General features: G+C 43.4%; 3 protein-coding genes across 6 annotated transcripts; all 3 read right to left on the reverse strand.

The window, feature by feature from the left end:
* Positions 1–12,209: 12,209 nt before the first annotated feature.
* Positions 12,210–61,499, reverse strand: LOC129839333 (bMERB domain-containing protein 1-like). Of its 2 annotated transcripts, none has more exons than XM_055906677.1 (6): positions 61,178–61,499; positions 48,436–48,556; positions 21,337–21,410; positions 20,361–20,475; positions 19,884–19,954; positions 12,210–19,307 (listed from the first exon to the last, which is right to left on the reverse strand). In XM_055906677.1, the coding sequence occupies exons 1-6, from the start codon at positions 61,260–61,262 to the stop codon at positions 19,159–19,161; spliced, it is 615 nt and encodes a 204-aa protein (XP_055762652.1). In that variant the 5' UTR covers positions 61,263–61,499; the 3' UTR covers positions 12,210–19,158. The 2 variants fall into 2 exon arrangements, with proteins under 2 accessions (XP_055762652.1, XP_055762653.1); XM_055906678.1 differs by having other exon boundaries at positions 12,210–19,312.
* Positions 61,500–62,305: 806 nt separating this feature from the next.
* LOC129839496 (phosphoinositide 3-kinase regulatory subunit 6-like) lies at positions 62,306–94,166 on the reverse strand. Of its 2 annotated transcripts, none has more exons than XM_055906991.1 (20): positions 94,077–94,166; positions 82,763–82,857; positions 82,536–82,637; positions 81,592–81,683; positions 81,016–81,084; positions 80,326–80,458; positions 80,058–80,127; positions 79,637–79,829; positions 78,539–78,689; positions 77,817–77,912; positions 76,787–77,279; positions 76,275–76,374; positions 69,665–69,787; positions 68,491–68,601; positions 67,877–67,979; positions 67,649–67,719; positions 67,284–67,374; positions 66,892–66,944; positions 66,566–66,672; positions 62,306–64,062 (listed from the first exon to the last, which is right to left on the reverse strand). In XM_055906991.1, exons 2-20 carry the CDS (start codon positions 82,773–82,775, stop codon positions 63,903–63,905), a joined length of 2,331 nt encoding a protein of 776 aa, XP_055762966.1. In that variant the 5' UTR covers positions 82,776–82,857; positions 94,077–94,166; the 3' UTR covers positions 62,306–63,902. The 2 variants fall into 2 exon arrangements, with proteins under 2 accessions (XP_055762966.1, XP_055762964.1); XM_055906989.1 differs by lacking the exon at positions 94,077–94,166 and adding an exon at positions 85,832–85,991.
* Positions 94,167–94,448: 282 nt separating this feature from the next.
* Positions 94,449–121,063, reverse strand: pik3r5 (phosphoinositide-3-kinase, regulatory subunit 5). Of its 2 annotated transcripts, XM_055907027.1 has the most exons (19): positions 120,954–121,063; positions 119,424–119,506; positions 109,996–110,108; positions 108,943–109,058; positions 108,621–108,689; positions 108,396–108,534; positions 104,408–104,477; positions 102,252–102,426; positions 101,895–102,063; positions 101,715–101,783; positions 100,652–101,514; positions 98,916–99,041; positions 98,687–98,818; positions 98,458–98,551; positions 97,998–98,074; positions 97,774–97,867; positions 97,530–97,615; positions 96,914–97,029; positions 94,449–96,494 (listed from the first exon to the last, which is right to left on the reverse strand). In XM_055907027.1, the coding sequence occupies exons 3-19, from the start codon at positions 110,093–110,095 to the stop codon at positions 96,347–96,349; spliced, it is 2,643 nt and encodes an 880-aa protein (XP_055763002.1). In that variant the 5' UTR covers positions 110,096–110,108; positions 119,424–119,506; positions 120,954–121,063; the 3' UTR covers positions 94,449–96,346. The 2 variants fall into 2 exon arrangements, with proteins under 2 accessions (XP_055763002.1, XP_055763000.1); XM_055907025.1 differs by lacking the exon at positions 120,954–121,063 and having other exon boundaries at positions 119,424–119,644.
* Positions 121,064–121,896: the final 833 nt, after the last annotated feature.

Here is a 121,896-nt window from a genome sequence, read left to right on the forward strand (position 1 = left end):
CCTCCTGGCCGTTGTGCAGGTCTGATCCTCAACTACAGAAAACGTTTGTTTGAGGTTATTGCTGCCAAAGGAGGGTCAACCAGTTATTAAATCCAAGGGTTCACATACTTTTTCCACCCTGCACTGTGAATGTTTACACGGTGTGTTCAATAAAGACATGAACACGTATAATTGTTTGTGTGTCATTAGTTTAAGCAGACTGTGTTTTGCTATTGTTGTGACCTAGATGAAGATCAGATCTAATTTTATGACCAATTTATGCCGAAATCCAGGAATTTCCAAAGGGTTCCCATACTTTTTCTTGCCACTGTACGTTTGTCCAAACTTTTGACTGGTACTGTATATATATATTATATATATATATATATTGATTCTTAAAGAATTTAACTTACAAATGCCTCATGAGCTAGTTCAACTGTCACACCTAAAATATAAGCTTGTATTACTCCAACGTTTTTAAACATTGTAAATGTAAACAAACACTGTATAGCCTCATAACGTGGTTAAAACAATCATTTTTATATCATGGATGGTCAGTCCTTGCATCCATAGCTCTGTCTATTAATCTGAGAGAGGTTACATTTCTCCAGACCCATCCCTCAGCTTTTTACCAAAACAGGCGTGGCGACCGTTTTGTTATTGTTTCATCTGTGTATTTTCCCTTTAAACAGCTGCATATTATCATTATATCAGTGTCACCCCAAAAAAAGGTAAAGAATAGGCCTATAGCAAATGCAGCATATGGACTTACATTTTCACATGTAAATAGCACTTGTCAGTAGTGTTCAAATCATGCCATTCCATGAGCGCAGCATTTATTTTTCAACTTCAATCAATGAACCCAATCAGTCCTCCATGACACCAAAATCATAAACAACAGATTAGGACTGGCTAATAAGTACTTAGTTTTGGGGTCATGCTCAGGTAAAACAATTTGTCTAATCTATACTTTCATATTTCCAAGTCCTATTCTTGAAGATCAAGGGGTATAGCATTCATTGGAATCACTGGAATTCTGATTGACTTTGGTTTATAATGTAAAGATACAATTTAATCGTATTATTATATGTAGTAGAAAACCATGAGTTAGAAGAAGCCTACATAACCAACCTATAAAGTAACATTTAACATCCATATATGGCCAGCTATGTAAACTTTAACAGTGATTTATCCTGCAATAGATGTTGTTCAATTGGTATCATACATGTGTGTCTTCTTCTAATGCCTCTTAAGGGGAAAGTAATCTAAAAGTAACTGCATGTAATCAGATTACGTTACTGAGTTTGGGTTATCAAAAAGTTACATTTCTGAATACAATTTTGGACAGGTAACTAGTAACTTTAATGGATTACATTTATAAAATAACCTACCCAACCCTGGAAATCAGTCAATTGAAATAAATAAATTAGGCCCTAATCTATGGATTTCACATGATTTAGCAATAGGTGGGCCAGGGAGGGCATAGGCCCACCCACTGGGGAGCCAGGCCCAGCCAATATGAATACATTTTTCCCCACGAAAGGGCTTTATTACAGACAGAAATACTCCTCAAATGATCCCGCATGTGAAGAAGCCAGATGTGGAGGTCCTTGGCTGGCGTGGTTACGCGTAATCTGAGGTTGTAAGGCCAGTTGGACGTACTGCCAAATTCTCTAAAACGACGTTGGAGGCAGTTTATGGTAGAGAAATTCAATTTCAATTCCCTGGCAACAGCTCTGGTGGACATTCCTGCAGTCAGCATGCCAATTGAACACTCCCTCAAAACTTGAGACGTCTGTGGCAGTACGTTGTGTGACAAAACGGCATATTTTAGAGTGGTCGTTTATTGTCCTCAGCACAAGGTGCACCTGTGTGATGATCATGCTGTTTAATCAGCTTCTTCATATGCCACACCTGTCAGGTGGATGGATTATCTTGTCAAAGGAGAAATACTCACTAACAGCGATGTAAACAAATTTATTCACAGAATTTGAGAGAAATAAGCTTTTTGTGCATAAGGAACATATCTGGGATATTTTATTTCATCTCATAAAACATTGGGCCAACACCTTACATGTTGCATTTATATTTTCGTTGAGTATATATTACCAGCCCAAGGCATGCAGTGAATGAATGAATGTTTGCTACCCTCTAGTGGAAAAAAGCTAAAACATACAGCGTTCTGTACATTTTGGAAATAACCTGAGAACTGACATGACATTACAGTAGAGTAGCTGTCAGTAGAGGTCAGTGTAACTTTAGAAATGTAGAGAGAAACAGCTTGAGACTCAGCGAGTATGATACACAGAGAGGAAGTTCTGGGATGATGTTTGCATGTAAGGAATGGGATGGTTGCTTGGTAGGCTACTATTATTTCCTATAATAAGTGACACACAGGTCTACAGTGTCATTAGTGTTTTGCAACAAATGTAGATTTACCGGAGTTTGGTCGAAACCTGAATGAAACCTGAAGCTGTTGCACCTGCAGGCGTCACAGTTGCTCAGTCACTTACACACCTCCCTAAGCACGGGTGTCTGTATCTTGTCCATCTACAACTGTTTAATGAATACTAATTGGCAGGTGTTCAGGACAGAACCTGTTGTACTAGTTCACAGGAGCCGGAATGCAACACATGTATTAAACGCAGACGTCCCTTTGATCATAGGTCATTTCATACATTGTAGGCTATCAACTGTGTACTTACCTGCCTACTGTTGTTTAAGTCTCTCTCTCTCTCTCTCTCTCTCTGTTTCGCTCTCTCTCTCTCTCTCTCTCTCTCTCTCTCTCTCTCTCTCTCTCTCTCTCTCTCTCTCTCTCTCTCTCTCTCTCTTTTCCATTCAGATGACGCAGATGGGTGGATGACTCACCATGGTCTCCCAGGACCAGATATTTTTTCGCTGTTAGTTCTTCTGTCCTCCTGCCTCTGCGTCACTGGCCTCACACGATGTGCAGTCATTACGCTCAAGCCCCAGCACTCATTGACAAATGCCATCCGTTAAGGCCACCAAATCCCCGTCCTTCTCTCTCTGTCTCTCTCTCTGTCTCTCTCTCTCTCTGTCTCTCTCTCTCTCTCTCTCTCTCTCTCTCTCCCTCTCTCTCTCTGTCTCTCTCTCTCTCTCTCTCTCTCTCTCTCTCTCTCTCTCTCTCTCTCTCTCATCACTTAATAACCCAAGGAACCATTACCATTCCTTTGCCAGTAGTGTTCAGTTCTCCAAGTCTGAAACATGGTCCAACTGAAAAGTACTGAACCAAAGACTAAAGTACCAACTAAAATACTGCCTCCCTACTGTTTTGTGTTTTTCTCTTTCAGGTTTGCTGTGTTTTGTGTGTTTTTCTCTTTCTGTTTTGCTGTGTGTTTCGTCCATCGATGAGGTCAGGACTGGGTAACAGAAGATTTCTGTGTAAGACTATTTGTTGTCCGATTCCATCGAATGGTTGAACCACAGACTAGACTGTTCACTACTCTTCTTTCTTAACCACATGGATGCTGTTTTCCCAGTAAGCACAGATTATACCAGGTCCTCCTCTCTGTGACAGGTTTCGTATCAGGACATGGTCTCCAACCTCAAGTACTGAACTCCATGCAATTTGATTGTAGTAAACTTCCCGCATCGAAGTCTTCCTTTTCTCTGCATATCCTGCACGAGACTGTTCTTCCTTATTCTTCTCTCAGGAATATCAGGTCGATTGGCAGCGTTGGTTCTATTCTAAAGAGAAAGAAATCCTTCCAGTTCGGTTTCTGTATTTCTTCCAGTTTACTCAGCATACCTAACAAGGTTCTGTTGAAGCATTCTGCCCGATGTGATTGTGGAAGGTATGGGGTCGTTCTTGAGCGTTGTATCCCACTGTAGCTCTGCAACTTTCTGAACAGTTCATTCTCAAACTCCCTCCCCTGATGGGTAGCCGAATCACAAAATGATGTCATTGAAGATCTTGCATGCTGCAGTCTTGCTGGACTTGTTCGGTGTAGCGTAAGTCTGGGGAATCTTTGTGAAGTGGTCTACCATAAGCAGAATGTATTCAATACCACAACTGCTTCTCCCCAGATTTGTACATTTTTTTATTTAACCTTTATTTAACTAGGCACGTCAGTTAAGAACAAATTCTTATTTAAGATGAAGCTAGTCGATTGAGATCGTCTCAAATGGAGCAGAGGATTCGATGCTTTGCAATGGTGTTCTTGTGGTTCTGTTGGGTTATTTTTGCTCCAGACAGCGGCGGACTCTTGTCACACAGTGTTCCATTTCTTCTCTCATCTTCGGCCAAAAGAAGCGTTATCTGGCTAGAGAAACCAAACAAGTGGTGTGCCAGAGCTGGTGTTCCAGGGATTGCCTAATAGCACGCCATTTTGCAAGAACTCTCTGATGCGCGTTCCTGTTCAGTCAAGAACTCCTCTGACTTGACGCCACCCGACCCCACTTGAAGATAGTTTGTCCCTGGCTGGGCTGCTATCGACTCAAAACCATATAGGCCTTGTTAATGAACATTCTGAAGAAGTGTATATGTTCAGATTTGTAAAAACTTTTTACTGTCTCTCACCACACGTCTTCCTCCACATTCAGTGTAAAAACAAAGCATGTGATAACAACATAGGTGAGATGTGAGATAAACACGAAGAAGCCAGTCGGTGTGAATGTCAAAGCCCCTGCATTACCTGCGTCATCACGCTGACTGTGATGGGAGAGAAAAATGGGACGTTCTTTATTTGTGTCTATGAATTGGGAGCTGTAACTGCCAGCTCGTAAATATGGCTTCTACCCTTTACTATCGTGCTTTCACTGTGAGATGGAATTATACTACTGGAACACTGCCGTTTTGATGCGTACTGTAGTACTGTAGTAAAAACGCAGGGAGCCTATAAAGAGTTCAAGTTTGCGAGAAGCTAAATGTATTACCATTTTTTTTTTACATGCCTGGTTTTTATCAAGTACACATATCACTCATAAATGTCGATCTCGAACTATACAATTTCAGATTTCTCCATCAGATTAATATCAGTTCATGTTCAATTTCCCCTGAGCCACAGCTACGACTTAGTTTCCTTTGTTGCCACCAGAATCCATGAAACTGAATCAGTTGAATTACTAAGCCACAATGAGCCACGACAGAACAACGCCACCTTGCATCCAAATCCTCTTTTGTGCATTAGGACTTAAAAGAAAACACAAAAAAAAACACTTATTTCTCATTGAACTCCCCTATAAAATAGATGAAAGGAAAGGGAAAGGGGATACATAGTCCGTTGTACAACTGAATGCATTCAACTAAAATGTGTCTTGTGCATTTAACCCAACCCCTCTGAGAGAACACATTTTTAGGATCTTGATGATAATCTCAACCTTAGTGTGGAAAGGTTCAAGTATGAGTGCCTGTTAGTTTCCACAAGTGTGTGTGACCTTTGAAACAAAGTGAAAAAGCAAAAGGCATTAACCATAAACATAAAAAATTATCATTTCGGCCTCCCGAGTGGCACAGCGGTCAATGGCACTGTCTCGCAGTGCTTGAGATGTCACTACAAACCCGGGACCGATCTCAGGCTGTGTCATAACCGGCCATAGGGCGGCGCACAATTGGCCAAGTGTCATCCGGGTTAGGGGAGGGTTTGGCTGGGGGGCTTTACCTGGCTCATCGCGCTATAGCGACTCCTTGTGGCGGGCCGGGCACCTGCAGGCTGACCTCTAGTCAGTTGAGTGGTTTTTCCTCCGACACATTGGTGCAGCTGGCTTCCGGGTTAAGCGAGCGGGTGTTAAGTAGTGCGGCTTGGCAGGTCATGTTTTGGAGGACGCATGACTCGACCTTCGCCTCTCCCGAGCCTGTTGGGAAGTTGCAGGGAGGAGACAAGATCGTAATTGGATCGCATTTGGATATCACGAAAAAGGGGGTAAAGTACAAAAAAACTAAAAATAACTAATACAATTAATTTCAAACATGTGATTGCATACGACCAGTTGTGTGTGCTGTGGGCATGCAATAGTGATAGTAGGCTTACCATTGGACAAACAAACGTACCTCAAATCTGACTGACAGCTAAGACATCTCCATCAACTAAACCATGAATGACATGCAGGCAAGCCTATACATAGCAGCATCTTGTTCACTGATGGAAAATAATGACTTTCCCATATACATGTTAATGCAGCAGCTTGTTGGCGTGTTGCTAAGGAACAGTGGGGTGTAGGAGCCGGGTGTGAAGTTAGCTAATTGCAGAATACACATAAATTAGGTACATGTTCCTAGAAGGTTAATGCCCCCCCCCCCACACACACACACACACACACACTTGGACCTCTGTAGTGTGTGTGTGTGTGTGTGTGTGTGTGTGTGTGTGTGTGTGTGTGTGTGTGTGTGTGTGTGTGTGTGTGTGTGTGTGTGTGTGTGTGTGTGTGTGTGTGTGTGTGTGTGTGTGTGTGTGTGTGTGTGTGTGTGTGTGTGGGAGAGAAATAGAGGTGTCTTTAACTTTCATCTTTAATAGGGGCAAAAGATGCATTATGGTGTGAAAGTCAGTAATGTTATATAAGTCCATTTGCTCTACTGTATTTTTTTATGTAGGACAGTAAGAAGTTTTTTCTTCTTCCCTAAATACATCTCGAGAATGAATGTATAGAGAATGTATACTAATGGTAACCTATCTTCTTTCGAAACAAAAGGATTTATCCCAAAAATCGATTGGATGAAAAACGCATACATTTTTTATGTCAGATGATCAGAATCTTCAACCAAGATTCTGACTGAGGCACACAGAACAGAAGTCAAGCCAGAACCAATGTCGCTAGCTGCAGGGAGGGAGGGAGGGAGGGAGGGAGGGAAGGAAGGAAGGAAGGAAGGAAGGAAGGAAGGAAGGAAGGAAGGAGAGAGAGAGGAAGGAAGGAAAGAGAGAGAGAGAGAGAGAGAGAGAGAGAGAGAGAGAGAGAGAGAGAGAGAGAGAGAGAGAGAGAGAGAGGGAGAGAGAGAGGGAGAGAGGGAGAGGGAGAGGGAAGGAGAGAGAGAGGAAGGAAGGAAAGAGAGAGAGAGAGAGAGAGAGAGAGAGAGAGAGAGAGAGAGAGAGAGAGAGAGAGAGAGAGGGAGAGGGAGAGGGAGAGGGAGAGGGAGAGGGAGAGGGAGAGGGAGAGGGAGAGGGAGAGGGAGGAAGGAGAAAGAGAAAGAGAAAGAGAAAGAGGGAGGGAGAAACAATCAGATAGCTGAATTACCCAGCACGGTACAGAGGTTTTTAGGGAGGGAGGGAGGGAGGGAGGGAAGGAAGGAAGGAAGGAAGGAAGGAAGGAAGGAAGGAAAGAGAAAGAGAAAGAGAAAGAGAAAGAGAAAGAGAAAGAGAAAGAGAAAGAGAAAGAAAAAGAAAAAGAGGGAGGGAGAAACAATCAGATAGCTGAATTACCCAGCACGGTACAGAGGTTTTTATCGCTTTTTTATTCATGCAGCGTAGCCAGATCATATAAGATTAGCCCCCAACAAAAGGAATTCTAAGATAATGCATCTGTGGTGCAACACGTGGTCAATTATATGCTTTTATCAGATAATTCAATTACTTAAGGTAGTAGGGTTATTCAACACTTACGGAAGCTAACTCCAAAATGGTCTACAGGAATCAATAGCTGAAACAAGTGACTAATATACATGACGTGACTAACGTACATGTACACAGCAAGGGCTTGTGGGTCCTGGTACCCATGGCGATGCAAAGTGTGTTTGCCTGAGACCTGAGGATGAGTCATCCACCGTCTCTGCAATGCAGCACACTTCAGGAGAGACGCGTTGAGGAGTGTGTGTGTGTGTTTGTGTGTTTTGTGTGTGTGCGTGTGTGTGTGTAAGACAGAGTAAGCTGCCTCTGCGTGTGTGTGTGTGTGTGTGTGTGTGTGTGTGTGTGTGTGTGTGTGTGTGTGTGTGTGTGTGTGTGTGTGTGTGTGTGTGTGTGGCATGCCTTAGCACACCATATACACTCTATTCTCACGCTTGTTGACATGACAACAACAGACACCGTCAGGACCCCAGGATACTATCGAGGTTTGATCAAGGGTCAGATGGTAACCCTTGACGGCCAATCACCATCATGACTGTTCCCTGTAACTAGTTGACATCTCCATTAGGCCACCCACCTTGACACTGGTAACACAGATACATAACACATCTACGACTATCATCTGGCTATGCACGGCCTCGTAAGCCATTATCCACGTAATATACTGATCAGCTGAAGAGTTGTAAGAGAAATCCAGCATAGTGAACACCAACACTAGTCTAAAGGATCTAACTAGCTACTCTGGCTATGGAGGATATAACAGACTGGACCAAACACACAATACACACACAACACTGAAATCGTATTATTCAAGACACTTCATTCACAAAGACTCATCGCCCAATACCCTCCTGCTTATATAAACGAAATTCATCTAAATTATTCAAGGGACTTCATTCTCCTATAAATGACAGTCACATGATCCAAGGTGATATCCAGTGCATATCAGAGAGCTCAAATCAAATGTTATTTGTCACATGCGCCAGATATAATAGGTGTAGACCTTACAGTGAAATGCTTACTTACAAGCCCTTAACCAACAATGCAGTTGTTAGTGGTCTAATGATGACACCACACATTGAATGATAATAGCGTATTCAATGATTAGAGCAGCCAAATGGCTCATTATAATGGTTGACTTCAATAGAAGATTTCCATAAATGACAAGGGCATAATACAAATAGGGAGATGGATGTAGAGTTATATATTTACAAACAAAGCAACAGGAGGGAGGCAGGCACGCGGCACACACACACACACACACACACACACACACACACACACACACACACACACACACACACACACACACACAAACACACACTTACATTTGTCTTTTTAGTCATTTAGCAGATGCTCTCATCCAGAGTGACTTACAGTTAGTGCATTCATCTCATGAAAGCTCGGTGGGATAACCGCATATCACATTCATAGTAGGTACACTTTTCCTCATTAAAGTACCTATCAGTTGGGGGGGGGGGGGGCAGGGAGGGACTCTGCTGGGCAGGGACTCTGCTTTCCTAGCTTCAGGGGGAAGCTGGTTCCACCATTGGGGTGCCAGGAGAGAGAAGAGCTTGGACTGGGCTGAGCTGATTAGTAGCACACACACAATACACACACACAATACACACACACACAATACACACACAACACTGAAGTCCTGTTATTCAAGACACTTCATTCACATAGACTCATCGCTCAATACCCTCCTGCCTATGTCAACGGAATGAATCTATGTTATTCAAGGTACTACCTCCTATAAATGACAGTCACATCTCTTCATGATCCAAGGTGATATCCAGTGCCAACCATAAGTATTTCCCCCCTTGGATTTCTTAAAAGTTACAAAGTGGGTTTCAAATGGATTTCATTGTCTTGTTTTGTCAACGATCAACAAAAAATACGCTGTAATGTCAAAGTGGATGACAATTTTATAACATTTTATAAAGATGAATGAAAAATATAACACTAATATAGCTTGATTAGATAAGTATTAACCCCCCTGAGTCAATACATGTAGTGGCAGCAATTACAGCTGTGAGTCTTCTTGGGTAAGTCTCATAAGAGCTCTGCACACATGTATTGTGCAATGTATTGTGCCTATGATTCTTTTCTAAATTCCTCAAGCAAGGTGTTGGGGATCATGACTAGACAGCAATTTTAAGTGTTGCCATAGATTTCCAAGCAGATTTAAGTCACAACTTGATCACAGGAACATTCATTGTCTTGGTAAGCCACTCCAGTGTAGGTTTGGCCTTTTGTTGTAAGTTATTGTTCTGCTGAAGGGTGAATTCCTCTCCCAGTGTCTGGTGTAAAGCAGACTGAAGCAGGTTTTCCTCTAGGATTTTGCCTGTGCTTAGCTCCATCCCGTTTTTTTTTGTCCTGAAATACTCCCCAGTCTTTGCCGATGTCAAGCATACTAATACCATGATGCAGCCACCACTGAGCTTGAAAATAGGAGGTAGATACTCAGTGATGTATTGTGTGTCACACCCTGATCTGTTTCACCTGTCTTGTGCTTGAATCCACCCCCCTCCAGGTGTCGCCCATCTTCCCCATTATCCCCTGTGTATTTTTTACCTTTGTTCACTGTTAGTCCGTTGCCAGTTCGTCTTGTTTGTTGAGTCAATCAACGTTTTTCTCAGCTCCTGCTTTTTCCCAGTCTCTCCTTTTCTCGCTCCCCTGGTTTTGACCCTTGCCTATCCTGACCCTGAGCCTGCCTGCCTGCCGTCCTGTACCTTTGCCCCACCTCTGGATTATCGACCTCTGCCTTCCCTGACCCTGAGCCTGCCTGCCTGCCGTCCTGTACCTTTGCCCCTATACTCTGGATTATCGACCCCTGCCTGCCTTGACCTGTCGTTGCTTGCCCCTGTTGCTATAATAAACATTGTATAATAAACACAGTCTGCATCTGGGTCTTACCTTGATTCCCAATATTGTGTTGAATTTGCCCCAAGCAAAAGGCTGTTTATTTATGCCAAAAAGTGCGTTCATTTCCCATGGTTTTTTTGCAGTATTACTTTAGTGCATTGTTGCATGCAGGATGCATGTTTTGGAATATTCATTATTTTGTATATTTTTATACTTATTTTCACTCTGTAATTGAGGCCATTACTGTGGAGTCACTTCAATGATATTCATCCATCCTCAGTTCTCCCATAACAGTCATTGTAGTGGTTTTAAAATCACCAATGGCCTCATGGTGACATCCCTAAGCAGTTTCCTTCCTGTCTTGCAGCTCAGTTCAGAAGGAAGATTGTATCTTTGTGTCTGGGTTGTTTAATACATCCTCCACAGCCTAATTATTAACTTGACCATGCTTAAACAGATATTCAATGTCTGATTTGTTATTGTTACCCTTCTACCAATCACTGCCCTTCTTGTGAGCTTTCGAAAAGCTCCCTGGTATTTGTAGTTGAATCTGTGCTTGCAACTCAGTACTTGACTGAGGGACTATACAGATGTTGTATGTATGGAGGACAGAGTCAGGGATAGTCATTCAAAAATCAGTTACCGTTATTATTTTATACAGAGTGAGTGCATGTAACATATTGTGTGATTTGTTAAGTCATATTTTATATATTTTACTAATTTAGGCATGCCTAAAGAAAAGGGTTGAATGCTTATGTATGCAACGACTATATTTTAGTTATTTAATTTTTATTCATTTGTAAAAAATAAAAAACATTTGTTTATTTCAATGACAATTAAATCTATTTCAATCCCACTTTTAAAATGCACCAAAATGTTAAAAACTCCAATGGGGGTGAATACTTATGATACCAAGTGTACTTCAATTACCAGTAACCCTCTGAGTCACTCAGTTCTTCTGCAGACCCGTGTGAATATTCCATTCTTGTGACCAAAACATTTGCATTTAGGTGCTGTTGACATAATGAGAAGAAGATAAGCAATGATGCAGTTTCTGTGCTGGGCTGGCAACTCGCTACATCCTAATCACCTGATTATTTAGATGATGTGTTTGTGTTTGTGTTTGTGTGTGTGTGTGTGTGTGTGTGTGTGTGTGTGTGTGTGTGTGTGTGTGTGTGTGTGTGTGTGTGTGTGTGTGTGTGTGTGTGTGTGTGTGTGTGTGTGTGTGTGTGTGTGTGTGTGTGTGTCGTAAAAATAACGAAGGATAGATGGATGTATGGAAGATTACTTAAAAAAAATATATATTAAATGAGGAAATTCAATTTGACCCATTTCAGTGTCTTTAGCGAAGCCAGAGCACAGTACAATGAATAGACCTTGGCCCCCTGCCACGCTACCACCACAACCATTAGCACTCAACGCTTGTTACAACGGTTTATTCCTCAATACTTTTTACAATATGTTAACACCCTTATCACAACGTTTTAAACCCTCAACACTTCTTGCAGCAGTTTAACCACAGAGTTGGTGTAGCACGGTTAACATTTGCATTCAATCTATTTTGTAACCCATCATGTCTCTCCATCAGCCCGAGTAACTCTTTAAAGACAAACCCATCAGGGCATAGACTCCGTAAGTCATGAAACAGCCAAGCCCAAGGTACTAATGCTCCAGCAATTAGCATCCTGATAGCAGCAGATGCCACCGTGCCGCTAATTAGCAACGTTAGCCAATAGTGGCCCCGTTGAGATAAAATAACTCTGTAGGGCAGTGGTGGAGGGCAGGTCGAACTCTGCAGCTGAGGCAAATGGACACACAAACGGAGCACAAGTTAGTAGGAATAAACAATTTCTTATTACCATTTTATTCTCAATATTTATTTTTCAATATACAGTATTTAAATCCATAGCTTGTGTTATTATGCTACACAATTTCATACAATTCCCAAATATTTGGCACAGATTATACATACACAATCTTTTAATATATTATCTGACAGTTACGCTTTGTCCTGTTCCACTTAGGGTCTTTGGAAATTGAATTAGAACCCTGTTACGACACATATTTCAGTGAAGCAAAGATGTTGAATGACTGGACATTCAATATACATAAATATAGTAAGCTACACGATTCAATTCAAAATTGCTACAATATGCATGCAGTAACAAATACAGCTGCTGAAGCAGTGACTTTACACACTATTCTCAGGATATACACACTAATAAAAACATACTGTACAATCAATGAACACAGAATAATGAAACCTTTCCAACAACAACACGTCTGTCAAATACAAAAATACTCACTTTTACTGGTTTCTCCACTCTATGAAATAGCCAATGTCCTGATAATACATTATCCACACATACAAATTCCCCGAAACAAGAAAAAACAAAGCACAACACTGTTTTGGTTGACAGGTCATGAGAGGCCGTATGACTGTGGACCATGGAGCTAAGCTGACAGCAACACAGCAGTAGACACATCCTGCTCCCTAACACCCAGAAAGAGAGACAGGAGAGAGAGAGAGAGAGAGACAGGAGAGAGAGACAGAGAGAGAGAGACAGGAGAGAGAGAGACAGAGATAGAGACACAGAGACAGAGAGAGACAGAGAGAGAGAGAGAGAGAGAGAGAGAGACAGAGAGAGAGAGACAGATAGAGAGATAGACAGAGAGAGAGAGAGACAGAGAAAGAGAGAGAGAGAGAGACAGAGAGAGAGACAGGGAGAGAGAGAGAGAGAGAGAGACAGAGAGAGAGAGAGAGAGAGAGAGAGAGAGAGAGACAGAGAGAGACAGAGAGAGAGAGAGAGAGAGAGAGAGACAGGAGAGAGAGAGACAGGAGAGAGACAGAGAGAGACAGAGAGAGAGAGAGAGAGAGACAGAGAGAGAGAGACAGAGAGAGAGAGAGAGACAGATAGAGAGATAGACAGAGAGACAGAGAGACAGAGAAAGAGAGAGAGAGAGAGAGACAGAGAGAGAGACAGGGAGAGAGAGAGAGAGAGACAGAGAGAGAGAGAGAGACAGAGAGAGACAGAGAGAGAGAGAGAGAGAGACAGATAGAGAGATAGACAGAGAGAGAGAGAGACAGAGAAAGAGAGAGAGAGAGAGAGAGAGAGAGACAGGGAGAGAGAGAGAGAGAGAGAGACAGAGAGAGAGAGAGAGACAGAGAGAGACAGAGAGAGAGAGAGACAGAGAGAGAGACAGAGAGAGAGAGAGACAGGAGAGAGAGAGAGAGACAGGAGAGACAGAGAGAGAGAGACAGAGAGAGATAAAGAGAGAGAGATGAAGCGAGTGAGACATCAGGCTCCAGAGACCTCGTCAAAAGAGGGAGAGAAAGAGGGAGGGGGGGAAATAAGTGAGGGATGGAGAGGAAGTGACAGAAGAGAGGTATGTGTGGAGGAGGAGTAATAAAAGATAATTGAATTGTCTCCATCTTATCGCACTTTAAAGTAGGACCCGAGCACAAACACACGCACGCACGCACGCACGCACGCACGCACGCACGCACGCACACACACACACACACACACACACACACACACACACACACACACACACACACACACACACACACACACAGCAATACAAAGGAGAGACGAACTAGAGTGCATTCTGGAATCTTCAAGTGAGATAAACCCTTTGGGCTACACTCATCCTCCCATCAACATCAACTTGCTTAAAGTGTGCAACATCCTCTCAAACACTACTATTGTGTTTTTTTCCAATTTCATCCTACAAACTGATGATATTAAGGGGTTACATGTCCCTCAGTTTCAATGGGCATGATGCCTCTGGAGGGCACTGTTATGTGAATATACTGGCTTGACAGATTCGGATTAGGTGGGAGAGCAATGCAGAAGTATTGAGTTGAGGTTGACAGATTCGGGTGGTCATAGCAACAACCTTGTGATGACAGTTACATGTCACCCGCGTGTCACTTCCCCTGTGTCCCACGTTCAGAGGAAAGCGTTGTGAGGTGCAGAGATAGAGCGTGAGGGTCACCGGATTATGCTTGCTGCTTGTTTGATTGACAAAACAAACCTTTCTGGCAGCTCACCAAGGACACTCGCGACAACAACAGGAACTTTGTCGGAGCTCTCTCCTCTCTCTACTACTGATGACTCACACTAGCTTATCCTTCCTCTCCTCCATCTCTCTTGGTCTGGCTGACACCAGCTTTCGAAGTCCTCGAAGTGGGTCACAGCTCTTCAGTACATAGTCTGACGTGATCTTCCTGTCTGGGTTGGCGCCCCCCCTTGGGTTGGGCAGTGGCGGAGATCTTTGTGGGCTATACTCGGCCTTGTCTCAGGATGGTAAGTTGGTGGTTGAAGGTATCCCTCTAGTGGTGTGGGGGCTGTGCTTTGGCAAAGTGTGTGGGGTTATATCCTGCCTGTTTGGCCCCGTCCGGGGGTATCATCAGATGGGGCCACAGTGTCTCCTGACCCCTCCCCTCCTGTCTCAGCCTCCAGTATTTATGCTGCAGTAGTTTATGTGTCGGGGGCTACGGTCAGTCTGTTATATCTGGAGTACTTCTCCTGTCTTATCTGGTGTCCTGTGTGAATTTAAGTATGCTCTCTCTAATTCTCTCTTTCTCTCTTTCTCGGAGGACCTGAGCCCTAGGACCATGTCTCAGGACTACCTGGCATGATGACTCCTTGCTGTCCCCAGTCCACCTGGCCGTGCTGCTGCTCCAGTTTCAACTGTTCTGCCTGCGGCTATGGAACCCTGACCTGTTCACCGGACGTTCTACCTGTCCCAGACCTGCTGTTTTCAACTCTCTAGAGACAGCAGGAGCGGTAGAGATACTCTTAATGATCGGCTATGAAAAGCCAACTAACATTTACTCCTGAGGTGCTGACTTGTTGCACCCTCGACAACTACTGTGATTATTATTATTTGACCATGCTGGTCATTTATGAACATTTGAACATCTTGGCCATGTTCTGTTACAATCTCCACACGGCATACCCGGAAGAGGACTGGCCACCCCTCATAGCCTGGTTCCTCTCTAGGTTTCTTCCTAGGTTTTGGCCTTTCTAGGGAGTTTTTCCTAGCCACCGTGCTTCTACACCTGCATTGCTTGCTGTTTGGGGTTTTAGGCTGGGTTTCTGTACAGCACTTTGAGATATCAGCTGATGTAAGAAGGGCTATATAAATACATTTGATTTGATTTGGTATAGTCATGTGGGTCGTGTCAGCCAGACTACCCCTCTCCTTCCCTCCCGTCACTAACACAAAATGACCACCTTGTTCTATATGGGAATAAGGGATGAGCGTGGAAAATGGTGCATGATGAAATTGTGTTTTATAATTGAGGTGTGGTGGCGGTACCAACGCTCAATAGCATGTCATAGAAAAGAAAAGGTTAAGTCCCTTGATTTCAGAGGAGACTTCAGAGGAACCCTGATTTCAGAGGAGACTTCAGAGGAACCCTGATTTCAGAGGAGACTTCAGAGGAACCCTGATTTCAGAGGAGACTTCAGAGTAATCCTGATTTCAGAGGAGACTTCAGAGGAACCCTGATTTCAGAGGAGACTTCAGAGGAACCCTGATTTCAGAGGAGACTTCAGAGGAACCCTGATTTCAGAGGAGACTTCAGAGTAATCCTGATTTCAGAGGAGACTTCAGAGTAATCCTGATTTCAGAGGATACTTCAGAGGAACCCTGATTTCAGAGGAGACTTCAGAGGAACCCTAATTTCAGAGGAGACTTCAGAGTAATCCTGATTTCAGAGGAGACTTCAGAGTAATCCTGATTTCAAAGGAGACTTCAGAGTAATCCTGATTTCAGAGGAGACTTCAGAGTAATCCTGATTTCAGAGGAGACTTCAGAGGAACCCTGATTTCAGAGGAGACTTCGGAGTAATCCTGATTTCAGAGGAGACTTCAGAGGAACCCTGATTTCAGAGGAGACTTCAGAGGAACCCTGATTTCAGAGGAGACTTCAGAGGAACCCTGATTTCAGAGGAGACTTCAGAGTAATCCTGATTTCAGAGGAGACTTCAGAGGGACCCTGATTTCAGAGAATAAATCAAAAACACACCCAACAGAAACCAGCGTGTGTGTAATGCAGCTCTTTTTTCTCATTGTATACAGTACGTTCGGACTACCTACGCCGTGGTTTCTAGGGCGACAGCTCTCTGCGATGAAGAGCCCTTGATCCCTGTGTGTGGAGTGTACGCTCACGACTCCAATTCTGGGTGCTTAGTTAACTCGTCCTGGACACTTGTCATCACCATCACACACTGGAGTGCCCTACTAAGTGCCCTATTACGTACCCACTGTGTTATACAGGAAAGACACAAGTGGAGTCTCGGGCTGAAAAGTTATCATCTCCATGGAGGCCTATACAGTTTAACATGCAGTCAGTAATAACATGCAGTCAGTAATAACATGCAGTCAGTAATAACATGCAGTCAGTAATAACATGCAGTCAGTAATAACATGCAGTCAGTAATAACATGCAGTCAGTAATAACATGCAGTCAGTAATAACATGCAGTCAGTAATAACATGCAGTCAGTAATAACATGCAGTCAGTAATAACATGCAGTCAGTAATAACATACAGTCAGTAATAACATGCAGTCAGTAATAACATGCAGTCAGTAATAACATGCAGTCAGTAATAACATGCAGTCAGTAATAACATACAGTCAGTAATACAGTGTAACAATGTTAGCTGCAGTGAGCTGCAGTTCCACTCAAAATGACTGCTGTTACGGTGGAAACCAATTCTGCTGATTGGTATACTGTACACTAACCTCTAGTGTGTGTAAAGTCAGCAATGTGGAAGGACGAGTCATTTTGTAGTCCCATAAAAGATATACTCTGAGTGTATGTATTGAATAACAACAACAACAAGAAGAAAGGAAGCGAGCGATGACTCATCTGTTAAGCTCTGTTGGTCGGTATGTTCAGTCACTCCTAAAGGCCTCTTCATTGGACATAGTTGTCAAGTCTGTGACTAATGACTTATTTTTAGTGAGTTGCTTAAAGTCTGACGTTAGTGTCATGTTATCATCAAACCATAATCTTATCACGAAACGTTAATTAGCCCATCAGTTGCATGTCTGGCTAACGTTGGCCTGACAGCATGATTAGGCTGCCATCAATTAAAGCTGACTATGAATTAGTGAGCCAGTGGGAAGTCTATTCAAAGGCAACTACAGTCATTTGAAATGTAAAAGAGTTAGGGAGGCTAAACAGGGCTTAAAGAGATGTATGTATGATGTTCCGATTAGAAAATACTGTACAGCACATCTTCACTGTTGGGTTTAGTCTCATGTGTAACGGATGTGAAATGGCTAGCTAGTTAGCGGGTACGCGCTAGTAGCGTTTCAATCAGTTACGTCACTTGCTCTGAGACTTAAGTAGGGTTTCCCCTTGCTCTGCAAGGGCCGCGGCCTTTGTGGAGCGATGGGTAACGACCGTGCTTCGTGGGTGACCGTCGTTGATGTGTGCAGAGGGTCCCTGGTTCGCGCCCGTGTCGGGGCGAGGGGACGGTTTAAAGTTATACTGTTACATTGATGCTGTTGACCCGGATCACTGGTTGCTGCGGAAAAGGAGGAGGTTGAAAGGGGGGTGAGTGTAACGGATGTGAAATGGCTAGCTAGTTAGCGGGTACGCGCTAGTAGCGTTTCAATCAGTTACGTCACTTGCTCTGAGACTTAAGTAGGGTTTCCCCTTGCTCTGCAAGGGCCGCGGCCTTTGTGGAGCGATGGGTAACGACCGTGCTTCGTGGGTGACCGTCGTTGATGTGTGCAGAGGGTCCCTGGTTCGCGCCCGTGTCGGGGCGAGGGGACGGTTTAAAGTTATACTGTTACACATGCATCATAAATAATCATCTACACCGGGGCAGCAATATGTAACATCTGTCACTGGTAGACAAGCAGCGTCATTTGATAGCAATATCTGACTCATGCAAATTACGTTTACATCCAATCTCCATGAAGGGACAGGTTCTAGGTATAAAGGTACCAAAGCCAGTGAGATAGTCCAGAATGAACTGCTCTGAGAGCATTGGTGACACCATTGAGAGGCTGGGAGAGGCAGTAGGAGGGACTCTGACAATGATGAATGAGAATAGTCTGATACAGACGACGGAAGATCATTGCACAGCCTCATGGGGGATGAGCCTGATGAAGAGAGGGGACACTGGGTATAGAACCCAACTAGAAGTGCAGATAAGACTGGAGCCCTAATGATGGAGAGATAGATAGATAGATAGATAGATAGATAGATAGATAGATAGATAGATAGATAGATAGATAGATAGATAGAGAGATAGATAGATAGATAGATAGAGAGAGACAGAGACAGAGAGAGAGAGAGACAGAGACAGAGACAGAGAGAGAGAGAGAGAGAGAGAGAGAGAGAGCGAGAGAGAGAGAGAGAGAGAGACGGAGAGAGAGAGAGAGAGAGAGAGAGAGAGAGAGAGAGAGAGAGACAGAGAGAGAGAGACAGAGAGAGATAAAAAGATAGAGATGAAGCGAGTGAGACATCAGGCTCCAGAGACCTCGTCAAAAGAGGGAGAGAAAGAGCGAGGGGGGGAAATGAGTGAGGGATGGAGAGGAGGGTTGGACAGGTATAGAGACAGGGAGAGAGAGAGAAACAAAGGAGTGAAACAGAAACACAGCCCAGACGGGATGCAGCATAGACTGGGAGATAAAACACCACCAATCTTATCCTGGCGACATCCCCAACCTATCCTTGAACATTCTCCACTGGCTCGTTGTCTGTCCGTACTTCAAGTGTTACCCGGGTTGGAAAGCTGAAACTGTGATGCAACAGGGTTCTATTTTGGCTCCATGGTAGAGCCCCTGAGGGCCCGGCCTACATGATGGAGCAGGTGAAGCCACAGCACTCCTTCAGCAGGGACAGGCCTGTCTTGGTGAAGGGTGACGAGGTCTGCTGGGCCCTGGACGTTAGCCGTCTGGCTGGAATCTGACCTGGGGAAGAGGAGGTGGAGTCAGTCAGAGGATATGGGGATGTACCAGGTGGAGCACTGGTGATGCTGTAGTAGATCAGATATAATGACACACACATTCAGACTCACCCAGACACAAGGGTACGCAGACACATGCATGCCTTCAGATGATCTGATATGAGCAGAATACACGCTGATGAAAATAAATGTTGCTCGGTGGGGAGCCAGTTCAAAGATGTATGCATTTTTGTGGGTGAAATCCATAGTTTCAAAAAGAAATGCTTCAGTAGGGAAGAAAGAATTTAACAAGAACGAGGCGCCAAACTGTCCAAAGAAATCGTCATCAAATCAAGGTCACTGACTATTACTGTCTCAAAGCGAATACTTGAAAATGTTGAGACATACAATTGAGCATTTGAATGGAAAATAATAACTCACTATGACCACACACACACACACACACACACACACACACACACACACACACACACACACACACACACACACACACACACACACACACACACACACACACACACACACACACACACACACACACACACACACACACACACACACACACACACACACACCTTTCTTCTTGGAGTTTCTGGGGAACTTGGACTGGAGGAAATCAGCCATTTCTTTGTCCTCCTCCCTTTCCCTGTAGAGGAGAGAAAGATGAATGAGTGGAACTTGAAACGCTACATTTCTGTCTGTTCCTGCTAGCGATGACTAAGACTCCATATCCTCATGCCCTTTCTCCCTGGGTGTCTTCACATGCCTCAAAAACAATCAATTATTACCTCGTATTGTATTTGTATTTCTGACAGGATGTCACTGAAGACCAAACCAATAAGGGGGAGGGGGGGGGGGACAAGACAGACGGAAAACAGAGGTCTGTAACATAGGTGGTTCAGAACCACGCTCCCGTGAGGACCTGGTCTGAGACCTGACGCCATACTGTACGTTGGGACCCCAAGGTAAATGCCTAGGCTTTAGCTCAGAGGGCTAACAGTGTTCTGGTGAGCACGACACCTGGTTTTGAACCCCCAGTCGGTCACACTTGCCTTAGCCTCTCAAACTCCACATCGTCAACAAGGAAATCTCTGGTCTCCACCAGCTTGTGGATCTGCTGGAGAAGATCCTCCTCTTTCTGTCTGTCCTCGTTGGACTTGTCATTGTCTGTAACAGAAAGATGTGATGAGTTTGATCACTTTGGTCATGATAACAGTGTCTCCTTCCCCAAGGTGAAGATAACACATTGTAATCATTATTGACACATGACATACATTTTGTGCTTGGTGAAGGATTTAATGATCACACTTACGACTGGTTTCAGTCTGTAGTGCTGAAGAGCTGCGCTACAGGGTGATAGAAATTTAAAGGTAATGTTCCCGTGTTAGATGAGACTGCATTCACGGTAAACGCTGCATATTTTGGCTCAATAGCAAATTACCTTTACCTTTAATTTGCTCTAGAGCGCTGAACTTCAGCGATACGGATTGAATCCAGCCTTAATCATTATTTTACAGCACTTACAACCTATGAAAAATCTGAAATCAGAAAATCCACAACAATTTACACATATCACAGGATACAAAGACAATGTCAGTTTCAGTAGGCACAAATTAATTTACCCTGCGTGAGAAAGGCCCCACATGGTCCCAGCTGACTATGAAAGATAGGTATTGTTTGTCGAGAAGTGTTTATGCTTATGACACAACGCCACTTCCTGATTCTGTGTTTTCTCTGAACCTGTAGAGGGTGTGGTGTTGGACAGAGGTCAGGAAGAGATTGTCTGTCCAATCAGAGGCAATCTTTACTGCCATTGACGGCAAGTTTTACAGTACGTCTGGAATTTAACCCTCTACACTCCACTGCACCTTAGTCTGCAGTTCAAGACCTTTCAGTAGTTGACCTCTCCATCCAAAACACTATTCTCATACTCATTGCCCTAACTGAAGCGAAGAAAACAATGTAAAAAAATGAATAATAATAATAAATAAATAATAGTTGGGCACACAATGTAAACATGGATTATACCTGGTATGGACACCAGTTTCTGGAGCTCCTTCTTGAGGCGAGTGATTTCCTTACACAGCTGAATGTCATCCATCCTAAAGACATAAACATTGAATTATTTTAAAACCCTGCATTATTCAGAATGATTCAGCAAATGGTCCAATCTAAGTTTACATGTATTTATTACATTTTTTTGTCATTTAGCAGACGCTCCTATCCAGAGCGACTCATTAAAGATGACAACGAACAATAAGCTTTGAGGTAAAAAATTAAATAAAATAAAAAATAAAAAAGTGGAAAAGGAGAAAACAGAAATATACATCAGATGGAAGATGGAATTGATTATGGTGTCTGTGGGGCGCTCTGAAAAGAGCAATGTAATTTATGGAGGACACATCATGTGAGTGTATACATTTTTGATACCGGTAACCCAGTATCACAGCATCACAGAGCCTACAGACATCCATCACTGTCAGCTAACTGAGAGCCTCACCTCCTCTACCTTTCTACTTGTCAGACAGGATGAACAGGGACCTGCGGTGGGCAAGGTGCAGAATCCCACCCATGTGGCTTCCCAAGCTTCAGAGAACAGCCACTAGACTCAACAGGATTCATCACACTTGGACTGTAACGTTGAACTCTAAAATCATTCCATGAGTTAGAGTTCTTTCAGGTGTGTGATAGAATAATTTGCATGTTTAAGATAATGACTAAAGTATTCCACCCTGAAACCATATAATTGTATGAAATGTGTTAGAGTCATAATCCAATAATGAGTGTGACTAGACTTTTTAAAGACTAGGCCATTGTTACTATTTCGCAAATATGAGCAGGGTATAGTTGAGACATTCAAGGAAAACTGAACTGTCGACTTGTGATAACGGTGAAACTAATAACTGGAAAGAGCCCTCCCCACCCTAGGGAGGAGAAAAACTGTTAGAAATGGCTAGGCTTGCAGAAGATGATGAAACATGTTGCAGAAGAGTGATAAACAATGTATCTGAACTTTGGAAAAATACAGCCCACCTAAAGAGAGATGGAGTTTCTACTGATGTGAGTTATTTTGTGTGTGTGTGTGCTATAAAAAGATTGTGTTCTCATTTTGAAGATAGAGCGCTCTCTGAATAAAGTATTGATCTATTGCAGACTGAGACTTTGACTAATTCTTCATTAACCAGAGCCTTACAACCTCTGGGAATTGGTCAAAGCTTGAGTGATAGTTGAGTTCAACCATTGAGATAGCAACATTCTCGTGACAGTGTGACATAAGACTTCTCTGATATTCTCTATAGCGCCACATCAAATACCATTACTGCCTCTGAGCAGCCAGCCTCACATCTCTGATGTTATTTAATGTCAATGGTAGAAAGTCCCCCCCAGCCTGTTTTCAGCTGCCTTTCTCTCTCCCGCCACATTATACTGAACCCACTGGCACAGCTTTAAACAGAATGCCTGACTTATTAGATATTTCAGATTCTAAACAGTGTCATCAAAGGCTTAAAACAAGATCCATATATATAAAAAACACTGCCGAGCTTCCATACAGTCCCTGTGCCAAAACCTCTCTTCTCCAATGAATGAGGAAAGGATTCTCTCGCTCCCTCTCTCTCTCTCTCTCTCTCTCCCTCCATGTAACACTTTCCAAGCATTGCAATACAGGGAGTAGGACAAGGCGCTCTGCTCCATGTGGTTAGACCAGGGATTCTTAAACTTTTTCAGCCTGGGACCCAAATGAGAAATTCTGTGTTTTCCTGGGACCCAAGTTCATAAAAACATGCAACTATAGGTACATATCGGTACATTTCATTGAACTTACGTTTAAAACAAATGCAATATAGACAAAAACAAATGCCAATGAAATGAAATACCCATCTAAATAGTGATTAATGTTTATTTTCCCCCATTAAAAACACTCTTACATATCTGTCTAGGCTGGAATGGTTGGTGTTAAAATACAATAAATCATTTTCATTCTGAACTGGAATAAATTGATCATATCACACAGATGTAGACAAGAAAACAAACGCACGCACGCACGCACGCACGCACGCACGCACGCACGCACGCATGCACACACACACACACACACACACCTAATGAGAGGTGTGTGGCTGCTTGAAGTTTTCATCAAGAATGTCTATTCTGGGCTCAGTTTTTGACAGTGCAATCTTAAGGTCATGCTCAGCATTGAGTCTGTTTCTGTACTTGTTTTTTAAGAATGCCAGAGTTGAGAAACCTGACTCGCATAGGTATGTGGTGCCAAACTGGATCAGAACATCTACTGCTTTCTCAGCCAGGCAGGAAAACGCTTCCTACTGTACTGTAGATGAGCAACCCAGAACTATGTGAGTGTGTTTGCCTCAAAAAGTATCTTGCTTCAATCTGTTCATTCCAGAATAGAAATTATTACTTGTATTTTAATAGCAACAGGTCCAACCTATACTTTTTTTCAACAGTAATTTCTACATTAAGATACACAGTAGGTCTGATAATTTTTCATTTTCATCTGTACTGTTACTTAGGGTTGCACTAAGTACAGTAGCTAACTAACTTGCTTTGGCTAACGTTAGCTAGCTATTAGCTGTGTACAAGGGGATTGTTTGAAAGAGAAACTCACATGTACTGCTATGAGCGATAGTACTCCCTTATATCTGCTTATCATCACCTGTTAGAAAATGACAACAATGCTAGACCAAGGTAAAGACAGTTTCAAGAAGGATATTCGACGGATATTCGCACGTTCAAACCTCAATAGCTTTCAAACCACTTGAGCCACAGACTCCAAATAAGTGTCATGATGTTGGAAAAATTGGCCACAATATTGCACAGGTCTTATTGTCACGCTTTAGACATTAATTAGCTTTCCAAAGCTAATAAACATGTGGAAATGTGAGCAGCATTTTGTATTCCTAGTTGAATTAGTTAGGGAGAGTAAACAAAGTATTATTTTTTTAAAATGACACCGAACAAAACAATAAACACTACAAAAACAAACCGTGAAGCTAAAGGCAATGTGCCCTAAACAAAGTAAACTTCCCACAAAGACAGGTGGAAAAAAGAGATACCTAAGTATGGTTCTCAATCAGAGACAACGATAGACAGCTGCCTCTGATTGAGAACCACACCCGGCCAAACACAAAGAAATAGAAAACATAGAAATTAAGAAACTAGAATGCCCACCCCAGTCACACCTTGGCCTAACCAAAATAGAGAATAAAAGCCTCTCTATGGCCAGGGCGTGACAGCACTGTCATTTGTGATCTTTGTGATATGACTTTCTTTAAGCACGTAGTGATGAAACTGTCACTTAATATTTTTTCTTAAAGTCTACAAACGCTCTACATTTATTCACTCTGTGATAGGGTTGGATCCTATATGCTACTTTTATTATTGTCCTCTAAATGGTTCAGTGCCTATAATTTATTCTGTGTGTATAATGGGGCATAAAGGAAATTACCTCTACTAATAAATTACTACTAGATTATAGTAATAAGGAAAACAGCATACACATTTGGCTTGTGTATTCATTTGCCTATAACTAATCATAATTCCATTATGTTTACATAAAACAGAGAATACTTCAAATTGAGAAGATACTGCCATGGAAAAGACAACTCGGCGGACATAAAGTGGAAAGGAGGGGAAATAACTCACACCATGTAGCAGGACACCTTCAGCTGTTGGGTCTTTGTAATGCAGGTTTGATAGTTATATTTTCAATAATGAATGGTTAGCTGTTATGTGACAAATAGGTCAAAAACTCTATTTTATTTTTTGGTGTAGATGGCCAAGGAAGTTGCACAGAACTTTCCCAACATCCCCTCCCAAATTGATATGGAACCTTCAAAACCACATGGAGCAACTGCGAAAATAAATGGCTGAGGATATACTAAAAATGTCTGGTATGTAATGACATTTCATTCAAAGTAAATGTAAATTCTTTATTTTTATGCGATAAAGAACCTGGATGTGGCCCAAAGACTGACTGGGTTAGTAACTTTATTTAACATGTTTATAATCTTTTGACAACAGTGACGGCATGTAAGACAATTTATGATATAACACAATGGATGGCTAATTCGTCATTTGTCATACTGTATTGATATTTGATATTATTTATAACGTGTTACGCTTTGTTTTGTTTTGATTGAATGTTTTGCATGCCAACGGTGGTTCCATGTGCTGTAACTAGGAATGAAGACAAACGAGTTCAACAGAGTAAAGAACACAAACTGGAAGTGCAGTCTTTGTTGTTGAAAATGTATGCTATACCCCATCCACACTGAAGAGGCTCTGAAATGTACATCAACCAGGGATAAAGAGAAAGTTAACACTGTGAAATGTTTCACACTTAATTGAAGTTAAGTGTCTGTTGACATGTTGGAAAAGATTAAAGGTCTACAATTTCTGTTTAATTTGTCAATATTACATTTTTATTCATTGATTTACTGGCCACAATTACTGTGGTTACATGTTAAGTATATGTATTGACCAGCAAACCCACTGCAGTCTACCTCACTAGCTCACTCTTCATCCCTGCTTTGGACAATTAATAGCATGACTATCGTACATTGCAATTTTCCTTTATGGTTGATATTAACGACGAAAGGAGTGTTCCGCTTTTAAATACTGTGGAAAAATAAAAAAAACTGGGAAAATAAGTACTTAGAACTACCAATTATTGTAGATAAATATTAAAGATAAGGGTAAACACAACACTGGACTGAACCCCCTAATTGTCAAACTAATATTAATGTGCAACAATATAGAAGATACATGACCAGAGGTTATGCAATATGGGTGTATATCCACTTCATGCTTCTTAGGTGTGCAATTGACAAGACTAAGGAGCTATTGCAAATGTGAAACTATGAAAAATGTACGTTACACCGTGTGATTTTACAGTACACAAACAAGAGTGTGTAATATAGAAGGGTAGTCAGCGGACATTAGGTCACATGACAAAGGAGCTATTGAAATTTTACATTTGGAAAAAGGTATGTAAAACCATGTGAGATAAAAATTGACAAACTAAAGGGTGTGCAATGTGTAGGGGCACTGAGTGGACATTCTGAACCTTGTTTGAAGTCACTAGATCACATGACCACGGAGCTATTGATATTTTACATTTTGAAAAATGCATGTAAAACCATGTGAGATGAAAATGGACAAACTAAAGGGTGTGCAATGTGTGCCTATGCCATCGCGTTAGCTACAACCAGTTTTCAAAGTGTTAGGAGTAATGGTTAAAGAGCTATTATAATTTTTAAAATGTGATTTTCACTATGTTGACGGTCCCTAACTGCTGTTGGTGGACGTAAGGAAAACTACAGGCGAATATCCAACTTGAAACTGTCTTTACCTCGGGCAACGCTAGCTGACTTACTTTTCCACTGTCGAAGCACTGTGCCCCGACAAAAAAAAGTGGAGCCGTAACGTTATACCCTGTCAGAAATTGTAAATTGAGCTTCGTAGTATTCAATACCCTGAAGAAAGGTGAAGTATGAACCCACCCACACCCGTGTACACCTACACTTAGCACCGTATTCCCATCATTCTCCTGACCCTCAAACCAGAGCTCAAATGAGACTGATGTTTCTGCAGATATATTTTAACCACAGAATTAGATTGTGATTCTAAACACAGAGGTTAGAGTCCTCTTATCCACGAGAGAAGTCTGTTCAGTGAAATACTGTTTCTTCAATCGGATCCTTCATCTCCTTAGTTGTTGTAATTATGTTCCTATTTATCCTTTGAGAAGCCTTTGCTGCCAAACGGGAGGTTGCGTCAATTGAACTGACTTCAACAAACGTGGAGTGACTGCACCGATGCCCTTTGATGATCATTTAAGTTCGGATAAACTTGCTAAGGCAATAATTAAACTTTGGGCAATTGATGTTGTTCATAACCACTTTGTAGGTGTTCTGAAATAACTACCTGGGTTTACCGTCATGCTTTGAATGTTTGATCAGGACGTGTCGTTTTCATTTGTTCGTTTTGAGCTACTCATTACTAAGCACTTCCCAGCATAAAACACATTGTGGGCGCATCTCGTTATTTCTCAAAGTTTGTATGAAACCAAGCGAGTGAGAATGGCAAGTTAGTGGCTGACAGCGCATCATCTGCTGCTGAACCACAACCCTGCAGCGTGTGGGTCGCGGAGTGATCTTCAATAAAACTGCAGAAAAAAGATCTCGTAAACAGCAAAGCACAAGGCATCTCCCTCCCACTCGCGCAGCTGGCAAATTGAGCAGAGACACAGCTGCTAAGCAGAGAGCGCACTGAACAAAGAGTGCAGTTGCATTTGGCAAAATCAGTTCCAGCAATGAATGAAATAATTATACATTTACTCTGACACGTCGTGACCCACCGTTAACAGGTCCTTTAAAAAAGGCTATGTTAGACAAACATCCAGGTCCTCGTCAGAAGAGAAAAAATAAGTAGTGCCGCTGCCGGGAGGAAGACAGAAAAGAGGAAACCATCAGATATTCAGTTCTCTTACTGGCTGTTAGCAGGGTATCAGTGTTTACACATGCACTTACCTGCACACCCGTAGAATGATGCCGGAGAGGATGGCTGATATTTTACGTGCTCCTAACCAACTGTGCTATTTTAATCATTTATAGCTAAGCTAAGGCTAGTTTTTTCATGCAGAAATTTGCATCCTGTTGCACAAACTCAAAAAAGTTCTGGGACACTGTAAAGTCAATTGAGAATAAGAGCACCTCCTCCCAGCTGCCCATTGCACTGAGGCTAGGAAACACTGTCACCACCGATAAATCCACTATAATTGAGAATTTCAATAAGCATTTTTCTACAGCTGGCCATGCTTTCCACCTGGCTACCCCTACCCTGATCAACAGCCATCCACCCCCCACAGTAACTCGCCAAAGCCTTCCCCATTTCTCCTTCATCCAAATCCAGATAGCTGATGTTCTGAAAGAGCTGCAAAATCTGGACCCCTACAAATCAGCTGGGCTAGACAATCTGAACCCTCTCTTTCTAAAATTATCTGCCGAAATTGTTGCAACCCCTATTACTAGCCTGTTCAACCTCTCTTTCGTATCGTCTGAGATTCCCAAAGATTGGAAAGCTGCCCGCGGTCAACCCCCTCTTCCAAGGGGGAGACACTCTAGACCCAAACTGCTACAGACCTATATCTAACCTACCCTGTCTTTCTAAGGTCTTCGAAAGCCAAGTTAACAAACAGATTACCGCCCATTTCGATTCCCACCGTACCTTCTCCGCTATGCAATCTGGTTTCAGAGCTGGTCATGGGTGCACCTCAGCCATGCTCAAGGTCCTAAACGATATCATATCCGCCATCCATAAGAGACATTGACTGGAACGAACTGCAAAAATCACTGAAGCTGGAGACTGATATCTCCCTCATTAGCTTTAAGCACCAGCTGTCAGAGCAGCTCACAGATCACTGCACCTGTACATAGCTCATCTGTAAATATCCCATCCAACTACCTCATCCCCATACTGTATTTATTTATTTATCTTGCTCCTGTATTTATTTATTTATCTTGCTCCTTTGCACCCAAGTATCTCTACTTGCACATTCATCTTCTGCACATCTACCATTCCAGTGTTTAATTGCTATACTGTAATTACTTCGCCACCATGGCCTATTTATTGCCTTACCTCCCTTATCCTACCTCATTTGCACATACTGTAAATATACTTTTTCTACTGTATTATTGACTGTATGTTTTTTTATTCCATGTGTAACTCTGTGTTGTTGTATGTGTCGAACTGCTTTGCTTTATCTTGGCCAGGTCGCAGTTGCAAATGAGAACTTGTTCTCAACTAGCCTACCTGTGTCACGTTCCTGACCTATTTCTGTTAGTTTGTTGTATGTGTTAGTTGGTCAGGACGTGAGTTTGGGTGGGCATTCTATGTTTTCTGTTTCTATGTTGGTTTAAGGGTTGCCTGGTATGGCTCTTAATTAGAGGCAGGTGTTTTGCGTTTTCCTCTAATTGAGAGTCATATTTAGGTAGGTTGTTTCACAGTGTTCGTTGTGGGTGGTTGTCTCCTGTGTCAGTGTTTGTCGCACCATACGGGACTGTTCGGTTTGTTTGTACATCGTTCTTTTTGTGTAGTCTATTTTTCCCTGTTCGTGCGTTCTTCGTGTTTCATGTAAGTTCGTCGTCCAGGTTTGTCTACGTTTTCGTTTTGTTATTTTGTTAATTATTGCAAGTGGTTTCGTTTCGTGTTTTTTCCCGTCTTGTTTTATAAATATTATGTCATTTCAAAACGCTGCGCCTTGGTTCCATCACTACTCCTCCTCTTCGGATGAAGAGGAGGAGGACAACCGTTACAGAACCACCCACCAAATAACCAGAACCAAGCAGCGGTGTAACGGGAGGAAGGGACAGCGCAAGAAGGAGGAATGGACATGGGAGGATGTTTTGGACGGTAAAGGTTGCTACACATGGGAGGAGATCCTGGCTGGAAGGGATCGCCTCCCATGGGAACAGCTGGAGGCACTGAGGAGAGCAGAGGCAACCGGAGAAGGGAACCGGCGTTATGAGGGGACGCGTCTAGCACGGAAGCCCGAAAAGCCCGTGAGTACTACCCAAAAATTTCTTGGGGGGGGGCTAAGAGGTAGTGGGCCAAGGGCAGGTAGGAGACCTGCGCCCACTTCCCAGGCTAACCGTGGAGAGCAGGAGTACGGGCAGACACCGTGTTACGCAGTAGAGCGCACGGTGTCTCCTGTACGTGTGCATAGCCCAGTGCGGGTTATTCCACCTCCCCGCACTGGTAGGGCTAGATTGAGCATTGAGCCAGGTGCCATGAAGCCGGCTCTACATATCTGGCCACCAGTACGTCTCCTTGGGCCAGCTTACATGGCACCAGCCTTGCGCATGGTGTCCCCGGTTCGCCTACATAGCCCGGTGCGGGTTATTCCACCTCCCCGCACTGGTCGGGCGACGGGGAGTATTCAACCAGGTAAGGTTGGGCAGGCTCATTGCTCAAGGGAGCCAGTACGCTTGCACGGTCCGGTATTTCCGGAACTACCTCCCCGCCCCAGCCCAGTACCACCAGTACCTACACCACGCACCAGGCTTCCAGTGCGTTTCCAGAGCCCTGTTTCTCCTCCACGCACTCTCCCTATGGTGCGTGTCTCCAGCCCAGTGCCTCCAGTTCCGGCACCGCGCACTAAGCCACCTGTGCGTCTCCAGAGCCCTGTACATACTGTTCCTTCTCCCCGTACTCGTCCTGATGTGCGTGCACTCAGCCCGGTGCCACCAGTGCCGGTACCACGCACCAGGCAAATAGTACGCTTTGAGAGTACAGTGTGCCCTGTCCCTGCTCCCCGCACTAGGCTTGAAGTGCGTGTCTCCAGTCCGGTGCCTCCAGTTCCGGCACCAAGCACCAGGCCTACAGTGCGTCTCAGCCGGCCAGAGTCTGCCGTCTGCCCAATGGCGCCTGAACTGTCCGTCTGCCAAGCGCCGCATGAACTGCTCGTCTGTATTGAGCCTTCAAAGCCGCCCGTCTGCCATGAGCCTGCAAAGCCGCCCGTCTGCCATGAGCCTACAGAGCCTTCCGCCAGACAGGAGCCGCTAGAGCCTTCCGCTAGACAGGATCAGTCTGAGCCATCCGTCTCCGCAGCGCCATCTGAGCCATCCGTCTCCTCAGCGCCATCTGAGCCATCCGTCTACCCAGCGCCGTCTGAGCCATCCGTCTCCCCAGCGCCGTCTGAGCCATCCGTCTCCCCAGCGCCGTCTGAGCCATCCGTCTCCCCAGCGCCGTCTGAGGCATCCGTCTCCCCAGCGCCGTCTGAGCCATCCGTCTCCCCAGCGCCGTCTGAGCCATCCATCTCCCCAGCGCCGTCTGAGCCATCCGTCTCCCCAGCGCCGTCTGAGCCATCCGTCTCCCCAGCGCCGTCTGAGCCATCCGTCTCCCCAGCGCCGTCTGAGCCATCCGTCTGTCCCGAGCCATTAGAGCCGCCCGTCTGTCCCGAGCCATCAGAGCCGTTAGTCAGTCAGGAGCCGCTAGAGCCATTCGTCAGTCAGGATCTGCCAGAGCCGCCAACCAGACAGGATCTGCCAGTGCCGCCAACCAGACAGGATCTGCCAGTGCCGCCAACCAGACAGGATCTGCCAGAGCTGCCAACCAGACAGGACCTGCCAGAGCCGCCAACCAGACAGGATCTGCCAGAGCCGCCAACCAGACAGGATCTGCCAGAGCCGCCAGCCAGCCATGAGCGTCCAGAGCCGTCAGCCAGCCATGAGCGTCCAGAGCCGTCAGCCAGCCATGAGCGTCCAGAGCCGTCAGCCAGCCATGAGCGTCCAGAGCCGTCAGCCAGCCATGAGCGTCCAGAGCCGTCAGCCAGTCATGAGCGTCTAGAGCCGTCAGCCAGTCATGAGCTGCCCCTCAGCCCAGAGCGGCCATTAATCCAGAACTGCCCCTCAGTCCAGAGCTGTCTCTCTGTCCGGAGCTGCCTTTCAGTCCGGAGTTGCCCCTCTATCCTGAGCTACCTCTCTATCCTGAGCTACCTCTCTATCTACCTCTCTATTCTCACCTACCTCTATGTCCTGAGCTACCTTGTCCCGGAGCTGTCCCTTTATTTTGTGTTGCATATATTAGGTGGGTGGAATAGAGGGGTGGTCATTCTGAGGGGGATTAGCGAGCTGGGATTGACTATGGTGGGGTGGGGACCTCGTCCTGAGCCTGAGCCACCACCGTGGTCAGATGCCCACCCAGACCCTCCCCTAAACTTTGTGCTGGTGCGCCCGGAGTTCGCACCTTAAGGGGGGGGTTATGTCACGTTCCTGACCTATTTCTGTTAGTTTGTTGTATGTGTTAGTTGGTCAGGACGTGAGTTTGGGTGGGCATTCTATGTTTTCTGTTTCTATGTTGGTTTATTAAGGGTTGCCTGGTATGGCTCTTAATTAGAGGCAGGTGTTTTGCGTTTTCCTCTAATTGAGAGTCATATTTAGGTAGGTTGTTTCACAGTGTTCGTTGTGGGTGGTTGTCTCCTGTGTCAGTGTTTGTCGCACCATACGGGACTGTTCGGTTTGTTTGTACATCGTTCTTTTTGTGTAGTCTATTTTTCCCTGTTCGTGCGTTCTTCGTGTTTCATGTAAGTTCGTCGTCCAGGTTTGTCTACGTTTTCGTTTTGTTATTTTGTTAATTATTGTAAGTGGTTTCGTTTCGTGTTTTTTCCCGTCTTGTTTTATAAATATTATGTCATTTCAAAACGCTGCGCCTTGGTTCCATCACTACTCCTTCTCTTCGGATGAAGAGGAGGAGGACAACCGTTACAACCTGGTTAAATAAAGGTGAAATATATATACATATATTTTTTCAAAAGTTGTTTGTAACTTATTTATTTATTTATTTTGTACATAATGTTGCTGCTACTGTCTCCTATGACTGAAAATTACTTACAGTGATTACTCACCTCGAACTGGAAGAAGCTTTTTCCTTTAATGAGTCCGACGCAAAGGATTTACTGGTTTCTCGGGAACAGGCCCAAACCCGTCATTTGTGTGAAGAAAAGACAGAGAAAAAAGAAAAGACAGAGAAAAAGGAGGCGGAGGTCGGTCTGCCTTCTGGGAATTTGTAGGTGAGTGAGTAAACCCCCAACTGCCATCCGTTCTATTGGCCAACGTGCAATCATTGGAAAATAAGATCCTACCAACGGGACATTAAAAACTGTAATATCTTATGTTTCACTGAGTCGTGGCTGTTATGACGACATGAATAACATACAGCTTGTCATGTTTTGTCTTTGATCATCATGTCTTGTCCCTGTGCTTCCCTCTGCTGGTCTTATTTGGTTCTTTCCCTTTTTCTATCCCTCTCTCTCCCCCTCCCTCTCTCCCTCTCTCGCTCTCTCTCTCTATCGTTCCGTTCCTGCTCCCAGATGTTTCTCATTCTCCTAACTACCTCATTTACTCTTTCACACCTGTCCCCTATTTTGCCCTCTGATTAGAGTCCCTATTTCTCCCTCTGTTTTCCGCTTCTGTCCTTGTCGGATTCTTGTTTGATGTTTGCTGTTCCGTGTCCTTGTTCCGCCCTGTCGTGTTTTTGCCTTCTTCAGATGCTGCGTGTGAGCAGGTGTCTATGTCAGCTACGGCCTGTGCCTTCCTGAAGCGACCTGCAGTCTGTGGTCGCGTCTCCAGTCGTTCCTCTCTACTGACGAGAGGATTGAGAATCATTGTTTGTTTAAGACTGGAATAAAGACTCTGTTTCTATTACGTCGCTTTTGGGTCCTCATTCATCAGCATAACAGAAGAATCCGACCAAGAATGGACCCAGCGACTACGGATTCTCGCAACACTGCCATCGAGATCCAGGGAGCAATGCTCGGCAGACACGAGCAGGAATTGTCTGCTGCTCGTCATGCCGTTGAGACCCTGGCCGCTCATGTCTCCGATCTCTCAGGACAGTTTCAGAGTCTTCGTCTCGTGCCACCAGCTACTTCCTGGTCTTCCGAGTCTCCGGAACCTAGGGTTAATAACCCACCATGTTACTCTGGGCAGCCCACTGAGTGTCGCTCCTTTCTCACCCAGTGTGATATTGTGTTCTCTCTCCAGCCCAACACATACTCAGGAGAGAGAGCTCGGATCGCTTACGTCATATCACTCCTTACTGGTCGGGCTCGGGAGTGGGGCACAGCTATCTGGGAGGCAAGGGCTGAGTGTTCTAACGTTTATCAGAACTTTAAGGAGGAGATGTTACGGGTTTTTGATCGTTCAGTTTTTGGGAAGGAGGCTTCCAGGGCCCTGGCTTCCCTATGTCAAGGTGATCGATCCATAACGGATTACTCTATAGAGTTTCGCACTCTTGCTGCATCCAGTGACTGGAACGAGCCGGCGTTGCTCGCTCGTTTTCTGGAGGGACTCCACGCTGAGGTTAAGGATGAGATTCTCTCCCGGGAGGTTCCTTCCAGCGTGGACTCTTTGATTGCACTCGCCATCCGCATAGAACGACGGGTAGATCTTCGTCACCGAGCTCGTGGAAGAGAGCTCGCGTTAACGGTGTTTCCCCTCTCCGCATCTCAACCATCTCCTCCCATCGGCTCAGAGTCTGAGCCCATGCAGCTGGGAGGTATTCGCGTCTCGACTAAGGAGAGGGAACGGAGAATCACCAACCGCCTTTGCCTCTATTGCGGTTCTGCTGGACATTTTGTCATGTCATGTCCAGTAAAGGGCCAGGGCTCATCAGTAAGCGGAGGGCTGCTGGTGAGCGCTACTACTCAGGTCTCTCCATCAAGATCCTGTACTACCTTGTCGGTCCATCTACGCTGGACCGGTTCGGCTGCTTCCTGCAGTGCCTTGATAGACTCTGGGGCTGAGGGTTGTTTTATGGACGAAGCATGGGCTCGGAAACATGACATTCCTCTCAGACAGTTAGGGAAGGCCACGCCCATGTTCGCCTTAGATGGTAGTCCTCTCCCCAGTATCAGATGTGAGACACTACCTTTAACCCTCACAGTATCTGGTAACCACAGTGAGACCATTTCCTTTTTGATTTTTCGTTCACCTTTTACACCTGTCGTTTTGGGTCATCCCTGGCTAGTATGTCATAATCCTTCTATTAATTGGTCTAGTAATTCTATCCTATCCTGGAACGTTTCTTGTCATGTGAAGTGTTTAATGTCTGCTATCCCTCCTGTTTCTTCTGTCCCCTCTACTCAGGAGGAACCTGGTGATTTGACAGGAGTGCCGGAGGAATATCATGATCTACGCACGGTCTTCAGTCGGTCCAGAGCCAGCTCTCTTCCTCCTCACCGGTCGTATGATTGTTGTATTGATCTCCTTCCGGGGACCACTCCCCCTCGGGGTAGACTATTCTCTCTGTCGGCTCCCGAACGTAAGGCTCTCGAGGATTATCTGTCTGTTTCTCTCGACGCCGGTACCGTGGTGCCTTCTTCCTCTCCCGCCGGAGCGGGGTTTTTCTTTGTTAAGAAGAAGGACGGTACTCTGCGCCCCTGCGTGGATTATCGAGGGCTGAATGACATAACGGTTAAGAATCGTTATCCGCTTCCCCTTATGTCGTCAGCCTTCGAGATTCTGCAGGGAGCCAGGTTCTTTACTAAGTTGGACCTTCGTAACGCTTACCATCTCGTACGCATCAGAGAGGGGGACGAGTGGAAAACGGCGTTTAACACTCCGTTAGGGCATTTTGAATACCGGGTTCTGCCGTTCGGTCTCGCTAATGCTCCAGCTGTTTTTCAGGCATTAGTTAATGATGTACTGAGAGACATGCTGAACATCTTTGTTTTCGTTTACCTTGACGATATCCTGATTTTTTCACCGTCACTCGAGATTCATGTTCAGCACGTTCGACGTGTACTCCAGCGCCTTTTAGAGAATTGTCTCTACGTGAAGGCTGAGAAGTGCGCCTTTCATGTCTCCTCTGTCACATTTCTCGGTTCTGTTATTTCCGCTGAGGGCATTCAGATGGATCCCGCTAAGGTCCAGGCTGTCAGCGATTGGCCCGTTCCTAAGTCACGTGTCGAGTTACAGCGCTTTCTCGGTTTCGCTAATTTCTATCGGCGTTTCATTCGTAATTTCGGTCAAGTGGCTGCCCCTCTCACAGCTCTGACTTCTGTCAAGACTTGCTTTAAGTGGTCCGGTTCCGCCCAGGGAGCTTTTGATCTCCTCAAGAAGCGTTTTACATCCGCCCCTATCCTTGTCACTCCTGACGTCACTAAACAATTCATTGTCGAGGTTGACGCTTCAGAGGTGGGCGTGGGAGCCATTCTGTCCCAGCGCTTCCAGTCTGACGACAAGGTTCATCCTTGCGCTTACTTTTCTCATCGCCTGTCGCCATCGGAACGCAACTATGATGTGGGTAACCGCGAACTGCTCGCCATCCGCTTAGCCATAGGCGAATGGCGACAGTGGTTGGAGGGGGCGACCGTTCCTTTTGTCGTTTGGACTGACCATAAGAACCTTGAGTACATCCGTTCTGCCAAACTACTTAATACACGTCAAGCTCGTTGGGCGTTGTTTTTCGCTCGTTTCGAGTTCGTGATTTCCTATCGCCCGGTAAATAAGAACACCAAGCCTGATGCCTTATCCCGTCTCTTTAGTTCTCCTGTGGCTTCTACCGACCCCGAGGGGATTCTCCCTGAAGGGCGTGTTGTCGGGTTGACTGTCTGGGGAATTGAGAGACAGGTAAAGCAAGCACTCACTCACACTGCGTCGCCGCGCGCTTGTCCTAGTAACCTTCTGTTCGTTCCTGTCTCTACTCGTCTGGCTGTTCTTCAGTGGGCTCATTCTGCCAAGTTAGCTGGCCACCCCGGCGTTCGGGGTACGCTTGCTTCTATTCGCCAGCGGTTTTGGTGGCCTACTCAGGAGCGGGACACGCGCCGTTTCGTGGCTGCTTGTTCGGACTGCGCGCAGACTAAGTCAGGTAACTCTCCTCCTGCCGGTCGTCTCAGACCGCTTCCCATTCCTTCTCGACCTTGGTCTCACATCGCCTTAGACTTTATTACCGGTCTGCCTTCGTCTGCGGGGAAGACTGTGATTCTTACGGTTATCGATAGGTTCTCTAAGGCGGCACATTTCATTCCCCTCGCTAAGCTTCCTTCCGCTAAGGAGACGGCGCAAATCATCATTGAGAATGTGTTCAGAATTCATGGCCTCCCGTTAGACGCCGTTTCAGACAGAGGCCCGCAATTCACGTCACAGTTTTGGAGGGAGTTCTGTCGATTGATTGGTGCTTCCGTCAGTCTCTCTTCCGGGTTTCATCCCCAGTCTAACGGTCAAGCAGAAAGGGCCAATCAGTCGATTGGTCGCATATTACGCAGCCTTTCGTTTCGAAACCCTGCGTCTTGGGCAGAACAGCTCCCCTGGGCTGAGTACGCTCACAACTCGCTTCCTTCGTCTGCTACCGGGCTATCTCCGTTTCAGAGTAGTCTTGGTTACCAGCCTCCTCTGTTCTCGTCCCAGCTCGCCGAGTCCAGCGTTCCCTCCGCTCAGGCTTTTGTCCAACGTTGTGAGCGCACCTGGAGGAGGGTCAGGTCTGCACTTTGCCGTTACAGGGCGCAGACTGTGAGAGCCGCCAATAAACGTAGGATTAAGAGTCCTAGGTATTGTCGCGGTCAGAGAGTGTGGCTTTCCACTCGTAACCTTCCCCTTACGACAGCTTCTCGCAAGTTAACTCCGCGGTTCATTGGTCCGTTCCGTGTCTCTCAGGTCGTCAATCCTGTCGCTGTGCGACTGCTTCTTCCGCGACATCTTCGTCGCGTCCACCCTGTCTTCCATGTCTCTTGTGTCAAGCCTTTTCTTCGCGCCCCCGTTCGTCTTCCCCCCCCCCCCCCGTCCTTGTCGAGGGCGCACCTATTTACAAGGTACGGAAGATCATGGACATGCGTTCTCGGGGACGTGGTCACCAGTACTTAGTGGATTGGGAGGGTTACAGTCCTGAGGAGAGGAGTTGGGTTCCATCTCGGGACGTGCTGGACCGTTCGTTGATTGATGATTTCCTTCGTTGCCGCCAGGGTTCCTCCTCGAGTGCGCCAGGAGGCGCTCGGTGAGTGGGGGGGTACTGTCATGTTTTGTCTTTGATCATCATGTCTTGTCCCTGTGCTTCCCTCTGCTGGTCTTATTTGGTTCTTTCCCTTTTTCTATCCCTCTCTCTCCCCCTCCCTCTCTCCCTCTCTCGCTCTCTCTCTCTATCGTTCCGTTCCTGCTCCCAGATGTTTCTCATTCTCCTAACTACCTCATTTACTCTTTCACACCTGTCCCCTATTTTGCCCTCTGATTAGAGTCCCTATTTCTCCCTCTGTTTTCCGCTTCTGTCCTTGTCGGATTCTTGTTTGATGTTTGCTGTTCCGTGTCCTTGTTCCGCCCTGTCGTGTTTTTGCCTTCTTCAGATGCTGCGTGTGAGCAGGTGTCTATGTCAGCTACGGCCTGTGCCTTCCTGAAGCGACCTGCAGTCTGTGGTCGCGTCTCCAGTCGTTCCTCTCTACTGACGAGAGGATTGAGAATCATTGTTTGTTTAAGACTGGAATAAAGACTCTGTTTCTATTACGTCGCTTTTGGGTCCTCATTCATCAGCATAACACAGCTGGCGGGTTTTACGTTTTTTCGGCAGGATAGAACATCGGCCTCTGGTAAGAAAAGGGGTGAGGTTCTAAGTATATTTGTAAACAACAGCTGGTGCACGAAATCTAAGGAAGTCTCAAGGTTTTTCTCACCTACTTACCAAGAGAGTTTTCATCTATATTCTTCGTAGCTGTCTATTTACCACCACAAACCGATGCTGGCACTAAGACCACACTCAATGATCCGTATTCGGCCACAAGCAAACAGGAAAACGCTCATCCAGAGGCGGCGCTCCTAGTGGCCAGGGGACTTTAATGCAGGGAAACTTAAATCCGTTTGACCTCATTTCTACCAGCATGTTAAATGTGCAACCAGAGGGAAAAACCTCTTGACCACATTTACTCCACACACAGAGGCGCATACAAAAATCTCCCTCGCCCTCCATTTGGAAAATCTGACCATAATTCTATCCTCCTGATTCCTGCTTACACGTAAAAACTAAAGCAGGGAGCACCAGTGACTCGGTAAATAAGAAAGTGGTCAGATGAAGCAGATGGTATGCTACAGGACTGTTTTGCTAGCACAGACTGGAATATGTTCTGGGAATTTTCCCATGGCATTGAGGAGTATGCCACATCAGTCACTGGCTTCATCAATAAGTGCATCGATGACATCGTCCCCACAGTGACCGTACGTACATACCCCAACCAGAAGCCATGGATTACAGGCAATATCTGCACTGAGCTAAAGGGTAGAGCTGCCGCTTTCAAGGAGCGGGACTCTAACCACGGAAGCTTATAAGAAATACCGCTATGCCCTTCGACGAACCATCAAGTAGGCAAAGTGTCAATAAAGGACTAAGATTAAATCATACCTCACCGGCTCTGACGCTTGTCGGATGCGGCAGGGCTACGAGATGCCCAGTGACACGAGCCTACCAGACGAGCTAGATTACTTCTATGCTCGCTTCGAGGCAAGTAACACTGAAACATGCATGAGAGCATCAGCTGTTCCGGACGACTGTGTGATCAAGCTCTCCGTAGCCAATGTGAGTAAGACCTTTAAACAGGTTAACATCCACAAGGCCGCAGGGCCAGACGAATTACCAGGACGTGTACTCCGAGCATGCGCTGACCAACTGGCAAGTGTCTTCACTGACATTTTCAACCTGTCCCTGACTGAGTCTGCAATACCAACCAGTTTCAAGCAGACCACCATAGTCCATGTGCCCAAGAACACTACGGTAACCTGCCTAAATGACTACCGGCCCGTAGCACTCACGTCTGTAGCCATGAAGTGCTTTGAAAGGCTGGTCATGGCTCACATCAACACCATTATCCCAGAAACACTAGACCCATTCCAATTTGCATACCGCCCCAACAGATCCACAGATGATGCAATCTCTATTGCATTCCACACTGCCCTTTCACACCTGGACAAAGGAATACCTATGTGAGGATGCTATTCATTGACTACAGCTCAGCTTTCAACACCATAGCTCCCTCAAAGCTCATCACTAAGCTAAGGACCCTGGGGCTAAACACCTCCCTCTGCAACTGGATCCTGGACTTCCTGACGGGGCCGCCCCAGGTAGTTTGGGTAGGTAACAACACATCCGCCACGCTGATCCTCAACACAGGGGCCCCTCAGGGGTGCGTGCTTAGTCCCCTCCTGTACTCCCTGTTCACTCATGACTGCATGGCCAGCCACGACTCCAACACCATCATCAAGTTTGCCGATGACACAACAGTGGTACGCCTGATCACCAACAACAATGAGACAGCCTATAGGGAGGAGGTCAGAGACCTGGCCATGTGGTGCCAAGACAACAATCTATCCCTCAACGTGATCAAGACAAAGGAGATGATTGTGGCCTACAGGAAAAGGAGGATCGAGCACACGCCCATTCTCATCGACGGGGCTGTAGTGGAGCAGGTTGAGAGCTTCAAGTTCCTTGGTGTCCACATCACCAACAAACTATCATGGTCCAAACACACTAAGACAGTCGTGAAGAGGGCACGACAAAACCTATTCCCCCTCAGGAGACTCAAAAGGTTCTACAGCTGCACCATCGAGAGCATTCTGACTGGTTGCATCACTGCCTGGTATGGCAACTGCTCGGCCCCCGAGAGTAGTGCGTACGGCCCAGTACATCACTGGGGCCAAGCTTCCTGCCATCCAGGACCTCTATGCCAGGCCGGTGTCAGAAGAAGGTCCTAAAAATTGTCAAAGACTCCAGCCACCCTAGTCATAGACTGTTCTCTCTGCTACCGGAGCGCCAAGTCTAGGTCCAAAAGGCTTCTTAACAGCTTTTACACCCAAGCCATGAGACACCCAAGCCAAAAAAGTGTAGTTTATTTTGAATTACTACAGAGACCTACTTTGATCTTCACCAATACAGCCAAGAGACTGCTTCTTAAGAAAATACTAAGTCTAAATAAAGAGAGATGTACAAGAAGCTAATATTTTAAGAGTTGGCTGAAGAACTTGTGAAGGTAGATTGCAAGAAAAATGTCTCACAGACAATTATTTCTCTCCTTGTGAACACATCAAAATTGTGTTAGTTACGATCCTGAACCTACGTAGGAACACACTAGGAAGTAAAGTGACCCTGGCCCGTATCCACAAAGCGTCTCAGAGTAGGAGTGCCGATCTAGGATCAGTTTAGTGTTTTAGCTCATAATGAGTAACATTACATGGACAGAGGGGACCTGATCCTAGATCAGCACTCTGAGACGCTTTGTGAATAAGGGCCCAGGCAGGTATATATGTGCTCTCAACCAGCAGCCAATTTATCCATTGACAGAGGGTCATAAATCCATAACAGTAACATGTAGGAGCCTTGCTGCCTGTCCCAGTCTAGTTTATACCCCATGTTCCAGTCATTAGGTCCCATTATTCGATGGAGGTGCTGATGCTGAAGCCTTGTTTTCAGATCGCTGTGCAATCTGCCCATCACTGATCTGATCCTCCTTCACAGGCCAATCATGACGTCATCCCAACGCTGAAACACACATGATTGGGGGAAATCCCAGACGTGAGAAACCATGGTAAACACGGATCTCAACGTGCCAATCACCATGGAAACCACGGGTCTCAAAGTGCCAATCACCGAGGATACATCAGGCTGACCTCTGACCACTATCCTGGGAGGTTAACTCAAAGCAGCCTGGGTAAAGGCTGAAGCAGACTGAATATAAACGCAGACACATAGTCATTTCCTTACATGCCACACGTTGTCAACCACTGGTCAAAATACTAACATTCCTCTAGAGCAGGGGTGGGCAACACCAGTCCTCGAGGGCCTGATTGGTGTCACACCTTTTCTACAACCCTAGCAAACACAGCTGATTAATCCAATTGCATTCTAAACTGAAGATCATGATTAGGTGATTATTGGAATCAGGTGTTAGCTGGGGCTGGGGCAAACTGTGACACCAATCAGGCCCTCAAGGACTGGAATTGCCCACCCCTGCTCTAGAGGCTGGAGAGGGGTGTCAGACAGACAGGGTACATCATCCATGACTAGGAGGATGAGACATCAGACCATAGTGAGTTTTGGTCTCCTGCCACATGACACATTTCCATTCTGAGGAAGTGATGACTCATAGGTCAGTGTAGTGACGTACTGTAGAGCAGAACATTATTCATACTGTAGTGTAGATAGAGCAGAACATCACTGCTGAGTGAGGGGGTCGGCTACAGTGTCATCATTAGTAAGCTACATCATTGTTAATTCAGGGCTCAGTGGCAGCGGTATAATTAGAATGTTGTGGACATGGTTACTGAGCGAGGGGTCAGCCAGGTGACATCATTAAGAAGGGACAGCACTAGCTACTGAGTGAGGGGTCAGCCTAGTGACGTCATTAAGAACGGACAGCACTAGCTACTGAGTAATGGTGCTTTCAAGACAACTGGGAACGCTGAAAAAAACGAGGTCAAATCATGACGTCCTGTGGTCTTCAGGTCGGAAAGTTGGATCCAAGTCGGATCTCGTTTTTTCAAAGTTCCCTAGTTGTCTTGAACCACTGAAGTCTGAAGTCAGAGATTTCCGAGTTCCCGTCCTAGTAACATCACTAGCTACTGAGGGAGAAGGTCAGTTTAGTATCATTATCAATAGGGAAGATTATAGGGAAAGTTGTTTTTCACTACAGCTGAGAGGGACAATGTCCTAAGGTTTATAAAAGCATCTGCTAAACAGCATATTTTATGTATTGTTATATTACATGCAGTAAACAGTTCATTGTCGGTTTACAGGTTGCCTAGATGAAGCTGAATCTTGACTTGTGCAGTTTATAGTTTGAACCCATGCTACTCTATTCTTCATCTAAGACAAAGAGAATGGCAGGGCACTGTTCTTATGGTTCCCCCTGTCTGTAGGACAACTGTAGCCCTCCGCCAACCCAGTTTCACAGCATTACAGTTGGGTTGCTGAGCCTAGACATCCATCACTGTCAGCTAACTGAGAGCCTCACCTCTCTACCTCATCTACCTCTCTACCTGTCAGACGGGATGAATAGGGACCTGCGGTGGGCAAGGTGTAGAATACAGATGATGTATGACCTGAGAGGAACCACACTATTCTATTTAAACAGATTATACTCCCTTCTATTCTATTATAATGAAATCGTTGAAGCAACTTTGCTTCTATTCTTTGTTATTATTGTTATGAGTGGTGTGCTGAATGGGTTTTCTATAAACTTGATTTGATCACGGATATAAGATGCTACTCATGTTCCTGAATTGGCAACATACAGGCATTATTATACTAACTACTTACACTTTATATGCTCAGTCATACTCATTAAGGCCGAGTCTGATTAGATTACTGTGTATCAAATGAATCACAGCTCATTCCCTGTCTTTGTGTCACAGTAAGGAAGGCGATGTCACTATAGTGCATTCTATTGGGTTATGATGATGGTGGGTTAATTGGGTTATGATGATGGTAGGTTAATTGGGTTATGATGATGGTGTAGCACCAGTAAAAATGCAGTATAAACATGCCTGTGTAGAGACATTCCCGGATTCCTCTCCTTCTATTCTTCTCTATTGGATCACCTTGTCTCTTCTAACAGTGTACATAACTGTGAGCATGCATTCACGCACACACAGACACACACATATGTGCCCCTGTGTTGAGTTTAACCCTGACCCAAAAGCCTGGAAGGGATGAGAGAGCCAAGGCTATGGGTTCGTAGCTTCAACCCTGCAGCACACACACACACACTTACACACACCAACTGATTAATGGACTGATGAATGTTTTATTTTTTTGTTCTCTTGCTTTGTTTGTTATTTTCCATATTATGTCTATCTCTGAGAAGCTACCCAGGAAAGTGCTGAAAATAGCCCATATTAATAGAGGTAGCCTTAGAAATAAGGTTCATGTGTCACGATCGCCGCCATCGTGGAAATGACCGGACCAAGGTGCAGCGTGGTGAGCGTACATTTTTCTTTATTATAAATGTCGCCAACAAAACAAGAAACACCAAAAACGAACGTGAAGCTTACTAGGGCTATACAGGCCACTAACAAAGACAACTACCCACAAACACCAAAGGAAAGCGCTGGCTGGATGCCCACTCTAGCCTGGCCGATGCGGGGAGCTGGAATATAGTGCACCGGGCTGTGAACGCGAACTGGAGACACTGTGCGCTTCACAGCATAACACGGTGCCTGACCAGTTAGCTCCGCCAACCTACCCGCGTACCCCCCCCCCCCCCCAGCAGTAGCAATATAAGGATATAACATCTATAGAAGAGACAGGAATGCTTATGGGGGAGGTGTTGTTATATATATATATATATATACACTGCTCAAAAAAATTAAGGGGACACTTAAACAACACAATGTAACTCCAAGTCAATCACACTTCTGTGAAATCAAACTGTCCACTTAGGAAGCAACACTGATTGACAATAAATTGCACATGCTGTTGTGCAAATGGAATAGACAAAAGGTGGAAATTATAGGCAATTAGCAAACACCCCCAATAAAGGAGTGATTCTGCAGGTGGTGACCACAGACCACTTCTCAGTTCCTATGCTTCCTGGCTGATGTTTTGGTCACTTTTGAATGCTGGCGGTGCTCTCACTCTAGTGGTAGCATGAGACGGAGTCTACAACCCACACAAGTGGCTCAGGTAGTGCAGCTCATCCAGGATGGCACATCAATGCGAGCTGTGGCAAGAAGGTTTGCTGTGTCTGTCAGCGTAGTGTCCAGAGCATGGAGGCGCTACCAGGAGACAGGCCAGTACATCAGGAGACGTGGAGGAGGCCGTAGGAGGGCAACAACCCAGCAGCAGGACCGCTACCTCCGCCTTTGTGCAAGGAGTAGCACTGCCAGAGCCCTGCAAAATGACCTCCAGCAGGCCACAAATGTGCATGTGTCAGCATATGGTCTCACAAGGGCTCTGAGGATTTAGTGTTTTACGTATCGTAGACTTGTCAACAGAGATGTTAGCATGTTCCAGTGATTTCTGTAAGTCTTTAGCTAACACTCAAGGATTCTTTTTAACCTCATTGAGCATTCTGTACTGTGCTCTTGCAGTCATCTTTGCAGGACGGCCACTCCTAGGGCTTCACATACTTTTTTCAACCTACACTGTGAATGTTTAAATGATGTACTGTACTCAATAAATCATTTGTGTGTTATTAGTTTAAGCAGACTGTTTCTCCATTGTTGTGACTTAGAGGAAGATCAGATAATTGTTTTGACCAATTTATGTAGAAATGCAGGTAATTCCAAAGGGTTCACATACTTTTTCTTGCCGCTGTAGTATTTGAACTTAGCTCTGATTAAGTGACATACAGTTGAAGTCGGATGTTTACATACACCTTAACCAACTACATTTAAACTCAGTTTTTGACCATTCCTGACATTTAATCCTCGTAAAAAATCCCTGTTTTAGGTCAGTTAGGATCACCACTTTATTTTTTAAGAATGTGAAATGTCAGAATAATAGTAGAGAGAATAATTTATTTCAGCTTTTACTTCTTTTATCACATTCCCAGTGGGTCAGAAGAAAACATACACTCAATTAGTATTTGGTAGCATTGCCTTTAAATTGTTTAACTTGGGTCAAACGTTTCGGGTAGCCTTCCACAAGTTTCCCACAATAAGTTGGGTGAATTTTGGCCCATTCCTCCTGACAGAGCTGGTGTAACTGAGTCAGGTTTGTAGGCCTCCTTGCTCGCACACGCCTTTTCAGTTCTGCCCACAAATTTTCTATGGGATTGAGGTCAGGGCTTTGTGATGGCCACTCCAATACCTTGACTTTGTTGTCCTTAAGCCATTTGCCACAACTTTGGAAGTATGCTTGGGGTCATTGTCCATTTGGAAGACCCATTTTCTTTAATAGTATCCTCTCTAATATCAAGTGTCAGCAACCACTAGCAACCTCTAGTGTCAGCAACAACTACCAACCTCTAGTGTCAGCAACCACTAGCAACCTCTAGTGTCAGCAACCACAGCTAATGAAGTTACTAAAACCCTTAACAAGGAGTTGCAGTCAATTTTGGAATGGGTGGCCAGTAATAAACTGGTCCTGAACATCTCTAAAACTAAGAGCATTGTATTTGGTACAAATCATTCCCTACGCTCTAGACCTCTTCTGAATATGGTAATGAATGGCGTGGCTGTTGAAACAACAACAAACCGTCATTGTCAAAACATGTAGATTCAATGGTTGTAAAGACGAGGAGAGACTGACTGCATAATTTCCTCTTTTTATAAGAAACATTCATGTGTTGAAAATTCCTAATTGTTTGCATAGTAAACTTACACACAGCTCTGACACACACACTTACTGTCACGCCCTGGCCTTAGTATTCTTTGTTTTCTTTATTATTTTAGTTAGGTCAGGGTGTGACATGGGGCATGTATGTGTTTTTGGATTGTCTAGGGGTTTGCATGTTGAATAGGTCAGTGTCTTGTCTAGGTATGTGTATGTCTATGGCTGCCTAGATTGGTTCTCAATTAGAGGCAGCTGTGGTTCATTGTCTCTGATTGAGAGCCATATTTAAGGCAGCCATAGGCATTGGGTTTTGTGGGTAATAGTCTATGTAGAACGTTTGTAGCTTTTGTATTGCACTTACGTTTGTAGCTTCACGGTTGTTTTGTTTAGTTTTGTTTTAAGTGTTCGTTTCGTGTTTCACTCATCTCTAATAAAAGAGAATGTATTTTTCACACGCTGCGCCTTGGTCCACTCATTATCCTCAAGACGATCGTGACACTTACCCCACCAGACATGCCACCAGTGGTATTTTCACAGTCCCCAAGTCCAGAACAAATTCATGAAAGCGTACAGTATTATATAGAGCCAATCCCTTCCATCTCATATTGCTCAAATGAACAGAAAACCTGGTTTCAAAAAACAGATAAAGCAACGCCTCCCGGCGTATGTGTACCATTTTACATTTATGTAGTTTTGTCCTTGAGCTATTCTTGTCTATTAATGTTCTGTATTATGTCATGTTTCATGTTTTGTGTGGACCCCTGGAAGAGTAGCTGCTGCTTTTGCAACAGCTAATGGGAATCCAGATAAAATACCAAAAAAACAATTGTATCTTCCTCCCACCCACACACAAAGGTCCCTGCACAGACCCCCAGCAACCTCCCTATTCCTTCTTCTTCTTCAGTGTCCTCCTTGGCTATTTCTTCCTCCCACACTTCCAGCGAAAAGACTTCCCTCTCTCTAGGGCTGTGGCGGTCACGAAATTTCATCAGCCAGTGATTGTCAAGCAAATAACTGTCGGTCTCACTGTAATTAACCGTTAATTAACATAAACACATCTCCTGGCTTCCACACATAACCTACAAGCCACTGATGCAGACCTTTGGAACATCTATATTTTAAAAAGTAAAATAAATACATGTAATATAGCCTACACCGTCACAATAAATCCATTATTTATTTTAGACAGGTCTAAAAAAGCATGATATGAAGATAATGTAGTCTAGTTCAGAAAAGAGAATAGCATACTCTGAGTTGTCCTTATGTTAGGTCCTGATGTGGCTATGCCAAATGGCTGTAGGCTAAACTAGTTCATTTAGCAGACAAGATTTCCTTAGAAACCCGTGGCATTATATTTGATATTATTTTATTGAATGAAGAATACAATTGAACACATATTTTCTCCAAACGATTTGAGGGAGTGCGCACATGCGACTATTCTGTTTCTTATGCTGGGCATCATTCACAAGTGATAATATATAATTCACAAGTGGCAGGCTAATATTGTCACCCATCAGACTATTCTTGATTTAATCTTGTGTTTACATATAGTAAATAATATATATATGAAATTTGTTTTGATTAAGAATGGACCATTATCATGCACTTGTCTCGAAACAGGTGCAGTGGGAAAAAAATACATGTCTATGTACTTAAAGAGCAAATGGAGGATGCTTTTCCTGTGGTTCATTTCCAGACAGGCAGCCTATACTCCTGTTGTAAAGATAAACAATGTGCTTAATATTAGGTAAGTTGAGAAATAAATATAGTAGGCCTAGTCTATAGAAAGCTGAGGGGAACCTCCTCTTTTTAGTAGAGGCCATCACTCTGTTTTCTCGTACAATTGCAAAGCCTATAAAAATGTTGTGGTAAATGAGCTCATGGGCTCTCATGAAGTGTTTGATTAGATTTTTGGTTACATTTGCGTTGATGTCAGAGTGATTCAAGGGACAATAGAGTGCTGAGTACCAGACAGTTAGAAGGTTGATAGGCTACTAATGACCATCAGCAGCATCAGAGCTTGGAGAAGCCTAATTACCGTGACTAACCGGTCACATGGAATATGATGGCCTTCATGACTCGTGACTGCCGGTGTGGCGGTGACAAAGTCACCGTAACAGCCCTACCTCTCTCTCCCCCTTCTTCATTCCTTCCTCTCTTTCCACTCTCCCTCCCGTGTAGCATCCCAAGCTTCAGAGAACCGCCACTAGATTCAACAGGATTCACCACACTTGAACTGTATTGTTACACACACACACAAGCACAAGCACACCACCCTGCTATTCAGAATAATACATGACAATACAGTAGAGATATCTAGACTAGAGATATCCAGATTAGAGATAACAGACACAACATACTCACATGTATCTGAGTTCTGACTCTCTTCTGACCAGCACATCTCGAATCCTGTCAATCTTGAACAGCTCTCCCTCGATGTCATCTATGGTGATGGTGGAGTCTGCCATGGAGACGATGTCCTCTTCTGATCAGAGAGAGGGACAGACAAACGTTCCGTTTTTCTATTCAACTTTTTCCAGTTCTACATTTTGGAATGATATGGATATGGTAGAATAGGTAGGCAAATGTGTGCTCACGCGAAAACATGCGCACACACACACACACACACACACACACACACACACACACACACACACACACACACACACACACACACACACACACACACACACACACACACACACACACACACACACACACACACACACACAGCCACACACACACACACACACACACACACACACACACACACACACACACACAGCCACACATGCACACACACACACACACACACACACACACACACACACACACACACACACACACACACACACACACACACACACACACAGTCGCACATGCACACGCACGCACACAAGATAAAGCTCGCATATGCATAAATATGGCTGTATGACACATGTCCTACTGTAGCATCATGGATAAGGTAGCTTGGGACAAGATCATCTCCTTTGTATGCTGTCAAGCAAAACATTGATTTTGTCTGGTTCAATGCAGGCTAAGGAATTCAATTAGGGTTTGTTTCAGGCTTAATCAAATACATACAGTTGAAGTCGGAAGTTTAAATACACCTTAACCAACTACATTTAAACTCAGTTTTTCCACAATTCCTGACATTTAATCCTCGTAAAAAATCCCTGTTTTAGGTCAGTTAGGATCACCACTTTATTTTTTAAGAATGTGAAATGTCAGAATAATAGTAGAAAGAATGATTTATTTCAGCTTTTATTTCTTTCATCACATTCCCAGTTGGTCAGAAGTTTACATACACTCAATTAGTATTTGGTAGCATTGCCTTTAAATTATTGAACTTGGGTCAAACGTTTCAGGTAGCCTTCCACAAGCTTCCCACAATAAGTTGGGTGAATGTTGGCCCATTCCTCCTGACAGAGCTGGTGTAACTGAGTCAGGTTTGAAGGCCTCCTTGCTTGCACACGCTTTTTCAGTTCTGCCCACACACTTTCTATATGATTGAGGTCAGGGCTTTGTGATGGCCACTCCAATACCTTGACTTTGTTGTCCTTAATCCATTTTGCCACAACTTTGGAAATATGCTTGGGGTCATTGTCCATTTGGAAGACCCATTTGCGACTAAGCTTTAACTTCCTGACTGATGTCTTGAGATGTTGCTTCAATATATCCACATAATTTTCTTTCCTCATGATGCCATCTATTTTGTGAAGTGCTCCAGTCCCTCCTGTAGCAAAGCACCCCCACAACATGATGCTTCCACCCCCGTGCTTCACGGTTGGGATGATGTTCTTCGGCTTGCAAGCCTCCCCCTTTTTCCTCCAAACATAATGATGGTCATTATGGCCAAACAGTTCTATTTTTGTTTCATCAGACCAGAGGACATTTCTCCAAAAAGTATGATCTTTGTCCCCATGTGCAGTCGCAAACCGTAGTCTGGCTTTTTTATGGCGGTTTTGGAGCAGTGGCTTCTTCCTTGCTGAGCGGCCTTTCAGGTTATGTCGATATAGAACTCGTTTTACTGTGGATATAGATACTTTTGTACCTGTTTCCTCCAGCATCTTCACAAGGAACTTTGCTGTTGTTCTGGGATTGATTTGCACTTTTCGCACCAAAGTACGTTTATCTCTAGGAGACAGAACGCATCTCCTTCCTGAGCGGAATGATGTCAAGCAAAGAGGCACTGAGTTTGAAAGTAGGCCTTGAAATACATCCACAGGTACACCTCCAATTGACTCAAATGATGTCAATTAGTCTATCAGAAGCTTCTAAAGCCATGACATAATTTTCTGGAATTTTCAAAGCTGTTTTAAGGCACAGTCAACTTAGTGTATGTAAACTTCTGACCCACTGGAATTGTGATGACAATCTATCTGTAAACAATTGTTGGAAAAATGACTTGTGTCATGCACAAAGTAGATGTCCTAACTGACTTGCCAAAACTATAGTTTGTTAACAAGAAATGTGTGGAGTGGTTGAAAAATGAGTTTTAATGACTCCAACCTAAGTGTATGTAAACTTCCGACTTCAATTGTACATAGCAAAAACTGAAAAACAGAGAGATATGCTTCTTTAAAAAATAAATCTAGCTGGTGCCTAGCACTTTTGCTCTGATGAGAACAATTCATTAAGTCACAAAATCCACGCTTTGGCAGCAAGTTGGAGGCTTCTTCCTCAGTCATTATTATGAGAAACGTCGAAGGTAAAAAAAAATCAACCTTTGAGTACCAAGACCTTTTACCAATTTCCCAGCGTGTGAGAAGCAGAGGTAGAAGAACTGTGTTCCTTGTAATTATTGTTGATGGTCTGAACCCACGGAGACTCTGGGGAACCATTTGAGAAAAGAGTTGACTGTCTTAGTGCTCTGGTGCAGACTGGCTCACACAGTGAGTGAGTGAGTAAATGAGAGAGACAGAGAGCGAGAGAGAGAGAAAGTTTGCGCACGAGTGAGTCTGCCTCTGTGTCCTACCTCCCTCAACCCCAGTGGGCTTTGAGCGGAATATAAATCACCAAGAAAAATACGTCTAAGTATGAACAGCTACTTATGGGGTTTTACAACAGTGGCCAGACATCAGCACAATGAAATAACTAACAGAATGACATTATAATAAATACTTCTGTTTATGTCAATGTGCATTTCTTGAATTTATGCTGGGCACACCTTGCCAGGCCATTTTTCTAAGTTGCTTAATAACATTTACTTGGCTTTTTACTACTTTGGTAACCAGAGTGTAATTACTACGGGTAGTATACCATCCTTTACCACTATTCCATGATTCCATCTCACCTGCTGTTACACAATGTGATCATAGATAACGTATTATAAGCGTCGCCACATCTCAGCCGCTATATCTAACCCGTTTGTCTGTCTGCCCCGAGCTGTTAACATCAAGCTTTTTTTCCCCTCAGAGTCCCAATAACTAGTGTGAGATGGAGCCAGTTCAAAGCATTTCAGCTTCAGACCCACTGCAGAATTTCAATCGAGCGAAACACTCTGCCATGAAATCAAACATTCCACTGCGTCCACCTCCCCAACTCCCTATTGCTTTCACAGATTTATGCCTACTAGTTGCACAAAAGAGAATTATACATTTATTTTACCATCTGATCCTAGATCAGTATTTCTTGATCAAACGTTCAACTGCATCCACCTCCACAACTACCTATTTCTTTCGCAGATTTACACGTACAAGTCACAGTAAAAACAGATTATACATGGATTTAACTTTATTTACTGATCCTAGACCTGTCAGAAAGATCAGTAATTCCTTGTTGAAGGTGTATTGAGGTATGCTGATGAGTGTCCTGCGTGCCAAAAGTCTGTGTTAGCTTGCTGAGCTAAAGGAAGTCAGAGATTCAACAGTTCAGTCAGTCTGCCTTCTCTTCCTCCGAGTCTCTTCTGAGTCTCGTCTGCTGGTGTCTTGGTTCCCTAGCGGCTCTGCTAACTAACTCTCCCCCGCTGTTGAGCTGCTCTGTGTGGAGCCCGACTAACTGAGACACCACCTGGGCTGGGGATTGAGAAACCTCACACCACCACTGACTGAACAGAGAATCTGATAGTCTCCCTCTTCCTCCTGAGGGATGAGACTGTCTACTTTGATACCCTTTACAATTGCAAATACATACAAGATGTGTGTTTTGTCTGAAAGTCAATTGAAAATTAAGCAGAGAGAGAAGGGTGGGGGAGAGGGAGAGAGAGACATCCTTTTGTCCTCCTCACACATAGGCTATCCCCAGGGATGGCAGGCTAGACTGGGCTTGATGTGCAGAATCCTTCTCCTTGTTCGGGCGGCATTCGGCGGTCGACGTCACCTGTCTTTTAGCCATCGCCGAACCCCTTTTCATTTTCCATTTGTTTTATCTTTGTTTTCTACACACATGGTTTCTATTCCCCAATTACATGTTCATTATTTAACCCTCTGTTTCCCACATGTTAGTGTGCGTGTTTATTGATTGTTCATGGCGGTACTTGTCGGCTGGTTATGTTTCCCGGGTTATGTATGTACGCCCGTTATTTTCGAGTGACCGGTATTTTTCCGCACTTTGAGTATTGTCTGTATACTGGTGCTGTCGTGGAATTAAATACCTTGTACACTCATTTCTGCTCTCCTGCGCCTGATTCACTGCACAAGTTAACCACCGCCTGACACTCTGGTCCCTGTCTCCAGTTCCACATCTCGTCATCCTGCTACTCTGTCCTGGATTCCCCACTCTACTACTCCCTTGGATTCCCCTCCGGACCTGCCTACCTTGTCCCAACCCCTCTCACTCCAGCCTCAGCCTCCGCACCCGGTTTCCTGCAACGCACCCGAGCTTCCCCTGGCCTGCACTCAATCTTCCTCCTGTGTTTCAATAAATATCTTGGTTACTTCATCCCAGTCTCCTCATCTGAGTCTGCTCTTGGGTTCCACCTGTTCCACTCCGCGCAACATGTATGGGTAAAATCACTGGGGAAGCCAAGCACCTGTCCTCTCATTCCCCAAAAAAGCCGTAATACAACCTATATAGCATGTACAGTAACAGACAGTTACATGACCTACAGAATGGTCAAGCTAGTTAATGTTTCTGACATTTTCGGAACAGTAAACAACTATTGATTTAGAACCACAGAGAGTTACCGCAAGTCACACAGGAGCTGCCTCCACTATTATAGCATCATTTCAACTTTAACATTTCAACATCAACTAATCACCTCTGCTTAGTCTAATCGAGTGACAACTAAAAGATACCAAAAACAATTTAGTCCAATCAATGTAAGCTAAATATGATGTGGCTGTCCATGGTTCTGATTTCTGTGTGTGTGTGTGTGTGTGTGTGTGTGTGTGTATGTTTGGGTAAGTAGAAAAACATGTTGACTCACCCTACTTGTAGAGAAAAGCCAATGCCATCCTCCTTTCTTTGATGTTGACGAAATGGTCTATCACTCTGTCATACAGTACATTATTTTCATTTTTGTTGTCCTAGGCTACCTGGCTAAAATGCTTGCTCGCTAGCCTAACTTCCATTCATGGGAAACTTTGGCTAGTTAACATTAGCCTTCTACATCTAGCTACATATTGAATGTGTATTAAATCAAATCAAATGCTATTTGTCACATGCACTGAATACAACAGGTGTAGACCTTACAGTGAAATGCTTGCTTACAAGACCTTAACCAACAATGCAGTTTTAAGAAAATACCCCCCAAAAAGTAGGAGATAAGAAAAACAAATAATTAAAGAGCAGCAGTAAATAACAATAGCGGGGCTATATACAGGGGGTACCGGTACAGAGTCAATGTGTCAATGTGTGGGGGCACCAGTGTCGAGGTAATTGAGGTAATTATGTACATGCAGGTAGGGTTATTAAAGTGGCTATGCATAGATAATAACAGAGTAGCAGCAGCGTATGGGGGGGTGCAAATAGTCTGGGTAGCCATTTGATTAGCTGTTCAGGATTCTTATGGCTTGGGGGTAGAAGCTGTTTAGAAGCCTCTTGGACCTAGAATTGGCGCTCCGATACCGCAGAGAGAACAGTCTATGACTAGGGTGGCTGGAGCCTTTGACACTTTGTAGGGCCTTCCTCTGACACCACCTGGTATAGAGATCCTGGATGGCAGGAAGCTTGGCCCCGGTGATGTACTGGGCCATTCGCACTACCCTCTGTAGTGCCTTGCGGTCGGAGGCCGAACTGTTGCCATACCAGGCAGTGATGCAACCTGTCTCAGGTCAGGGGCACAACAATGTATGAATTCATGGTTGGATCAGAATTGCCATTATAATCATTGACCAGTACGGAGAAAAAAGTAAAAGCACAAGTACAAATCCCTATCTCTATCCTAATTTAGGAAAGGGACAATTTTAGCTAGCTGGCTAGCTAGCCAAAGGAGGACAACAACACAACGAGATGCAGCAATTCAAGTTTTTCTATCAATGACGTATGCTCTCAAATGAGATTTGAGAGCATACTTTTTTTTGGTGCGCCAGGACCATTCACAGTTGAGCTCGCTCAGTTTAGCTCAACGCTGATTGGGAGACCAGATGCTCGCTGGCTTACTTTGCATTCAATGCTACGGGTGGCAATAATATCATACTCGTTTGGACCAGACAGCATCAGATAGATGGCCTACACATAGAGAGACAGCGGGGCGCCGTTTTGCTCGCTCGGATGCTTTCTCCCGTGAGTTATATTCAGCCTTTTGCGAAATTATTGTATTTTTTTATTTTTATTTTTTTTATTTTGGGAAGCCTGGCTTCCCTTGGCATCCATGAATACACGCCACTGCTGACTAGGCTCTGTGACCTTAGGCTGGTACTGAGAGAGTTAAAAAGCTAAAGAAAAGAGACTTGATGACTATCAGCAGTGTACAGTGGGGCAAAAAAGTATTTAGTCAGCCACCAATTGTGCAAGTTCTCCCACTTAAAAAGATGAGAGAGGCCTGTAATTTTCATCATAGGTACACTTCAACTATGACAGACAAAATGATAAGAAAAAAAATCCTGAAAATCACATTGTAGGATTTTTTATGAATTTATTTGCAAATTATGGTGGAAAATAAGTATTCGGTCACCTACAAACAAGCAAGATTTCTGGCTCTCACAGACCTGTAACTTCTTCTTTAAGTGGCTCCTCTGTCCTCCACTCGTTACCTGTATTAATGGCACCTGTTTGAACTTGTTATCAGTATAAAAGACACCTGTCCACAACCTCAAACAGTCACACTCCAAACTCCACTATGGCCAAGACCAAAGAGCTGTCAAAGGACACCAGAAACAAAATTGTAGATCTGCACCAGGCTGGGAAGACTGAATCTGCAATAGGTAAGCAGCTTGGTTTGAATAAATCAACTGTGGGAGCAATTATTAGGAAATGGAAGACATACAAGACCACTGATAATCTCCCTCGATCTGGGGCTCCACGCAAGATCTCACCCCGTGGGGTCAAAATGATCACAAGAACAGTGAGCAAAAATCCCAGAACCACACGGGGGGACCTAGTGAATGACCTGCAGAGAGCTGGGACCAAAGTAACAAAGCCTACCATCAGTAACACACTACGCCGCCAGGGACACAAATCCTGCAGTGCCAGACGTGTCCCCCTGCTTAAGCCAGTACATGTCCAGGCCCGTCTGAAGTTTGCTAGAGAGCATTTGGATGATCCAGAAGAAGATTGGGAGAATGTCATATGGTCAGATGAAACCAAAATAGAACTTTTTGTTAAAAACTCAACTCGTCGTGTTTGGAGGACAAAGAATGCTGAGTTGCATCCAAAGAACACCATACCTACTGTGAAGCATGGGGGTGGAAACATCATGCTTTGGGGCTGTTTTTCTGCAAAGGGACCAGGACGACTGATCCGTGTAAAGGAAAGAATGAATGGGGCCATGTATTGTGAGATTTTGAGTGAAAACCTCATTCCATCAGCAAGGGCATTGAAGATGAAACGTGGCTGGGTCTTTCAGCATGACAATGATCCCAAACACACCGCCCGGGCAACGAAGGAGTGGCTTTGTAAGAAGCATTTCAAGGTCCTGGAGTGGCCTAGCCAATCTCCAGATCTCAACCCCATAGAAAATCTTTGGAGGGAGTTGAAAGTCCATGTTGCCCAGCAACAGCCCCAAAACATCACTGCTCTAGAGGAGATCTGCATGGAGGAATGGGCCAAAATACCAGCAACAGTGTGTGAAAACCTTGTGAAGACTTACAGAAAACGTTTGACCTCTGTCATTGGCAACAAAGGGTATATAACAAAGTATTGAGATAAACTTTTGTTATTGACCAAATACTTATTTTCCACCATAATTTGCAAATAAATTCATTTAAAATCCTACAATGTGATTTTCTGGGTTTTTTCCCCTCATTTTGTCTGTCATAGTTGAAGTGTACCTATGATGAAATTTACAGGCCTCTCTCATCTTTTTAAGTGGGAGAACTTGCACAATTGGTGGCTGACTAAATACTTTTTTGCCCCACTGTATTTTCACTCATATCCCTTTGGCATCTGTCAGCATTGTATTGTGTACAAGCCTGAGACTCCCAAAGAGCCAAAGCAGTCAGCTTTCTCAGTCAGGCACAAAGGATGCCTACTTAGCTATATGAATCTTCACAGAGCCGCTCAGCTGTGTTACTACAGTATACAGCGGGTCACACTTCCTGATGTGACCTGCTACGACAGCACTTACGTCAAGACAGCCATGGCACTTTTACTCCGGAGGGAGGGGTGGTCTCATCATAAAGACTGATTAGTGGACTCTGGATCTTAAAAACTTGCCAATGTTTCGAACTCCATTCAAGTAAACCTGACAACACTGCCAACATCTCCTGAAGTTCAAACCTCTCTATAAGTCTATTGTCTTTAGTGTCTATTCCCATCCCTCCTCTGACATACACTTCCCCCCTGTTAAGGACAACACCAGTGGCACGTTGGGATTTCAAAATGCCACAACAGGTTTCCCAAAAGCCATCAGTAGAGGTTCACTGTGTACCCAGCCTCCGGCGCCCATTACCTTGACAGCCATCATCACGTCTGGGGCTGAGAGGTTGGTCGGGTCTGGCGTAACTAGGCGGCATGTTCACACCCCTGCACTAAGGGAAAGAGATGGGAGTAGGGCTGGAGGGGGGTCATTCCTGGAGCTAGAGCTACGGTCACTGCGAGAGTGCCTAGCAGAAGTGTGTGTGGAATATTGTGTGTGAGTGTGTGTGAGTAGAGAGAGAAATTAATAATAGAGATACTGGAAGAACAGTCATCCAACTCCTCTGCAGAGCTTCTCATGTTGAGACAATTTCGGTGTTCCAAACTCAATTAAAAAGTACACTACTACCTGGTTTTCAACCTCGACTCTGCGGAATTAACTTTAAAAGTTTGACTGGCTCGCTCCAAGTCCATGTCTCTCACCCTCCCTAAGAGAATGTCTGGCACACTGTCACTGCCAATTGGAGGACACTGCTGGATCTGTTAGCCAACCGTTACATGTTAGCATTCAGCATCCACATAGCATATGTAACATAGCACAGAACAATGTAGGTGACTCCTCTGAAGTCTAATTATTTTATGCTTCGAAGAGAGCTGCCACAGCGCAATTTAAACAGGGCCTCAATTTGCTGTCTTTCTTCTCCTCCCTCTATCCCTTATTTTTTCCCCCTCCATCAGCCTGGGTGGTTTTCTTCTTAATGAGGTAGATATCACGCAGTGACGGACTAACGGACAGGTCAGTCTAAATGCAGGGAGGGAGGAGGAGGGGTAGAAGGAGGGAGGAGGGAGAGAGGAGGGAGTGAGGATGGGAAGACCGGAGGGAGAGAGAAAGATAGAAATAAAGAGAGAGAGGTAGAGGGGAAAAGATAGAGACAAGGAGAGAAAGGGAGCGAGAGAGAGAGAAAGAAAGGAGAGATTCAGATTCCTTATTTTGAGGAAGTGCAGTAATAGCCTACAGGTACTTTGATTGAAGAGAAATAGAAGATAATGACTAAAACAATAAAGTGTTTTAGTTACAAAAAAATATATAAATTATTCTCAACAAACAAACACTTTCCTATTCCTTTTGTTGTTGAAACATGAAAGCGAAAGGAGAATGACTCTGAGAGTATTGTTGATGTAATGATATCAATAGTGTGGGAACGGTGTGTCCCCAGCCTTGCAAAATTGACACTCACAATGTTCTCTTCCATTCTCAATGTCCTGTTAAGTCTCATCAGCGGGCCATCATCTATAATTTGGGGTGCAATTTACAAACTTTAATGGCGTACACCCTGTGACTGTACACATTATTCTAAAATGTCCACGCACACGTTATTGAAAGAACTCACTTGTTATGGCTTTACATCACCTGCCATCACATGGTTGGAGAGTTACTTATCCAATAGAACCCAGAGAGTGTCCTTCAATGGAAGCTTCTCTAACATCAGATATGTACAGTGTGGTATCCCTCAGGGCAGTTTCCTTGGGCCGTTACTCTTCTCAATTTTTAAAAACGATTTGCCACTTGTCTTACAAGAAGCTACAGTCAGTTATAGTCAGTGTCAGAATGGGTTATTAACAATAAACTGGCCTTAAATACATCTAAAACCAAAAGTATTGTATTTGGTTCAAAGCATTCTCCTAGACCTAAACCTCAAATGAAGTTGTGCAAAAGTGAAGTGGATAAAGCTGAACTCCTAAGAGTAACATTGGATGGTCAGTTATCATGGTCAAGTCATATTGACAAAGTTGTTGTAAAGATGGGGAGAGGTATGTCTGTTATAATAGGATGTTCTGCGTTTTTGACACAACTGTACTACAACAAATCAGATCTTGATTACTGTCTGGTAATATGTTAAGGTGCAGAAAAGAAAGACCTATCAAAGCTGCAGCTGGCTCAAAACAAAGCAGCACACCTTGTCCTTAACTGCACACACAGAACTAACGTCAACAACATGCATGATAGTATTTCATGTTTGAGGGTTTAGGAGAAATTGACTACTTCTCTTGTAGTCTTTTTAAGAAACATTTGTGTGTTGAAAATGCCTAACCATTTGAATAATCTATTTGCATACACTTCAAACAGACATACACTATGGGTTTCTTCACTGTATCCAAACTAAAAACAGATGTAATGCGTCACTCAGTTACAGTGCCTTCGGAAAGTATTCAGACCCCTTGACTTTTTCCACATTTTTGTTACGTTACAGCCTTATTCTAAAATGTATTAAATAAAAGCAATATCAGAAATCTACACACATTACCCCATAATGACAAAGCAAAACGTTTTTTTGAATTCTTTGCAAATGCATTAACAATAATAAACAGAAATACCTTATTTACATAAGCATTCAGACCCATTGCTATGAGACTCGAAATTGAGCTCAGGTGCATCCTGTTTCCATTGATCATTCTTGAGATGTTTCTACAACTTGATTGGAGTCCACCTGTGGTAAATTCAATTGTTTGGACATGATTTGGAAAGGCACACACCTGTCTACATAAGGTCCCACTGTTGTAAGAGCAAAAACCAAGCCATGAGGTCGAAGGAATTGTCCGTAGAGCTCCGAGTCAGGATTGTGTCAAGGCACAGATCTGGGGAAGGGTACCAAAAATATTCTGCAGCATTGAAGGTCCCTAAGAACACAGTGGCCTCCATCAGTCTTAAATGGAAGAAGTTTGTAAACCCCAAGACTCTTCCTGGAGCTGGCCACCCGGCCAAACTGAGCAATCGGGGGAGAAGAGCCCTCTAGAGTTCCTCTGTGGAGATGGGAGAAACTTCCAGAAGGACAACCATCTCTGCAGCACTCCACCAATCGTTTTTTTATGGTAGAGTGGCAAGACGGAAGCCACGCCTCAGTAAAAGGAACATGACAGCCCGCTTGGAGTTTGCCAAAAGGCACCTAAAGACTCTCAGACCATGAGAAACAAGATTCTCTGGTCTGATGAAACCAAGATTGAACTCTTTGGCCTGAAAGCCAAGCATCACGTCTGGAGGAAACCTGGCACCATCCCTATGGTGAAGCATGGTGGTGGCAGCATCATGCTGTGGGGATGTTTTTCAGCGGTAGGGACTGTGAGACTAGTTAGGATCGAGGCTAAGATGAACGGAGCAAAGTAAAGAGAGATCCTTGATCAAAACCTGCTCCAGAGCGCTCAGGACATCAGACTGGGGCAAAGGTTCACCTTCTAACAGGACAACGACCCTAAGCACACAGCCAAGACAACGCAGGACTGGCTTCGGGACAAGTCTCTGAATGTCCTTGAGTGGCCCAGCCAGAGCCCGGACTTGAACCCGATCGAACATCTCTGGAGAGACCTGAAAATAGCTGTGCACCAACACTCCCCATCCAACCTGACAGAGCTTGAGAGGATCTGCAGAGAAGAATGGGAGAAACCCCCCAAATACAGGTGTGCCAAGCTTGTAGCGTCATACCCAAGAAGACTCAATGCTGTAATCACTGCTAAAGGTGCTTCAACAAAATACTGAGTAAATGTTCTGAAAACTTTTATTTTAAATTTTATATTTAATTTGTATTTATTTTTTATTAGCAAACATTTCTAAAAAACGGTTTTTGCTTCGTCATTATGGAGTATTTTGTGTATATTGATGATGGGGGAAAAAACGATGTAATCAATTTTAGAATAAGGCTGTAATGTAACAAAATGTGGAACTAGTCAAGGGGTCTGAATACTTTCCCGAAGGCAGTGTATGTATAGAGCCATGTCGTCATGGAATGCTCTGCCACCAGAGGTTACTCAGGCAAACGCAAGTTTAGCTTTACAAAAACGGATAAAAAAAACATATTCTATCACAGCACCTCTCCTCTTTCTAAAGATCGAATTGAACTGTACTGTACTGTATATGTATATGAATAGTGTGTCAAAATAATTTGTATTGTTTCTTGGTGTCTTTCCAATATAGAACTCTTATATTCTTTTTTATTTTGGAAGAGTTAGCTGCTGCATGTGCAGTAGTTGATGGGATCCTAATGAACTAAAAATAAGCGCGCTAGTTACAGCTGTTGACTGCCACCTGTAGAGGTGCATTACGAAACAAACATCAACATCTGCATGCAACTGCAAGCGTTTCCCCTGTAATAAATACTATTGTCTTCACTTTCTCATGTCAATTATGCACACACAAACAGTTCCATTTATTTACCTGTTTTGGAATTGTCTGTATTCCATTTAGTGCATTCCAGAGAGCCGTACTGATGTGACGATTCGTGTTTATTTTCCTTTTCCATCTCTCAACCGTGGGTTCGATTCCAAACTGGTCAAGGATGCGCTGTCAAACAAATAAAATGCTGTGTCTTGGAAACCAAAGGAAAACTAACAAGAGAAGGCAACAGGAGCAGTCTATGCGCACAGTCTTTCATTAAGTACCAAGCTGCATGGCAGAGAATTGTGTAAAAACGCTTCGACAACGTGCTGGTGTTGTCACGCTCTTGCCGTTATTTGAGTTTGCGGTGTTCAAGCCAAGGCTGATGATGTTTCCAATACCTACTGTAAATTCGAAGATATACTTTTATATTAGACCATGGTGCCATCTAGCGTTAATCGGTGGTACTACATGCATTTCCCCCACAGTATCCCTCTCGTTCAACAGCACTGTACTTAAAGGGATAGTTCATCCAAATTACACATTGGTTTCTTTACACTGTAACGTTGCGTTCAAGAAAACTCAGAATTAGGAAACTCTGAAATGTCCAACTTGGAAACTCGTTGTAGAATGATGAGGTCAGAGTTCCCACTTGGAAAGTATTAAAAGCAACCAATAGGAAGCCCTACACAAAAAACATACACAAATTTTAACTCTGAGGTTCGGAGTTTACGAGTTGTCTTGAACGCAGCATAAGCAGTCTGGGGACAAGGTAGGACAGCAATCCATGCTTTGGTTTTATTCCCCTGGCACTGTTTTAACATTTTTCATGCATCAAGTCCAAATCATCTAAAAGTATCTCAAATTTATTGTGAAGCTAAACAAAGTCCCTTCTAGATGATTTGAAGATGTGGAAAAATGCTAATATCAGTATATATATTTGTGCCATAAATGCTAAAACGTTAGCAGTGGAACAGTGCCAGGGAAACTAAACCAAAGCATGTATTTCTGTCATACCTTGTCCATGTATGTCTGTCATACCTTGTCCATAGACTTATTGCTTACAGGGTAAGGAAACCAATATGTAATTTCGTAATTTGGGTGAACTATCCCTTTAAAAAAGAAAAAAATCATCTCATTCATATTTCATTTCAGAAAAAGTCAGATTCAAATTTGATCTTTTTTTATATAAAATATACAGTAATTATATAAAAATACATGTATTTACACTACTATTAAACAAGTAATTGCAATGACACCATACTCCAATGATTAGTCTTACATACATAACATTTAAAAAATAGACAAGTGTGCAAAAAGGTCTATTGACGATTGATGATGCATTACAAAAATACTAGCTGGCGATCAGAATACTCTTTAAGACCCTCGTTTTTTTCAATGGTATTATGACAGTGGCTTTTATAGATGTGGCCACTCAGTCATTCAGTCAGTCAGTGTCTTTCTCTCTCTCTCTCTCTGTGCCTGTCTTTCTGCCATCTAAATACTTTTTATGGGTGCATATATGATAACTAGTCCCCATCACCTCATGATTTATTGTAAACCAGCCAATGTCTGACAGCGGTGACTGTGGTCCATCACCTTCAAGTTAGGCGTGATAAATTCATTTGAAACAAGCAAAGGGCTCAGAGTTTAACTTTCATTTTAGCATAGACCTCCTAGCATGGTAATAGTCAACCACACTGGATATTGCACCACTTGTTAGTATAGCATACAGAACAAAGTCATAAGCAGAAAGCTACCAGAAATTGAAACCCCCCCAGTCGGTTTCCTGTCACGCAACATGTTCTTTAGGGATCTTAAAATAGGTGCCTGTTCTTTTGTGTCGTGTTTTTACTGAAGGCTTGTGCACCGTGCATTCAAACCTTTATTGCTAACTTACAAGAACTTAGGTGAGCTCAGAGAGCAGACGTGGCCTGTAATAGGCTATATGCACCTTTAAATGGAACCTGTTTTTTAAAGAACTGGTTAATCCAACAAGTGACTGCTTCAAGAGCTTCTGTTGTTAGCTCACCAAGACATCAAACTATCTTTAAGTTGTTCTTCTGCCAAGCTTAGTAAGGAAAATGACCCTACCAGGGTTATTCAGTGTCGGAACTCAAAGAGCAGCAGGTAGTGTGTTTACATGGCAAGCAGGGTTGGGGTCAATTCCATTTAAATTCAGTCAATCCCGATGGGAATTTCAGTTCACTCCATAACTTTACTGAATTGAAATGGAATTTGCCAATACCCTGACGTCAAGAGATGGATGAGTCTTCCCTTAGGTTAGATGATTGGGAGGGTGGGCTACTCTTCTGACGGACCAGATTTTGAACCCAGGTTGTCAAGTTTATGTTAGTCCTCTGAGCTAAAGCTTATCTTGGAGCTAATACCAACTCAGCTTCACTCTCATGCCTCATGCACTCTCATAAAATTGTCAATTTTTGAGGCAATATTGTTCTTTGACTATGCTGTCAGTCAGAGATATGCTTATGGGAACAGTATATGATAAAACTGTCACAAGCAGAAACTGGAATGAGATCCAATACCCATGGCAAATTAATTTGTTTGTTGACAAATCTAACACTTGTCAAACTCAACTGGTTTTCTAGTCAAGGTTACACCAGTTACCCTTAGCTGCCGCCCAGGTTCTCTTTCCACATCCCTTCAAGGTACACTGAGGCACTGTTGTGAGTACTAAGCGCATCCCTGATCCTCATACGATGTAGATGGTCTCAACGTTTCAGTCTCTGTACAGTGGAGTCCATCCAGATGGTTGTGAGATCAGTCAGTTGATGATACCAGCGAAGGTATTGATTGGTAGAGGAAGTCCTTTGTTCATGTACTTGCTGAGGCCAGCGTCTCTCTCCTCTTCCCCCAAACTGAACTTGGACCGCATGGTCTTCTGGACACAGTATCCAGGATCAAGACAGGGAGCGATCTCTATGCTGGAATTGGATTAATTGATAAAGGACATGTTAAATTATGAGAGTTAGATAAGTATGTTTGCCAGTTTTTGGGGGCTTTAGTGACATTGAACATTGAATGAGGATTATAATATTACACTTTTTAAAAGCATATATGTGCATTTAGTTATTTACATATAACATACAGTTGAAGTCGGAAGTTTACATACACCTCAGCCAAATACATTTAAACTCAGTTTTTCACAATTCCTGACATTTAATCCTAGTAAAAATTCCCTGTCATAGGTCAGTTAGGATCACCACTTTATTTTAAGTATGTGGAATGTCAGAATAATAGTAGAGAGAATGATTTGTTTCAGCTTTTATTTCTTTCATCACATTCCCAGTGGGTCAGAAGAAAACATACACTCAATTAGTATTGGGTAGCATTGCCTTTCAATTGTTTAATTTGGGTCAAACATTTTGGGTAGCCTTCCACAAGCTTCCCACAATAAGTTGGGTGAATTTTGGCCCATTCCTCCTGACAGAGCTGGTGTAACTGAGTCAGGTTTGTAGGCCTCCTTGCTCGCAGACACTTTTTCAGTTCCGCCCACAAATTTTCTATGGGATTGAGGTCAGTGCTTTGTGATGGCCAATACCTTGACTTTGTTGCCCTTAAGCCATTTTGCCACAACTTTGGAAGTATGCTTGGGGTCATTGTCCATTTGGAAGACCCACTTGCGACCAAGCTTTAACTTCTTGACTGATGTCTTGAGATGTTGCTTCAATATATCCACATCATTTTCTTTCCTCATGATGAAATCTATTTTGTGAAGTGCACCAGTCCCTCCTGCAGCAATGCACCCCCACAACATGATGCTGCCACCCCCATGCTTCACAGTTGGGATGGTGTTCTTCGGCTTGCAAGCATCCCCCTCTTTCCTCCAAACATAACGATGGTTATTATGGCCAAACAGTTCCCTTTTTGTTTCATCAGACCTGAGGACATTTCTCCAAAAAGTTCGATCTTTGTCCCCATGTGCAGTTGTAAACCGTAGTCTGGCTTTTTTATGGAGGTTTTGGAGCAGTGACTTCTTCCTTGCTGAGCGGCCTTTCAGGTTATGTCGATATAGGACTCGTTTTACTGTGGATATAAAGACTTTTGTACCTGTTTCCTCCAGCATCTTCACAAGGTCCTTTGCTGTTGTTCTGTGATTGATTTGCACTTTTCGCACCAAAGTACGTTCATCTCTAGGAGACAGAATGCGTCTCCTTCCTGAGGAGTATGATGGCTACGTGGTCCCATGGTGTTTATACTTGCGTACTATTGTTTGTACAGATGAAAGTGGTACCTTCAGGCATTTGGAAATTGCTCCCAACGATGAACCAGACTTGTGGAGATCTACAATTGTTTCTGAGGTCTTGGCTGATTTCTTTTGATTTTCCCATGATGTCAAGCACTGAGTTTAAAGGTAGGCCTTGAAATACATCCACAGGTAAACCTCCAATTGACTCAAATTATGTCAATTAGCCTATCAGAAGCTTCTAAAGCCATTACATAATTTTCTGGAATTTTCCAAGCTGTTTAAAGGCACAGTCAACTTAGTGTATGTAAACTTCTGATCCACTGGACTTGTGATACAATTCTGTCTGTAAACTATTGCTGGAAAAATTGCTTGTGTCATGCACAAAGTAGATGTCCCAAACGACTTGCCAAAACTATAGTTTGTTAACAAGAAATTTGTGGAGTGGTTGAAAAACGAGTTTTAATGACTCCAACCTAAGTGTATGTAAACTTCCGACTTCAACTGTATCTCTTATGTAACATCACACAATATATATTATTTATACTGTAACATGACACAATATATATAACATAATGTAACATGGCACAATATATATAACATATACTGTAACATGACACAATATATATAACATATACTGTAACATGACACAATATATATAACATATACTGTAACATGACACAATATATATAACATATACTGTAACATGGCACAATATATATAACATATACTGTAACATAACACAATATATATATAACATATACTGTAACATGACACAATATATATAACATATACTGTAACATGACACAATATATATAACATATACTGTAACATGACACAATATATATAACATATACTGTAACATGACACAATATATATAATATATACTGTAACATGACACAATATATATAACATAATGTAACATGGCACAATATATATAACATATACTCTAACATGACACAATATATATAACATATACTGTAACATGACACAATATATATAACATATACTGTAACATGACACAATATATATAACATGTTCATATGTAACTAAACCACATACAGTATGACTAGGGCTAATCAAATGAGGTTAGACCAACATGGTTCAGAAGAAATTTCAACCAGCAACCTTCTGGTAACAAGATCATGTGTCTATCCACCAAACCACTGTCTGACCTGTTTTCATGTATTTCAAGTTTCCATGGTAGCCCCGTAGGCAACAGCTCCACCAACAGCTCTCACCTCTGTACGTCTTTGAAGGTCCTCCTAGAGTCTTTGTCCAGGGTCACAGTGAAGGTTTTCATCTCCAGGGTTCTGATCTTAATGTTACAGGTACGAATCTTGGCCTCCTGTGGAATTAAGTCTGTGTGTTAGGTTTGGTTTTAGGTTTATGAAATCGTGAAGCGATGTGGCCACCAGGCGTAGTCAGGCGAACCAGGCCTTTGTGACGTTAAGAACAAGATGGAGACCCAAGAATTCCAAGAGGATTAAGCAAATATGTTATGTTTCTGAATTTTATAACAACCTTCACTAATAGACATCTGTGTGTCACAACGGTGTAAACTCACCATGGTGTTCTTGGGTTTAGTTTCGTTGAAAGCTACTGTAAGACAGTTCAGATCTGAGGACAACAACAAAAATGACAACATAGTCCAGGCTTCAACAGATATACAGAATAATACGGGAAAAGTAATAGACATTTCAGAACTTATTTTAACATTCTCACAATTGTATCAATATGCAACAGCATGATCATGCACTACTGTTTTACATCGTGACTTTGCCCACTGGTTGAATCAACGTCGTTTCCACGTCATTTCCATGAAATGATGTTGAACCAACGTGGAATAGACCCATAGGGTGACAACTCAGCTACTACTGATCACAATACAGATGAATCTAGCAATTAATTACATGAATGTAGAAAATATCATTGTGTGTGATATGTAGTGTTGTATACCTTCAGTTTCATTGGAAGGGATGGCACTAATCTGAACACCTGAGGTCCTCACTGACATACCCTTATCTACGTCTCTACCACTCAACGACACCTGGAGAGGAGGACAGAGACACAGGTCGGAGGTCATAGAGAGAAGCTAACAGCTAAACGTCAAATACAGGTTATATGATCTCTCGTCAGGTCAGGCCACTCTCATGGCGCAGTTCAAAACTCTAAACAGAGACAAACAGTCGTTGCGTAAACAGTATCAATCCCAAACACTATGAAAATAGAGCAGAACATCAGCTTCATAGCCAGATGCAGCACTTTTACATTGATGTATATTGATGAGGTCATGTTAAAAACACAGTTGAACTTTCGCTGACCTTTTTGTAGTTGACAGAAACGACAGCACCACACACGTCTCCTGTGTTCTTCTTCTGCTTGAGGGTTGTGGCTGAGAGTGGGAGGACAGACGTGTTCAGACCGGACGAGTGACATATACACGTGCACACGCCAATGCATGCACACACGTACACACACACACTTCAAATCAGTTTAAAAAAACATCAGATGCAGAGAACGTCGATCGGCGTACACAGGCTAAACGTTACCTTTCAAAGTAGTTGGGGACTGTTTGAACTCGGGGAAGTCCAGCTCTAAGTGGGAGAGAAACACGTCCTCCACTGAGTCCTTGGTCAAGTTGGAGAAGCAGATCTAGAACATAAGCAAGAGGATGACAATCGTGGGTCAGTTGGTAGAGCAAGGCGCTTGCAACGCCATGGGGGTTCGGTTCCCGCTGGGGCCAACCGTACATCAAAAATGTATGCATTCATGACTGTAAGTCGCGTTGGATAAAAGCGTCTGCTAAATGGCATATATTATTATCATTATGATATATTACCATTCAGATAATGTGCACTCTGGTATTTGGTGTTTTTGGTCTATGAGTGAGGACTGATAATCATGAACATGCTAGAGTGCTAAAGATAATCTATGCTCAGTCCATCGCTGCAGACCTACTGTCATTACGTCACACAATCAACAACAGACAGTGGTAGAGAGATTCGATAGTGCCTAGGCGATAACTAGACCTGTTTGTGAAGCAAATGGCTACGCCTGTGTCCCAAAAGGCCCCCTAGTCCCTATATATTGTGCACTGCTTTTGACCAGGGCCCACAGGGCTCTGAATAGAGTACCATTTCAGATGCACCCTATGTCTCCTCACCTTGACAGAATAGATGGTGAAGTAAACAGGCTGCAGTCCGGTCCGCACGTAGTAGGAAATTACATCAGACAGGAAGGGGTTAGGCTCTGCCTGCTTGCTGCTGTTGGACTGCTGGAGAGAGATGGGATCATGTTAGTATGGAGCCTGGGGTTGACCAAGACAGATAGGGGTACACATAAAAGTAGCTTTTTAATACACTGAATGTTCATGTTTTCTTCTTTGGTTTATAGTTCATCCACAAGGTGCTCTTTGATCATGGGATGAAATACAATAGAAAAGCCTTTGTGCAAACAAACCTCCAGAAGTAATCAAGGCAGTATCATGTAGTGGAACATTTTTAAAAGCCTTGATTGTTTTATGGCTTATGCATGGCAAGAATAAAAAACCTACCTACGCGTTGTAAAAAAGGCTTTTCCATTCTTCCACTACATGAGTGCATTGATTACTTCGGGAAGTTATTGTGGTGCACAAAGGCTTTTTTACTATGCAGCATTAACTTATTTGTTCTATTTCCCTCACATTGTAATTCATTAAAGGTCCGTATTTGTTGGAAACTACAGCATTAAACGATGAAAACCTGACCCTGTGTCCCTGCTACGTTTCACAATCTTTTACCCCCCAATACTTCTCTGTCTTTCCCTATACTGTGTCAAACAGTTTCTCTTCCCTCTATCCAGCTAAATGCTAAGATGACCCATAACAGCAAAACTATTTGCATACAGTACTCATAGGTTCCTAGTTTCGATAAGAGCCCACAGATGTTTTTTTGTTGCTTCCTGTAAGCAAGCAACTACTGTACAGTACTGTGCAATGTCCTTTTGTTTTGCTAATCATTCAAAACACCTAGAAACATGCAAACGGTAATTTGTTGACTTTTTTATATGGTACAGACCGGTTGCAGAGCATAAACCACATTCAACATAACCACATAACTTTATCTACTGTAAATCAGATCTACTGTAGATTAGACTAGTATCGTGTTTCCTCTTAAAATCCTGAAAGCTACACTTGATTGAGCTTGCCAGGCTAATGAAACCAATGGAACAGTCCCGAAAGTGCAAACCCTGTCAATCTAGCATTCCAGGCAGGCTCAATCAAAAGTATCAGAAGAGAACAGAAAATACTCTTTGACGCTGTCATTTCAACATAACGTAGAAACAGTGGGTTACTGTACCATTTTGGCCAGCTTGGGGATCATGGAACCCAGGCTGTTGATGTTGCAGTCGTACCATGGATCCACCATTCCCAAGTAGGAACCCAGGGCACAGGGGTTTTCCAGGGTTGGGGAGAGGTTTTCCTGATAGAGAAGTACAACATGGTTTATTATAGATACATTACTGTACTACACTGTTAGGGTTTCTCAACCACAGCCAAGTTCAGTGTAAAACCAGAGAACGGCATTAAGCCTTTACACTAGTGGGAATTGGCCTATATGGATAAGGCAAAATGTAAATGTTTCTTACAGAAGAAATATGAAAAACATATGCATAACCACGGTAACAATTGAAAGGGAACAGTTTGGAGATTATGGGAAAATGATAATACCAAAGTCGAGGACACAGTTCAACTGACGACTGAATCCAAAAATTGCACTGTTGATTTTGTGTATTTTATATTTACTGTACTTTTCACCGCATTTGTTGATAACAAAATCTTTAAATACTCTGAATACATTCAGTAGCATGATAAGAATATTCCTGGAAAATGTGGGGTAGGTGCAACATAAGACAAACACAATTGTCTCCAAGTGGCCACACACCTCTCCAAAGTGTGCACAGTTCTTAAGTAATTTCAATACATTTTTATGACTCAAAGAACAGTCTTCAACTACAAGGTGCTTTTTTTTAATCTCTCCTAGCTGTGCCGTTGAGGAACTAGAACAAGCACACTTGTAGTTGTTGTGTTTGGAACACAGCCCTCCATCCCCGCCGTCACACAATTACTGTTCTTGCTAACACAATCCAAAAACGGACCATTATAAATCAGTGTTAGGCATTCACAGGGCAATTCAGAGAACATATCGTCATTTTGGTGCGCATAAAAAATGACTATTCAGGTGCATTCAGGTGCATTCAGGTGCATTCAGGTGCGTGTTCCGCTGCGGATTTTCTTCATAATACACACACATCCCACTGGGCACAGACGTCATTTCAACGTCTAGTTTTGATTTACATTTGGCTGAGTTGTCAATGTGAAATCAACCAAAAATATCACTGTCATTGGATTTAGGTTAAAAGTTGGGTGAAAAAAAACACATTTCCATACGTTGATGCCTTTCTTCAAATCCAATCAGTGTCCACGTTGATTCAACATCATCAAATAGATTTTTGTTGTTGTTGAAATGACATGGAAACAACATTGATTCAACCAGTTTTTGCCAAGTGAGATTCTGCTCAGAACAACTCAGGATATGACGCCATGCTTCTACATTTGCATTGCTTGCTGTTTGGGGTTTTAGGATTCTGTATAAGCATTTCGTGACATCTGCTGATGTACAAAGAGCTCTATAAATAAATGTGATTGATTGATGTCATCTTGTAACTGTACATCAAACATAGTGATCATAAATGTTGACTGTGTATTGCAGGAGTTTTATGATATGAAAATTTGAAGTGCACATTTGGACATTTTTATTTTTATTTATTTAACCTTTATTTAACCAGGTAGGCAAATTGAGAACACGTTCTCATTTACAATTGCGACCTGGCCAAGATAAAGCAAAGCAGTTCGACACATACAACAACACATAGTTACACATGGAGTAAAAACAAACATATAGTCAATAATACAGTGAAAAAAAATAAAAAAAATAAGTCTATATACAATGTGAGCAAGTGAGGTGAGATAAGGGAGGTGAAGGCAAACAGATATATGTATAAATAAATAAAAATATAAAAAGGCCATGGAGGCGAAGTGAGTACAACACAGCAAGTAAAATAAAAAAAAAAAAAAACACTGGAATGGTTGGTTTGCATTGGAAGAAAGTGCAAAGTAGAGACAGAAATAATGGGGTGCAAAGGAGCAAAATAAATTAATTAATAAATACAGTAGGTAAAGAGGTAGTTGTTTGGGCTAAATTGTAGATGGGTTATGTACAGGTGCAGTAATCTATGAGCTGCTCTGACAGCTGGTGCTTAAAGCTAGTGAGGGAGATAGGTGTTTCCAGTTTCAGAGATTTTTGTAGTTCGTTCCAGTCATTGGCAGCAGAGAACTGGAAGGAGAGGCGTCCAAAGGAAGAATTGGTTTTGGGGGTGACTAGAGAGATATACCTGCTGGAGCGCGTGCTACAGGTAGGTGCTGCTATGGTGACCAGCGAGCTGAGATAAGGGGGGACTTTACCTAGCAGGGTCTTGTAGATGACCTGGAACCAGTGGGTTTGGCGACGAGTATGAAGCGAGGGCCAGCCAACGAGAGTGTACAGGTCGCAGTGGTGGGTAGTATATGGGGCTTTGGTGACAAAACGGATGGCACTGTGATAGACTGCATCCAATTTATTGAGTAGGGTTTTGGAGGCTATTTTGTAAATGACATCACCGAAGTCGAGGATTGGTAGGATGGTCAGTTTTACAAGGGTATGTTTGGCAGCATGAGTAAAGGATGCTTTGTTGCGGAATAGGAAGCCAATTCTAGATTTGACTTTGGATTGGAGATGTTTAAAGTGGGTCTGGAAGGAGAGTTTACAGTCTAACCAGACACCTAGGTATTTGTAGTTGTCCACATATTCTAAGTCAGAGCCGTCCAAAGTAGTGATGTTGGACAGGCGGGCAGGAGCAGGCAGCGATCGGTTGAAGAGCATGCATTTGGTTTTACTTGTGTTTAAGAGCAGTTGGAGGCCACGGAAGGAGAGTTGTAATGGCATTGAAGCTCGCCTGGAGGGTTGTTAACACAGTGTCAAAAGAAGGGCCAGAAGTATACAGAATAGTGTCGTCTGCGTAGAGGTGGATCAGAGAATCACCAGCAGCAAGAGCGACATCATTGATGTAAACAGAGAAGAGAGTCGGTCCAAGAATTGAACCCTGTGGCACCCCCATAGAGACTGCCAGAGGCCCGGACAACAGACCCTCCGATTTGACACACTGAACTCTATCAGAGAAGTAGTTGGTGAACCAGGCGAGGCAATCATTAGAGAAACCAAGGCTGTCGAGTCTGCCAATGAGGATGTGGTGATTGACAGAGTCAAAAGCCTTGGCCAGGTCAATGAATACGGCTGCACAGTATTGTTTCCTATCGATGGCGGTTACGATATCGTTTATGACCTTGAGCGTGGCTGAGGTGCACCCATGACCAGCTCTGAAACCAGATTGCATAGCGGAGAAGGTGTGGTGTGATTCGAAATGGTCGGTAATCTGTTTGTTGACTTGGCTTTCGAAGACCTTAGAAAGGCAGGGTAGGATAGATATAGGTCTGTAGCAGTTAGGGTCAAGGGTGTCCCCCCCTTTGAAGAGGGGGATAACCGCAGCTGCTTTCCAATCTTTGGGGATCTCAGACGACACGAAAGAGAGGTTGAAGAGGCTAGTAATAGGGGTGGCAACAATTTCAGCAGATAGTTTTAGAAAGAAAGGGTCCAGATTATCTAGCCCGGCTGATTTGTAAGGGTCCAGATTTTGCAGCTCATTAAGAACATCAGCTGACTGTATTTGGGAGAAAGAGAAATGGGGAAGGCTTGGGCGAGTAGCAGAGGGGAGGGCAGTGCTGTTGTCCGGGGTAGGGGTAGCCAGGTGGAAAGCATGGCCAGCCGTAGAAAAATGCTTATTGAAATTCTCAATTATAGTGGATTTGTCGGTGGTGACAGTGTTTCCTATCTTCAGAGCGGTTGGAAGCTGGGAGGAGGTGTTCTTATTCTCCATGGACTTTACGGTGTCCCAGAACTTTTTTGAATTTGTGTTGCAGGAAGCAAATTTCTGCTTGAAAAAGCTAGCCTTGGCTGTTCTAACTGCCTGTGTATATTGGTTTCTGGCTTCCCTGAAAAGTTGCATATCACGGGGGCTGTTCGATGCTAATGCAGAACGCCATAGGATGTTTTTCTGTTGGTTAAGGGCAGTCAGGTCAGGAGAGAACCAAGGGCTATATCTGTTCCTGGTTCTAAATTTCTTGAATGGGGCATGCTTATTCAAGATGGTGAGGAAGGCATTTTTTAAAAATGACCAGGCATCCTCTACTGACGGGATGAGATCAATATCCTTCCAGGATACCCCGGCCAGGTCGATTAGGAAGGCCTGCTCGCTGAAGTGTTTCAGGGAGCGTTTGACAGTGATGAGTGGAGGTCGTTTGACCGCTGACCCATTACGGATGCAGGCAATGAGGCAGTGATCGCTGAGATCTTGGTTGAAAACAGCAGAGGTGTATTTGGAGGGCAAGTTTGTTAGGATGATATCTATGAGGGTACCCGTGTTTACGGAATTGGGGTGGTACCTGGTAGGTTCATTGATAATTTGTGTGAAATTGAGGGCATCAAGCTTAGATTGTAGGGTGGCTGGGGTGTTGAGCATGTTCAAATTTAGGTCGCCTAGCAGCACGAGCTCTGAAGATAGATGGGGGGCAATCAGTTCACATATAGTGTCCAGAGCACAGCTGGGGGCAGAGGGTGGTCTATAGCAGGCGGCAACGGTGAGAGACTTGTTTTTAGAGAGGTGGATTTTTAAAAGTAGAAGTTCAAATTGTTTGGGAACAGACCTGGATAGTATAACAGAACTCTGCAGGCAGTCTTTGCAGTAGATTGCAACACCGCCCCCTTTGGCCGTTCTATCTTGTCTGAAAATATTGTAATTGGGGATAAAAATGTCTGAATTTTTGGTGGTCTTTCTAAGCCAGGATTCAGACACGGCTAAAACATCCGGGTTGGTAGAGTGTGCTAAAGCAGTGAACAAAACAAGCTTAGGGAGGAGGCTTCTAATGTTAACATGCATGAAGCCAAGGCTATTACGGTTACAGAAGTCATCAAAAGAGAGCGCCTGGGGAATAGGAGTGGAGCCAGGTACTGCAGGGCCTGGATTCACCTCTACATCACCAGAGGAACAGAGGAGAAGTAGGATAAGGGTACGGCTAAAAGCTATGAGAATTGGTCGCCTAGAGCTACTAGAGCAGAGAGTAAAAGGAAGTTTCTGGGGGCGATAAAATAGTTTAAAGGAATAATGTACAGACAAAGGTATGGTAGGATGTGAATACAGTGGAGGTAAACCTAGGTATTGAGTGATGATGAGAGAGATCTTGTCTCTAGAAACATCATTGAAACCAGGTGATGTCATCGCATATGTGGGTGGTGGAACTGAGAGGTTGGATATGGTATAGAGAGCAGGGCTAGAATCTCTACAGTGAAATAAGCCAATAAACACTAACCAGAACAGCAATGGACAGGGCATATTTACATTAAGGAGAGGCATGCTTAATCGAGTGATCAATAAGGGTCCAGTGAGTAGAGGTTGGTTGGGGTCGTGGCGATCCAGACAGCTGGCCGGGTATATGGCTATCGGTAGCAGCATAGGATGGAGGTCTGTTTGTAGATACCTCGTGCGTTTCCGTCGGTAGGTTCCGTGTAGTGGGGTTTTGTTCAGATAGCAGCCGATAAGACAGCTAACAATTAGCGGGCCTCAGATGAGCGTTCAGGTAACGTCGGGACGGAGGTGCCGGTTGGATAAATCCCTCGGGCAGATAACGTCGGCAGTCAGTCGTGAAGGCCCGGTGGGGTTCCGTATCTGCAGCAGCAACAAAAGAAACGGGTCCGGATGGTGATGGAACTCCTCAGCTGGCTAGCTCCAGCATGATTTGAGTTTGCTCCGGGGTCGACGTAAGCCAATAGTCACACGGTATGCAGCTAGCTAGCTGCGAAATCAAGGTGCAAGTGTCCAGAGCCTGCGGTTGGAATCCGGGGAAACTGAGAGAAAAAAAGTCCCGGAATGCTCCGGTCCGAGTCGCGTTGCACAAAAGTGCCGGTAGATTATCGAGCTAAAGGAATAGCTGATGACCGCAAAACGTGGGCAGCTGAAACACCAACGCTAGCCAGCAAACCGGCTAATTTCGGGGCAGCTACAGATTAGCTTCTGGCTAGCTATCGGAGTAGCTTCTGGTTAGCTTTCAGGCTAGCTTCTGAATTAGCCCCTGGCTATCTTCCACGATGGATTTTCAGATTGAGGTAAATAATACTTATTGTAATTGGTGAAGCGGGTTGCAGGAAAGCTTTTGCAGGAAAGCTTTTGTAGTTGAGTTCTTGGATAATAAAATAAATAAAAGATATGTGAAGAAAAGGTGTAAATATATATATATACAGGACACGACACGACAATACGGAAAAAGACGTCTGAACTGCTAAGCCACCTTGGAAGCTCATCTTTCAAAATACATAATTTACAGCATTCCCTCACTCAGACAACAAAAAATTGCAAAAGTTGTCCAATTAGTGGGAGGGATGTGGGCAACTTCTTGTCGCGTGCGTTGCTCAAGTTCAGAACGGCTGTCAGTCAAAACTCATACAGCGCTGTGGAGCGCAGAGCCTGAGCTCTGACGTCATTTACAGCATATCACTGTACAGCCACTGCGTTCCAATGCAGGCACTTATCAGTGTCCAAATCTGCCATTTCAACCCGCATACCATTCTTTTGATGTGATCATTTCACATACTGTGTGTGTGTGTGTGTGTGTGTGTGTGTGTGTGTGTGTGTGTGTGTGTGTGTGTGTGTGGGTGTGGGTGTGGGTGTGGGTTCACAAACTGAAACACTAAAATGAGTCATATCTTTGTCTCTTGACAGGTTGTAAACTTATAGAGGTGAGGTGTTAGCTTGTGGTCTTACTTTGACAGGACAGGTGGGACTGGGATCCTCACAGACAGGGATGTAGTAAAACTGGAAGTTGACTTTCATGGTCAGAAAGAGACGACGCGCTTCCCTTTTCCTGCAGAGTGAAACCAATGATAAACTAACCCTCAAACCATGCTACACAGGACACCAACATGGGTGTAATAACCAGTCTTGAGTTAGTTAGGAATAATCCCATTGTATATTTCTGACACATTAACTATAAATGTGTCATGGTTTCAATTCAACTTTGTTCTTCCTGACTAGACCACGGAAATGGACAGTTAGTTTCCGATTCCATTTTTTGGACATCATGAAAGAAAAAATTTTCAACAGCAATAGGGCTAACCAAATTGAGATGTTGCAGGTGGAACTGTCTCCAAAAAGTATACTATGATCATATCTAACAGAAATCTATTATATCCAGTATCCATTCTAATATATCCAATATCCACTACAAACTACATGTAGTCTCTCAGACTACATTACCCATGATCCTGGTCCCTCACCTGAGAAAGTAGAAGGCCTTAGCCAGCTTCCCCAGCACCCTGTCGTCCCCCATCACCACGATCCGGGCTGTGAAGTGCCTCTGCTGCTTGGAGAATGACGGGGTCCCGCTGCACCCCGCCTTCCTATGAAGTGTCCCCCCTCCCCCGCCTCCCCCTCCCCCGGCCACACTCCCGCTCTCCTCCAGAGCGTCCTGCATCAGGGCCATATTGTCCGTGACTGACGGCCTCATCTTGATGCCTCCTCGCCGGGTTAACCTGGCCTCCCCCTCCTCCGAACCACCAGAGGGTTCCACCACTGAAGGCTCAACCCCAGGGGGAAGGTCCCTCTCGATGCCGCTGTCGGTGGACATCACGGAGTGGCGGGGCATGGCGGAGGAGGAAGTGAGGTCGGCGGCGAGGTCGGCGAGGTCAAAGTCTGTCTCCTGGTCCTGGGTGAGGCAGAAGTGTTCTGACGACATGGAGCTGGAGCGCACGCACTTGGCCAGCTCGCGCCCTGGCGGAAGAAGTGACATCAGAGAAATTAGAATTAGATGACATATGTACTACATCTCTATAACATGAATGTCAATACAGGTCAACATGAAGCAGCGAGACAAGAAAGCGCTATAGTATTGGACGTTTGCATCGGGTGAGAACACAGTGTGCTAGAATGAACGATTCATTTAGGATTATCCATAACCATGGTAGCAAGTGTTCACAAACATATTCTCTTCTTATTTACAATAAAAGTGACTCCAAAATGACACAATACATTATTTACCATTCATTTCTATTGGGCACAAAATAATCTGATACACAAGCAAAAACGAATTGCAAATGCAGAGTAACAAGTTGATGTAGTCATTGCGTACTAGGAATATGGGATCGAAATCTAAACTTGAGACTACTTTATTTCTAAGAATTTTTAGGGGTGTCAATAATTTTGACCACTACCTTTTTGCGAGAAAAAAAACGATTACTCTTATTAAACAGAGTTCATATAACAGAGTTCTCTCATTGGTGTGTGTAAACAACAGATCTGGCCACTCACAGATCTCCTCATCCTCCCGCCACAGGTGGAAGCTCATCTCCGGATTGGGAAGCGGCATGTCACACAGGCATCCCCCACCACCGGAGGACAATGTGTCTAAACCAGGAAAAGCCCAAACTGTCACAATGACACCAAAAACAACACAACACCCGCTTACTTCCTGGTCCCCCTCCCCTACACTAAGTATATGGTCTCACAGCCGGCCTGTGAGAGACAGTGTATTGTCCATTTGAAGGATAGTTGTTATGATGAGAAGAATAAATATGTATTAAAAGGGAAATACAGTGTACATCTGTCCTAAGGGGGGGGGGGGGGGGGGGGGGCTCTGACTCGACAGATTTAGACATGGAGGAATACAGTGTGGAAGATCAGCCGACCTATACAGCGATCTATTAATAACATTCCCTGAGTCAGTGACTGCTGCACTGTACGGTATGTGGTCAGCTTGAAGACACACTAACACATGAAAAGGACAGGGTTGGCAGTATTTCTCTGAATACGCCCTATGTGAAAAATGTATAACTACTTATATACACGTACCAGAATCTACATGTAATACCTTGAAGTGTCGTCTACATTAACGTTACCTCTCCATTTTCACTTGTAAACAGAAACCAAATGCTAGTCTAAAAGAAATGGGAGATAATGTCTGGATGCTTTTTAGATCAGTTGGTTTTGGTTTCAAACAGTCAAAAGATGACCCCTCTATGATGATCCTGTACCTGATGTGTCAGTATGGGTGAGGATCTCTCTGTAGAGTTGTCCCAGTCTCCCCCTCAGCACCACCCCTTCCCCCTTGGTGCCCTCCTCCACACTCTGCTCCAGACTGGCCACCACTTCCTGGAAGTACGGCTCCACGTCCTGGCCAATTTCCTGCCACACACACACACGCACAAACAGACACACACACACACACACACACACACACACACACACACACACACACACACACACACACACACACACACACACACACACACACACACACACACACACACACACACACACACACACACACACACACACACACACACACACTGTCTATGAATAGAATACAGGTGAAAGGCCATCAGCGTCCAGACAAACACATCTGGGTCTGAGTTTGACACATCCTGTTGAGATGAGTGTTATATTAGGACCAGTGTGTGTAAGTGTGTGTTTTAATGGGAATGGTGCCAACCTCTGTTAGATCATGGAACAACACAACTTAACAACATACTATTGAGTCATTATAGATCATTTCTGATTAAGTGTGTTGCTGAATATGACTGAGATGGCATGTATGAGGCAGCAGTAGAGACCGTTAGCTTTCTGAGCTTTGCTTTGGTGCAAATTGAAACTGCACAAACCACAAAGGGGTTTGTGCAATACATTGATATAGAAACTAGTGTCAAACACAAAGTGGTATTGATTTAGATAGCTTTGAACAAAACATGGAAACATGTGCGAAATGACAAGACAAAACCAAAGTCAAACTGAGATTAAACATCTAAATAAATATCAAGACCATAAAACAAGTTTCTTTACTCGAGAACAGAAGTCAAACCCAAAAGGTTTTCCTACTGTGTAAAATGTGGCTAGAATGTGCATGTAACAAAAACAATGTGGTAAAAACAAAGTTACTTTTGTTCTCCGAAGTGGGATGGATGGACAAATAAATAAAGCCAAAAAGAAAGAAAGAAAGTAAATGGAGGGTTTTACCAAGAACTTTGACCCTGAAGCCCATCATCACATACGCATTCGGAAAGACCAGACTTAAAGAAGAAGAAACGTCATAGCGAAACTCAATGTTAACACAACCACAGCGCGACCACACTCACCTTCAGTGCCTGTGCCAGTTTAGGACCGTGGCACAGCTCCCCTCCTAGAGCAGCCTGGATGGAGTGTTGGACCACGCTCCGCATGTGGTCAAGGGGATTCAGATACCCCCCTGACCCCGAGGCCTCGATGTCCCCCCTCAGCGCCTCACCGTGGGGGCCGGAGAAGACCGCCGGATCGGCGAACACAAACACCCTAGGAGACCGTAGGAGAGGTTGAGTTATTGCCTTTGGTTATCCTTGATTAACCAGTTCCCTAATTGTTTGGTCGGCAGTTCACATGCAACCTGCTGTTATTACAAGCTACTTTATCTACAAACAGCATGTCATTCTACACCATAAGTAAAAAATGGCTTCTACACTGTACTGTGCTTCTCTCTGTGTCACCGTGTGTATACAACATCAAGTTAGGTTGTTCTCTCACCTCTCCTGAAAGGGATGGTAGTCATTCTTCAGGCTCTGCTCTGCAACCACCATCCTCTGATACAGCACTCCTGTGGGTCAAAAAGATTTACCATCCAAGTAAAACACATGACATTCTCGTACTACAGCCATTGAATACGTTGAAACAAACATCCCTCTTCATTATAAAGTGTATTACAGTAAAGTCTACCAATAAAGTCTTATCTAATACATAATAGAAAATACATCACTCGACAGGTTAGACGAAGGATGTATGTTGGTTTCAGTACCTGGCGTGTAGCGTTCTGTCTTCATGCGTCTGGTGTAGCTGAGGCCTACAGTACAGTAGGGCTGGGGGAGGGTAAGCAGCCTCTTACAGAAGTCATACACCCGCTTGTACAGGTCGTCAGGAAGGTAGGCTGACTGGAACATACACAGATATACGCACAGTTAGCACTGTCAGTCAGTCACAGCTGTCCTCGGACTTACCTGAACCACCAAACACAATTGGTATGGTACATACACACAACCCTCAAATACAGTATAGTACCATTTCCCTCCATAAATACCTGCACAAACTTCCCAAAACTTCAATATACAACATATACTGTTTTAAATTGCTCGCAATCATTAATGGTTTGTAATATTCCATTATTTTCCATCCCATTCTATTCTACTATAAAGAGCCTATGGCTCTGGTAAAAACAAGAACTGTCTCTTTAAGAAGACACTAACAGATAAAGAAGATATAAAGGTCTACGACAGTACAGAGTCCTGACCTAGCCTGACCAGGAAGTGTAGTAGACGATTAACAGGAAATAAGGCTTCATCAAATCTGAGATCATCAAAACAGTGGTGGGAAATGATCCAATCCCCCAAATGAAAGCTTCTTCCCAGCCAACCCTGAGATTGGTCTGTAAAGATGCTGTTGTCATGTCTGACAGGTGTTTCCTTGTGTAATGTAAGCTCCGGGAACTTACCTGGATGACAGCATAGATGAGTGTGTGGAGCAGGGGGATGATGTGTGTCCGACAGTCTACCCTCTCAGCCTGCAGACAACAAGAGACAAACACACAAACTACTGTGTTAGTCAGTTACTCACTTATATAAAGTTTGTCTGTAAAATATAGCTTATCTGTTACCACAAGGGGCGGACTGGGACCAGAAATCGGCCCTGGCATTTCTAACACATTGGCAATTATTTGAGGCCTCCACACCGGCCAATTATTAGCAAGTTAATTATAATTTTGTGTAAAAAAACCCCAAGTTTGACAGACCCACTGGGCTAAAAATAAACCATTCCATCTAGTGTTTGCCCGAAATGCCAGATGGCCAATCCGCCCGTTTCCCACTAGACATCACATTCATGTTTCACATTGTTGCACAATGTCCTTGACAATCTCAGTGTTCTTTTCAAATGTATTTGGGTAGCAATCGTTGATTGTCTTATCATGTCTCTTGACACTGCAGTGAAAACTAATAATGAATGGCCCAGAGACTTATATTTCTCCATATAAGGCCCCGGAATGGCCTAACGGAGCACACTGATGACATACCCTTTCCAGCTCCTTGACGACGACTCTCACCAGAATGAGACTGTTGGCAGGATTGTTCCGAACCTTCTTGTGCAGCGTCCATCTTAGCATCCCTTCGAATAGAAACACACACTCAGCACTTGCAAACATTTCCACAGATGGCACTAAACAGCCCTCACACTCTCTGTTGTTTCCATAGACATAGCGCTACACAAATAGCTGGTGTGACTCAGTGCCAATGCTTTGTTCCATTGCACAACGAACCCAAACTGTGGATAAAACGAATAGCTGACTAAGTGCAATTTTCCGATTATTGGCAGGCAGCGGTTATGTGTCATTCTCATGTGGTTTGGGCAGATTAATACGGAATATTAAAGAGGATCAACTCCTTCCGGACGGTGGAGCAGAGAGGCAAGTCAGGGACCTTTAGTCTATTTTAAACCTAGATGCTTTGTATGTAAGGCATAGGCGGCTGGTGGCACTTTAATTGGGGAGCTCAATAACGATATATATGGGTACCCTTATATCACAGGAGGCTGGTGAGGGGAGGACGGCTCATAATAATGGCTGGAATTGAATAAATGGAACGGTATCAAACACATCGTTTCCATGTGCTTGAAACCATTCCATTGACTTCCTTCCAGCCATTATTATGAGCCGTCCTCCCCTCACCAGCCTCCTGTGATATAAGGGTACCCATATGTATCGTTATTGAGCTTTGGGTCAGTAATGTGGGGGTTACTTGATGACGCTTGTTATGCATCTAGCTAGCACTACCAGTTGAAGCTAGCCAGTTAGCGACACCTCTGACCAAACCAGACTGGAAATGTGCAACAAAAGCAGCCTGACCTGAAACGGAACCATGCTCACTGGAAAGCGAGCCGGTTCACTACCTCTCAGCTCACCTCAACTCAACAGTGTGTAAACCCCATAAAGAGTCTAGTGGAAACTACTGATGGGTTTACCTTTATTGTTCACAGAGGAGGGGAGCTGGCTCTCCAGCTCCCTGAGCACGGCCTGGACACTGCGGTAGATGTCCGACTCTGAGGCCAAGGGGGCGCAGCTGCCTGGAGAGTCAGGAGTCAGAGGTTAAGAGTTAATGTTAATAAAAGTCGTACAGCAAATGTTCCATTTTGGATCAAATGTACATGTATTCCACTTTTCAAATGACATCCTATTCCCCATATATTACCTATAGGCTCCATGCTGCTAGGGGGGCTGCTCGAGCTATCTCAGGCTGCCTTGTTGGTCATGTCTCACATGCATGGCGGGGCCACGGCCTGGTATCTATAGGGACGGGACAAGAAGAAAGTCAAAGCTGTTAGCGGTACCCACCGGAGGCATGACATGGGCTTTTGAGGGCTGTTATCCTTTATTTAACCAGGAAAAAGGCTTAAATGATGCACTGGACATTCTTGTGGCACAGAGGTGTTACTTAGGACTTGTGAGTAGAGCCAGTGTAGAGTGTAGAGCCAGTGAATTGACCACGAAACAAACACACACACACACACACACACACACACAAACACACAAAACCGAGCAATAAGACTGGACATAATGAGTTTCAGCAGCAGGTGCCACGGTCACAGTCACACTACTGTTCCAATAGAACAGGGCTGATCGTTCTCATTGCCTCATAAACAACCTCTTTCCCTGCTTCTCTTTCTCACAGTCTAGTTTATCGCCGCGTGAATAGAATTATACCCCGTCCCAAGTGTTTCGGTTTTTTGGCTTTAGTTAGAGATCAGTCATCTACCCACCTGTTTCTCACCATCCCCCATAACAAAGACTAAAATGACTGGGGATGTACAGAGGTCTATGGGACAGCTTCACACGTCAAGTATAAAACGACCCATCATGTCAAAATGAAAGTTCCCAACAGTGAGAGACGATGACTTCTTGATATTCAGATCTGTGATGTACACTTACAGTATAAAGTTGAAGTTGGAACCTTAGCCAAATACATTTAAACTCAGTTTTTGACAATTCCTGACATTAAATCCTAGTAAAAAATTCCCTGTCTTAGGTCAGTTAGGATCACCACTTTATTTTAAGAATGTGAAATGTCAGAATAATAGTAGAGAGAAATATTTATTTCAGCTTTTATTTCGTTCATCACATTCCCAGTGGGTCAGAAGTTTACATACACTCAATTAGTATTTGGTAGCATTGCCTTTAAATTGTTTAACTTGGGTCAAACGTTTTGGGTAGCCTTCCACAAGCTTCCCACAATAAGTTGTGATGGCCACTCCAAAACCTTGACTTTGTTGTCCTTCAGCCATTTTGCCACAACTTTGGAAGTATGCTTGGGGTCAACTTTAACTTCCTGACTGATGTCTTGAGATGTTGCTTCCATATAGCCACATCTATGCCATCTATTTTGTGAAGTGCACCAGTCCCTCCTGCAGAAAATCACCCCCACAACATGATGCTGCCACCCCCGTGCTTCACGGTTGGGATGGTGTTCTTCGGCTTGCAAGCCTCCCCCTTTTTCCTCCAAACATAACGATGGTCATTATAGCCAAACAGTTCTATTTTTGTTTCATCAGACCAGAGGACATTTCTCTAAAAAGTATGATCTTTGTCCCCATGTGCAGTTGCAAACCGTAGTCTGGCTCTTTTATGGAGGTTTTGGAGCAGTGGCTTCTTCCTTGCTGAGCGGCCTTTCAGGTTATGTCGATATAGGACTTGTTTTACTGTGGATATAGATACTTTTGTACCTGCTTCCTCCAGCATCTTCACAAGGTCCTTTGCTGTTGTTCTGGGATTGATTTGCCCTTTTCGCACCAAAGTATGTTCATCTCTAGGAGACAGAACGCGTCTCCTTCCTGAGCGGTATAACGGCTGCGTGGTCCCAAGGTGTTTATACTTGCGTACTATTGTTTGTACAGATTAACGTGGGACCTTCAGGCGTTTGGAAATTGCTCCCAAGGATGAACCAGACCTGTGGAGGTCTACAAATGTTTTTCTGAGGTCTTGGCTGATTTCTTTTGATTTTCCCATGATGTCAAGCATAAGGCACTGAGTTTGAAAGTAGGCCTTGAAATACATCCACAGGTACACCTCCAATTGACTCAAATGATGTCAATTAGCTTATCAGAAGCTACTAAAGCCATGACAAAATTTTCTGGAATTTTCCAAGCTGTTTAAAGGCGCAGTCAATTGAGTGTATGTACATTTCTGACCCACTGGAATTGTGATACAGTGAATTATAAGTGAAATAATCTGTCTGTAAACAATTGTTGGAAAAAATACTTGTGTCATGCACAAAGTAGATGTCCTAACCGACTTGCCAAAACTATAGTTTGTTAACAAGAAATGTGTGGAGTGGTTGAAAAACGAGTTTTAATGACTCCAACCTAAGTGTATGTAAATGTCAGACTTCAACTGTACATGCAGGATGCATCATCACAAGACAAGATAGATAGAATCAAATCAAATGTTATTTGTCACATGCGCCGCATACAATAGGTGTAGACCTTGCTGTGAAATGCTTACTTACAAGCCCTTAACCAACAATGCAGTTCAAGAAAAAGAGTTAAGAAAATATTTACAAAATAACTCAAGTAAAAAATTAAATAAAAATTTAAAAATAGAATAACAACAACGAGGCTATATACAGGGGGTATTGATACCGAATCAATATGCGGGGGTAAAGTTTAATTGAGGTAGACTAACAGTGAACTAGTGAAACTGTTGTGGAGTTATAAACATTACTGAGCATAAAAAGGTGTATTACTGTAACTTGCCTTAGAGATAGAGGATATGGGAGTAAAATAAATTACAAGTATATTTCCATTTGAATTAAATTGCCAAATAGAATATACTGCAGTGTTTCTCCAACAACTATACCAACAACTTGACTTTCACGACATGCCTCAGCTAACAGCATACCTAGATGTTTAGAAAAGTGAAAAATACTCAGCATAAATAACTGTATCACTTCCTCAGTTTTGAATAAACTGACCCAAAATAACACAGCTGAATTGAATTGTCACCTTACTAGTCTATAAAGTGGCACCAAATGTTCTGTTGAGACATTTCTGATCCAGTCAAAACATGGAAAGAAACGACTATCTGACAAAGCATGTAACGGTTCCCTAAGCCAGAGGCAGAGTGCCTCTCTCTCCATGTTAGTTCTCATACCGAAAGTTCACAATTAGTTTGCAGCTTCAAGTTCTATCCCAGACACATCCACCATCCAGTACCTACCGACCAAAGCACACAAAACGGATGAACCGCCAAAAACAAATCCCCATACCTTTTCCCTCCCAGAAAGGTTCCTCATTTTAGCGATACACAAAAGGTTCCCTTAATTTCCGTCACACTGGCTCAGTGTTCAACGTGCTGCTGCGGGGTCTGACAGAGAGAATAGTGAAGTGGAGTGAACTTCCTCTAACTGGGAGGTAGTGACAAGGTGGTGGGGGTGGTGACAGAGAGAGTGGCAGTGTTCTGAGGGAGGGGGAGAGAGAAAGAAGTAGCAGTGTTCTGAGAGGGGGAGAGAGAGAGGTAGAGGGGGAGGAGGAAAGTGAGGTGGCGGTTTGGAGGAGGACGTTTGGGGGCAAGGTAACAGCAGCAACCTGTTTGAACTGTGTTTAATGTTGTATTTTCGCTCTCGCTCGCTCGCTCGCTCTCTCGCTCGGACTCTATTTTTGTCTTTCTGTTTTCTTATATCTTTTTTTTATTTTTCTTGTATCTTTTTCTCAACTTTCCCCCCTCTCTTTCACGCTCTCCCTCAGGCTGCCCAGAGGTTGTTCCTGAGGCTACAGTAGAAAAATGGAGGTTTAGTTGGAGGGGATTTAATCTTGATCCCTGCAATAAAGCACGACGCAGGGAATGACAGCAACACGGATAACAGCGCTGCCTCAGCAACTCAGCAACTGCCTGGGTGACCACACGTTTCCTGTTCCTGATGCACCCCTCACTCACTCTCTTCCTTTCTCTCTCTCTCTCTGACTTGGTCTGTCTGTCTCTCTCTCTCTCACTCTCTCTCTCTCTTTCTCTCTCTCTCTCTCTGACTTGGTCTGTCTCTCTCTCACTCTTTCTCTCTTTGTACACTGTCCTTCACTCCCTCGCCTTTTCTCTCTCTCTCTCTCTGACTTGGTCTGTCTCTCTCTCACTCTTTCTCTCTTTCTACACTGTCCTTCATTCCCTCGCCTTTTCTCACACTCTCTCTCTCTATTACTTGGTCTGTCTCTCTCTCACTCTTTCTCTCTTTCTACACTCTGTCCTTCACTCCCTCGCCTTTCTCTCCATCCTCCCCCACTCTCCCTCCCCCTCACTCTCTCTCTTCAACATCGTCTCTCACAGGCATACTAACATATATATATTTTAACACCTTACGTACGGAGGGAGGACAGGACCTGAGACATTTCCTCTCTGTGTGAATGCGTAGGGTTGCACCACGCTCCACAGGGTATATTTAGGTTGGAGTGTGTGTGTGTGTGTGTGTGTGTGTGTGTGTGTGTGTGTGTGTGTGTGTGTGTGTGTGTGTGTGTGTGTGTGTGTGTGTGTGTGTGTGTGTGTGTGTGTGTGTGTGTGTGTGTGTGTGTGTGTGTGAATATGTGTGAGTGTGTGTGAATATGTGTGAGTGTGTGTGAATATGTGTGAGTGTGTGTGCCCCAGAAGTTTCATTCATGCGTTGCCAAATGAAGAGCCTAAAAACAGCCGGTCAATTCAAAAATGTCAGTTTCTGCACTAAGTATTCATGTCCTTGCAAACTGAGGGAGGAAAGTGTACGTGTAGCAACAATGAGTAGTGATCTGCAGACAATTCTAGGTCTGTATATCGTGTAGATTTGATATGGGTGTTGCAAGTGGCACACAACTAGAGCTCTGCCTGTGGATGAGATTTGGAGCTTTTGTTTATAGTAGCCAAAACCAATGGTAAAAGCTTATACTTCAAGAAAGAAGTACAAGACTGAAGTCCAAGTTTGCAGAGGGGAGTGCTCTACCACCACAAAACCCCAGGCCTCAGGTGGACATGAACACTCACAAACAATGTGCTACAATACAATCAAACATACCCTTATCAGACTGTATAATTGTACATGGTACATGGCTAAAAACAGATGTGATCCTCAAGGAGGAAAATAAATATTTGTATGCAGTAATTCACTCTTCAAGGGCACTGCACTCACAATGACTTGACTTATCATAACAAAGACTAAAGCAAAGCAAGTTGTATACATCTGATAGGTACTGCAGTAGTGGAGTCACTCAGGGCTCAGTAATCCGACCCATCCGGTTTGATAATCTCTCTGCCTGGTTACAACCCTTTCCCGTTACTTCAGTCACACCTGTGTTTACCCAGCTAACCACGCCCCTTTCACATGATCACATACCTATATACACCCTACAGTACATGCCGGGTTACTCAGGTGATTAGGGTTTCATACACACACACACACACACACACACACACACACACACACACACACACACGCATGCATGAACGCACACGCACACACTCACCCTATAAAAACTACTGTGCAGGACTATACAGGTGTAGAGTCTATGGCTGAGATTTAATTTATGACCTTGGCAACTTTAGTCTAATAGGCCTAGTCATTGTAATCCGTTTACAGGCAAAACGTTATGCAAACATGCAGATTATAGAAGTGTCTTTTCCTGCTCCTTTATTCAAATCAATCAAATCAAAGTTTAGCAAAAGTCTAGCAAAAAAATCGAATTAAAAAAATATTCGAAAACAATAAATCAATTAACAATTCAAGCAGATATATTATAGTGAGCAGTTTCAGAACCTTGAATATAAATATAATTACGTGGTGTGGATAGACAGTGTAACATTTGGAAAAGCAAATGGTATGTACAGTAGTACAGTGTTAATTTCGTCAAAAAAAGGGACAAAAATATTCATCAAACACCTATTTTTCAGTGGCAATTGACGAGACAATAACTGACTAAATAGTCCCAGAAAAACTATAACTAAAACTACGTTAAAAATATTTTTCATTTCAGTTGACTAAAACGAGACGAATCTCTGTGACTAATAAGTGACTAAATCTCTGTGACTAATAAGTGGACTGGACAAGAGTTTTTGATTTTTTTTTTAGTTTTTCATTGATAAACACAATTAATTTTAGCAGCACAGATGCTCAGCGCGGTACTGTTCAGCTGCCACACCCAGCGCACACACAGCCTACATCAGCTGCTGACCTGTGGGGGAGCAAGCGACGAGTGTTGGCAGACGCGCAGGCGACTCTGTTGCGTCCTCGTAGCTAACCACCGGCCTTCTAGTTAGCTACCCTTTGCCTGGTTAAGAAACACAAGCTGCTTTACGAAACTAGCGATGAATTCCTCTCCTTTGAGTATAGAAAAGTAGGCTGTCTATGAATTTGTAGTCTCGCTCAACCCTCCCATTGCATTTCATAGCCAGGTTCTGTAGCCAAGTCTCCCTCTATTCCTCAGAGAAAATGGCTTGAGAGACTACCGTTAGAAAGAAACTGTATGACCCATAATCCCGGTGCAACAACTTTTTCTTCTTCTTTCTATTGTGCATTGGCGGGCTGCATTTTACATTCATTAAGCATATCGCTGGCCGTTCTAAAACAAGGCTACTTGCGGACCAGACCGTTAACCATTTGTTTAGGCTACACCTTGTCATGTTACCTCAATAGCTAACAACCTGCGGCACGTTCAGCAGGATGGAACGTTCAGATAGAAATATGCTATGCTATAATTTCTATGACTAAGACTAGACTGTATAAATAAAAAGGGTGCCGAAATGAACACTGGTACAGTAGTAAATATATTAGGATGAGCTACAAGAATAAAGTATATACTATGTATACACAGTGAGTAGACAACAGTATATAAACATCATTTGAAGTGACCAGTGTTCAATGTCTCTCTATTCAATGTCTCTCTATTCATACACCTTGGTTGGGCTGCAAGGTAGCAATGGACATGTAAAATATTTTCTGCTTTGACTATGTTGGTTGGTTACATTCCCAATCAGCCAGTGGCAGTACCCAGTAAAGGAATGAACAAGGTTGGCTGGTATGCTCCTGCGGATGACAACAAGGGCACAGACATACCACAGCCTGGCAGTGTAAAGTAAACTAACTTCTTCCAGCCCCTGGAAGAAGAGAGAGTATAGGAATTGGAGGGGGTGGGGGATGAGGTGTGTGTGTGGCTTGAGGCTTGAAATCCCAACATTAGGACAGTGAGCAGCAAAACAATATATCTACACTGTAGGCTCACATGTACCTGTGTACAAAACCTAGGGAGATACCTTGAGAACTAGTCTCGTGTAGAGTCGATATTATGTCACAGTTGAAAAACCAGACAAGCACAGTGTCAAAATATTCCGGTAGAACATTCCTTTCATGACATAAGCAAATAAATTTCCCAGCTAAAGTAACTCTTAAATTGTGTTGCTACAGTATTTTGTCGAGCAATGCCTCACGTCACAAGCAAGTTGACGTTTATTGTCAAGAGTTCTGTCCTGGAGGCAGAACTGAGTGATTTCCCCTAAGACAGGCCAGCTGCAAAGTCAAACTTCAAAATATGGTCCAAATTAATGGGGGAAAAATTGCTTTAAGGCTAAGGTTAGCAGTGTGGTTAAGTTTAGGGTTAAGTTTAAAAACAGATTTTATGACTTTGTGGCTGTGCCAGCTTGTGACCACTCTGCAGAGCTGCCTCCAGAACAAGATTCATGACGAAAAACGCTAACCCACACGTCACAAACTAAAACTACAAAGTTTTTTTTATTGGAAACCAGTCCAGTAACAAATGGGGCAAATGTTGTTCTTCGATCATTTCCATAAAAAACAAGGCACCATGTACAGAAAAACATCTAAAAGGGACACCATTGAAAACCAACAGTATTTCCCTCCATCAAACTAAGCAGTAATCTACATCCAACCCCTCTGACCCATAACACCTTACGTAACCATAACCCATACAAGATAAACTGGTCAATGATTCTCCTCCACCAGTGGCAGATGTACCTGTAAGAAAATAAACATAGGTTATGTCCTAAAAGTAGTGCATTCTACATATAGGGAATAGGGTGGCACTTCAGATGCACCCTCTATGCTGCTGGTGTGAGGGGGGGGGATATCAATCAAGAATATTTCCTGCATTCACAGCAGGAACAATGTGAGGAAGTGTTTCAAGACCAGTGGACTCTCGCAACCCTCTGGCCCTCTACCATAAGTTCCCCCATCACATTTGCGTCAGACCCACGCATGAGCATGCACACACACATTCAGGAGGCAGGCAGGCAGGCACACACACACACACACAATTCTGACTGGACACAACGGGGCTAAGGGGAAGATTTATACCCCATGTGCTAAAACCATCAGGCTTGGATGGAGGAAGACCCGGAGGAAGAGGGTGGGTAAAGAGGGGGTCTCCGGGGGGGTCTGTTGGTGTGAATTGGGTCAGCCCATGTACAGAGGGTCACCTAAGGATGTCGCTCCTGGGGTGGTTGTTGTTTGGGCACCAGCACTCAGTGGCCAACTGTATTGTACAGTACTGTACACACACATGCACGCATGTTCACACAAGCACGCACAAAAACGACTGTAAACCTCACCAAAATAAATACGACACTTTATAGCCATGGCAACTATTCAACTTCCACAAAAGACCTACAGTACAGAACTTGCTTTTGATCCTGGTTTATCATGTACTATGCTTTTTACAACCATTTACAACACATACTGTTCAAGGTCTTGAAATTATATAATTTGCACGATATCAAAAGTGTATGGCCTCCCTCTTATCAAAGTGATAAGAACGTTGCACTTAGCGGTTTCCCATTCATCCCTTAACGGGAAATATAAGGCTTATCTAGCAAAAATCCAGGTTTGAAAACAAGGTTGTTACCATAGCTACAACGAGAGCCCTGTGACAACTCAGTAACAAGGGTGCTTGTGGATTCCAGGCTAGTAGTGTTGTACATTGCTTCAGCACAAATGGCATTTTTCCATTGAATGTCTAAGGAATGGTTTTGTAGATTCTAGTAGGGCTGGTTTTGACATATAATGACCACGTACAGCAGCAGTGTAAGACATGTTATAATGACCACGTAAACATTTATCTAGGGAGGTTGTTTGGTGTAATGCAATCTATCCGCCACTGGGACAGGATGTACGCAGGGCGCCAGACTAGACGTGGTCGCAACACACACACACTTGGCAGGGAGCATGTCGAGCCATTGTGGAGACAACCTCCCAGGAGGCTTTGCACACGACGATGCCAAAAGTGTGGCCTTTGTTTTTATATTCTTCTTTAGGAAAACAAACAGGTAGTGTGATGTTGAAATACAACTGAAGTGTGTCTGAGCTGAAGTATGTCTGCGGTTTGCCTGCCACCTCAATGTGATCATAGCGTCAGGCTTAGACTGTGAGTAAGGTAGCATTTCAATTTACAATTCTTCAGTTAAACAAGGAGGCAAAATATTGATTTCTAATGCCAGACTCTTAGCCTGGGTGCCAGTCGGTTACTGCTCTCCATAAGGAAACCAGGCACAGTGGAACAGACTGGCACCCAGGCTACCATATTCCCAAGAGGGCCACTCTTGATTTATATCAACATAGGCATGCCATAAACCTAGAGTGTTTGGATCCAGTGACTCATGGGTTGCTACTTTATAACCCCATTGAGACAGAGGGCTTTACCTATAATTACACTGCCTAAGCTCTCCTCAGCTATGTACACTACCAGCAGCCCATACAGAAGACCCAAGCCAATATGTAATACCATTGAGGGTCCATATTCAGGGATGGCCAGGGTTTATGGGCACTCCCATAACAAATCAGAGCACCGCTATAAAGTACTTAAAATATAAACTTGGGAACCCACATAAGTTCACGGAATATGAACATTGATCCAGCAATTAACACTTTACCCATACATTAAAGCTGCAATATGTAACCTTTAGGGCGACCTAACAAAATGAACATAGAAATGTGAGTTATAGATCTGTCATTCACATTGAAAGCAAATCTAAGAAACGGTAGATTTGTTCTATGTGCACTATTTCTACACTTCCTGTTCTTAAGTTTCATGTTTGCTCTTTTACTTTAGGTTTTGTACACCAGCTTCAAACAGATGAAAATACAATATTTTGGGATATGGAAAATATATTTCACAGTGGTTTAGATGGTACAATGATTCACTACAATATACTTGCTTGTTTTGTCACATAAACTGAAATTATGCGAACTATTCAAATTAATCCATGTTGGTGCATCCCACCCTTTGAATTTTAGCAACCAGGAAATGGCAGAGCGATTACTGCATAGTGCATCTTTAAGTTGCTCTTATACCGGTGTAGTAACACAGTAATTAAATAGCTGGAAATGGGCACCAACACTCAATGAGTAATTCGAACCATGCCCAAACAACATCACCAACAACCAATCACGCATCTAGCCTGGTCCCAGATCTGTTTGTGCTGTCTTGTTGACTGTTGACCATATGAGTTGGCAAGACAGCATAAACAGATCTGGGACCAGACCACCACTCATCCCAGAACTACCCAGAACGACCAGGAAACCTGAATCTAAAACAAGGAAACTTGAGGAAATGCACCCTGGACAGCTGTGCTTTAGACTCACCAATACAAAACACACATCGCCCACAGAGCCAGAGCTTCAATCAGGCATTGTGTTATAATACTGTTGTTATCTCAGGAGAGAAAAAAAACTGTTGTTGTCCTTTGTGTATTCCAGTTAGGGCGTAGTGTGTTTGAAAAGGCATGATGGCAAGTAGCTTTTTTATAAAGACTAAAAATAGAACATCCTCTTCCCATGTTCACTATGTTTATCCCCTCTATGTATCATATTCCTTTCATTCACAACTGTCTATCAATACACAATGAAATACTGAATGCATAGTTCGTGAGTGGGATTTATTTATGAGTCTCTATCGAACTGGTTAGGTTACAGTGGGGCAGATTCTGAACTCTCAGTTACCTTAACTAAGTGTAGTACCACACTGCCACACTGATAAAGAATTAACCTGATTCTCATTCACTGGAAAACTTAAACAGCAACAGTAAAAGAGTGGAACCAATCAAAATATGCAGTAATCTTGTAATGAGATAGGACGCTCTTGAAAAAGAGATTTCAAATCTCAATGAGGCCTTCCTGGTTAAATAAAGGTTAAATAAAAAGGAGTTTATGTAACTCTCAACCTCAAAATACAAAGGCACACTGAGAACAATCCATTGTTGGTATTAGAAAATAGCTCACTTGTGCCTGATGACTACTGCTTTGAAATATGCATCAAAGCTTTGCTCCGCTGGCACCATATCAGAAAAAGAGTTAAACATTATCTCAGTAGGGAGTTTAACAGTGTAACATTATTGCAGTATTTAGGTTACAAAACTGTGCAACTTGAACATAAAACATGAATCATGCAATGGTCCAAGAGCAATTATCTTACTATAAAACCATTCAAAATTAACAAAACAAAAACGCCATACATTTAAGAGAGCTTATTTCTGTTGATAAAATCACTATTTACCTGCTGTTAGGTTCAGCAAAGAAATCCATAAGCTTTCTGAGGGTGATTGAACTCTGCTCAGGAAGTACAACTTCACACGTTGTTACAGTTGCCGCTGTGACAGCAGCACGCGGGGTAATACAGTATGACAACGCCCACCGAGGATTTATTCAACCAATACAATGTCTCAAATGTTTCCCTGGCGATCTAGATTGGCTAAATCCTATCAAATAGGCCTACAACATATACTTACTTGTATGTTGTGCTAGTTGAGGTTTCTCATCTTTGAATCGATTTTTAACACAATTGATATTCTGTTTAAGTCAGCCTACTGTTACTTACCCTATCTTCAAAGACACCCAGAAAAACGAGTTAAAAAAATGTAGCCGATCATTTTATCTTTTTTCATTATTTATTTCTTGTAGGATTTCTCATATTATACAAACAATTTATAGAACATTGATAAGACACAAAATAAAGACTAACATAAAAATTGGTACCATATGGAGAGAACAGAAGTGCCAGACAACACTATTTTGTGATATGTTGTTACATGTACAGTACCTTTCATTTCTGTTTATTGAAGTTAACTATATAGCAATATACACTGAATGTACAAAACATTAGGAATACCTGCTTTTTCAATGACATACTGTAGACGGCACTGTTGGTTAAGGGCTTGTAAGTAAGCATTTCACGGTAAGGTTTACACTTGTTGTATTCAGCGCATGTGACAAATAAAGTTCGATTTGAATCCAGGTGAAAGCTATGATCACTTATTGATGTCACTTAAGGAGTCAGGTTAAAGAAGGATTTTTTTTGTGTGTGTGTGCGCCATTCAGGCGATGGGTAAGACAAAGTATTTAAGAGCCTTTGAACAAGGTAAGATAGAAGGTGCCGGTTTGCATGTTTCCAGAACTGAACCGCTGCTGGGTTTTTCACACAACAGTTTCCTGTGTGTGTCAACAATGGTCCACCACCCAAAAGACATTCAGCCAACTTGACAACTGTGGGAAGCATTGGAGTCAACATGGGCCAGCGTCCCTGTGGAAGGGCTTTCGACACCTTGTAGAGTCCATGCCACGACGAACTGAGGCTGTTGCGAGGGCGAAAGAGGGTGTAACTCAATATAAGGAATGTGTTCTTACTGTTTTGTAGACTCATGTGTAATGTATTAATCTGTGGTGTTTTCCTGACCTCATAGAAAAACTGGTTAGGTCACAGTCAGGATAAACATGGGTAGGGCTCTGGGTTTAACACAAATATTTCTAAAATACCAACCTCACCCTTTAAGCAATTTTACTGTGCATTCTATTCTGCTATATGATTGATATTTTGATATTGTGCTATATATTTTCTGTGCAAAGCTGTAGACAACAATAAATTAGACAACTGATTAACAAAAAGACTGGATGAGTATATTCAGTAGCACCATAGACTGGTCTATGACACCATGTCAATCTACCCTGGAATATCTATGTTCTTTCTGCGTCCCTGCGGTCATCAGTATCAGCTAAACAAAAATATATATTTTATGTCAAATACAGTGTCAAATAAACATGACAGGGTGCTACTTAGTATGATACATCTTATATTATGTACAATGGAATGTTAAAATAGGATTATTTAATACAACGTCAAATATATACATTCAAAATGTAAAAACAACATTTAACATAATTGCTATTGGATGAGTCTGTGGAGTCCTGAGAAAAGGCTTATTTTCCTACCTCATTATCCTGACATAAGTTACTCTAGTGTGGGAAAGTGAACACAAGAGACTCCCCTGCTGGTCTAAAGAAGAAGTCACTGTGATATTTCAGAAATGTCCCATTTCAGGAAACCGTTGCTCATTGCAGTGCAGGAAGAGAGGACTTCAGTGCTTCCAAATACCTTGCGCCAATGCCAGTGTAGCTACAGTGTAATGATGACGTTATTTTGAGGGAAGAAATATATAGTATACAAATGTACATCATTTACATCATCCATAGTGTCCATTTTAGCAACTGGGTATTGAACCCGGGTCTCCTGAATGTCACAAGACTGTTAGCCCAACGGACGTCTGTAGGTCTCAGGCAATGTTAGTCATCACAGGAGGGTGGTTCACTGAACCATCCAGCAGCCATAATGTCCCTTGGCTCCAAAAAGAGTCTCATCCTTTCATTTTAGTCTGGTCCACAGACTCTAGGCTTTTCACCTCCACTTACTAGTCTCCCCCTCTGTTACCAGCTGTCTAAAAAGTGTCAGAAATACATTCAAGTATATATATTTTTAAGGCTGGTATTCCCCCGTCAGGGCTGTGCCCCACTGAAGGTGGCTATGGGCAGGCAGAGGAGGGAGCAGAAGGTGGGGTGGAGAGGCTGGATCTGGGCGGACAGGCCCTGGCCTAACCTCCAGTCTGTAGAGCTGTCAGGCTTGTAGCATACAGATACTTCACACCTGGGAGAGAAGGAGGGAGGGAACGAGACACTGTGGTCAGAGTGTGTGGACATGTTTAACTTCACTTGTGGAGACTGTGTGGATGTGTTTAACTAATAGTAAAACAAACAAAAATGTGACCAACTGTGGACATTTTGTTGGTCCCCAAAAGGTCAAATGTTATTTCTAGGGGGGTTAGGGTTAGGGTTGGATTAGGTTTAGGGTTAGTTTTAGGATTAGGAGCTAGGGTTAGGTTTAGGGTACAGGTTAGGTTTAGGGGTTAGGGAGAATAGGATTTTGAATGGGACTGAATTGTGTGTCCCCACAAGGTTAGTTGTACAAGACTGACTGTGTGTGTGTGTGTGTGTGTGTGTGTGTGTGTGTGTGTGTGTGTGTGTGTGTGTGTGCGTGTGTGTGTGTGCGTGTGTGTATGGCTGTACCTGGTGACACCCTGGAAGATCTTCTTCTCATCCTGGTCCAGACACACAGCGAAGGTGGTGTTACCAGTCCCACTGACCTGCACCTTGTCCACCTTCACCTCAGTAATACTCAGTTGCTGTCAAGTAGAAACTGACCATTAGAAGCATAACAAGTATATTTTGGGACTCCAAGGGTCGCTTTTCCAGACACAGACTAAGAAGTCCTGGATCAAAAACATGATCAAAGGATCATCTCCAGTGAAAGTGTTCAGGACTAGGCTTAATCTGTGTCTGGGAAACCAGCCCTAACCACATATAGAAAATAATTATTAGTGGCATTGATGCTGAGCTACAGGATGCAGTGTGTCATATTAACGTAAGATCAAGTGAACAGGAAAAGGGTTGGACAACAACAAAAAAACTAAAGTGAAAGTCGTGCTCTGTTAAGGTAGAAACTGAGACGTGTCTGTGAAAGTGTACATTGGGTTTCTTATCGGGTTGATCTAGAAAGAAGCTCGTTCTCGGGATACGAGAGATGTTGCTCCATTTATGGAGTCCTTATAGAGCACCGTGGTTTATGTAAAGTTGTTGATGTACGCTGTCTAACCGCAAGTCACACCGACAACATCCTGCTCACCTGATTGTAGCCCTTCTTAGATTTGTTTGAGTTTTGCCTTTTCAGTACTTCTGTCATTGTCAACTGCAAGCACTCCATCTTTGAATCTAAACCGTGGGGGGAGGAAGGGATCAGAACACGATGTCTGCGTTAATGAAACAGACTTTCAAACCTAACTGATTTGGTTGCTCTCTAACATGCGTGAGCCCAAAAATGTCCAACTCATGAATGAACCCAGAACTTTATATTGCTGTAGTTATATCACCTAGTTCCTCTGGATTCTTGCAGGCTTTGGTCAGGTTGATGGAGGTGCAAACTTTGTCTTTCTGCATCCATTGACTTCTCCCACTGATAACCACCTGAGAGAGAAAAAGGGAGGAGGAGAGAGATACGTCAGAAATGCATCAGGCAAAGATAATGACTCATTATGCAGTTGACACGGTCAGTATGTTTCTAGAAGGATGAACAGCTGCGGAACACCATCTTTACCCTGTTGTAAACCACCTCTAACATCAGAGGGACTGCCTCCCGGTCGCCATCGATCCCAAACCTCTTGCTTGCGGCACCTACGAAAAGGACAAACACAGAGCTTTCCTATTAGGATACAGCCTTAGAGCTGAACATGATGATGAAGATGAATAATCAATCATTGACGATGAATACGAAGAATGATGATTTATACATTTAGTGTCACTTCGTTTTTTAATAAGCAAAAAGCGGTGGAAGAGATTCAGTGATGTAACATAGAAGAAACGACATGGAGGAACGAGACAAACTGAGTTTCTGAATCATTGATTGAAACAGCAGATGTTCCCATAGCCATAATCCATCCAGACCTCGGACTCCCGGCTGAAGTCAAGACACATATTTTCTGTTTGGAAAATCTTACCTGCCTGTTGTTTATTATGGGCTGGTTGCTAGGAGACAGGGCTGAGGCAGATGTACGTACCCATAGCCTTGATGGCTCGTGTCCCCGCGGTGTGGCCCAGCTCTAGGGAGTGAATGAAAACCTCTGTCCTCCTCTCGCCTCCAGCTAACGTCATCTACAACCCCAAGGACATCAAACAGTCAACACACACATTTATAACATGGAGGTTGAGTATAGGAGATGTGCAGTGTGTGTGTGTGAGAGAGAAAGAGAGAGAGAAAAAGGACAGGAAAGAGAATCCAGGCCTCACCTCAGCTTGGTAGAGCTGCATCAGTGCAGGCCTGGTGGCATGGCGACAGTAGTACAGCACCAGGTCAGCCAGGATGGGCAGACGATCCTCATAGGAACTATCATACAACTCGGACTCTATCTTAGAGGTTTGCTGCAAGACACAGTGAACACCATTGACTGTGTGAGACAACACATCCACTTTTCAATCATATTCATCATTTGATATGTCACACAAAACGTGGTCTTACCTGACACACCACGTTGGCTGGTAGACTGAGCAGGCTCAAGGTGTTGCGTTCGTACCAGGGGTCCAGCATACCAATAAAACGGGCTATGTCGTTAGTGCTGTCTTCTGTGCCCAGATTGTTCAGCTCCTAAAAGAGCAATACGTCAGTCTCTCTTCATTTTAGCTGCAGAGTAGTAATAGTATTGTATGGCCACAGAAACATTGCCTGACGACTCATCCTGAATTTAATTCCGCTGCTCTATCGCAGGGTTTGCCAAACTCGGTCCTGAGGGAAACGGTCTCCTAAACAGCTATCAACCCATTATCTAGAATTGAGGTTAAGCTTTAGAGATGATGTTTCTTATGGTGCACCAGAAACTGTAACATGGTTCATCAGGAAGTGAATTGAAGTTCACCACTATACTATTAACCTAATTAATGATATCACTGAAGCCCTTGACAAAAAACAGCACTGCGTCTCACTTTTTATTGATCTCTCTAAGGCTTTTGATACAATTGAACATGCTATACTGAGGCAGAGATTGTCAAGTGTAGGTCTTTCGGAGAATGCAGTTGCATGGTTTGCTAACTATCTGTCTGATAGTGCACTCAAGTTGATAGGCTCATGTCTGTTAAATTGTCTGTCTGTAATGGTGTGCCCCAGGGCTCTGTACTTGGTCCCCTCTTATTCACTATTTATATAAATAATTTAGACAAAAATGTACAACTTTGCTTTTATGCTGATGATACTGTTATTGTTGTGCCTCGTCTCTCACAAGAGCTTTCCAGAACTTGCAAACTGTTTCATATACCTTACCTGTCAATTGAAGCTTATCCTCAATTACTGACAAAACTAAACTAATGGTGTTTTCTAAAGCAAGATATAGATCTCTGAATCTTTCACCTATTACTACCTGTCAGGGCATTGAGATTGAGACTGTAATCTCATATAAATATCTTGGAATTTTAATTGATGACTGCCTCTCTTAAATTGCATATTCAACAAGTTACAAAAAGGCTAGTATCAGCTACATGTATGCCTTTACTAGACTATGGGGATATTTTATATATGCTTCCGCTCAGTGTTTGAGATCAATTGACACCCTTTACCGTGGAGCATTGAGATTTATTTTTAACTGCAAAACCCTTACGCATCACTGCACTTTATACTCCAGGGTTGGCTGGCCTTCTCTAGTCACTCGTAGGCTCACTCACTGGTATACTTTTATTTACAAAGCCTTTTTGGGTTTACTACCATTTTATTTGGGCATTTTTATTGTTCAGAAATGTGGTGGGTACTCTCTTCGTTCGCAGGACTTTATCCTGCTAACTGTTCCAACTGTCTGAACAGAATTTGGTAAAAGGGCTTTTATGTACTCTGCGCCATCGGGCTTGGAATGCCTTACAAAATACTTTTATGCTGGAAGAACTTGTCCCGATTGGTGTTTTTAAATCACTGACGAAGGATTTTGAGGCTGATTCCCTGATCTGTTAATGTTTTTGATTTGCTGTTTTATGATTTTGTTATACTCTTGTGAATTCTTTGGTTTTTACTAGATTACTTGTGGTTTTTCATGTCTGTCTGTAATTGTGTAATGACTTGGTGCTGCCTATCTTGACCAGGACGCTCTTGAAAAATAGATTTCAAATCTCAATGAGCCCTTCCTGGTTAAATAAAGGTTAAATATATATATTTTTTTAAAGACATTTGATAGGGCCACTTAAAAAGAGCCACTATACTATAACAGTTGTACTCACTGTACTTCCTCTCCGTGGGCTAGCCGACTGCCCTCCGGGGCTAGGGCACCTCACAACACCGTCCCTCTTCACGGGCACAAAGAAGAACTGCAGCCGGAAGGCTCTGCTGAGGCTCGGGCAAGCGTTCTCTCTCTGGCGTAGGTTACTATAGGCCCTCGCCACCTTGCCCGCCACGTGGTCGGCCCCGAACACTACCACCCTCAGGGTGGTGGCATTACTGTCACCCTCCTCGTCACTGCTCAGGATGGGCCTCCGGCGGAAGCACACGTGCTTGAGGGCCTGGGAGGTACAGGGGGTCTGGAACAAGGAGTCTGGGCTGCGTAGGTGCACCTGCTGCGGGAGGGAGTTGGAGCGCTTTGAACGAACCGCGACCAAGTCCTTAGCATCTGGGCTGCCGAGGCTCTTGGCTCTGGTCAGGGACTGCGTCTTTGTCTTGAAGAAACGGGAGAAGTGCTGGCTCAGACGGGCCGAAGCTTTGGTTGACTTCCCGGATGATGGGCTCCGTTCCAACGGGGAGGGGCTGGAGGTGGCGTCCTCGGGGTCTTCGTAGAAGTCGCTGTCGATGCCGGAAGTGACTGAGAGAACGGAGGGGGCGTAGGATCCGGAGGCCAAGGACAAGGTGGAGTACATGGAGTCTTTAGAGGCAGTGGAGAGGGAGGAGACGGTGGAGAAGGTAGAGGCTCGGTGGTCCATGCTGCAGCAGTTGTACATAGACATGGCGGAGACAAACTCCTCCTCTCCTTCCTCTCCCTCTTCCAGGTCGAACTCTGCCCCTTCCTCCTCCTCCTCGCCGTTACCCTGACCACTGGAGGTCTGGAAGCCGGTTAGGTCATGCTCGTTCTCCAGGATGGTGTTGAGGATGTCTGAAAATCACAAGGACACAGTCTATCAGTTGCATGTACTGTAAAGCACCGTCTACAAATGTATTTATCACAATCCAAGTGGAAACCATCAAACAGAAAGGAAAGTTAACCTAGGTAGGAGAAACCTAGAGAGGAACCAGACTCAAGGGGGATCCCATGACAAGCCATTTCATGAGAGAGTGAAGACCAAAGTCCTTTACCAAAGTTGTCCTTGTCCCAGTGAAACATGTAGCACTTGGCTGTGGGCAGTGGTAGAGTTTGCAGCATTCCTAAAAACAGAATAAATACAACAAAACAACATTTACACATAATGTATGGAAATTTTTCGCATTAGCCTCATTTTGACAAATCAATACACTGGTTAGGCTCCGCCCTCTCACCGTCAGACTTCCTGCCATTGGACGCTGGGACGCCCATCTTCTCCCTCAGCTCCTCCAGGCCCTGGGTCACATGATCACGGCCTTTCGCCGGGTCGTCCATGGCGGCGGCCGTCTCCAGGACGTCGGTTACCATGGAGAAGATCTCCGCCAGCTCCTCTAGACTCTTGACCTGTGGAGAGACAGTCATGTGTTACTGTACAGAAGACGGGTACTAACAAACTACTAAACATTGATTTTGACTATGATGGAAAACTAACAGATTACACAGCCATCGAGACTAACAAAATCTTAGCTAAAAATCACTATTTCTATCGGTATCTGTACAGCGTTCCAGTGGTATATTGCGTTGTCCAGTACCTGCAGGGCTTTGTGGATGCTGGCCAGGGGGTACTTTGTGCCCAGGGTAGCCTGATAGGCATGTTTGACCAGGGTGATGTATGTCTCTCTCTGGGACCGTTGGATACTACTCAGTTGGTCTGCTACAGACAGGAACTCAGGAGGCACCTCACTAGGGTTCATCAACAGAACCGTCCTATAGGGATGAGATGACATAGGGTTGACATGGTGGAAAACCCAGATGGAGGTCTGCACTCTGAAAACGAGTCAATATTATTATTCCTTGTTACATGAATTGTAGAACAGGAAGATACAAATGCCTTTGTCTCTCGGCACACATACAAATACGTGTATATATAGTTGATGTCGGAAGTTTACATACACCTTAGCCAAATACATTTAAACTCAGTTTTCACAATTCTTGACATTTAATCTTTAATCTGAGTAAAAATTCCCTGTTTTAGGTCAGTTAGGATCACCACTTTATTTTAAGAATTTGAAATGTCAGAATAATAGTAGAGAGAATTATTTATTTCAGCTTTTATTTCTTTCATCACATTCCCAGTGGGTCAGAAGTTCACATACACTCAATTAGTATTTGGTAGCATTGCCTTTAAATTGTTTAACTTGGGTCAAACGTTTCAGGTAGCCTTCCACAAGCTTCCCACAATAAGTTGGGTGAATTTTGGCCCATTCCTCCTGACAAAGCTGGCGTAACTGAGTCAGGTTTGTAGGCCTCCTTGCTCGCACACACTTTTTCAGTTCTGCCCACACATTTTCCATAGGAATGAGGTCAGGGCTTTGTGATGGCCACTCCAATACCTTGACTTTGTTGTCCTTGAGCCATTTTGCCACAACTTTGGAAGTATGCTTGGGGTCATTGTCCATTTGGAAGACCCACCTGCGACTAAGCTTTAACTTCCTGACTGATGTCTTGAGATGTTGCTTCAATATAGCCACATAATTTTCCTTCCTCATAATGCCATCTAGTTTGTGAAGTGCACCAGTCCCTCCTGTAGCAAAGCACCCCCACAACATGATGCTGCCACCCCCGTGCTTCACGGTTGGGATGGTGTTCTTCGGCTTGTAAGCCTCCCCCTTTTTCCTCCAAACATAACGATGGTCATTATGGCCAAACAATTCTATTTTTGTTTCATCAGACCAGAGGACATTTCTCCAAAACGTACGATCTTTGTCCCCATGTGCAGTTGCAAACCATAGTCTGGCTTTTTTTATGGCGGTTTTGGAGCAGTGGCTTCTTCCGTGTTGAGCGGCCTTTCAGGTTATGTCGATATAGGGCTCGTTTTACTGTGGATATAGATACTTTTGCACCTGTTTCCTACTGCATCTTCACAAGGTCCTTTGCTGTTGTTCTGGGATTGATTTGCACTTTTCGCACCAAAGTACGTTCATCTCTAGGAGACAGAACGCGTCTCCTTCCTGAGTGGTATGACGGGTGCGTGGTCCCATGGTGTTTTTACTTGCGTACTATTGTTTGTACAGATGAACGTGGTACCTTCAGGCATTTGGAAATTGCTCCTACAGATGAACCAGACTTGTGGAGGTCTACAATTTTTTTGGCTGATTTCTTTTGATTTTCCCATGTTGTCAAGCAAAGAGGCACTGAGTTTGAAGGTAGGCCTTGAAATACATCCACAGGTACACCTCCAATTGACTCAAATGATGTCAATTAGCCTTTCAGAAGCTTCTAAAGCCATGACATCCTTTACTGGAATTTTCCAAGCTGTTTAAAGGCACAGTCAATGTGATACAGTGAATTATATGTGAAATAATCTGTTTGCAAACAATTGTTGAAAAAATTACTTGTGTCATGCACAAAGTAGATGTCCTAACCGACTTGCCAAAATTATAGTTTGTTAACAAGAAATTTGTGGAGTGGTTGAAAAACGAGTTTTAATGACTCCAAGCTAAGTGTATGTAAACTTCCTACGTCAACTGTAGATACACATGCAGTTACACAGAAACAGAACATGGGGAACGCTAACAGAACACGAGAGTGAAAAGGAAGTAGTGATATATTGGGCAGGGAAGGGGTGTTGAGAACCAATAACTGAAGTGGAGTTCCAGACGTGTGGTTTACATGTGCATGACAAAATTTTACAATCATTCATAATAATATGTAGTAAAATATAGCAGTTAAACTGTTGACAACCTACATTGTTTTTGAGCGATGTTTTGAGGTGGCCAGGCCTTGCTCTTCTCTCACCAGTCTGTGATAGGAAATGCCTGTGAAATGAACACACGCTGAATAAGTTGACTGTTCTTGGCACACTAAAGTATTGTATTGCACACAATTATAGATTTTCATCTCACAACATCACAATATAGTGATCCCCATTCACACCACTGCAAGCTCATTCATTCATTGGCCTGTACCTGACGCGACTTTCTCCGATTTCAGTGGTATTCTTTATCTTATCTGTCACTATCCTCTTCCCTGTAGTTGACATGTTGTTATAGTTCTGCTTTTTTTCTTTGGTGAATTGAAGTATCACACATCCGCTTTCAAAGAACAGGCTACCACAGAACCGTAAAGCACTTCTCCATTATCAATGACACATGTTTGCGCAGACAGGTTTACCTAACTTGAACATTTTGAGGTGATCAAGTTCATACGATTATGTTATATCTACAGTGCCCTCAAGTATTCATACCCCTTGACTCATTCCACATATAGCGGTGTTACAGCCAAATTCAACATTGATCTGAATTGTAAAAAAAAAAATAACACAACTCACCCATGTTACACACAATACCTCATAATGATAAAGTTATAACATATTGTTTTTGCAAATGTATGGAAATTGAAATACAGAAATATCTAATTTACATAAGTATTCACACCCCTGAGTCAATACTTGTAGAAGCACCTTTGGCAGCAATAACAGCTGTAAGTTTTTCTGGGTAAGTCTCTAAGAGCTTTCCACACATGGATTATGCAACATTTGCCCATTGTTCTTCACAAAATTCTTCAAGCTCTATCAAATTGGTTGCTGATCATTGCTAGACAACCATTTTCAGGACTTGCCATAGATTTTCAAGTAGACTTAAGTCATAACTGTAACTCAGCCACATTCACTGTCTTCTTGGTAAGCAACTCCAGTGTAGATTTGACCTTGTGTTTAAGGTTATTGTCCTGCTGAAAGGTGAATTAATCTCCCAGTGTCTGGTGGAAAGCAGACTGTACCATGTTTTCCTCTAGGATTTTGCCTGTTCTTAGCTCCATTCTGTTAATTTTTTATCCTGAAAAACTCCCCAGTTCTTAACGATTACAAGCATACCCACAACATGATGCAGCCAACACTATGCTTGAAAATATGGAGACTGGTACTCAGTAATGTGCAGGGTTGGGTAGATTACTTTCTAAATATAATCCGTTACAGTTACCTGTCCAAAATTGTAATCAGTAACGTAACTTATGTATTATCCAAACTTACCACTTAATTTGATTACATTCCATTACTTTTAGATTACTTTCCCCGTAAGAGACATTAGAAGAAGACAAAAATGTATGTTACCAATTGAACAACATCTATTGCAGGATAAATCAATGTTAAAGTTTACATAGCTAGGCCTCCCGAGTGGCACAGTAGTCTAAGGCTGTGCCACTAGAGATCCTGGTTCGAGTCCAGGCTCTGTCGCAGAGAACTATGGAAGTATAGATTAGCCAAATAGTTTGAGCTGAGCATGACCCCCAAACTAAAGACTTATTAGCGAGCCCTAGTCTGTTGTTAATGATTTTGTAGTCATGGAGGACTCATTGATTCGAGTTGAAAAATAAATGTTGCGCTCATGGAATGGCATGCTTTGCCAAGAGTGCAAAGCTGTCATCAAGGCAAAGGGTGGCTATTTTGAGGATTCTAAAATATATTTTGTTTAACACTTTTTTGGTTACTACATGATTCCTTATGTGTTATTTCATAGTTTTGATGCCTTCGGTATTATTCTACAATGTAGAAAATAATAAAAATCCCTTGAATGAGTAGGTGTGTCCAAAGTTTTATATATAATTTATAAGTCGAAAAATGGATATAGCAACTACAGACTGCCCCTTTAAGTCTTTCAAAAGTGTGCAAGTTTGAGCATGTGTCCATTAGGCCTATGGATTTATTTGTATTTTTATCAGCATTAATTAGATTATGGAACAAAAGTGGGGCTTTTATTGTGCAGACTTGGATCTGCACTATGCCGCTGCAGGTGCACATTTTTCACTGGCTTCAAAAACAATGATTGATAGGATGTTTAAACTTCTTGTATTCAACCATTATAGGTTCAAATACACATTTAGATTTGTGAACAGTCATCCACAATCCGTATGGCGCAAATAGCTAAATGTCATGGCTTTAGAAGCTTCTGATAAAATTCACCCAACTTACTGTGGGACGCTTGTGGAAGCCTACCCAAAACGTTTCACCCAAGTTAAACAATTTAAAGTCAATGCTACCAAATACTAATTGAGTGTGTATGTGAACTTCTGACCCACTGGGAATGTGATTAAACAAATAAAATCTGAAATAAATCATTCTCTCTACAATTATTCTGACATTTCACATTCTTAAAATAAAGTGGTGATCCTAACTGACCTAAAACAGTGATTTTTTACTAGGATTAAATGTCAGGAATTGTGGAAAAACTGAGTTTAAATGTATTTAGCTAAGGTGTATGTAAACTTCCGACATCAACTGTATGTAGATATCAATAATAAATTATATCCCCGTAGACTACACCACTGCTGTCATCCTTACCGCCAAGCGTTTATTCAAGTTGGATAATCTTTGGATGCCCGACAGCAGTCGCACCATTGTAAGACAAAGCTTGGACTGTGGCCTACAAAAGCCTATTCCTGCTCTTTCCCACAATCCATCAAACACATTTGGTGTCTCATCATAGTTGTCTCTGATTTCTGGTCAGACTCCCTCAGGTGGAACAAACTTAAAATGTGCCCCTTTTTTCAATGCTGATTTGAATGTCATTGAAAAAACAGAAGTGTCAAATATTTCTTTCTGCAAACATCCTTTCTGAATTTAAAAGTAATCCTTGAAGTAGCCATCTAGTTTTTCAAAAGTAATCTGTACTCTGATTACAATATTTTTGCTGGTAACGTAACAGATTACAGTTATCGTTTTTTTGTAATCCCTTACATGTAATCCGTTACTCCCCAACCCAGGTAATGTGTTGTATTGGATGTGCCCCAAACATAACAATATATATTCATGACAAAAAGTGAATTGCTTTGCCATATTTTTGCAGTATTACTTTAGTGCCTTGTTGCAAACAGGATGTATGATTTTGAATATTTATATTCTGTACAGGCTTCCTTTTTTTCCACTCTGTCAAGTAGGTGGCGTAACAACAATGTTGTCCATGTAACTTACTATGGGACTTGTTAAGCAAATGTTCACTCCTGAACTTATTTAGGCTTGCCATAAATAAGGGGTTGAATACTTATTTACTCAAGACATTTCAGCTTTTCAGTTTTTATTAATTAGTACAATTTCTAAGAACATAATTCCACTTTGACGTTATGGAGTATTGTGTGTAGGCCAGTGATAAAATAAATCTCCATTTGAGCCATTTTAAATTCAGACCAACACAACAAAATGTGGAAAAAGTCAAGGGGTGTGAATACTTTCTGAAGGCCCTGTGTTTGTGCGTTTCATCTTACTGTTTTATCTGTTTGAGTCACTAGGGGGCAGTCACTGATCATGGGACACTGCGTCACAGTACATGACATGGGGTGTATTTATTACGGAAACTGTTAACCGTTTAAGAATCAAAACGTAATTAACCAATGCAAACTGAACGAAACGGGCAGGGACCCACCTGAATTTGTCCAATAGAAACTCTTGATTGCGTTTTCTGTGTTTGGAGTAAACAGTTTCTTGCAAAACGTTTTGCAACAGAATCGGCGTAATGATTACACCCCTGAGCAACTACGGCTCGGAAAATTGGGGGAGAAGAAGTCAACCTAAGCACTTGTCGCCTCACATAAAAGGAAGGCTGTCTTACACGTCTGTTTTTGACCTCATATTAATTCACAGTCCACATCATGATCATCAATGAAGTAAATGAATAGTTCAAAAACCCCATTGAAGCATGGATAGTTATTAAAACCTAGAGTAGCCCACATCTTTCCATGTTTACCTGGGGCCTTGAGTTCCTGGTGTAAGGTGGAGAGCAGTCCTTTACACACGCTGCAGTAAGGCTCTGGCCAAGTCAGGAAACAGCCAAACACCTCACAGGCCTCCTCCAGCAGCTCCGTGGCAGGGGGACAGAAGGGGGTCTGCAACCAGAAAACAAACCTAGTTACAGGTAACTAAGGTTGGGGTTGTCGTGTTTGGTTTATTGATTGATTGATTGATTGATTACCTGTAACAGAGTGGAGGAGAACATGATAGCGAGGGGAGCCACAAGCTCATACTGACACTGATCCTGGACCTGCACACACATACAGAGACCCAAAAGTTCATTCACATGTCCACACCTCATATTTTCAGTTCTCAATTCCCACCACAAGGTGCCATACTGCTCCTGATCACATACTGTAGATCAGACTAAAATCCCATCTACATTCTGTAGAGGCAAGGGGTCATCATGACATGTGACCATAAGAATATAGGTCATAGCAGCATCCTGAGTAGAGGAGTTATGTATGCCTCTGCCCTTTCAGTAATGACCTGTGACCCCTCACCTCTCGGGTCTTCCTGAGGATCTGCTGCAGGAGGATGAGGAAGTTCTCTGGGTCTCTCTTCACCAATTCCTCCAGACTCCAGCGGTTCATCGACTGGCCCGCTGAGCACATCAGGACTGAAACACACACACGTCACATCAGAGGCCACATTGTGCAACATGTTATGAATATAGAACATGCAGCTTCCCTGAAGGGTACACGGCGTACTTCAAACAAATTAATAACATCATTTCAACACCGTATGTGGCAACAAGGTACCTCCTGAAAATGTGATGTATAAAACCACAGGGTGTAGGTGTATGATATCTGACACAGTCGGTGCTGCTACGCTCTGCTACACTAACCGATCCTACCCCCTCACACTACCTCATCATACTTCCAGGAGCACTGTGGTCCATGCCACCACGGTCTCTCTGTGTGTGTGTGTGTGTGTGTGTGTGTGTGTGTGTGTGTGTGTGTGTGTGTGTGTGTGTGTGTGTGTGTGTGTGTGTGTGTGTGTGTGTGTGTGTGCGCGCACCACTTCCGCCACAGCCATAGTGTCAACGTTGATACTTCCTCTAGCGCGTAATAACACTTCGCTGACAGTTTTCAACAACAACAGGCTCACTAGGCCTACTGGGCTTCAGGTATACCTGTCCCAACGAACAGTTGTGGTGCTAGGAAGTTGAAAAAGAACAACAATTTACTGTCAGTGTGGTCTGACTGACGACGATCTTCCAGTGGAGGTGTTAACGTGTTGCCGGACACTTGAAATGTGAAACGTCTCATACGATTTGATATCATGTCGACTTTCTGTAACACCACACTTAGAAAGTGTTCCTACGGTTTGGATCAATACTATGACATGAACTACATGCAACAGTGACACTGAACAGGCCTGCTTTCCATATCATGTGAACAACCATATTATGCCTTTCTTAAGAAATAAAGCACTGTATGTCAAGTGTAATACACTGGGAATCAAATTCCCTGAGAATGAATACTAAGGTCGCCAATGAAGTGATGAAATACACCCGCCCATGTCCGACCCTGCTCAGCCCAGATGTGGCTTACCGTTCCAGGGTTGTGGTGCCGTGGGGCTGGGTCTGAGCCCATCCAGACATCGGTCCAGAGCATGCTGGATCCGGTCCTCGGTACACGACGTGTGCTGCATGTCTTCTCACGACCTGGAGTAGAAGAGAGGGATAAGATTAACATCACGCCTCTCTCCATTCATCGCTCCCTTTCCGTGGAAGCATATTAGACTGTCATCAGATCAAGGAAGTAAACAGAGGTCCAGTTTTGCATCTTGGTATACAACGCAGGGGACATATGAAAATGTCCTCATGAGTTCCGTGGAAAAGCCACAGGACAGGAGGGAATTTCAGGGGGATGGAGAGATAAACAAACTGTTATTCTATCTTCTCTTCCTGCCCTTCTTATAGTTTATTACATTTCTATGGCCCTTCATAGGCATCGCCCTCATCTGTGTTCCTGGGAATCATAGAGAGACAATAGGTTATGGGACTTCCTGATATTAGGATGCACAACAGGGGCATGTTCAGTAGAAACCAAACGATTTGAACATGTTTTGAAACAGAGAACATGAACTGGTATATTACAAAATCTAATGTTTCGGCTTCAAAATGTTTCTGTTTCGCGCCTGTTTCGACCCAGGTGTTAGGCTTTGTTTCAGTCCTGTTATAATTGTGTTGAATCTCCTGTTATGCATGACAGGATGAGGGTGTTGTTTTATAACAGGCAATTTCACTCTCAATCACAGGAGTTTCATGTTTCTGTAATCCAGTCTCTGCATCAACGTAATAAGATCCAATAACAGTCGCATGAATAAATGTACATTATTTACATTACCCTCAAAACTACTGGAGGCTGATTCATTTTCTGTCTATTACTATAATAACTGGTAATTATTTGTTAATAATTATGTAATTGAACCAAAATGTCTAATTGTTTTTCACAACATTCTTCAAGTAACGTCAGTGACATGTGACTACCTCACCACTTGATAACGTACAGTGGTAAGTACAGTAACCTACTGTATGAGTGTGTTGACCGCACATTGATCAACAGCCAGACGTTTTTTGGTCATGACACAATCTGCAGATGTCTCGAGAAAAGGCCTGTAAAAATGACTGTCAAAGTCCTTGGTGTGTTGTTGACCAGCTACAGTAACGTAGGATACTGGACATTCACAATAGAAGCAGCTATTGTATTAGCCCGAGTGCCAATCTATTTGTGCCATCATGCTAACTTCGTATCACTCATTGTCATACCTTTATCCTGACAATAAGAGCAGTAGGAGTTGGCAAGAGCACAAACAGATCTGGGACCAGGCTAGGAGTGTATGAATTGACTGTACACATTCTAAGATTCCAATATGGGGACATATCCAATGGTACTGTCCTCGGCAGCAGCCGCACTACGTATTGTCCTTTCTTGCCCCACTGGGGAACTTTACCATGGGTTAGAGCCCAGGGTTGGGGTTTCCAAAGTGGACAGTGCAGCTTCCTTTATTGAGTGAAAACAAACTTTCTTCCATAAGACAAGACACTTCAATCCCTCCCACCAACTACGAGTGTTTGTATCCAATAACAGGCTCAAAAACTCCCCATCGAGACAGAGAAATCCCCTATAACCCACATGTGAGTGATAATGTGTGCCAGATAGCACCGCGCTGCATATGAATCTGTGCCTATGAATGACTCACACAAATGCACAAAAGAAGGTCAGAGGAGTGATCGCCATGGTGATTAGCGGTAATATCTCACTAAATTACAGCGAACGAAAAACCACCAGACACCTGCTCTGAGTGGACTTCCGCTGATTCTGACCAACCGATGCTCATCTATGAGTGTTCCTCACGGGCCTCATATCGATACGAGTCTGTTTTTCTGTTTCAGCTTTAAGTCAAAACAAGCACTACCTCATTTGAAGCATTTGAAATCCAGGAGCAGGCTTCGTTTGGGTCCTGGAAACCCGGCTTTTGAAGTAATGTTACAGGGAGCCAGGGGTTAGACCAAGCCAAGCTTTCTCAACTGGGTCATGCACCTGCTGTTGAGAGAGGCAATGATATAAATGCTCACGGTGAGAAGTCTCCCTATTTGTAGGTCTTGCGGGGGACTTTTCACAGTATTGACTGCAGGACAGGAAACTGTCTTTGTGTACAGAGGGGCCTGGGGGGGGCACACACACACACACAAAGAAACAGACAAATACCACAGGAGGTTGGTGGCACCTTAATTGGGGAGGACGGGCTCGTGGTAATGGCTGGAGCGGAATCAGTGGCATGGTATCAAATACACCAAACACACGGTTTCCATGTCATTCCATTCGCTCTGTTCTGGCCGTTAATATGAGCTGTCCTTCCCTCAGCAGCCTCCCGTGACACACAAACACAGCGGGGCCAGAGAGCGGCAAGTCAGACAGATGGGGAAAACGAGGGTTACCCCCGGCTCCAGAAGCTAACCGGCGGGGCGCCACCACCATTTAAGGCCCCTAAGGAACCATGAGAGGAAGAGCATGTGACCAAAGGCCAGGGGGGGGTCAGAGTAATTCAACCATGATTTTCCAGCACCACTACTGTTAACAACAATATGGTGAACCGTGACAATAGAAGTTACATAAACATAAACACTTCCATACAGCCTTGTTCTCAGCCCCCCGCCGCCCACGCTGAAGGTGTATTGTATCCCCCAGAAGTGTTACAGCCTGGTCTGAGATCTGTTTGGGCTGTCTGGCCATTGTTTGAGTTGACAATGACCATAGGAGTTGGCAGGACAACACAAACAGGTCTGGGACCAGGCAAGATGTGTTATGAGTGGCACGGTCAGTAGGTGTAGGAAAGTTACTGTTTGATACTAACCGGTAAATGACCCACCGGTCATTGTGGAACTATACTGTGTTGGAGACAGGCCAGGTGGAATGGGAAGGAACTAATAAGTCATATAAGTTCTGATGGCTGTATCCAGCCTAGGGTCAGATGTTGACTCTGGGTATAATAAAGAAACTCTTATGATCTCATATACACAGTAGGATATTCAGAGTGAGTCATCCACTGCCATGTAATGGCTGACTGTAGGTTACTGACTTATTTAAATGATTAGGTAGTGGTATGAATGCATTAAGTATGGATTATGAATGTGTAATGAAGTCCTTCAAACAAAGTGTTGAACATTTTCTAAACATCAGTGACTGTTGGATAGATTCCACACTGTTAATGTAACACTAGCATAGATTAACAGGCTGTTCTACAAAATTCTATTCAGGTATTGAATCATTCTGTTTACATGGCAACTATTGAAAATATATGAAACTGTGGGTTTTCATAAGAGGATGTATGAAAGTCCTCTCAAACGTCAACACGGTCACTTCCACATTTTCAGCTGTTGCAACAGAGGTTAATAAGGAAAGCTGACTAAAAGTCACATGTCTGTCTCTAGGTGCCATGTCCCCGGTCTCTCCTTTGTCCTTCACATCACATATCCTTTTGGAGTACGCTACACTCTTAGGAAAAAAAAAGGTGCCATCTAGAACCCAAAAATTGTTTGTTGGCTGTTCCCATGGGACTTTGAAGACCTTTTTTGGTTCCTGGTAGAACCCTTTTGGGTTCCATCTAGAACCCTTTCCACAGAGGGTTCTACATAGAACCCAAAAGGGTTCAACCTGGATCCAAAAAGGGTTCAACCTGGATCCAAAAAGGGTTCAACCTGGATCCAAAAAGGGTTCAACCTGGATCCAAAAAGGGTTCAACCTGGATCCAAAAAGGGTTCAACCTGGATCCAAAAAGGGTTCAACCTGGATCCAAAAAGGGTTCAACCTGGATCCAAAAAGGGTTCAACCTGGATCCAAAAAGGGTTCTCCTATGGGAACAGCCGAAGAACGCTTTGGGAACCCTTTTTTCCTAAAAGTGTAGCATCTGCAGCATGACACATCCGACCTCATCCAAATAATCAATTAGGATCAGCTAGATCAACACAAACAATTGGGTCCCAGTATAAACCAAAATACTTGGATTGGCGTGCCACGATCAAGCCAACAAGTGAGTCATATTGAGCCTGACCGAACACAACCTGACTATTTGGTCTTATTGTCAGCAGATTTAAAGGTCAAGCCTGAATGTGACTCAATCCTGGTGGAGCACCCTTGCACACAGCATGATGAAAGCACTCAAGTAACCTCAAGTCAACAGTAACAAGATCTTCAGCTTGCCGCTAGCCGAGTTGCCAGATCTGTGTATACTTTAGCCAACTCTCCAATACACTGAACAACAGAAGAGTTAGCACAAGCAGATCTGGCAACCAGGGTAGCTTCACACTCTGCCTGTAACACCCACAGAGATCCTATTAAATGACTGTCATTCTATGGTACCCTTCCAGTGTTACAGCCATGACAATGAGCAACAGATCTGGCAACCAGGTTAGCCCTCCACTTTCTTCTCTGCCTCTATAACGCTCTACCCTCAGACACAGTGTAAGACTCTTCCTTCTTCCCAAGTCTTTCCTTTCCTCTGGCCCAGCCTGATCACATTTCCAACAGCTTCCAAACAGGAAGATAGCTCCCCAGCCCTGGAAGGGAAGCAGGTGCCTGTCCATTGTTGTGGTGTGATCAGCCTCTCAGATAGACTCCCACAGACCAGGGAGGTGGTGGTGGTGGGGGGGTGGCGGGGGGGGGGGGGGGGTTCGTCTCATTGTACTTTAATTGATAGTCCCATATCCCCATCCAATCTTCCTCTGTTGGGTTTAAAACACTAAAGACCCCCTCCCTGTATCACCTTACCCTCCTTTCCTTCTCTCCACTGGACCACTGCATGAGAACCAGCCTCTTATGCTTTTAGGAAATAACAAAAGTTGAACAATAATACGATAACGCTCCGCTGTAAATTGCTTCCTCTTTTGTTTCAATGCAACTACCGGCGAGCGGGTGTCTTTGGCACGTACAGGCCCAACCAGGTACAGTGGGATGCAGTGGCAGGGTATCGATGATGGTAAAGATCATTAGACTCTATGGTGGAAGTATAGAAGCGGCCACATCTGCAGTTACTGAACACTTTTATCGGACAAAAAATGATTTTTTTCTCCCGCATTAGAGTCCTTAGTGTACACCCGACACATATTTTATGATCAGATTCAGGACACATTTAGACAAGAGACAACAGATCCACAAGGTGGATGGGAGTCGGAACAACAGTGTCATTATACACAGACTTTGATCCTCACGTCCCCCAGTAAAGGTATTATTAGAGGGAGGGGACAATTATGCAAATATGAATTGCATGATGATGTTGTTGCACTGGATGTTATGGAGGACGAGCCAGGTCTGAAATAAGACACGGCTACCAAACATCCACACTGTTTTATATATATATATATATATATATATATCCACATTTATAGCTAGACTTGCAGTTAGCATATGCTGAGCACATGATTTGTAAATCAGGAAAATCAGTCAGGTGTATAATGTTTGACTGGTCTAACCCAAGCATTAGTGTATAATGTGCAATGTAGATGTAGTATATGCAATGTGGATGACCTGGGGGCGTGTTCAGGTGACATTCCGATAGAAATATGTTTGACAAAATATGTAGAACAAACATGCCTCTCTGACATGTAGAATAAAGAATCATGTCAGCGCTATTTACTACATTTCTATCTGCAACGCTCCACGTTTGCCTCCTGAGCGTACCCCTGGGCGAGTGAGGTGTATATCACGTGGGAAAGTTCTGTGAAAACATAGATTCTGTAGATAAGACTGGTAAAGAGGTAAACAGGAAGAGAGGTTGTGTGAATCATACTGCGTGGCGTTTTGATGTGAGTGCTAACCAAACGATCTTGTCTGCTAAAAATGGGTGTTGCCGCTTTCACTAGTGCTTGGAGGTAGATATAGGGAGGTAGGTGACTTCCAATCACACGCTGAAGAGAGGCAGGTAGCCTAGCGGTTAAGACCTTTGAGCCAGTAATTTTAAGGTTTATGGTTCGAATCCCCGAGCTGACTAGGTGAAAAATCAGTCGATGTGCCCTTGAGCATGGTACTTAACCATAGTTGCTCCTTTAGGTTGCTCTGGGTAATAGTGTCTGTGAAATTACTTTGGTTAATAGTTTGCTAGGGTTATAAATATTCTTAGTGCTCACAATAGACTGAAACCTAAAACGGAAACACACTTGTACATCAAGAGCAGCTTGTTAGAAAGTGCATTTGCAGATATGAAATAAAGTATTCTGTTTCATTCTGCCTTCGCCATAAACCTGTGAATCCACGCTGATGATTGGGATATGGATTAAATAGTTCCTTGTGTAATATTACTAGAATTATTTGAAAAACTGCAACACCCAACTGCAGAGGCCATTTCCCAATCTTCGACTAATATTTGAGCCAAACAGAGTAGAGTATGTGTACTGTGACAGACTTCCACTTACCCATCTACAGTGCACTCGGAAAGTATTCAGACCGTTACGTTACAGCCTTAATCTAAAATGTATTAAATGCCATTTTTTTCTCTCACCAATCTACACATAATACCCCATAATGACAAAGCAAAAACAGTTGACATTTTTGCAAATGTATAAAAAAAAAAAAACTGAAATACTTTATTTACATAAGTATTCAGACCCTTTGCCATAAGACTCAAAATTGAGCTCAGGTGCATCCAGTTACCATTGATCATTCCTGAGATGTTTCTACACCTTGATTGGAGTCCGCCTGTGGTAAATTCAATTGATTGGACATTATTTGGAAAGACACACACCTGTTAATATAAAAGGTTCCACAATTGACAGTGTAAGTCAGAGCAAAAACCAAGCCATGAGGTCGAAGGAATTGTCGGTAGAACTCAGAGACAGGATTGTGTCGAGGCACAGATCTGGGGAAGGGTACCAAATAATGTCTGCAGCATTGAAGGTCCCCAAGAACACAAACGGCCTCCATCATTCTTAAATGGAAGAAGTTTGGAACCACAAGACTCTTCCTAGAGCTGTCCTTGGTCTTGGTCAGAGAGGTGACCAAGAATCCGACGGTCACTCTGACCGAGTTCCAGTGTTTCTCTGTGGAGATGGGAGAACTTTCCAAAAGGACAACTTTCTCTGCAGCCCTCCACCAATCAGGCCTTTATGGTAGAGTGGCCAGACGGAAGCCACGCCTCAGTAAAAGGCACATGACAGCGCGCTTGGAGTTTGCCAAAAGGCACCTAAAGGACTCTCAGACCTTGAGAAACAAGATTCTCTGGTCTGATGAAACCAAGATTGAACTCTTTGGCCTGAATGCCAAGCGTCACGTCTGGAGGAAACCTGGCACCATCTCTACGATGAAGCATGGTGGTGGCAGCAAGTGGGGATGTTTTTCAGTGGCAGAGACTGGAACATTAGTCAGGATCGAGGAAAGATGAACGGAGCAAAGTACAGAGAGATCCGTGATTAAAACCTGCTCCAGAGTGCTCAGGACCTCAGACTGGGGCGAAGGTTCACCTTCCAACAGTACAACATCCCTAAGCACACAGCCAAGACAACGCAGGGGTGGCTTCGGGACAAGTCTCTGAATGTCCTTGAGTGGCCCAGCCAGAGCCCGGACTTGAACCTGATCTAACATCTCTGGAGAGACCTGAAAATAGCTGTGCACCAACTCTCCCCATCTAACCCGACAGAGCTTGAGAGGATCTGCAGAGAAGAATGGGAGAAACTCCCCAAATACAGGTGTGCCAAGCTTGTAGTGTCATACCCAAGAAGACTCAAGGCTGTAACTGCTGCCAAAACTCAACACAGTAGAGTAAAGGGTCTGAATACTTTCATATTTTTCATAAATTTGCACAAAAATCTATGAACCTGTTTTTGCTTTGTCATTATGGGGTATTGGTGTGGAGATTGATGAGGGAAAAAAACTATTTAATCAACTTTAGAATAAGCCTGTAAAGTAACAAAATGTGTGAAAAGTCAAGGGGTCTGAATACTTTGCAAATGCCCTCTATACCTTCAGATTACTGTAAGCGGTGCATCAATCAACACATAGTTCTACTGTAGGTGACAGGTGGGGTATTAGAGTATTATAACTGTGGTCCTCTGTGGCTTTGTTGGTAGCGTTTGCAATGCCAGGATTGAAGGTTCGATTCCCGGGAACACTCGTTTGAAGAATGTATGCATGCTAGACTGAGTCGATTTGGAGAAAAGCATTTGCTAAATGAGATAGATTATATATATATATATATATATATAAATTGTTTGCATGCATACTGTATCCATGCAACCAACACATGCTTATTCATCTACTTCCTCATTGTGTATTAGAATAATGACAGTACAATCACAGGGTGTCTAAAAATAAGTCACCAAAATGCTGCTTGCTGGGGGTCTGCAAGTTTACTTCCTTGTGTGTCAGTGACATTATTTGACAGCCCTTACTTTAACATCATCTACCACAAACTCATAAACAGTTTAATAAGCCCAGTTGGGTTTAAAGGTGTCGTTTCTGAGTCACATTTTAATTGATCCATTTGTGGAATTAACAAATAAAATCACTTGATATCAGTTTAATGGATAACGACCTCAACTAACCAGAATACCCAATCACCAGAACTTTAACTATCCTTATTACGATTTATTTATTTTATTTAACTAGGCAAGTCAGTTAAGAACAAATTCTTATTTACAATGACGGCCTACCCCAGCCAAACTTTAACATGGATGACGCTGGGTCAATTGCGCGCCGCCCTATAGGACTCCTAATCACGGCCGGTACAGCCTGGAATCGAACCAGGGTCTGTAGTGACACCTCTAGCACTGAGATGCAGTACCTTAGACCGCTGCGCCACTCGGGAGCCCCATAATACCCTTTTCTTACACCCCTGGACCAACCGCCAGCCACAAACTCGGAAACACAAGCATTGAGGAAATTATATTACACTTGGGCATTGGTTAGGTTTATTTGATTGGCTAGTCTACTCCCAGGATTAGTGCAAACACAAAATGTTCCCTTCTCAGATGTATGGAACCAGTATTTTCTCCGTTTGCAGTTGTGGGCACAATGGCAACTAGAGATTTGCAGTAATAATGCATCGTCCACAGATGAAGACAACTAACAATACTAACTCATATCCAAGGTCAAAGGTCTAAATTTGAATATAATATAATTTTGAATGTCTGAGTCTGGAGTCATAGACACTTGAGTACTTTACAAATTGTCCAGATGTTATATTTCTGAAACTTTTCTATTGCCCATTATTCTGGATTTGGGCTCCAGTAATTTAGATGCCGCGGGTAAGTTAGGACCTCTTGGCAGTTGCTGGACCCGGGTTCGAGTCCCAGTCGGGGCTACCACCTCCACCAAATTCCCCCTTAACCCTCAACCTTCTGGCCCGAAGCCCAGCGCACCATCGACTGTGCCACAAAAGCATGCTCATACATTGTGAAAAGACAATAGCCTTGCAGGCTTACAACCACAGCCAACGCACCAGATCCCCTTCAGGAGACAGCCCAATAGTCCTCCACACTGCTTACCTGCTGTTATCGTCCAGTAACATCCATAGCCTTTTGCCGTTAGTTTGTGCGAAAGCCCCTCAGGTCCAATGACTCCAATCCCACTGCCATTCATTCACAAGAGAGAAGAGGGGGAGCGCAGATGAGCCACTTCCTTTACTAGTGCTGTGTATGGCTCCAGAGAAACAACAGCTGTAGACTACCACCAGTCACAGTAGCCGCAGTAGTAGTAGTGGAGATATAGTCCCTGCACACGCAGAAGGCTTGTGTCAAACAGGAAGTGAATGAGAGAGGTGCATGTAAGCACAATGAGGAAGGCAGAGTGTGGGTGTCTGTTGGCCTCCCTAAAGGAAGTCATTTGTCTCCTTTGTTTGTTTCCCTGCTATTTTCATGACTAAAGATGTGTTTCATTGTTTTGAATGTTGGGCTTTGATCTTTCAATCTTTAGTTTTGACTGGCTGGGTCATTGATTTAATAGGATTGACCATATTTATTACTAATCCCAATAGTATTTTGCCCCGTCTTTGCAAAAGGTAGGTTTCACATATCTCTACCCGATACGCTTGAGAGAACACACACCTGAGAGTTTGTCCAAGTTCAAGTTGATTCACATGACAGAGGACAACTGAACTCTGCATTGTGTGATGAATAATAAAAGGATACTAATAGAAAAAACAAGTACTTTAGTTTTACACTGACTTCCTAAAGGTTAATATCTACATAACGAGCGCATTTTGAAATAAAAAATTGATCTGGGCTCATAGCCACTGTTCCAGGTCCAATTCAGCAGTTCTGTCATTTTCTCTGACAACTGTTTTCTTCTCACTCAGGGCAGACTATTGGTCTCCCTACTTCCCCTGATTCCACTTTGACTGTGATTTGCATTTCATGTGTTACGGTAAATCCCCCCCCCCCTCCCCCCTCTCTCTGAGAGGGAACAAGGACCCAAGGCATTAGCTAAAAACAATGGCAGTAAATAAAACGTAAATTCATGAGGTTCACAATGAAGGGGAATGTGAGTAGTTCCTGTATTATTCTGGGCTTGGGATGGATTACTTTATTCCTATCATATTTTGTTTATATAGTCCCTACTCTGGAAGTCTGAAGTCTATGATTACTATAATAGCTCTAGAATGGTCAAAGGTGAAAATGATATCATTTAAACTCACTTTAAATGTGCATTTGAGTTATTGGGAGAAGAGGCTCAGTCTAAATAATAAAGATGGTTCTCCACTTGCGGTTCAACCAGTGAAGGCCACTGTTACAGATGCCATCATGCCAATACGATTGAATAGACCCCACAAAGTACAGTAGCCAGCCCAGTTAGTCAACCTGCAACAGTGGTGAAACACTGCCACCTCCTGTTACGAAGTCATTAGACTAGAGCGGTGGTGAGGACATGCACGTGGGTCATCATGAAACTTCACTAGTTCTTTGACTACTGTACAGAATATCCAAAAGGTGCCAGATTAATATTGGTCAATGTTGGATAAACAGCACTACATTGTCTCAACGTTTTAAGTTGTTGGTGATGATTTGGAACAAACGTACCAAGTTCCATCCTGTTCCCAAAAGATGGCGCTCTTTCCACAGCCTCAGGATATTAACGTGCTACAGGTGGTTGACAAACAATGCAGAACATCAACTTCCCACTCCACAGCCATCTGAAGAGATAAATGGAATACACAATAAAATAAATGCTGCTGACATTATTGTTCTGGCAACCTAGTTATACGTTTCTGACAGCCACTCTAGCATAGGTGTTAGCAAATGTCCATTAACGCGTGCCAAACAAACCATTTTCCAGACGGGATCTTTGGTTGAGTCTCTTGCCCTTTTATTAGCAGCGAATCAAATATAAAAACCATACCATATGCGAAATCATCGTTCCAATGTGTAAACGGTAAAAATGTATGCTCTCCATACCTGTGCATTGCCACTTCCTGGTCACCTGTGTGCCTACACACATGACCCAAGATATAGAGCCCCATAGTAATGTCATAATACCCATAAAACCTAGCAGTCAAACAGGGAAATGATTCCAATTGTTTTTCCTTCACTCATTTTTCCCATAGGGGATTTTAGAAACACTTAAAATAAGGGCTGTGTTTCTTGTAGGCTTACCCTGGCGTGACGTTTTGATAACCATGTAAATGTCTCTCGGATAAGGTGACTTTTATCAATATATTCAGCTCTATTTACTCTCAGATTTGAAAATGTAATTTGCATCAAAGTAGACATCATGCAAGACTACAAATCCCTGGAAACTCCTGCACAGCATCTCTAGCTGCAACCTGGTCTCAGAGAATTTGTATTATTCTGTATGTAAATCCAAGACAATCCATTTAGTATGGTATTTATTGTGTGAATGTCCATCACCCATTTCGTATGATATGTTACAAATTACAATTTGTACTATATTTTATACATTTGCAAAATTTACAATATGTTATGAATTAGAATTCATATTATATGTTATGAATTTGCAAATGTA

The sequence above is a fragment of the Salvelinus fontinalis genome, chromosome 40 (assembly GCF_029448725.1).
Source record: "Salvelinus fontinalis isolate EN_2023a chromosome 40, ASM2944872v1, whole genome shotgun sequence".
Taxonomy (NCBI): domain Eukaryota; kingdom Metazoa; phylum Chordata; class Actinopteri; order Salmoniformes; family Salmonidae; genus Salvelinus; species Salvelinus fontinalis.

What these genes read in the sequence shown, in the direction of transcription:
- LOC129839333 (XM_055906677.1), bottom strand. Translation starts at nt 61,262, where the DNA reads ATGGAAAAGGAAAATAAACACGAATCGTCACATCAGTACGGCTCTCTG. An exon ending in GAAACTGGTGTCCATACCAG is followed by an intron (nt 20,476 to 21,336) that starts GTATAATCCATG and finishes TTTCTGTTACAG; the next exon opens with ACAATGACAAGTCCAACGAG. An exon ending in CAGAAACTCCAAGAAGAAAG is followed by an intron (nt 19,308 to 19,883) that starts GTGTGTGTGTGT and finishes TCCCCAGGTCAG; the next exon opens with ATTCCAGCCAGACGGCTAAC.
- LOC129839496 (XM_055906991.1), bottom strand. An exon ending in TCATCTATGCTGTCATCCAG is followed by an intron (nt 80,459 to 81,015) that starts GTAAGTTCCCGG and finishes TGTATGTTCCAG; the next exon opens with TCAGCCTACCTTCCTGACGA. An exon ending in TCACCATCTATTCTGTCAAG is followed by an intron (nt 67,980 to 68,490) that starts GTGAGGAGACAT and finishes CTTATGTTCTAG; the next exon opens with ATCTGCTTCTCCAACTTGAC.
- pik3r5 (XM_055907027.1), bottom strand. Translation starts at nt 110,095, where the DNA reads ATGCAGCACACGTCGTGTACCGAGGACCGGATCCAGCATGCTCTGGAC. An exon ending in TCCTCAGGAAGACCCGAGAG is followed by an intron (nt 108,690 to 108,942) that starts GTGAGGGGTCAC and finishes ATGTGTGTGCAG; the next exon opens with GTCCAGGATCAGTGTCAGTA. An exon ending in GCCCACGGAGAGGAAGTACA is followed by an intron (nt 99,042 to 100,651) that starts GTGAGTACAACT and finishes TTGCTCTTTTAG; the next exon opens with GAGCTGAACAATCTGGGCAC.